We start from the raw sequence: 144,179 nt of genomic DNA on the forward strand, positions 1-144,179 counted from the left end.
TGCTTGTGTACACCACTTCAGAGGGAAATAATGAGCATGAAATTCAATTATACAGGGACCCGCTTAAGCATCTCAACCAGAATTGGGTCCCTAATCTTTTATTTTGAAGATAAAGCAAAAATCTAAAGCTATTCTCCTTATGATGGTATTTTATTCCCTTTGTGATGCAGCCAAGAGAATTCCCTTCAACCTAAGGCTGTAACTTCAAAGTCAGCTCGCCCCTTAGCTGCTGTCCTGCTTTTGAACCTGAATTTATGTTTTCTGTACACTGAAAGAAGTAGACCAAAGATAACCCACCAACAGGACCTCAAGAGCAGTGCCCCAGGAAGAAAAAGGGGTGCTGCTGAGGGCTGGGAAATGATGGGCTGAGTCTCACACAGAGAGGCACCTCCTGCTCTGCTGTGCAGTTACGGTGCAGGGAAGAAGTGTGATGAGCTCATGTCTGTGAGCTCTGGAAAGCCCTGGCCCAGGCCCTCACGTGCCCCAGGCTCAAACTGAGGCCAGTGGTCCAGAGCATCCTGAAAAGGTGCTGCTCAGAGAACTCAGGTTGGCCTTCTGTTTAAGTCTCCTTGTTCCAACTTTGTCATGTGCCATTCTGTATACATAAGTACTCCCATGGGACTCACATGTCACTTCACCTGCCTTGCTGCGGGATCATGCCTCATTCATCTTGATGGATGAGGCAGCTCCAGGCACCACGTCTGGTCCCTGGGCAATGCTGTTAACTGCTGAGTGAATGTCTGCTTGGTACAGCTTTCAGAATGGTGCCGAGGCCCTTACAAGTCAGGTTATGAAACAATGTCTAGGGAAACGGAGCTCCCAAAAGCCACTTTGCTCTGCTTCTCCTACTACTTCCCATTCAAATGAGAACCCAAGAACCTTCCCTAACACACACAAACACAGAGCTATCCACGGTCCTAAAACACAGTTCTTTACCTCTGTATAACTTAGCATTTTTTAAATGACAAGATAATATTTAAAATAGGAGTATTACTGTTTTGCACTTGCATAATCTTTTTCCAAATGTAAGGGATGATGAGTAGAGTTTATAGTGTTTCTATTAAAGGGCAGATGAAAGCAAGTGGAAAATGGTGAAGGAAGAAGTTCAACATTTAAGTCAGACATCAAGAAGAACATCCTGATAGCCATAAATCTGATATTCTGGAATAAGACCCTCAAAGAGCCTTCTCCAAAGAAGCTTATGAGTTTGTGTTAAAGGGGGAAAATAATGGTGTTCTTTCCAGAGCCAAAGGAATGAATTTGCTTCCTTCCTCACCCCACATGTCCATCTGTCCAAATTCTTCCCTTCCCACAAGGCTTATCTCAGAGGCCTGTAGAACATTATTCTCCCCCAGCCTCCCCGCCTTTTGTGTGTACAGAAAGTACACACAATACCTTTGTGGTACTTAGGATTCATCAACACTTTACTTACTGACACCTAACATGTCCAGATAGTGTTCTGGTTTGGGGGGAACAGAGAAATGGTGTTGAAAGACTAGGTTCCTGCTGGAACGGAGCAGCCCACATTGCTGGGGGTGAATTTGGGGGGAGTGGGGGAAATCCAGATGAGAAACAAGGAAACAAATCCACAAAGTGCTTTTAACTAATTCTTAGTGTTGTGAAAAATTGAAGCAAGTTAAGTAACTGAGAATGGCGGAGAGTCCCCCTAAAGGGGACTTTCCATAGGAAAGTAGGAGAGACCTGTGAGGAGATGGCCAGGAGCTGAGACTGAGACGGCCCGTATGCTCACAGGCAGTTTCAGGAGGAGGAAAGAGCAGGGGAATTTGCCATGTTCAAGAGACGGCACAAACAATGTGAGTGGCACTCATTGAGCTAAAATGAGAGAGATGGAGGCTGCTGCCAGCTCTCTTCCCCAGGGTACTGTTTGGTCCTCTTTGACTATTATGTAAAGGTCTTGAGTGAGTGCGATCTCCCACACCGTGTCTTGTTATGGACCAAAGGCTTGTGCTCTGAAAAATTATATATTGAAGCCCTAACCCCCAAACGATGGAATGTGGGGATGGTCCTTTGGGAGGTAATTATGGTTAGATGAAGTCATGAGGGTGGGACTAATGCTCTTATAAGAAGAGATACTGGAGAGCTCTCTCTCTCTCTCTCTCTCTCTCTCTCTATCTATCTATCTCTCTATCTCTATCTATCTCTATCTCTGTCTCTCCGCATACACATAAGAGATCATGTGAATACACAGAGATATGGCAGCTGCCTATAAGCCAAGAGAAGAGGCTTTAGAAGGACACATACCTTGCTGGAACCTGGCTCTTCGACTTCACAGCCTCCAGAAGTGTGAGAAATAAATTTATGTTGTTTAAGCCACCCAGTGAACGGTAATGTGTTGTGTCAGGGCAGCTTGAGCTGACTAACACAGGTCTACCCATATGCCTGGAACTCTAAGTAGAGGGTCGGTAATGGCTCTTCAGTTGATGAGTAATGGAGTCAGCGGATCCTGATGCACTTTCCATCAGTCCTCTGTGACTCATGCCCCACCCTCTCTAAGCCCCTACCAAAGCTTAACCAGATATTTTCAGGAGATCCTGAGGAAGTCTCCCAGCAATGTCATCAGATATCCTTCTATTCCAGGCTCCCTTCCTTGTTACGTTTAATGCTGTGCCACACCACTGTACCTAAGACAAGGGTCCATACTCAGGTGACACTCACCCCTGTTCCCAAAGCAACAAACCACAGACTGCCAACATGAGGCTGTGCTCTCTGCAGCCTCCACTGAGGCACGGAACAGAACTGGGGAGAAACAGGGATTCCATTTGGGACTTTCTCACCTGGGGACCCTGAGAAATTCTCTTTGTTCCTCAGTGCTCCCCGAGTCTTGTAAGGAAAAGGGTCCTTCAGCTTCTGTCTGCACACTTGTGTCCATGGAGCTGAGACCCCAGACCACATCTACTACATCATAGGGGCTTCCGGTAAGCAAACAACTGTGGGCAGCCAGTCACCCTGCACCAATTTCTCATTCATGTTCCATGTGACCAAGTGCCAAGGTCAAGCTGCACGCTGAATAAAAGACCTAACACCCCTGGATTCTTGGACTCTATTCATTTCTCGCCGTGAACCACAGGAGGTTTTCTGGTATATGGAAGAGAATATGCTGAAAGTGAAGAGAAAACTGAAACTTTTCCTTGCAGAGGAAGGCACGTGGTGTGTGTGTGTGTGTGTGTGTGTGTGTGTGTGTGTGTGTGTGGTAGTTCTGTGGGGTTAGAATCATGATATATGTCCTCATTGTGCTGTTGCCAGTAGACGTTTGACCAGCACCCCTACACATGACATTTGTTTGTTCAAATGTCACACAATTCATCGTCCGTGTGGGAGCAGAGCAGTGCTGTGACACTGAGCAGCTGAGGACTCCCGAGCTTGGCAGCCTCCCGGGCGTGCTGCACTGTGGCAGGCAGCCAGAGCCTTGCACAGCAGAGCACGTGGATCTATGCACACACACACACACACACACACACACACACACACACACATAGGTGCTACACACGCACGCGCACACACACATGCACACATGCACAGAAGAGCAGGAGAGAGGCACTCTGTCTTCAAGAGATGCTTCATTTCTTTCATGTAATTTATACCCCCAAACTGCGCGCTGCACAATCTTGTCCTAGGGAACTTGATTTCTTTCATGTGGTTCTTTGTGCTAACGAGATTAAATCAGTTCCAATAGGTACTGCTTTAATGGAGATGATAAACTTTTATTGAACTTGAGCACATTAAAATGAAATGTAAGCAATAGGTGATTTTGGCATTCTCTTGGGGTCTTTTCCAATTTGAATAAAGCCAGCATGCCTTCTCTGGAAAATAACAGCTCCTAGCCCAGCTCACTTTATGTGCTTAATTAAAATCTATTTTAGTGGTATAAAAAGGAGCTAAACAATGTCGTGTTTCTTCTTTTCCATAGAAGTCCAAAGAAACTATGTTTTCAACCGCAATAACAGACCTGAACAAGTCGTTTCTCAAAAACAGATCTTTACATTTTGCACAAAGAGCAGGTAACGTGCTGTTTTACAGCGGCCTGTCTGCTAATCTGTGATCTGTTTTGTCTGTGAATGGGATTATCATGGTGGTTTATTGAAAAAGAGCCAAAAATGATGTTAAGTAAACTGTTTACACAAAGCCACCAGGCTGAAAAATTCAAACTCAGACTCATTTCAGGTTTTAACCAAAATAAACTTTATTATAGTTTCAACTGGACAGTTAAACCTTTCAGGGGCTGTTCAACTTGTTGAATGTGTAGAGCACAAGACCACAGCTCTCTGCAAAAATCATGAAACCGTAAATATTGCGGTTAACCTCTGAAGGTTGCCTTTCTTTGCAGTGCTTCGCTCGGCTTTTACTTGAGCCAGGATTTCAGCCAGGCTCCTGGGCCAGGCTCCTGTCACCGTCTTTGCCAGTCCTGTAAGTCAAGAGAGGGAGGTTTGGCTCTCCGGCATGGCAGGGGGTAGATGTGGAGCTGTCAGTAACCCTTAGCCTAACTCCTCAGGGAAGACATCTTTATGTCTCTGAGGGGCTGGTAGGGATACACCTGGCCTCTTTCGACCTCCGTAGTGGCCCCCCAGTTCAAAAAGGTTACAATGATTTTTTTATTAATGTCCACTCTTGACCTTTGTGCATCTTGAATTCTCATCTGAGGCCAAAATATTTCACAAGCTGTGCTTTGATCTGCTTGAAAACAGACAAAAGACCAAAAGAATAGAAACATCCACCAAGGAAGCCCAACTTGAATACAATTGTTTTGTCTCCTTGCAGGTTCTCTAGCGGGAAGCCAGAGTTCCCATCCATGTTCACCATATCCACTTTAAGTAACTGTAAAGGAAGTAACTTTAGAGATCACTTCACCAGGTCTTTTAGTTTATAGATCAGCAACTGGGGGTTGTGGGGTTGTTTTTGGACCATTATGGGTTTCTTTTCCTGAGCCTGTCTAGTTTACTCAGAACTATCTTCTAGAGCTCCTTGGACTGCAAAAGTCTGTGTCCTTCTAACCTCACACCAATCATCTCTTAATTTCTCTCTCTCTCTCTCTCTCTCTCTCTCTCTCTCTCTCTCTCTCTCTCTCTCTCTCAGGATCCAGTGTGTGCCAGGCATTGTGTTAGACATGTGTGATACAAAATAGGGCAGGAGGACCCTTGACCTCCAGGGCTCACATGCCAGTTGAGTGTCAGGTGGACAAACAGATAGTTATAATATAGAATGATAACATGGTTCAATGAAGGAACTAAGTGGTGTAGGAAGACAGGTGCTTCTTGGTCTCTGTCTCAGCTCTTTCTCTTCCACTGACCTCTAGATGATGAAGACCCTTCTGATTCCATCCTAGGTCCTCTTTTCACTTCTATTTACACTCATGCCCTAGGTAACCTCATCCAGTTCCAGAGCTTTGGACAATTAGATGTTGATGACTCTTCTGTCTCCAGCCCTGACCTCTCCACAGAGTTCCTCATTCTGATAACCTTCTGACTATTTGACCAGCTCCACCTGGATCATTGAAGAGTCATCTCAGACTTGTGTACAAGTAGTAACTCTTGACCTCTGCCTTCTCATAACACTCCAGCCCCCACCCCATGGCTTTCCCATTTGCCCAGTTGCTCTAGGAAAAAAGCCAAGAGGAAGCCTTGACTCTTCCTTTTCCTTCCTTCTCTAGATCCAAGCCTTGTTGATTCCCTCTCCAAAGGCATCTGGACCCGTCTTCTGTCTATGTTCCTTGGGGAAAAAATCAAGCTTCAATATCCATCACTTCTTGACCGTTTTTTTTTGGTTGTTGTTGTTGTTTGTTTTTTTTCTTTTCCCACTTCCAATCTGTTTTCCACACTGCAGCCTGTATGGTCTTTTTAAACCTCAACTGATATAATGTGACTCCTCTATTGAAAATCCTTCAAAGGGATGATACTTCCATTTCTAATAAAGATGGAAAAACAGGGACTAGATTTATTCTCCCATATACAATGACAAAAATGGTACAAAACATATGAAACAAATATTTTCCGTAATATTCGACATCAGGCAATGAAGGAAAGTGATAGCTGAGAGGCAAGAAACAAAGTAAAGTCCTATGATTGCTCCCAGCTTACTGCCTGAAGAGAATTTCCAGGCCATGGCACAGAGACAAGGAAGCAAAAAGGTTGGTGGTCTTGCTGAATTGAGGAGACAATGTTGGGAGTGCAAGAGGCCAAGGACACCACCAGAGTCCAGGGCAGAGTACTAGAGAAAAGAGAGGCTTACAGAGAGAGAGCTTCAGAGATCTGCAGAGGGTCCGCTTTTGAGTTTTGAGCTGAATACTGCTCAGTGCATACTAGTGAGAAAACTAACTAAAGCAGGGGGGAAAGAATTAGAGAAAACAATTCCTCAGAGGTCACACAAGACTGAGAGTAATTTCTCTTCCTACCAACCAGAGTGAAAAAACACTGAAGATGGATCCCATGTCACTGATGATAGCTTCCTCTTTAAAAACAAACAAAAAACAACACCCCCTCCCCAAGAACCCTGGGAAAAAATGAGCTAGACTCAAAATAATAGAAGAAAGAAATAATAAAGATAAGAGCAAACACCAATTAAATATGAAAGAGAAAACACAATAGAGAAAATGAGTGAGATCAAAAGCTGGTTATTTGTGAAGATCAATAAATTTGATAAACCTCTAGCCAGACTCATGGTGGGTAGGGGAGAAAAAGAAGTACAAATTAACACTATCAGGAATGAGAGGTGTAACATCACTAAGATTCTACAGATATTAAAAGGATTATTTTTTTATGAACAAGTTTGCGCTGATAAATTTGACAACTTAAAAAAAAAGATAAATTCCTTAAAGGCATAAGACCAACACTTGCTCAAGAAGAAATAGATAACCTGAACAGATAACCCTATATCTATTTTTAAAAATTGAATGTGAAGTTTAAAACTTTCTAGCAAAGGAAACTCCAGGTACAGGTAGCTTTTCTAGTGAACTCCGTGAAACATTAGGAAGAAATAATATCCATTTGAACAAACTCTTAAAGAAAATTGAAGAGAGGGAATGTTGCTTAAACCATTCTATAAGGCCAGCGTTACTCTAGTATCAAATCCAGAAAAGGATATTACAAAAAGAGAAAACAATATAGGTGCACATTTCTAAACAAAATCTTTGCAAATTTAATTCAACAAAAAATAAAAAAGATAATAAATCACGATCAAGTAGGGACTATTCCAAGAATGTAATTTTTGCTTAACATTCAAAACAATCAAGTCTAAAAAGAAAAAATAAGTACAAACATTTGACAAAATGCAGTACTTATTCCTAATAAAAACGCTCAGTCAAATAAGCATAGAAAGGAACTTCCTTAACCTGATAAAAGGTATTTTTGAAAAACGTGTAAGCCACACACGCCCACAAAAGTACATAGTGTAGAGACTCAAGTATTCAATTCTATTTTCATCAAATGCTAGAAAATGCAAACTAATTTATAGTAACAAAAAGGAAATCAGTGGTTGCCTAAGGTTGCAGTCAAGGGAGGTTCTGAGGGGGACATGCTGAATACATTTATTGTCTTGAGCATGATGGGTGTACATGTCAAAACTTACCATTGTATACTTCACATATGTTTAGTTTATTGCATGTTAATTATATCTCAATAAAGTGATTTTTAAAAAATCCTTCAAAGGATTTACATTACTTTCAGAATAAAATCCAAAGTGGCCCATGATTTAACATGATCTGGTGCCAACCTACCTAGACAACCCAACCTTTTACCACTCCAATGAAAGTATCCCTCAAACATATCAAGCTATTTTCTGCCCCAGAACCCTTGCACTTACTGCTGTCTCTGTTTGGAGTGTTCATTCTCTAGGACTTTACTATTTCGTTCTTTCTCATTTTCTAAGTCATAGTCAAGTATCACCTCTTTATAGAGTCCTTTCCTTATTCTCTGTATCTGAAGTAGTTTCCTCCCAGATACTATCACCTGCTATTACTTTATTTATTACTTCTGCAGAGCTTACCACACTAATTTTCTAGTCATTTATTTACTGGTTTATTATCTACCTCCCCATGAGAATGTAAGCTCTTTGAGGGCAAGAATATATTCTGTCTTGTTTCTACCACTAGACCTAGTACCGTATGCCTGGCATATGGTAGATTCTCAATAAATACTAATAAATAAATATTTATGAATAAAGGAATGAGAGCAATGAAGTATGAGGAAATTGAAAGCGATTTCATGGAAAAGTGACATGTAAGCTCAGTGGGGAGAGTTGATTCTTACTAATTATGTGATGTCAGACAAGATTTTTTAAAGCATTAATTTTCTTATATACAAAATAGGAATGAGATACATACATACATTCATCATAATACCTGAAACATAGTACTAGCAGCTCAACAAATAAGTTCCCTCTCCCTCCCCCGGTGCAGGAAACTGCATTGGGAAACATGTTCCCATAAAAAGACATGGCATATTTGGAGGATCGTGACAAAATGGAAAATTTTAGGAGTATAATAGGAAGAAATGAAATCAAAACCAGAAATGCATTTTGGCAGCAGGTTATATAGGAACTTAGAAATATGCCCATTCTGGACTTCCATCTGGGAATAATAGGAAGCCATAAAGGAGCGAGGGTTGGGATGCAGGGGGGGTAGAGGAAATTAGGCTGAGAAGATCTACAATTGACAAGAACAACTCTAGTATCTGTGACAATAGAGAAGAAAGAGGAGGTGAAACCTGGGAAAGAAGATCAAAAGCAGGGAGAAGAGTTAGAATTTTTTTTAATCATCTAGAATCCAGGGATGATGAAGAAGATAGGTATAAATTCTTACTAGCACCCCAGATCCTCCTCTCCAGATATGTGTTCTGCCTTAGCCATCACCACCTGCTTCTCATAGGAGACCTCCAAATAATTCTGAGCCTCAGAGCTAAGACTGTGATTTAGGACAGAGGGAGCTTTTTACTATTGTTTGAAGACAAAATCAAAATAGCAGATCTGGAAAACATTTGAAAGGTCATGAACTTTAGATATAATTTTTCATACCCAGAGGTTACTGATGAGAACCATGGAGAAATTCAATTCTCTGATTAAGTAGAAAGAGAAAGGGGTGAAATGTTTAAAATCCCCAAGGCTACCAAGACACAAAACAAGAGAATTGGCAGCAGAGACCCAAGTAGTCAAGCCTAGTAAAGAACAAGTGGATAAACTGGTTAATAAGAGACTTAGCATTGGAACATAGAAACTGTGGGGTTGAAGGTTATGACTCAGGCTTTCCTAACAACTCTGTTAAACAAGGACATTCCGTAACAACGGATTAAACAAGGAGCTAACTGGTCAACCTGGAGTTGGTTTCCCTCTTCAGGAGCCGAGAAAGCTCATGAAAGAGAAACCCTTGTGACACACAAACAAAAATAAATATTTGCTTGAATTTACTCCCAATGGAATTACAAGAAGGCTAATGTTTTCTAAGTTTGAATTCGCAAGACTTGCCCATCAGAGGCTGTTTACATCCTTTGAGGTGTCATTGGCATTTCTGACTAGCTTACCAGACCTGTGAACCTAGTTATGCATGAGAATCACAGGTGAAGCTTGATAAAAATGCTGATGACTGGAGACTCTGATTTAGTAGGTCTGGAATAGATCCTGACATCTGAGTTTTAAATAAGTTCCTCAGGTTATATTGATGTGCTGCCAGGTTTGAGAATCACTAATCTAGATCATGACCTTGTCCAAACACAGAGATTTTGCACAGCCATAGAAAACTAAATGTTATAAAGGATAGCCTGATTTCTCTTTACAATACATTTATAAGAAGGACATAATACCTACCTACCTTGCATATATAATTTTAAATATATATAAGGTAATTTAAAGGAAGATCATTAAAAATATAGATATATTAAAATCAGTAATGAATTCTTCTCATTTTTCTTTCACTCTTAAAAATAGCTTATGTGATATTAGAATGGAAGTTTTGACTGTGAGACTTGAAGGGATAAAGTGTTCAAAGGAAAGTTCTAGGGAGAGCATTTCTAAAGCTCTGTTTCAAAGAGAAGGGAAAAAATTTCCTGGGAAACAGATGTTCCTGGGTTGAATTCCGTTGCCCACCAATGGGGTAGGGGTAGGAGGTACTTCCTTCTAAACCCAAGCCTGGTGAGAGGGACTCAAATGAGACCACTCAGAGCATTCGAAATGTGTTTTCCGTAGTTTGGAAGAAAAACATGGAAAGGTGAAGCGGCCCGTGTGTCTGGGAAGTGACTGTGCTTCTCTCCAGTGGAAGGGGATCAGATGTAGATTTTAAACAGGAATGTTGTCCTAGAACTATTAGATTGGTGCAAAAGTAATTGCAGTCTAAAAGGTTAAAATAATTGCAAACACCGCAACTACTTTTGCACCGACCTAATATTTTAAATCCTGTCCAAGAGGACTGCTTGCAAATCCTCTTTTCTGTAGACAACCAGAAATCTAGGGGCTGAACATGGAGTAGTAGCCAAAAGAGGTGCCCAGGATTTGAAGCCAGAGGGCTTAGCAGCAGCAGAGTCTCTGGAGAGCTTACAAAAGTACCCTTTGGAGGAAGAGCCAGCTTTAATCCTTGTCAGGTACACAGAGAGAAAAACCATCCTGTCACAGTATCAGTCACATAAGACATTTGAGTATTCACTTTCTTTTCCTCTCTTCCTGTGTTCTAAACTACAAGGCACAGAAGCAAAAGTTAATAACATGATTATTGAGATGGACCAGAATTTTATTTTTAAAAAGCTAACTACACTTCCCTCCTAGACAGCAAGTCTTACCGTAGCAGGGAGAGCAAAAAAAGATACAATGCGAAGTCACGTTTGGAGCTTTGTTTACCACCTGGAATCGCTCACTGTAACAACTGAGCTCAGACTGGCATGTGAGACAAAGTGCTCAACCTTGGGTCTTGCCATTTTCATCCAGCGGCAACGGCAACTTCAAAGGGACTGGGAGAGATAAAATAAAGGTGCTTTTTAATTTCATCTCACAGGTTGAGCATGTTCAACGTACAGTTACAAGAGCTTATTCTAACCTTCATGTTCCCTAAACCTTTTCTCCCCATTCCCTTTAAGAAAAACAAAAACAAAATGGTTCTTTGGCTAATTTACCATCCACCTCATCTCACAGGTAGAAATCCCTTAGTTTGTACGTGTGACCCTGATTCCAGAGCGTCTGCAAACAATTCAGAAACAAAAATAGAATAATGCAAAAGGGGGAGGGGGGCAGTTAAAAGACAAGAGAACTGTTCTAAAGTTAAGGAGGATGGCTTTCCAAGAGAATAAACGTTTTAAGGGTACCTGGGCTTTTGTTTGTTTGTTTGTTTGTTTGTTTGTTGATAGATAGGTTATGGTAAGACACGATGGAAATAATTTTCATGAAGGAAGAGGTTTCTATATTCCCAGGTCCCCAGGAACAAGAGGAACAGCACGCAGAGCCACATGGGAAGAGCCAAGGTCAGTCATGTGGCACAGGGAGAAGAGGGAGCTGTGGGCAAGAGTCTCTGTTGTGGTTTCCGGGGAAGGAACATGTGAGGCAGGGTGATCAGGCTTAGCTTGGCTAGTTTGAATCATTCCAGCGGGCTCTGGAGCACAGGTGAAGCTGGAGTGATTAGGGCCTGTGAATAGAGGCCCTAAGTGTGGGAGCCCTATAGAAGAGGTGGTTGGAGGTTTGCATGTGAAAGGTGCACTTGAGGGCAAGTTGTTTACCATCCCTAGGAACTGGCTTAGCCCTGGGAAGGGCAGTCCCTCCAGAGTCAGCAAAACCCCAAGATATCAAAACAGATAAAATAAAAAGACATGGTTAATACAACTTAAAACAATATATAACAGGGTCAAATGCTGCAAAGAGGTCAAGGAAGTTGAGTTCTGCAAAATATGTATTCGATTTTCTAGCTATGTGGCCGTGGTGAGCACTTTTAGGAAGCAGTTTGGTCAGGGTGGTCTGGACAAAAGAGGTAAAGAAGAAAGCTGTTGGTTAAGAAACATATCAGATAACGTAGCGTGTTCTGTATATATATGACACTAAAAGGAAAGACAGAAAAGCAGCGTGACTGCAGTAAGATAGTAGGATAAGGGAGAAGTTATTTTGTTTTGTTAGATTTGTTTTTGTTTCAGGGGACAAGAGTTATAAATACGCTCGTAGGCAGAAGAGAAAAAACTAGGATAGAAAGGGAAAGCTAGAAGAGCTTGGCCTGAATTCCTGAGGGACTTGAACCAGCTTTGATTTCTAATAGTGTGCAGGTGGACATCAGGCTCTCAGTGACAGGAAGTGCTTATGGAACCTCACGCTGCAGTGAGTGGGGCGTGGAGACTGGAATCAGCTGACTAATCCGCAATGCTCCTTTGACGGTTTTTAACAGGAAAGTGTCCTTACCTCAGCGTCTGGTTTCCTACAATTTTGGGTACAGAAGACTCAATAGATTACACAAAACAGCTAGATTTTTTTCTGATGTGGGAAGGGTACATCAGTGTCTTTATCCATTTTTTCCATGTTGAAAATATGTTGACGGAGATCATGCACTTCATAACCACATCCAGTATAAAAATCAATCAACACTTGTTTAGAGCAACAGTGACGTGTTAGCAAAATCACACTGGTTTACAAGGGAGCGCTCTCCAAGAATGACAGCTCCACAGATTGATTTCTTAGATGACAGGACCTAGTATTTGCCATCATAGCCAAGTTATGATTGATGAATACACCCTCCTGCCCCACTAGTGTACGTCTATGCCATCACACCCCACATATAAAATCACCTCTTAATTAACTCACCAATGATAGGTAAGAAACAAGTCTTATCTGTTTGTTCAAGCAACCATCCTATAAAGATTCATTGTTTCCATTTTAACAAGAAAACACCAAGATTGAGGAGAAAGACAAGAAATTTCCTTTTGTATATGTTTTTAAACGTACTGGGCATTTGCCAATGTTATTTTATTCAAGTCTTTGTGAGCATGGTCATTAATACTGTGATCTCCATTTTATGGAGGAGATAGCCCTGATTCGCAGAGTTTATGTGATTTGCAAGAAGGCACAGGGCTAGCAATGGTGACAGGACTCAGCAAATGGTGAGGGAAAGCTCGGGATTCAGGTGCTAATTGATGGAATTACACTAGGAGATCATACCAGAGATACCCTTCCTCAGAGGCTTGTGAGAGAATAAATGTGGGGAGCAATGGCAAATGAGCCTGTGAGCTTAATTTCCAGTGCTGAGTTCTCTGCTATACCAGGCTGGAGTATGATTCTTGGGCTAGCTTACATGGAGTGGAAGAGGAGTCTAGAGCCAGAAACAGCATAGAGGGCCAGGGAAGGGTGCGTATTGGCTCTATTTGCCACTAATAGCTAGTTTGGCCTAACTTTCAGTTAGCCCCTGCTCTGTTTGGCATGTGGGTCATGAGAGAGAGAGGCCTTCATGCTCTGAGCTTATGCTCCAGTTGCCTAGGAGAAGGAAACAATGGACACACACACACACACACACACATGGGAATGCATACACACATACATGCACACATTCACATACAAACACTGTGGGGACAGAGCCCCAGAGAGCAGTTTCCAGGCTCTCGGCCTCACATAGAAAGGTGCTGGCTCAGGTAGTAAATGACCATCAACTGAGATTGGATGGCCTTCAGCTAGTTGACCGTCAGCTGTAACCAGTGAGCCATTGGCCACTAATATAACTGCTGTGGCTACGCTAACAAAAAATGGGGGCTAGCAAGAAGATGGTGGCTGAGCTGGCAAGAGTGGATTGCAGAGAGGCGGATGCCGCCAGCGAGAATATAGTGATATGACTCCCCTACTTATATCTACTTATGGCTCCGTGGGTGTTCCTTTTTGGCCTCACCATATCCTGCATTCTTATGTAGGGAGTGGGAGCAGAGACTCTGCAGGAGACCCCACACGACAAACACATGCAGGCTCTCACCTGCAAATGGGGCCTTTTAACACATGACCCACCCATCAAAGTGTTCCCTAATATATGCAGTCTGACACAGCAAGATCAAGACTGTCTTCTCCTGGGAGGAGCTAGAACGAGTATGGAAGGAGTGTTTCTCTCTTTCCCTACACTCAAACTAAGATGATAAGCCAGGTCCTTGACTCAGATCTCGGACAAAAAGAAGTGTAATGCAGGGCCTCTGCTGTCAAGAGATTAACAATCAGGAGTGGGAGCAATCAAATAAAAAAGGGAGCGCAAAAAAAGTCCAAGTCAGTACCACAAACAAGAGGTTTAGAAAAGGAGAGCTTCCCTTGGCCCTGACTAGTCAAGGAGACCCTCTGCAAGAGGTGGGGTTTATGTTAGCGTCTGTGTCCAACCAATAGGCATAGTTTCCATCACCCAATAAGAACCCCATTTTCACAAAGAATGCAGCAGCCTCCATGGCCTATTTCCCGCTCTGCATGGTGTCTCCCTGGAGTTCTGGGAGAGAATGCCCCCTTCTTAGGAAGCCCGAATATTAACAGCAAAAAAATCTTGAGTTGGACGGAACTTTCCTCCTGGAGAAAACTAACCATGACGGAGTTTGGCACAGAGCTGAGCTGAAGCTCTAACATCCAGAGCCCTAATCATCTGCAGGCGTTGTCAGAACCAGTCCTTTGCCTTGGAGGGTTCTTGGGAAATAAACGGAGAGGACCTTTCTCCTCTGCAGGGGCCCCCTTTGCCCTGTTCGCATTGGCCCTGACTAATCGTCTTAGTAGGTGTTGGGTCAGAGTCAACAAGGGGTCTGACAAAGGTCACTTACTTGCTTTGTTTACTCTGCTAATTTTATCACTGCTTGGAAAGCTAATGGTATTATTTATATTTTAACCATGATAAATGTCCAGTTAAAGCAGGGTTGGGGCAAGTGAAAGACCAATACAACAAATTCAAAAGTTTTTTATGCAGGAAATATTAATATCTTTGAGCTCCCCCGTCTTTCCAGAATCTTGTACTTGACAAGGATAAGCAGCCCTTCTAGCCCGGTGCCTCTCATATACTTGTCTCTGGCCAACAACCAGCATCAGAATCAGGGGAGTGCGGGAGGGAAGGGCCCAAGAACATGTGTGTTAACACCCACGTCTGGCTGTTCTTTTGCTTGTTAGAGTGAAGCTTTCTGAGGCAGCATCTCCATGGAAGACAATGGGAGCTGCTGGAGAAATAATAACTCCAGACCTAGTTGTTAGCTATCTTTCAAAGCCACCTGGTCCTGTTTAAGACTTTAAGGGAGGCTTGGATTTTGAATAATCTGCTCTGTAGAACAGTGTTGTCAAGATTTAATGTGCACATATGTCACCTGGAATCTTAAAATACAGGTTCAACAGGTCCAGGTTGGGACCTGAGAGTCCGCATTTTAACAGACTTCCTGGTGATGTCAGTGCTTCTGGTTCATGGATACTTGGAGTAGCAGCAAGTCAAGGAGGACATTGGAAGGTCAGGATATGATTCAATACACTTGTGTGTTGGCTTCATGAGCCTTCCCACCTGGGCTCTCAGGGTTGACCTTCCCACAGCTCTCCCACTCCAAGTCTACACGCTCCAACAAAATGGACTACTTAATGCTTTCTGAGCAAGCCACATGATTTCCCTTCTGCCAGTGAGTGCTTATATTATTCTCTCTTTCTGAACTAGTTTTCTCGTGGCCAATCTGAATGCTAGGACATCTGCTCAATTTTCAAGATATATCTCGAATTCTTCTTGCTGTGTGATGACCCAGCTCCCAACCTATTTGTTTATTGGTTTCTCTCTATAAATGGAAGTTTGTACTTTTTGACCACTTTCATTAAAATTCCCTTGCCCCCCACCTCTGGTAACCACAAATGTGATCTTTTTTCCCCTCGCCCCCTACAAATCTGATCTTTTTATCTGTTTGTTTGGCTTTTTTTTTAGACTCCATATATATGTGAGATCATACAGTATTTGACTTCCTGTCTGACATTTCACTTGATATAATGCCCTCAAGGTTCATCCATATGGTTGCAAATGGCAGGGTTTCCTCCTTTTTATGGTTGAGTAATATTCCATTATATAAAAAATATAATTATACATAATATAAATATAAAATTATATTTATCCATTCATCTGTTGATGGATACTTAAGTTGTTTCTACATCCTCACTATTGTAAATAATGCTGCAGTGAACATAGGGGTGCAGATATCTCCAACATAGTGATTTTGTTTCCTTCAAATATATGGCAGAAGTGGGATTGCTGGATCATACAGCAATTCTATTTTTAACTTTCTGAGGAACTTCCATACTGTTTTCCATAGTGGCTACATTGGTTTACAACCCCAACCACAGTACGTAGTTTTTTCTTTTCCACACATCCTTGCCAATATTTATCTCGTGTATTTTTGATGATAGCCATTCTAACAGGTGTGAGGTGATAATCATTACGGTTTTGATTTGCATTTCCCTGATGATTAGTGATGGTGAGCTGGGTGAGGTTTTATAAATGCCACCCTACGGTGTCCTGGATAACAGGTGAGGAAACTGTAAAGTGGCAGAGCCAGAATCCTATCTCCAGCCTATTTGCTGAGTAACTATGATTTTAAAACAATTTCAAGGAAAAGCAAGATGAATCCCAGGCTGAGTGAATTGTGCAGATCGTAGGGGTTCTGGGGGTAGCTACAATGGGGAGGGTGCCAGTGGAGGTGCCTGAAGTTTGATGTCAGCCTGCATCCTTAGACAAATGGGTAATGAGCCACTCCTTTATTAGAGGATGGGCAAATACCCCACACCCCGGCCTAGCCCACACTCCACCTGCTACAGTTATACACAAAAGCAGAACTCTCTGCTAGGTACTATGGCTCCTGAATTTACCGTGTTTGGGCCCCCATGCTATGTAATCTCAAGCCCACTTAGGTAATCGTGCTATGGGAGAGAGAAGAGAAACTCCCAGGGAGTTTCCTCCTCTGTCTACAGCCCTAACTGCAAAAAGAGGTGGAAACTAGTCAGAGCTCTGACACTGGGGGCCGTGGGTTTCTCAGCTGTGGACTTTCTCCCTCTTTTCTTGTGACAAGAAGGTGCAATAAGGGACATCTGTGACCCCTCTGGCAAAGCTACCCCCCTTTACCTTATGCTCTTACCTCCTCTTCCGGCCTCTGGATCTGCTGTGGGAGTCTGACCATCTTAAATCCAGGATTCTCATTGCCCAGTGAAGAGTTCTGTTTTGGTGTACGTTTGTGGCAGGTGGGCGTATGGCAGGAGGATGGGGTTTGGGAGTATTTTTCTCAGCCTCTAATAAAGCAGCAGTCCATTTCCCATCTCCACTAGGATATAGCTGCTCAAGCCAGCCATCAAACCCTTGGCATCTCCATTTGTCATCTCTCCATCTCACTTACATTAGCCCTCAGTGACCATTCTCTTTATTGCAGATATCTTCATCATCTGTGGTTGTTACCACACACTTAGCCCTTGGCCAATACTGCTTTATTTGGATGTTGTTTTTAAATCAGGATTACCCAAAAAAGACTGTAAACCCATCAGTAATAGAAACTACGTCTTAGATTTTCCTATACCTTTAGCTCTCAGCCCCATTCCCTGAACATGGATGGTGCTCAATCAATGTCTTTTAGTGGTATTTGAAGAAAGCATTGTTGGAGGATCTGGAAAACAACCTACGATGGGTATCACGTGAATTTAAAAAGGACAATGAAAAAACATCTATCTTTGAAAGATAAAAGGGAGATGAATCACAATGGGAATATAGAAGACATACAAGTGGTGGGTGTGTGGGTGAAATTCATTTTAGCCTGTTCTGAAGAATGTGCCCACGCTTTGTGTCCACACTCCCACAGATTAGCATGGTACTATTCTGGCTTGTGGAGAGTTGTATTTAAAATTCTGAGATCTGTGCTGTACTAACTCATTTTGCAACCTGTTACTGGACCAACTTCTGGGGTAGAAGTGTGTTTCCAGTTCCTGCCTGACAATGAAGCAGCAGCTATATGGGGACACTTCTTAGGAACCAGTTGCAGTCGGGCAATCGCTGATGTCACTGTTTTTTTTTAGAAACGCAGATCCCTGGGAAGACATCCACCCTAGGCTCTCTCAGAGATATGTTATGTCTAATTGCATGTCCCTCTTTTTCTGCCCCAAATGCCAGACTAGTGGTGGGGATGGTTGTTTGCTCTGGCCTCTTGGGAGGTCCCTCAGGCCTCCTTGGTGATCTAATCATTAGATTTCTCGTGTATTTAATTTACATGAGTCACCATTTGGGCAAAAGAAGAGATCGCTCCAGAATATAGAAGCAAACCCACTAAGAATACAAATTAATCATAGCAAACGTATTTGTTCATTAGTGTTCAGTAGCAAACTAACTAAAAGGTAGACTATTGCACAAGAGTAGATATTCCCCTTCGTTGAAGATTGTGGAAAATATTTTGACCAGGACTTTCATAGAAATAACTCAAAGTGCAAAAGTAAATTCCATAGAAAAATTATAAATTCAGCACCAGACTATTCACATACTTCGTATTTTCCACAAATTGTGTCAACTCTACTTGAATCCTAAGTCTATGTCTTTTTATATGTTCAAGTATTTTTTGGTGTCCCTCAGTAAATTGGCACTCCTCGTATCATGTTTGTTGTGGGTTTTGTTGTGGTTTTGGTTTTTTGGTTACTCATGTGAATGGGATCTGTTCCCTGTATGTTTTCCAAACATAATTGTTATAATGATATTGAGATTTTCTCTATTTATTTTATAATTGACTAAGTTATTCTAGTTTCTTATCAAGTCCAGTATTTTTTTAAGTGTGTGTATGATTCCATACATTTTTATAGTCAGGCGTATTTATTATTATTACTTTCATTATTTAGTTAAGAAACTGAGGTTCAGAGAGATCGTTTCAATCATTAGAAATTGATCGAAAGTGGAACAGATTTTACATTCTGGGGATTATCTGTCCCTTGAAAGTTTGAAAGAATTCACCTATAAAAATGTCTAGAATTGACATATTTATTGCTGGCAATATCTTGACTTTTAAAATTTCTCTCTTGATTAAATACTCACTTCAGATCTACTTCATTAAACTTTTTTAATTTACATTTTTCTAAAGTATTCAAATTTATTAACTATGTGCTTTATATTTATTTTTATAGTATTATTTTATTTACTTGATATCTGTGATTATGCATATTTTCTAATTCCTAAAGTTATGTTTTTGAGTGGTCCTTTTATTTTTACTAAACTTTTTTACTATTTATTATTTGTAGATTCTAATTTATTAATTTCATTTTTTGTGTTATTTATATATTTTTTAATTTCTCCTGTTCTCATTCTACTTATATATACTGGTTGATTTTTGTTTGTTTATTTTTCTTTTTCTTTTTTTTAAATTCATTAGGGTGACAATTGTTACTAAAATTACATAGATTTCAGGTGTACAATTCTATATTACATCATCTATAAATCCCATTGTGTGTTCACCACCCAGAGTCAGTTCTCCTTCCTTCACCATATATTTGATCCCCATTACCCTCATCCCCCCACCCCCTTACCTTCTGGTAACCACTAAACTATTATCTGTGTCTATGAGTTTTTGTTTCTCATTTGTTTGTTTTATTCTTTTGTTGTTTTTGTTTTATATACCACATATCAGTGAAATCATATGGTACTCTGCTTTTTCTGTCTGACTTATTTCACTTAGCATTAGAATCTCAAAATCCATCCATGTTGTGACAAATGTTCCTATATCATCTTTTCTTACTGCCGAATAGTATTCCATTGTGTATATGTACCACAACTACTTTATCCATTCATCTATCGAAGGACATATTAGTTGTTTCCATATCTTGGCCACCGTAAACAAAGCTGCAATGAACATTGGAGCACACGTGTCTTTATGGATAAATGTTTTCAGATTTTTTGGGTAGATACACAGGAGAGGGATTGCTGGGTCATATGGTAATTCTATTCGTAATTTTTTGAGGAACCTCCACACTGCCTTCCATAGCGGCTACACCAGTCTGCATTCCCACCAACAGTGTATGAGGGTTCCTTTTTCTCCACAGCCTCTCCAACACTTGTTACTATTTGTCTTGTTGATGATAGCCATTCTGACTGGGGTGAGGTGATATCTTATTGTGGTTTTTATCTATTTGCCATTTGTATATCCTCTTTGGAGAAATGTCTCTTCAGGTCCTCTGCCCATTTTTCAATTGGGTTGTTTTTTTTGTTGTTGTTGTAGAGTTTCATGAGTTCCTTGTATATGTTGGATATTAGCCCCTTATCAGAGGCACTATTTGAAAATACCTTCTCCCATTCAGTTGGTTGACTCTTTATTTTGTCGATGGTTTCTTTGCTGTGCAGAAGCTTTTAAGTTTCATATAGTCCCATTTGTTTATTTTAGCTTTTACTTCCATTGCCTTTGGAGTCAAATTCATAGAACGATCTTTGAACCCAAGGTCCATAAGTTTAGTACCTATGTTTACTTCTATGCAGTTTATTGTGTCAGGTCTTATGTTTAAGTCTTTGATCCATTTTGAATTAATTTTGTTACCTGGTGACAGATAGCAGTCCAGTTTCATTCTTTTGCACGTGGCTATCCAATTCTCCCAGTACCATTTATTGAAGAGACTGTCTTTCCTCCATTGTATGTTTTTAGCTTCTTTGTCAAAAATTATCTGTCCATATTTATGTGGTTTTATTTCTGGGTTCTCAGTTCTATTCCATGGGTCTATGTGTCTGTTTTTCTGCCAATACCATGCTGTTTTGATTATTGTAGCCCTGTAGTACAAACTAAAATCAGGGAGTGTGATACCTCCGGTATTGTTCTTTTTTCTTAAGATTGCTTTGGCTATTCGGGTCTTTTGTGGTTCCAAATAAATCTGATGATTTTTTGTTCTATTTCTTTGAAAAATGCCATTGGGATTTTGATGGGGATTGCATTAAATCTGTATATTGCTTTGGGTAATATGGCCATTTTAACTATGTTGATTCTTCCAATCAATGAGCATGGAATGTCTTTCCATTTCTTTGTGTCTTCTACAATTTCTTTCAAAAATGTCCTATAGTTTTCAGCATATAGGTCCTTCACATCCTTGGTTAAGTTTATTCCTAGGTATTTTATTCTTTTTGCTGCAATTGCAAAAGGAATTGTTTTTTGTATTTCTTTTTCTGAGATTTCATTGTTAGTATATAGGAATGCAATGGACTTTAGTACATTGATTTTGTAGCCAGCAACTTTACTGTAGTCATTGATTGTTTCTAATAGCTTTGTGGTGGAGTCTTTAGGGTTTTCTTTATATAGCATCATGTCGTCTGCAAAGAGTGATAATTTAACTTCTTCATTCCCAATTTGGATGCCTTTTATTTCTTTCTCTTGCCTGATTGCTCTGGCAAGGACTTCCAACACTATGTTGAAAAGCAGAGGTGATAGGGGACAGCTCTGTAGTGTTCCTGAATGTAGAGCAAAGGGCTTCAGTTTTTCAACATTAGTTATGACATTAGCTGAGGGCTTGTCATATATGGTTTTATTATGTTAAGGTATTTTCCTTCTATACCTATTTTATTAAGTGTTTTCATCATAAATGGATGTTGTATCTTGTCAAATGCTTTTTCTGCATCAATTGATAGAATCATATGATTTCTGTCCTTTATTTTGTTTATGTGATGTATCACATTGATGGATTTGCGGATGTTGAATCATCCTTGTGCCCCGGGGATGAACCCCACTTGGTCATGATGAATAATCTTTTTAATGCATTGTTGTATTCGATTTGCTAGAATTTTGTTTAGGATTTTTGCATCTGTATTCATCAGAGATATTGGTCTGTAGTTTTCTTTTTTTGTGTTGTCCTTACCAGGTTTTGGTATCAGGGTAATGTTGGCCTCATAAGATGAGTTAGGGAGTACTGTCTCTTCTTCAATTTTTTGGAAGAGTTTGAGCAGGATTGTTATTAGATCCTCTTTGAAGGTTTGGTAGAATTCACTAGTGAAGCCTTCTGGTCCTGGACTTTTGCTTTTGGGAAGGTTTTGGATGACTGATTCAATTTCGTTACGGGTGATCGGTTTGTTTAGATTTTCCAGTTCTTCATAGTTCAGCCTTGGAAGGCTATATGTTTCTAAGAACTTGTCCATTTCTTCTAGGTTATTGAATTTGGAGGCATATAGTCCTTCATAGTATTCTTGGATGATCCTTTGTATTTTTGTGGTGTCCGTGATAACTTCCCCTTTCTCATTACTGATTTTGTTAATTAGTGTCTTCTCTCTTTTTGTCTTAGGGAGTCTAGCCAAGGGTTTGTCGATTTTGTTAATCTTTTCAAAGAACCAGCTCTTTGTCACATTAATTTTTTCTATTGTCTTTTTGTTCTCTATTTCATTTAGTTCTGCTCTGATTTTTGTTATTTCCATTCTTCTGCTGACCTTGTGTTTCACTTGTTCTTTTTTCGCTAGTTCTTTAAGGTATAACATGTGGTTATTTATTTGGGATTTTTCTTGTTTCTTGAGATAGGCCTGTAATGATATAAATTTCCCTCTTATAACTGCTTTCACTGCATCCCAAAAATTTTGGTAGGATGTATTTTCATTGTCATTTGTTTCTATGTATCTTTTGATCTCTCCTCTAATTTCTTCTTTGACCCAGTCGTTCTTTAAAATTATATTGTTTGATCTCCATGTATTTGTGTTTTTTGCTGGTTTTCTTTTTCTTTTTCTTTTTTTTTGCAGTTGATATCCAATTTCAAAGCCTTGTGATCAGAGAATATGCTTGGTATGATTTCAATCTTCTTAAATTTGCTGAGGCTGATTTTATGTTCCAATATATGGTTTATCCTTGAGAATGTTCCGTGTAGACTAGAAAAGAATGTATAGTATGATGTTTTAGGATGAAGTGCTCTATATATGTCAATTGTGTCCATTTCATCTAATGTGTCATATAGGGCTGCTATTTCATTATTTATTTTCTGTTTGGATGATCTATCCATAGCTGTCAATGATGTAGTTAAGTCCCCTAGTATAATTGTGTTTTGCTCAATTTCTCCCTTTAGTTCTGTTAGTAGTTGCTTGGTATATTTTGGTGCTCCCTGATTGGGGGCATAAATATTGATGACTGTTATGTCTTCTTGTTACATAGTCCCCTTTACCATTATGAAATGTCTGTCTTTGTCTCTTGTTATCTTTTCCACCCTGAAATCTGTTTCATCTGATATCATTATGGCTACACCTGATTTTCTCTGGATACCATTTGCTTGGAGTGTCAATTTCCACCCTTTCACTTTGAGTCTATGCTTGTCCTTGTAGCTGAGATGTGTCTCTTGGAGACAGCATATGGTCTCTATGGGTTTAGTTTTTTGATCCTATCTGCTACTCTGTGCCTTTTTATTGGTGAGTTCAGTCCATTCACATTTAGGGTGATTATTGACATGTGAGGATTTCCTGTCATTCTATCTTTAGTTTTCTGGTAAGGTTGTGTCTCCATTGTTTCTTTGCCTTTTTGTTGTTGTCTATTATTTCTGTGTGGTGGTATTCTATGTTTCCCTCTGTTTCTCCTTTTATTACAGTATATATTTCAGTCCTGGGTTTTTTTTGAGTGGTTACCCTTAAGTTTATGTAAAAAAAAGTTTGATATTTAGAGCATTCCATTTTCTACAGCACGCTTACTTTTTCCATTCCCATATTCCAGTTCAGGTCTTTACTCTCCTTCTTTTTATGTTTTGGTTGCCACAAATTGTCCCTGTTGATGGTGGTGGAATAGCCTCCTTTAGTATTTCTTGTAGTGCAGGTCGTGTATTAGAAAATTCCCTCAGCTTCTGTATGTCTGGAAAGGTCTTTATTCCTCCTTCATATCTAAAGGATATCTTTGCTGGATATATTATTCTTGGCTCATAATTTCTCTCTTTCAATAGTTTGAATATTTGGTTCCACTCCCTCCTGGCTTGTAGAGTTTCTGCTGAAAAATCTGATGATAACCTAATGGGCTTTCCTTTGTAAGTTACCGTCTTATTTTCCCTGGCCGCCTTGAGGATTCTTTCTTTGTCGTTGACTTTTGACAGCTTCAATACAATGTGCCTTGGAGAAGGCCTGTTGGGATTGAGGATTATGAGGTGTTCTATTTGCTTCTTGGATTCGATGATCCAGTTCTGTCCACAAGTTTGGGAAGTTCTCATCGACAATTTGTTTGAATATATTCTCTGTTCCCTTCTCTCTTTCTTCTCCTTCTGGTATGCCCATTATTCTTATATTGCTCTTTCTGATGGTGGCAGAAAGTTCTTATAGAGTTCTTTCATTTCTTTTAAGTCTCAAGTCTCTTTTATCTTCCATCTGTGTCATTTCCAGGTTTCTGTCTTCGATGTCACTGATTCTTTCCTCCATCTGGTCAACTCTACTACCTAAGCTGGTCTTTCATTCTTAATGTCTTCTATTGAGTTCTTAATCTCCAGAAATTCTATTTGGTTCTTTTTAAAAATTTCAATCCCTTTCGTAAAATGCTCATGCTGTTCTTTGACTGTGTTTCTGAGTTCATTAAACTGTCTTTCTGTGTTTTCTTGCATCTCGTTGAGTTTTTTCAGAACTGCAATCTTGAATTCTCTGTCATTTAAGTCACATATTTCCATATCTTTAAGTTCCTTTTCTGGAGACTTTTCACTTTCTTTCTGAGCTGTCTTGTTGCCTTGGTTATTCATGGTAATTTCTGATTTATTATTTCTCTTCCTAGACATCTATAGGAGTGGTTTCTGCAACAGGTTGATAGGAAGAGGTCTTTCTTTTGTTTTCCAGTACTTGTTGATAGAATGTTTTATTTTCTCTCCGACTGCAGCCTTTTTTTTCTCTCTCACACATTAGTGCTGTTTCATCTGCACCATTCCAGCTTCTCACACAATGGGGGGATTCCCTGGGAGACGAGCTTCTCTTGTTAATAGTTCACCTGGGTCACAGGGTGCAGTGTCTGTGTGGGTATGCAGAGAGCTTTTGAAGTTCCAAAGCTCTTCCTGCACCAGATTCAGAGCCCGTGTGTTTCAGCAGTTCTGTTTACTCCTGCAGGGATCTGCCCAGATAGGTGGGTCCAGGGCTGGGTGAGTTTTGAGAGGTGGCCCAGAGCAATGGCGGTGACCACCACCACAGCTGGTCCTGCTTCCACAGCTCCCTCCCCTTTGCCGGAACTAGTTGGGCTGCTAATCTGTGTCTGTGGTCCACAGTTCTCAGAACAGCAAATATTCTGTTCTTTTGACCTGACACTGCTACTGTTCCGCTTCTAGCACTGGGCAGGTGGGGGTGGGGCGAGTTCTGGGAGGGTAGAGAGGGGACAGCTAGTCTCAGTGCCTAAGGCTTCTCAGTGCCTAAGGTCAAGGCTTCTATGCTTGGCTATTTTTCTTTTTCTGATTCCTTGCGTTAGTACATTTTGTTTCAGATTTTCTGGAATTAAAGTATTTATGATTATGAATTTTCCTTTGAATAAAATGGTTCAAGCCATTTTCCAAAATTTGCTGCATTCACATTATCATTGCTTTCTAAATATAGTTTAATTAAAGCATTGATGTTTCCCTTTCTTCCAAGAGCTGCTTAGGACAGTGCATTCATATTTCCAAGTAATTGTGATTATTTTTCTTAATGTTTCATTATTTGTTTCTAGTTTTATAGAGTCATAATCAGAATGCATAATTCATACAATTTCTTTTTAACAGATATCATTTCTATTAAATTTGCCTTATTAATAGTATCATTTAAATTCTCTCTATATCCTTTTACACTTTGTTCCTTCTATTTGGTTTAACAATGGCTAATGTCTCACAAGTTGTGTTTCTGGGAGTTTTCCTGCAACTTATAATAGTTTTTCATATATCTATTTTAATGGTGTTTGGGAGGCACAAATATTCAAGATTTTATATTTTCCTTGTGGACTATAATTTTAATTTAAAAAATTTGTCCAATATATGTTTTTGCTTTGAATTCTACTTTTGTATTAACATCACAGTGTTTTACTTGGCTTGTATTTGCATAATTTATTTTACCATCCCCTATATGTTGAGAGTTTTATTTGAAATAAAATATTCTATTCCAATAATTTAAAAAGTCAAATAGAGTGAAAAGGTCCATATATGTATATTTTAACTCAACCTTAATCACTCCTTCAAGTCTCCAGAAGCTACTCCTTCAAAGTGTTCCAAACTTAACTGTTTTGTTATTTAATCTCAAATTTCTAAATAATTGAAATTCTCTTTTTGTTCATCTATTTCAGACCTTAACTATTCACTCCCTATTATTTAGTTTATTTATACGCTTTCTTCCTTCTCCTCATTCTCTTAATATTATTACTATATTTCAATTTTTGTCACATGTGTGTTCACTGTTTTCATGATTATAACTACCACCAAACAGATACTATACAAATGTGGGTGTGTTTTTTTTTTCCCCCTGGGGTTAATAATTGCTTCCATTTATTTGCTTTTGCCAAGCACTCAGAGTATCTGCCAATCAAACAGTGTAAACAAAATTCACAGCTTGAAGTTTTTTGTTTGTTTGTTTTTAAAGATTTTATTGGGGAAGGGGAACAGGACTTTGTTGGAAACAGTGTGTACTTCCAGGCCTTTTTTCCAAGTCAGGTTGTTGTCCTTTCAGTTTTAGTTGTGGAGGGCGCAGCTCAGCTCCAGGTCCAGTTGCCGTTTTTTTCTAGTTGCAGGGGGCGCAGCCCACCATTCCTTGTGGGACTCAAGGAATTGAACAGGCAACCTTGTGGTTGAGAGCCCACTGGCCCATGTGGGAATGAAACCGGCAACCTTCAGAGTTAGGAACATGGAGCTCTAACCGCCTGAGCCACAGGGCCGGCCCCACAGCTTGAAGTTTTTTGAACCACCCAGGTGATGTGAATTTAAAAGGTAAATCCATGAGAGTTCCGGCTTGTGGTCCCATGCCCTTGCTCAGAGCCAAGGTGACTTTCGGTGCATTCCCTGGGAGTAGAAGCTGGTCGTAAGTCACTACTGTCCCTCTCCCCCTAAGGATATAATGCCATTGTAAAAGGTTTCCAATTAGCTTCCACCTTAGGTGAGTCCTAGGTTTCAATTCTGTCCTGCCGGCAATGTCCCTCTACCCCATGGGTATAACCTACCCTTCTCCTCACTGTTTAAACTTTTTGTCCTTCCTGATTCTGCTTTTCATCTTCATACGTTGCAGTTGCATAGCTTATATGTCACCTAGTTTTATCCAAGTAGAATTTGTAGTTTTGTTTTATTTCTTAGGTTTTGAAGACTTTCCATAAGCAGAAGAAAGCAAAACTTTCTTTAGGTTACCATCTTAAAACAATTCCCAGTCTCCTCGTTATAAAAATTTATAATATTTTTTTAATTATAAATATTAATTACAAAGCTATATTCATTTTATATAAATAAGATAAAAATAACAAAGCAAATAAAATGCATTCTGCAGAATATTACATACAGTACTATATTATTCACATAAATGTTTAAAAACACATGAAACTACATATATACATATACACATATGAGGTTGGACAATTAAGTTCGCGAACTCATCCTAGAAAAAGTGCTACATATTTCATTGCTGAATATCACTACAGTCACCTTCAAAGTACTCCCCTTGAGAAACTATGCACTGACTCCAGCACCTCGTCCACCCTTCAATGCAATTCTGGAACTCTTTTTCTGGAAAGGCCATCAACGCTGTCATTGTATTACCCTTGATGTCCTGAATGTCATCAAAATGTTCTTCCTTTTCATATTTTCTTTATCTCCTGGCAAAGAAAGAAGTCATTGGGAGCCAGATCAGGTGAGTTGCAATACAGTTATTTGTTCACTGGCTAGAAACTCCCTCACAGATAGTGCCCTGTGAGCTGGTGGATTGTCGTGATACAAGAGCCATGAATTCTTGTTGAAAACTTCAGGTCATTTTCACCTAACTTTTCCACGCAGCCTTTTCAACACTTCCAAATAGTAAACTTGGTTAACTGTTTGTGCAGTTAATACAAATTCATAATCAATAACCCCTCTGATATCAAAAATGTTAACAACACTGTTGAAACAAATTCGCAAGCTTAAGTGTCAGACCTTCGTCTGTATATACACATATTATATGTACTTATAGAGTATATATATGTATACACATTTTAAGAAAGGAAAACTATTAAAATTGTAATATTCAATATATACTGACAACAAAAGATGAATACAAGTCACGTTTGACTTCTACAATTACAAGAGGTGCTCAAAGTGGTTACCATCAGCGTCCAGACACTTCTGATTACAGCGAACTACAGCTTGAGCAACGTTGACCAAAGTGTCCACTTGTATACATTTTTTTGGCACCCTCACTGATTGTGGACTGCATGTCACCAAATTCCTGATGATATTTGCCTTTGGGAAAGAAGAAAGGATGAGATAGCTATTTTAGCAATTCAGGCATGACAAGAACCACCGATTAGTATCAGCAGGAGTAAAGAAGAGATGAATACAGGGATTATTTGTAAGGACGAATTCATAGGACTTGATGGTACTTCATACAAGAAATAAAGAAATAGCATTTCTAGTTCGAATATTGAGAGATACAGTGATGATACCTTTTGTTGATACTAGAAATTTGGGAATGGGACCTGATTTTAAGAAAGTGATGGAGAATTTAGATATGTTTAAATTTGGATTACATCAAGTAATGTACAAACTATGTATGGTATCAGATGGGTACTAGACTTATTGGGGAGATCACTTCATAAATTACATCAACGCCTAACCACTGTGCTGTACACCTGAAGCTAAAACAAAATAATATTGAATGTCAACTATAATATACATATATATATATATATATATATATATATATGATGTAAAGTACAGCATAGGGAATATAGTCAATGGTATTGTAATAGCTCTGTACGGTGTCAGAGGGTTAGTAGACTTGTTGGGGTTATCAGTGTGTGAGGGGTGTAAATGTCTAATCATTATGTTGTTTTGTACACCTGAAACTAATAATAAAAATATTGTATTATATCATTCAGTCAGACAACAACTCTTTACTGAGCACCAATGTGTAGTCAGAGCCTAGCACAGTGCCAGGCACATAGGAACTTTACAAAAAGTATTAACCAAATAGTCAAGGATACAAAGTTCTGTGCTGTTGGCTAGACATACAGGAATGAACTAGGCAGACTTGGGGCTGTCCTCATTGGCTTTGGAACCTAGAGGATGAAAACAGACATTACAAGGATGCCTACAGGTGTGCTGGGTGTTTAAAAAACAGGAGGGGGAATCTTCAGGTTGCTATAGAAGCCAACAACTGGGGAGGTGACCAAGTCTTGGAGGCTCAAGGAAGCTTCACTATGGAAGAAGCCTTTAAGGAGAGGTTGAAGGAGACACGACCTGCCCTGTCTTGTGCATAGTCTCAATGGGAAAGATCGATGGCTTGAGCCAGGTGAAGCAGGTGGGAGAAATACCACCGGATAGAGGGGACACCTGCATGAAGAACCTGAGGCCAACGACAGCAGGCAGTTTCCTGGACCTGAGAAGTGTGGGGAGTGCGGAACTGGAGAAGACACAGAGGACAGGGACAGAAAGAGCTTTCTCTTCAACCTTGACCAACTCTTTTCCTGATGCCTACCAGACGTGGGTTGAGGAGAGAGTCCTTGCCAAATATAGCAGCACTTGAATGTCTGGGTGATGATTTATAGAAGAAAACTCAGCCTTCCTGAGGTCAGAGTCCCTGTGAATAACAAAATGTTTCGTCCCGCTGTGTGAACGCTACACTTGACGTGTTCTAAGGCTGTCAGTGCCTCATCAAAAAGATGGGAAAGGGTAAGAGCAAAGGAGGAGAAACAGCTGGATTCAGTTACACTTAAGATACATATAGTTTAGAAATAAATTATCTGTCAAAGCGTGTTTTGTTTCTTGCTTATTCCAACATGTTTGAAAATGTTTGAATTGTTTGGTTGAGGCCAGAATTCTCTAAGGACCAGGCTTTCACTTTACTGCATGTGTCTGTTAACACTTACAGCTCTTGTCTGCTTGGCCTCACATGATCTGAATCATATAAAACAAGTGGCTAACCCAACCTATGGTTTGATGAAACCTGAGATCTCCAAAATAAACTGTAGCAAAACTGTAATGTATTCACAGCAAATACTGGTGGCTCTACCTTCAGAGAGAATGCAGAATCCTACAACTTCACATCACCTCCCACTACCAACAAGGTCCAGGCCACCATTAGCTCTCTCTTGGATTATTATAATGTGTTTCTAAGTAGGATCCCTGCTTTTGCCCTGGACTCTAGGGTCTAAGTTTAGTACAGCAAAAAGAGATTTATGTAAAAGGTTAATAAGATCCTATTCCTTCTCTGCTTTTAACCCTTCAGTGTCAGGGTTCTCCTGAGAAATAGAACCAACAGGATATATACACACACAGAAAAGTATTTCTGTTCAGGGATTGGCTTGTGTGATTATGGAGGCTGACAAGATCAAAATCTTCAGGGTGGGCAAAATCTGCAGACTAGAAACTCAGGGAGAGCCCGTGTTGCAGTTCAAGTTAATAAACTGCTAGCGGAATCCCCTTTTGGTCAAGAGAAGTTAATCTTTTGTTCTATTCAGGCCTTCAACTGATTAGATGAGGCCCACCCATAGTATGGAGAGCAATTTGCTTTACTCAAAGTCTACCAAATTAAAATATAAACCTTATGCATGAAACCCTCATGAAATATCCAGAATAGTGTTTGACCACATACCTGGACACCATGGCCCAGCCAACTTGACAGTCATAATTAACCATCACATCTTCTAACAATTGCCTGCAGGGTCCTCACTGATCGTTCTCAGTCCTGGTTGCATATTGGAATCATCTGGGAGGCTTTAAAAACCACTGACTCCTGGGTCCCAACTCCAGAGCATCTGACGCATCTGACCTTTAGATGGCCTGGACAGAGATCTATTTTTTAAAGTTCTGCCGATGGTTTTAACATACAGCAAAGTTTGAGAACAATTGCCCTATACGACTGGGCTTTCCTACCACTGTGACCTATTCTCCTCCTCACTGGATTTCCTATGGCCATGCTAGCCTATCTTTGAACACTCTAAATACACACACACACACACACACACACACACACACACACACACACACACACACAGAGGCCTACGGTATACATTTTGCCAGAGATGCATGGCTCACCTCCTTCAAAGTTCTTCTCAAATGCCATCTTATCCATGAGACCTTTCTTGACTACTCCATACACAGCAGCCCCACTCCCTAACCTGGCTTATTTTTCTCCGTCATACTATCACCACCTGAAATCTTATTATATTTACTTATTTATTGTTCTTATGTCCGCCTTTCTTCTTCTAGAATATGAATTCCATGAGCGTAGATACTCTGTTTGTTCAACTTTTTGCTGGATCCCCATGGCACAGGGGTGTCCAGACTTTTTTCAACGTTTTTTACCAAGGGCCATATGTGGTAAAATACACAAACAGCCAGGCCACTCACTTGAGGTGAAGTACGTATTGCCTCACCTGGTTTATTTAAGTAAACCAAATATATTTTTGGAATTTGCTGCGGGCTAATTAAAAATGGATTGTGGGCCACAGTTGGCCCGCAGGTCGCATTTTGGACACCCCTGGCTTAGGACAAAGTCTGATATCTATCAGTGTCTTAGTAAACATATGATAAATGAATGAATGAGTGATGGATGATGTGCAGAGTTTTTCCCCTAACAATTCAACTTTCATATATTTTAAAACACCTCACTATTATGCATTTGAGCCCAATTCTTCTATCCCCTGCTGTGGGTTTCTAACATGGGGCCAGGTCCAAACATATTAGTGCTTTGGACAAGTTAACTATTTGGTGCCACAGTCAGGCAGTAGGAGACCATACCTTCACAGAGAACAGAATGGTAGTTACCAGAGGCAGGATAGAGGGGGAAATGGGGAGGTTCTAGCCTAAGAGTACAAAGTTTTACTTATGCAAGAAGAGTAAGTTCTCATGTACAGCCTAATGACTAGAGTTAACAATGCTGCATTGCACACTTAAAATGTGCTAAGAAGGTAGATCTTAAGTGTTCTCACAAGAAAGAGAGTGAGAGAGACATAATTATGTGAGATGATGGACATGTTAATCAGCTTGATTGTGGTGATCTTTTCACAATGTCTACATATATCAAAACATCAAGTTGTACACCTTAAACATGCAATTTCTGTCAATTATATCTCAATACAGCTGAGAAAAAAATAACACTAAAAGTTGCCATGCTTTCAAAATAGAATCTCGAATTATTTCATCAACAGTGACTTGAGCAGAAGTAGGGGCTAGCTCAGGGAGAAAAGACATTTTTATTTCTGTTCTAGAGCGCTGTCTTCTTCACCCCATGAGGGGCAAATTTCCGTTATGTAAGAAATCAAGTGTGGGAATCTGCATTAACTAATAACCATATTTCCATTTTACTCCAGTGTTGGTTGGTTGAATATGTGTGGCTGTTGTGCTAATCAAGTTCTGCAATGTTTCCTCCCTCTCCTTAGCCTACAGAAGGCTTTTGCTGGGCCCTTGTTAAATGTATATGTTACGCTATTGAATGTTTCAAAAGCTTTCAGAAAAGCTTTGGAAGGAACTAATCTAAGGCCAGCACAAGTTAGAGTCAGAACTAGCGTTTGGACAGAACTCTGCCAGTTTTTCTCCCTGCTTCTTCACAACACAAAGAAAAGTCTGGGCTCAGGGAATCCAGAAGCCCTGAACCCCCACCACCTTTGTTAACTTTACCCTGGGTGCACATCAAAGTTTTGCACAGGTCTTCTAGTGAACCAAACCTAAGACATCCAGTACCAAATACAAAATAGTTGCTCAGTATATTTTTTCTACATGAATAAACAAATGATTCTTTTTCCCTGACATGCAATCTCAGTGTCGCCTCATAATAAAATCCCTCTATTAAAATAATTGGCATAAGTGATAATACACATATAATTGAGGAAGAGATATTTTTTCCACAAGCTGTACATGATTACATGCAACTTTCTTGAAACTTAAACTTCTCTTGCTGCCCTTGTTTGTTCTTTTGGTGCATTGGTCAGATACTGCAAGGTCTATCAAATTGTCTATTTATTTGCATGAGAGGCTTATCCATTTTGAATTCATGAAGCACAACACTTTCAGTTGGATTCGTGTGAAACTGTAGAATAATGTGTATCGGAGTTTCCTGCCTTCACATTCTTGCTCCATACCTTCTGATTCTCTGATCTCCTTTGGTTCTAAGACTTACGGGAACCTTCTTGTACCTCTTTCCCACTCCCAGCTCTTAATGTCTTCAGCATTGGCACTTTGGATCACCAAGTCAGATGGACCTGTGGAGGATCCAGTCTCTGTGTGAACATGTGTATATGAGGTCTGACAGTTAAGTTCGTGAACTTGTGGCAACGATGTTGCTAACCTTTTTTGATATCAGAGGGATGATTCATTATGAATTTGTCCCAAGTGGAAAAACAGTTAACCAAGTTTACTATTTGGAAGTGGTGAAAAGGCTGCGTGAAAAAGTTAGATGACCTGAACTTTTCACCAACAATTCATGGCTCTTGCATCACGACAATGCACCAGCTCACACAGCACTGTCTGTGAGGGAGTTTTTAGCCAGTAAACAAATAACTGTATTGGAACACCCTCCCTACGCACCTGATCTGGCCCCCAGCGACTTCTTTCTTTAACCAAAGATAAAGGAAATATTGAAAGGAAGACATTTTGATGCCATTCCCGACATCAAAGGTAATATGACGACAGCTCTGATGGCCATTTCAGAAAAAGAGTTCCAAAATTGCTTTGAACGGTGGACTAGGCCCAAGTGATGGTGCATAGTTTACTGAGGGGAGTCCTTCGAGGATGACTGTAGTGACATTCAACAATGAGGTATGTAGCACTTTTTGTAGGATGAATTCTTGAACTTAATTGTCAGACCTTTGTATGTTGTAGGTGATATGAAGATATTAATGCTTGGAGCACAATGTCTGTAATCCCAGAGTTTCAAAGTGATGGAAGAATAGGGATAAAGAGAAGTGAGTTCTGGATTGGAGTCTTGAAGGAGAAGATGATGTGGATAAACACAAAAATGACAGGAAGATAATTTTCAAAACTAGCAACCACACAAGGAAGAATTTGGGACGCATAAGAATAGCATGAGAGTTAGGCTAGAATGGAAGATGAAATTGTTAAAAATTTTCTCCAGGTCCATTCCTGCTCTAGCAGTTCACTCCTCCTCACCGTGCATTTTTACCAAGCTCCACCTTCAATTCTTATCTCCCCACCTCCACTTAAGGTCATATGGGTTGAGAATTATTCTTGGTACACAGTTTTAAAACCGCATCCTTGTACTTATGATGTGGCCCAACTCACAAGTGCCTGATCCTCAGCACAAGTCAGTGAGAAGACACAGTCAGGTCTGTTAAGGAGGAGATAGTCCGGTGTCACACCCTGATAGTGAACAGAGATGTGTAGACCCGTGAAGGCAACATGGGCGGGCCAGCAGTGTGTGGCTATTGCAGGGCCAGACATCCCGCAGAGATCTAAAACAGTAATGCAGCAAGGAAAAACATGGGCACCTGAGAATGCAGCAAAGAAGACGCTGCAGTCATATCGGAATAATCATATTGGGAAAGCAAGAAATGACATGCTCTTAATGTAAACTTGCTTGGGACCAGGAAGATTAGGCGTGATGAAAAATGAGAGAGAAGTAGGATTGTATGCATTAACACTTCCTATGACAGGGATTATCTAGAGAGAAAAAGGTGACAGAAAGAAACAAATGCAATGTAGATCAAGGCAAGGAACGGCCTTGGGGTAGAGGGCATCGAAGGGCTGTCCCTTGGTATCTCATTACTGCTGAATGACAATAGCCAAAACTCAATAGCTAAAAATTGCAATTTATTTGCTCATGATTCTGTAATTAGAGCAGAGCTCAATATGGACAGTTTTTAATGGATTAAATTATTCTCCCCTAAAAGATATGTTGACTAATTCCTGGTATCACTGAATGTGACTTAATTTGGAAACTGGGTCTTTTCAAGTGCAATAAAGTTAAGATGAGTCCACGAAGGTGGGCTCCAATCCCATGACAAGTTTCCTTATAAGAAGGAGATGTGGACACAGACACAGAGGAGAGACAGCCATGTGAAGATGGAGACAGAGATTGGAGTGATGCTCCCACAAGCCAAGAAATACCCAGGGCTACCGGAAGTTGAAGGAGGCAAAGCAGAACCTTCCCCTAGAGCTGTCAGAGGGAGCAGGGCCCTGCCAACTCCTTGATTTCAGATTTCCAGTCTTCAGAACAATAAGAGGATACATTTCTGTTGTTTTAAGTCACCTAGTTTGTGGTTCTTTGTTCTAGCGACCCTAGGAAACTAATACACAGTTCATCTGTATTTCGTATGGTATCAGTTGAAGAGCCTTGATCAGGGCAAGAGGATCCACTTCTAAGATGGCTCCACTCACATAGCTGAACAGTTGGTGCTGGCTATCGGCTGTGAAATAGCTGAGTCTGTTGGCTGGGAACCTCAGTTCTCCTCCACATAAACTCTCAGCATGACTGGCTTAGGCTTCTTACAGTGTGTGAAGGTCTCAGAACTTCTTACATGGTGGATGGCTTCCCCCAGACATAAGTGCAGAAGCTTCCAGACTTTCTGAAGAACTGTGTCAGCATTAATGCTACCGGACAAAGCAGGTCACAGGTCATCCCAGATTCAATGGAAGGTGATACACTAGAACATGAATGCCAAGAGCATAGTTCACTAGGAGCCCCCAAGGTAACATTCTACCATGTTTGGAATTCAAAATCTTAGAGTCATAAGTAGTAGAAATAGAGAACATATTAAGAAATAACTAAAGGAGGGAAAATGAAGTGGCCAATTGAGCAGATCAGTGATAATAATTATTCCACCCATCTGCATAGCATTTTAACAACTTGCAAAGTGATTATCTTATTAAATCCCAGTTCCCCCCAAGTTCTGCTAGCATGCTCACACATAAATCCCCAGTGAGAAAATAGGCTATTAATGACTGTTGTTCCACTGACTCAACTAATCCTTGAAGGCACCTGCTTGGAATGTCCTCCTCACTCCTTTGGGTTATCGTCTTTACACCTTACTCCCGCTACACCAGCTGGACTCAAGTTTCCTCTAACATGCAATGCACATGTCTGCCTGTGCTCTCCATGCACGAACTTCTTCACAGCTGGAATCTCCTTTAATAATCTTGTCATTCTTTCTCAACTTCCAAGAGCACTTCCCCATCACTTCTAGGTCCCAGTCTACTTCTGAACTCCTAAAATATTGATCACGTATAACAGATGTTAAGCCCCAAGATGACAGCAGCAGCATCTTTTTCTCTATGTAGCTTCAACATCTTGACTTGCAGGCTGTAGGCCTCCCAAAGTTGTTCAATCAAGAAGGAAGGATAGGAGGCGAAGTGTTTCTCTTCTGCTGGGTGGTAAGTGGTTGCCAACAGCTCTAGTTTATATTGATTCAGCACCTTCCAAGCTGAAAACCACAACAAAGATTCAAACATCAGGCACACAGTAGGTCCAGTACAGACATATTCACTGTGAAGGGTGTATACAGACAGCAAGAAAACCTCATTTGAGGAAGATATCAATGATGGCTACTGTTGCTTGAGTGCCCCCTTCACTTTTTGACCTTTAAGGGGGTAAGTCCAGTGCTCAGAGGCACAGGGCTAGCAAGTAGTGGTACCAAGACCGGTTTTTGTCTGATTCTAAAGCTCATGTTTTTGACATCGTGATGCCTCTGAATGTGTCAGCCATTGAGTGTCGACACCCACCTCATGATGACGTTTGCCTTTTGTATATTATTGCTGATCATTACTATAACTCTGCAAGATCATTTCCACAGGAGAAAACTCATAGATCTCAAGTTCTTAAAGTTAAACCAGATGAGTGTATCCAGGTCTTGAAATAAATTGATCAACATTCCTCTCCTGGTCAAGCTTCTAGGAATATGCCTTTGGAATGACAGAATTCAATCCCCTCCAACTTGATAATTAATTACGGTAGAATAATGGAGTCTAGATAAGACCCCAAAGCATTTTTTCCAACTCAGAAGTGTTCATGGTTGTTTGAGTAGCTGTGACGCGCTTCACACGGAGACTCTACTTGCAGCTGGATGATTCAAGTTTTGAATCTACGTCATGCAAACTACATCACTGAGGGCAGATCATTTAACCTCTCTGAACTTCAGTTTTCTTTTCTGTAAATGAAGATGATGATGTCTATCTTAGAGTCAACACTAAGCAATTTAAAATCTGAAAACAGCCAGCACAAGTTTTGGATTAGAGTGGCATTCTCATAATGTTAGGTTATTTGTGGTCCAGGGATAATAACACTTGCCCTGCCTTTCCCTAGCTTTGTGAGGAGACTTACATGTTCAAGTGGGTATAAAAGTATGTGTATATGTCATATAAATGAGAACTACCACTATTATTACTTTCCTAAATTATAAATGAAAAAGTGTGTTGGGGTTGGCATATTGGGTCGGGATGAAATCCGTGACAATGGCAATAAAGTAGATTTTTTCGTTTGTTTGTATTCTTCAAGTTCCAATAAGAAAGAAGGCTAACTAGAGATGGATTGAACAATGAAAATGAAAAGGAGTATCTCCCCCAGTGGGCATTTTTGAATCAATGCCAAGTGATGGAGTTTGGACCAGGGGGGTGAGAATCGATGGGAGGTTTCCCAGATGTTGGGCCCTGCGTCTCAAGAGAATTTGATTGCTTGATATAGTTTGGGTATCTGTGTGAACTGCCACAACCTATTCTTTGAGGTAACAGCCCTCAAAAGAGATCAAATAGTCTCTCTACAGCCCCTTCCTGGACCCCACAGAACAGCCCCAGCAAATTGTCATGGTCACTTATATAGATGCTTTCTCCCATACTCTCTGTCCCTTGTCCCAATGTGGCTTTCAAATCTTTTCCAATTTCAAATGAGAATCATTCTCTTTCTGAAATTTCCAGGTTATTAAAGGAGAAGCTTTCAAAGGTTTTAGTCAATTATGTTCAAAAATCATTTGCTACCATCAACTTGGTGTCAGGTACTGGTAAATTATCCTTGGCCAAAATAAATATATAAGTCGTGTGTGTGATGGCATCCAGTAGCCTCAGAGAGAAAAGTCCATACAAAAAAATGTAACTTCTCTGTGTGATAACCACTTTCTCCCACCAGCTCTTAAAAACCCGTTTAATACATAATATGGTAACGTTCCACATGACTGACTTACAAATAAATATTTGGCAGAAAGCAGGATTTGCCTGTACTGAGAAGAGGCCAGGCCAAAGCTTTCAGAGTGCCTTCCTTCTCTCCACCCAGCTCAGCAGGACGGCCATAGGACCCAGAAATGTCTGTTCTTTCAGATGCTGACAACTTAGTGCAGTGTGTTCCCAAAGCATGGTATAAATGCAAGAGGTGAGTTTTCAGAGGTATGTGGCCAAACGTTTTCTATTTTGATAGTTATGCACTTATTTTAATGTGTCTCTAAAAATTATTACTAGCAACTGAAGTCTTTTTTTATCTTCAACATTGCTACTTAGAAGAGGGTTAAGAAAGTCCTTGTGCTCTTATAAAGAGTCTATTTAAGGAAAAAGATTGAATAAGTAATCTTATAGATGGCACAAATATAAAAAACCAAGAAGGTGGCACATCAGTGACAGAAGTTTTGGAACCATTGATGCAATGATTTTGCCAAAAGTTGCAGTATAATAGTGGCATCTCTTAAGTGGTCTCTTTAGCTATGGTAAATGTGGAACTATCTGTATTTAAGGTGATTATTCAAGTCACATTTTTTAAAGTCTTGATTTTACAAGCCCATGGCAGACAGTGGGGCTGTGTAGGTATCCTTGCAGAAGGACTTGAAAAGTCCATTGCCGCCCGCCCAAGTAAAAGCAAACTGCTCTTGACACTCGGGTGCAATGTCAATGGAGAAAAAAGCATTGGCCAAGTCCACTACATAGTGATATGTCCCCAGGTGGACAGTCAGACGATCCATTAAATCATGTATTGAAGGCACTGCAGCGTGCAAGGGTGGTGTCACCTTATTTAACTCCCTATAGTCCACAGGCATTTGGCAGGTCCCATCTAGCTTCTTGACAGGCCATACTGGGGAGTTAAAGGGACTGTGCGTCGGCCTCACAATATGTGCCTTCTCCAACTCCAATATTGTATGACCAATCTCCTCCTGCCCTCCTGGCAGGCGGTACTGTCGCACTGTAACCACGCGCCAGGGCTGTGGCAACACTTGAGGAGGGTGGTGAGCATGCCCGCGTGTCACCGCTTTCACCACCCGGATCCGGAGACGGAACTCTCCTACCGACGTCTGTAAGCTGAGGCCATGTAGCACGTCCACCCCTAGAATATACTCCGGAACGGGGGAGACATAAACCTTGTAGGTACGAGGAGGAAGCCTTCCTATACCCAGTGGTAAGGAAACGGCTTTTACAGTCACAGTCTTTCCCCCGTAGCCATCAATGCAGATTGCTGGTCCGGGGAACAGTTTTGGGTTCCCATAGACAAGACTGCAGTCTGCGCCAGTGTCAACTAGGGCCAAAACCCTCTGCACATTAGAAGGGGACCAATGTATGAACAGTTCCACGTGGGAACTCCGGTCCCTGCTCGTCCCCTCTGACAGGGTACCTTGGCCCCACCCCTAATCAAGCTGAAAGGAGTCGGCCTCAAGCGGCCACATGAAGTCCTGGAGGGACACGGGTCGTGCTTTCCCAGACTTCTCCTTTAGGCTTCTCCAGAATTGCTGTTCCGGACGCAACTGTTTCCAAAGTTCCAGCAGGAGCTCATTGGGTTGTCGGTCTATTTTCTCCTGATCGACCCTTGTTGCCACGAGATCACGTCACATCTGTGCACGAGTTACTCCCTGAGGCCCGCGACCTCGCCCCTTTACTTTTGATTTGGGCTTCCAGGTCTCAACTGAGCGGACCTCCTGTCTTAACTTCCTTCGCCTCTGGCTTTCAACATCCCCCAGTGTGGCCACGGCAGTTGTAACTTCATGGATCCATCGTCCCACATAGGGTGTAAGAATGGCAACCAAGGATCCAAAAACACTTGCAGGTCCAGTATCCAAAACCAGATCTCTCATGCTGGCTGTAAAAAGCTCGTCATCCGGCCCCTGCATATTAGGGTTGAAAATAGCATGTCTCAGACCCATTCCACGGATGATTTGAGTAAGTTCCGTATATGACTGCCATTGACTCACAGTGTCTGGCAGCTCGCAGCCTGTTCCCATACTGTGCGTACCACAGCAGTGAGCCACTCCATTAGAGAGTGGTTGCCCTGGCCGTGGGCCAACCTATGGCAGTTCTGTAACCTTTGTCACATGGATGAATGCACTATCACAAAGGCTAGCTTTTCCATCTCGCCTGGGGAGCAGAGAATGTTGTCTGCTCCCTCATCCCATAAACGTAGTAGCCAAGCCGAGACTGGCTCTCCAGGGCTCTGTCTGTACCGCCCCCCCAGCTCCTGCAACTCATTGGGAGTGTAAGGGGTGTAGGTCGTGAACTCAGTCACAGCTGGGTTGCTGGCAGCAACGCCCCCAGGGCCCAAAGGTTGCTCACGTTTTACCCTTTGCTTCAGGATTGGCCGGGCTTGGGGGTTGGGAGCTACATTGTCTGCACTCGCATTGTCCGCCTCTGCCTCAGAGTCTCCACTGTGAGGCCCCTCTTCTACAGGCGGACCCGAGCTTCCAGCGCTTCCAACCGGGACACCTGGTCTGGCACCTGGGCCATTTGATTAAGCGCATTTTCCATGTTGAGACTCAAGGCCCTGAGGAACATCCAGCCCACGCAGCCTGCTGTAGCCTTCTCCTCCTCCTCCTCCGGCAACCGCTCAGCCAGAGCCTGCAGGGCCCTCTCCATGCTGGCCGGAGAGCCGTCCATGTCCTCCCACCCTTCCTTGGGGGTCCAACTCCTGAGAACAGTGGCCACCGGACACCACACACTGTGTGGGGGCCACACGTCCTCCTGCCCAGAGTCAGACTCCATTCCTACCTGGTCGGAATCCTGCTCACCGTGCCAGGTGTCTGAGTGGGTGGAGGCCTCCGTGTAAGATGTCCACAACCCTCGGAGCCTAAGGCCGCAGCAGATCACCAAAATGAAGGCAACACCGTCCATGGCCAAGAGGGTGGTGTGCCAGCTGGAGGCTTGAGTCTCCCAGGCAGACCATGCCTCCCGTTCCTGGTGTCACTCCTCATGGGCCTCCCGAAGCTGAGCTCTCACACACACAAACCGCTCCACCATGCTTTGGCCAGCACCATACCCTGCTTACGAAACTGACCTTCTATGCGTATAAACTGCTCTAGTACATTCCGGAGAGTTTCGGCCGACACCACACCCTCCTCGCTGCGCCATGTGTCATGCGGGGTGGCCTGCGGGGTCTCTGCTCCCTCTCCCCACATAAGAACACAGGATGTGGCTAGGCCAAAAAGGAACACCCACGGAGCCATAGGTAGAGGAGTCACACCACTGTAGTCTCACTGGAGGCTGGATTCACACGTGTGACCTGCTGTCCCCTTTCCTGCCAACTGACTGACTCCCCCTCCCCAGCGCAGCCGTGGCACTTATATCAGTGGCCAATTGGCTAACCGGCTACAGCCGACGGCCAACTAGCCACAGCCAATGGCCATCTACTACCCGAGCCAGCACCGCCCCCCACCCCGTGAGGCCGAGAGCCTGGAAACTGCTCTGCGGGGCTTTGTCCTCACACATACATAACTTAAGCAGACTTTCCAGTTGAAGTCATTTCCATTTTACACTGTTATACACACTATGTTAGCAAAATCTTTGCACCCTTATTTCCTCTTGATAAATGCCTGATTGTAGAATTTCTGAATCAGAAGGCTGTTAAGTGGGGTGTCCTAGGAAATAGGCTAAGGGTGCGATTTGAGTGTAGGAAAGTTGTTTGAGTGGAAGACACCTGTTGGGTGTAGAGGAGAGAAGGAACAAGAACTGGAGAAAGGAACCTGTTGAGCTGTAATGCAGCTGTGACAAAGGCCTCAGCCAACCGCACAGGGAGCTCTACAATGATAATGGTCCCTTGGAATTGTGCCACTTTGAGGCAAGGAGGGTGGGCCTTTACATCCACCCCAGTAGTTAGTGGATGCCAGCTGCTCCCAACTGGATTGGCTCTCTTTGGCTGAGGGCAATTCCCCAAGAACAACCCAGCTGAGGCCTAGCCCTAGACTCAGCATTCCCAGCCACGAGTGCCTAGGCACCGGAGTCCTGTGGAGGGGCAGGGTCCCGGGGAGGGTTACATGACCTCTGCCCACAACGTCATGGGATGTAGAGATGCAGACTTTTTAAAATTCTGATGTTATCAAACTGCTCAGCCAAAAGGTTCGGTTGTCACCACTTCATGTATGAGAATTCCCTTTTTCCTGCTGCCTCATAAAATCTGATGAGCGGTTGGATAGAAATATGCCCTGGGAGCATGTGGCAGGGAATGCTAACCTACTGGCAACAGCGACCTCACTCTTCCTTGTCATTATTTAATGGTTGATTTGCAGGTCTTACCGTGATAAAAATAAATGCTTAATGCTATTTCTGGTCAATCATACAATATTTCACTAATTCATTCTCTCTCTCACTCTCTTAGGTAAATATTTCACACCTCTCTCTCTTCCAACATCCAATGCCATAACCTGCTGTCCCACTGCACTGAGAAAATTGAAGCAATCACAATAAACTTCCAGAAACTGCCAGCAAAACTTCTTCACATCTACCAGAATCTATAACCTGTATCTCTTATGTTAAAATGATGAACTTCATTTGTTCTTATCTAAGACTAAATTGTGTTTTTTTTTTATATTTGTACCCGTTACTTCTGGATTTTTATATCCATTACGTCTTGACTGCAATAGGTAATATATTAATATAACAAGTCTCCTCTCTCGCCTCTAAATCTTCCATTTCCCTCCGTACTGGACCATTCCCATCAGCAGACAAATTGGAATTATTTCTCACAACAAAAGAAAAAAGACCCTCTCTTGACTCCCGTTCCCGTCTAACTATTACTCCATTTGTCGACTCTTCTTTGCAGCAAAATAATTCAAAGAAGCTGCTTCTACTCCTTGTCTCCAATTACTCTCCTTCAATTTCCTCTTAAACCTGATCCAATTCGACTTCACATACACAACTTTCTCTTGGCTCCCCTCCTTCTTCCATGACTATATGTTCTTTGTCCCTTGTGTTGGCCTCCTCTTCTCCATCAACTTATAAATATTAGAAGGCCCCAGAGCTAAGCCCTTGGAGCACTTTTCGCCCTCTCCAGTGTCACCTCCAGTGGTGATTTCATTTGGTTTCATGGCTTTGAAGCAAATCTGTGTGCTGAAGATTCACACAATTACATCTTCAAACTGGGCCTCTAAACTCCAGGCATAGGTCCAACTTCCTACTTGGCATCTTTTATTTTATGTCTCATGTTCACTTCAAACTGTAAATGTCCAAAACTCAATGCTTGATCTTCCTCATCAAATCTGTTCCTTCTACTGCCCTCCCCATCTCACTGCAGAGCAACTCTATTATTCTGCTTGCTGAGGCCAAAATACTTACAGCCTCCTTCACTCATCTCTTACTCTCAAAGTTTTTTATCCAATCTACCAGGAAATCCTGTGGACTCTACCTTCAAAGTATATCCTGAATTTATCTACTTCCTACCACTTCCACTGGGACTATTCTGGTACAGGCTACCTTCATCATCCCTCTTACAGTTGATTCTCAACTCAGCAGCCAGGGTGAGACACTGAAATGTAAGTCAAGTTACGTCCTCTGCTCAAAACACTCCAGTGGCTCACCTTTTCTCTCATGGTGAAAGCCAAATATCTTTGCAGTAATCCATAAGGATTTATGATCTGGTCCCCATCACCTTTGAGCTCATCTTTTATTGCTCTCACCCATGACCACTTAATTCCAGCCACCCAGGCAAACCTCCTCAGTATTCTTAGACTGTTCTAGACATCCTCTCACACTAGGGCCTTGGAATGGTCTCTACTTCAGCTTAGAGTCCTCTTTTATCTAGATAGTCACCTGGCTCACCCCCAATCTTTTTAAAGTCTTTGTTTAAATATCACGTGCACAATGAGGCCAACAATGACCTCTCCGCCTTAAATGTCAACCCTGCAGTGGACAGTTGGGGTACACAAAGCCAATGCCTGTAGCCCACGTGAATTCAGCATTTTGGAAATGTTGTCAATGCTCCAGCCAAGTCCAGGCACTGGTCCCTCTCGGCGCTGCTATGTTGGAGCCACAGAAGTCCTTTCCTTCTGCATGGGCACAGTCTGAATATTGACAGGAGTTAAAGTTCCCCAGGAGCAATGCTTAACCAACAAAGGATAAAAGCCCCAAGTTCCCCATTTTGCCACAGGACAATTCTGGGGCGTTGTCTACATGGTTCTCCGGGGGCACTGAGCCCCAGCTGAGATAATCAGTCTTTTATTGTGCCCTTTGTTGGCCTTTCATCCGACCCTGGATCACATTCCCCACTCCTTCATTTTGCTTCCTAGGATCACCTCCCAAATAAACTACCCACTTCCAGGTCCTGTTGGCAGGCTCTGCTGGGAGAAACCCAAACTAAAGCAAATCCTTCCACAACATTCCTGAACTCTATACCTACCTCTGTTTATTTATCTATTTATTTTTTAAAGCACTCCCCAACTTCCTACCTACAATGTAACATGCATTTATTGTTTATTGTCATTCTATTGCACTAGAATATAAGTGCCATGAGGATAGGGAATTTTGTCTGTTTTACCCATTGATCTATCCTCAGCACCTAGAATATGTCCTTGCCCATAGTAGGTCCTCAATAAATATCTGCTGTTTGTTAAACTATTTTGCTCACTCTTTAAGAGCGAGGATACCATCTACTAAGGAAATGTTAGACAAACCTCCATTTAAATCTCACCTACCCCTTATTAGCTGGATGACCTTGAGTGAATTAACCTCTCTGAGACTCAGTTTCCTCATTAGTAAAGAGGGGCAATGATGTTTACTTTGCCATACATGCCTTTACGTGTAAAAACCACCTAGGAAAGTTCTGGCCCAATCATGCAAGTCCCCTTCTCTCCTCCCAACCTGCTCCCTTCGATCAAGGAATCATGGTTGAAGTGAGTTAAACCCATGACTCAGCATCTTCTCCCTCTGTGAATCTTGAGTATGTGAAGATTCTTCTGGACCATCTTCTTACGCCCAGTGGAGGTCAGGAAGCCAGGCTTCTTACAATCCCCCAGTGAAATGCCAATTAGAAGGACATTACCAGCAGGAAGAGCTACTGGAGAAAACCACACACTTGTTCCAAAACAAAGATCACTCTGTATGTCATAAAAGCTCAGAAATGTCTTCCAGATGTTGCATACTGGGCCTACACAGATGTTTCCGATGTCAAACCATAAATGTTGGAAACATAAAACATTTGTGCCCCACAGATGTAGAGATTTAATTATACAGTGAATGTGATAAATCTTTGGGTAATAAAAAAAAGACCACAAACTGGCCACATTACATTATTTTTAAATCTAATTTTTTTCCCCCTCCACATTGGCGTTCTACTGGAATACTTCAAGGTTTTTGTTTTTGTTTTTAAATTTGATTGGACAATCAAGGAAAAAAGTTGCATTTCCGTGAAAATATATGTTAACAACAGTTCTGAATCTTTCTGGTTTGATGTCTACACATCTTTGACAGCTCGGAAGCAACATCATGACTGATGATGGGTGGCTTCAAGGCTTCCCGACTTCCCTCAATGGCCCTCAGTGGGAGTGCTGAGTCATGTACAACGACTGTCTAATTGAACTCCCTGGGTGCACAGGGAATGGGTTTTACCATGAACTCCACAGCAGCTCATGTGCATGTTGAAGCCACTCTGTTTCTGACATCTAGAAATATCAGTCCTTTCATCACCTCCAAGGAAGGAAATATGTGTGTGTGCCTACGAAAAGAAAAGACAATACACAGATATGTGAGGTTTGTGTGCACTTCCACACATGCATGCGCACACACACACACACAAATACTTTACATCAAAATAGCTAAAGAAATATTACCCACCATATACATAGGAGGGTAAGACAAGACGCAAACACAAATGTAACCACATGACCTAGTATATTTCCTCAGTGATCCTCCTCTGTTCCAACACATTCTCTTCTCTTTTGGTGAATTTATATGGCTAAAATACTGCATTTATTCTTACATGCATTTGTACAAAAATATTTATTACATTATACTAGTAGCTAAAAACCATAGCAAAACTTCGAAGACCCATATCTGTTCTCAAAAAGGTTATATTATAAAAGGAAGCATGTGCTGGAGAGGGTTACAAAAATAATTGTATAGCAGGAAAACATGCGTGAGCTTGATCTCTACTGTGAGATTTTAAAAAAAATTTTTTCTTTATTAGAAAAATATCAAAAAATATGACAACTCACTCATATCATTTTATTTGTTAAGCTTTATTGAGGTATAAGTGAGGTATAAAATTGTAAGATAATTAAAGTGTACATTGTGATGATTTGATATGCATATACATTGTGGAAGGATTCTTCCCATCTAGTTAATTAATACATCCATCACCTCACATATTTATCTTCCCCCCCCTTTTTTTGGTGAGAACATTTAAGTTCTACTCTCTTAACAAATTTCAATTATACAGTACAGTGTTATCAACTATAGTTACCATGTTATATATTAAATTAAAAAGGTGTGATACACACACACATCATGGAATATTATTCAGCCAGGAGAAAGAAAAAAAATCCTGCCATTTACAACAACATGGATGGACCTTGAGGGAATTATGCTAAAGAGAAATAAGTCAGACAGAGAAAAACAAATACTACATTCTATCACTTACATGCAAAATCTAAGGGGAAAAAAGGCTCTCGCATAATTTTAAAATCAAGAACAGAAAATATAACTTTTCAATGAATTTTTTAAGACCACCGATAATAATTCTCTTGTTCTTTATTATAGTCAGTTATATGAAATAAAAAGAGAGAGAAAGAAGGGACATATAAAGGATATAAAAGCACAAAGAAACACTCTCAGAGATACGAACACCAATACCTGGCGTGGGTTGTACCAGACACCATGAAATGGTGAGCACATCACAGAGATTTTCTCATTTATTTCTCCACCCCAAAAATTCTCTGTAATTTAATGCATGAGGAAAGCCTTTTACAGATGAAGAAACTGGGGCACATTAAATAATAAAGACATTTAATCATTTGCCTTCCGTCACACATCTGAAATGTGAAATGTCAGGGACAGAGAAACAGACAGCCCTCCCTGGAAAGTTGTCATTTTTTAAAATAGTGTAGGTCAAGACATTCCTTTTCATTTCTCAACATTAGGAGTCTCGAAAGCACGTCAGTCTCCCATGAGATTGCAACTTCCACCAAGACATTTACTGTCTCTTATTTATGTTGCTAGAAACACTCACCCACTATTACTTGCACATAGTAGTCATTTAGAAGATGTTTGTGGAGTCAATAAAATATCTTTTGTTAACCTCGTCTTAAATCTTTTTCGGTAGTCCTTGCACAAATTCCTCCAACCGCTTCTTCGATAGCCTTATAGTCTGATCCTTTTTTCTGTTTCCCAAGGTCATTACTGTCCCAGTAAAAAGTAGTCTAAATAGAAAGCAGTTGCAAGTTGTAAAAATGGTAAGGCCCCAAGGGCTCTGCACATCTGTTAGCCAGGAATACAATGGAGAGGATTTGGTGACAATAAAATTCTTGACCCAGTAATCATTATTTCTTTTCTGGTTTGATCACGGCTGAGAAAGGCCAACCAAACAAATGCGAATAAGACAAAACCCAGGATAGATACAATCATTGAAGGAGAGCATCAGCTAGGCAGAACATTCCCTGCACTCCTGAACGACACCTTTCCTCAGCTCCAGCCCACACACCTCGCGACAGAAGTTTAGAACCCGAAATCTATACATAAGAAAAGAATAAAGACTAAAAATAAATGAGCGATGCATCAAAAAAGGAGAGAAGAAGAACAACAGAATAACCACAAACAAAAATGGAAGACTGGAAGGAGCTTAGATTTTAAAAAAAGCAGAAGAAGATTAAGAGGCTTTATCATACTTTTGTATGATACAAAAATGAAATGAAAACCTCATGCCAATACATATGAAATTTCAGATAAAAGTGAGAAATTCCTAGTAAAACCTAAATGTATCAAATGGTCATAAATATATTTCAAATATGAGTAGTTATGTATCTTCCAAAGAAATCGAGTCTGTAACTAAGAATCTTCCAGCAAGAAAAGTCCAGGTGCAAACAGTTTCAGCATTTTATATTTCTAAATATACAAAGATGATAGATACATATTACAAATTCTTCGGGATAATTGATAACATGTGAAACTGTAACTCCTGTGATAAGACCAGCATAACACTGATGCTGATGAGGGCAATTTCACAAAGGAAAATTATAGGCCAATGTCTCTCATTACCATGGACCAGTAATCCAGATAAAACATTAAGAGAAAATAAATAGTCATCCAGAAAAAGAATAATATATTATAACCAAGTTGAGTTTATTTTACAAATGTAAGGTTTGTTTAACATTCAAAAATCAATCCATGTAAATCATATCATTAGCATAATAAAGGAGAAAATTGTGTGATCAACTCAAGAGAGGCAGAAAAAAAATTTGATAAAATTTAACACTCCTTCGTGATTAAAAAAAGCACACTTAAACACTTGGCAAACTAGGCACAGAGGGAACTTTTTTAATCTTATAGAGGGAATTTATCAAAACTCATAGCGATCATCATACTTAATGGTGAAATACGAACAATTGAAAACTTTTATACCAAGATCGAAAAAAAAAAAAAAAACCAAGCTTGTCTGGCAATATTGTACTGGATATCATCCAGCTCAATAACTAAAAAAAAAGTATACAGGTTAGAAAGAAAGAAAAGCTATTCACAGACAACATGATTTTGTACTTATACAATCCCAGGGAAATTACACCTCCACTGCCAGAATTAATAACTGATTTCAATGAAGTTGCTGGATTCAAGCTTAATATATAAAAATCAAATGCATTTCTATGTTAGTAGGAAACAATTAGAAAACAAATTTAAATAATATTCAAATCAGCATCAAAAACAAACAAATAAAAAAACACTAGGTATCAAGTACCTAGGAATACACTTTACAAAAAGCTGGGCAAGACCCCTATATTTAAAAAAAGCTACAAAACATTGAGACCTAAGTAAAATTAAAGCTACAAAGGGATATACCGTGATCGTGTATTAGAGGACTCAATCATGTAGATTTCAGTTTTCCCCAAAGCAATGTAGAGATTTATTGCAATCTCAATCAAAATGCCAGCAAGTTTTTGTGGAGTTAACAAATATTCTAAACTTCATATGAAAATATAAAAGGCTAAATATAGCCAAGATAAACATGAAGAAGAACAAAGTTGGAAGGCTAACACTACCAGGTATCAAGGTTCATTATAAAACTTTAATGATAAGACAGTGAGAAAAGGATAAAAAATAGAACAATGGAATAAAATGAAGGATCCTGAAAGAGATCCACATAGCCAGAGACACTTGGTTTATGACAAAGATGATCCTACAGAGCAGTAAGGAAAGAAGAGTCTCTCTTATAAAATGGTGCTGAGTCCAGTGGATTTCAACACGGAAAAGCAAAGATTGACTCTTTCTTTATATCCTATTCTGAACTCAAAGCTAGTAAGCAATATACTAATGCACTTCCGTTCCCACCAGTTGAATTATGTACTTTTCAAGAGTCAACAGTTTGTTCCCAAATGTGTTTTGTCGATTTCACTTGTTAATGCACTAATTAACTAATTCAATTAAATAAACACTAATTCAATTAAATAAATATATGGGTACACACACACACACACACACACAAATGTAAACAATACTATGTATAATAGCCCAAACCTAAAAACAACTTGTATGTCCATCAAAAATAGAATGGATAAGTAAATTGTGGAATATTTTACACAACAAAATTTTATACTGCAATGAAAGTGAGTGAACAACTGTTACATGTAACTATGATGAATTCCACAAACAACACAGTGAGCAAAAGTAGCTGGACAGGAGAGAATCAATACAGTATAACAATATAAAGTTCAAAACCGGACAAAACTCACCTGAGGTGTCTTGAATCATTATAGTGATTATCTTTCAGAAGAATGTTCATGATAGTGATTGGAATGGCTTGCAAGTGGGGCCTCTCAGGTACTGGTAATATTCTACCCCAATAGACTAGTATAGAAGAAGTATTCTAGTAGTTCTTGATCTGAGTGACATGTAAATGGTATTTTCACTTTGATAATCCCTTAAGCCATACACTGAGGATGTATACCCTTTTCTGAATGTGTGGTACACTGTAATGAAAATGGGTATTAAAAAACAATCTCCACAATAGTCCTATCCTTTTCAGTGTTATTTTCTACTATGCGTGAGGGCAGTTTTTGAGACGGTTTCCTGTGTGTCCGTATCTCCTGGTGAAATAAAAACGGCTAGCTGTTCCCCTTCTATGGCATACGACAAAGCTGAGAGGTGATTGCCATCTAGAGACTACATGTTTCCAGCCTCCCTGGCAGCCTTTACTGATGATGTCTGGTTTTCACCCATAACCAAAGGGACATGTGCCACATCTGGGCTAAGACTTTGAAGAAACAAAATAAGAATGCCTCCACTACGCTATCTTTCCTTTTCAGCAGCTGCATACAGACAATGATGAGAGGCCCTAGATGGTGCAAAGTTGTAGGGAGGAAGTAGTGACCACACAGAGGACAGCTGCTGTCCACTCGCCAAGAATGTCTAGCTGGAATGGTTACATGAGCAAAAAAATAAACTTTCTTGTGTTTAAGCCACTGAATTTTGGGCATCTTAATGAATTTGAGGGCATTCACTGTAGTGTATCCTACCCAAACTAAGTTTTCTTGGTTTTCTCTGGAGGAAAATTGGCATTTTTCCCCCTTTTTCTTTCCTCTTTTTTTTTCTCTCTTCCTCACCCCTTTTCCCTCCTACCCCCGCTTCTCATTCTCTCCTGTGCTTTGATAGTATAACTGTGCTCCACTACTGTAAGATCTGATCTATAATCTAGTTCACAAAATGTTCATGTCTGATCTGCTACTAAACTCATTGACTTAATTTCTAATGTCTATTATTTTACCTTTTTAAAAATTGCTATAAGTTCCATACGGTTCCTTCTTGAATCTTGAAAGGCCAGGGTTTTAGAGTTTCTTAATCCTAAAGGACATTTCTAATCTGTCTTAAAAAAAAAAAAAAAAAAAAAAAAAACAAGCTAGGTAGAGAAAAATTGTTTTATTATCTATGTCTGGTAATTCCAATATCTAAACACGAGTCTGTGCTGTCCGCTGTTTCTGCTGTTTCTTGTTCATGGTGTTTTATTTCTTGTATGCTTAGTATAATTGTAAACACATATTTTCCTTAGAAAATTATTTGTGGAACTTCTTTGAGGCAGGAATGAAGAGAGAATTTGCTCTTTTGCCAGTCAGGTACCTGGGGATACTATGATTTCTAGACAACTTTGAATTAAATTAGTAGATGAAGTTGTTTGTTACTATCAAGTATGTTGGATGTGTGTGATGTAGAGGGAAAAATAATATTTGCTACTACCCTCCTAAATTCTCCAGCTGTGGCCCTATAAATTCAACTGACGAAAGACAGATTAACAAGAGAAAAACAAACAGAAGTTTATTAGCATGTGTATTATGCATTCACATGGGGATACCCAGAGATAGTTTTTAGAACTGGGTTTACATGGAATCTTAGCAAAGGAACAATACATTTTTATAGAAATGATAAGACAAAGGAAAAGGACTCTGAGTTTCTAGGGTGGCAAATTGTGGAATGGCAAATATATAGGGGAACTAAGAGGAGATACGGGTTAGTAGTAAGTTTTGTGATGTAAATTCTGCTCGTGCTGTTACTGGCTAATAATGGTCCAAAGTTGTCTCTGGTAATTCACTTTTGTCTTTTCTGGTAGAGAAGGAAGAGGGGACACTTTTACAAATTTATGCTCTGCTTTCGGGCAAATAAAGAGAGGGCAAACAGCTTTTTTTTTTTTTTTTTTTTTTGATCTGCTTCTTTTCCACTGCCTCCTTCTGCTCAAATTAATCCTTATACCAAAGTGGCTTAATTTACATAAATTAAGCCACTTTGTAAATCTACATAAATTTACATTAGTAAATCTACACAAATGCAAGCTGGTGATTACAACTTCTTAGGAATATGTTCCCCTGTTCTGCTCTGTGCCAAACAAACAAAACAAACAAATAATAACAACAACAAAAACCCTTTCCCTGCTGGAAGTTTACATCTGATTCATTTTCCCCCAAGGGTTTGACTCTTTGGGGTTCTTGTTTTTAAAACAGATGCATCTTCTTTGCAATTCCCACTTTGAGAAACTTGTTGGTTGGTTGGTGGTTGCTTTTATGTTTTGAACACTCTGCTATTACAATCAAAGCCAGTTTGCTTGTCAAATGCCTTCAAAGCCAAAGTCACTTCACAGCCTCATTTACCTTTCAGATCCTTAGATTGTGGCCTCCTAATCCCTAATAATCTTGTCATTTCTTTGACGCTGTGGAGCAACATTTTTAATGGATATGTTCCCCGGAAATTGTAGGTCCTAGCAGGAGGATTTATCCTAACAACGTATCCTGTCATATTACCTGAAATGGCTAAATAAAAATTCTTGAAAAAGAAGAGACAGACAATAAGATAAAATCTAACACTAATGTAAAATTAAAGTTCTAAACTATGTCTTAGAACATAGGAGTTAGAGATGGGATGGGAGTACAGGAAGAAAGTAAAAAATACTTTCATTAGTGTTGGGGAAGTCATTCAGTAATAGAACATCTTATTTTAGTCAGTTTGGATTTCTGTAAAACAATACCATAGACTGGGTGATTTAAATAACAAACACTTGTCTCTTATAGTTCTGGAGATGGGAATTGCAAGATCACGAGGCCAAAAGATTTGGTATCTGGTGAAAGCCCACTTCTTGGTTCATAACTAGCTGACTTCCTGTTTTATCCTCACCTGGCAAAAAAAGGGTTAGAGAGCTCTCTGGGGTCTTTTATAAGGGCATTAATTCCATTTATGAGTGCTACACCCTCATGACCTACTTCCCAAAGGTCCCATTCCTTAATACTATCACTTTGGGGGTTAGGATTTCAGCGTATGAATTTGGTGGGGGACACAAACATTTAGTCGTTTGCATTCCACCATGGGCTCCGCAAGACTCATGTTCTCTCGCATGCAACACACATTCATTTCATCCCAACAGCCCCCAAAGTTTTAACTCATCCAGACCAACTCTAAAGTCCAAACATAAAGTCCAACATAAATATCATCTAAATTGGCTGTTGATGAGACTTAAGATGCAATGCATCTGCAGCCACAATTCCTCTCCAGCTGTGAATCTGTGAAACCAAAATGGACATACTTCTAAAATATAATGGTGAGATAGGCATAGGATAGACATTCTCACTCCAAAAGGGAGAAATAGGAAAAAAGAACGGGGTGACAGGACTGAAGCAAGTCCAAAATCTAGCAAGGAAGGCTCCATGAGATTATAAGCTCAAGAACAAACCTTTCTGGCTTTCTACTCTGCCTTCCAGACCTACTGGGGCAGCAGTCCCACCTTCCAGACCTACTGGGGTACAACATCATGCCCACAGCTCTGTGCGGTGCTACCCCCACTGCAACTCATGCCAAGGCTCTCTACCGTGGCCCTGTTGATGCTGTGGTCTCTGTCAAGGTGAGGTATTGTTTCCCCTGGGGTTCATCCATTCGCCTTCTCCCCACCCCTGCTCATCAGGGTGTTGGTCTCACCCTTTGAAACTGAGGTGGTAGAGGCAGTTCTCTTCCCTGGGTCCATGCACTCTGAGCCTGTGGTGGGAAAAGTAGCCTTTGGGGTCCTCCTTTCCTGTCTTGAAGAATAGCGCACATTTACTGCCAAACAGTTCTGTGGTTCAGTCCTCTAGAATCTAAGAAATCTCACAGTCTTCCTTCGCTTCATCCTGTTTCCTCTGTTTCCTTTAGTCCCAGCTGGTAGTGTTGCTGCTGGTATAATTTCATCTGTATTCCTGGCTCTTTTTTTTTTTTAATGGTTGATTAAGTCAATGGTTCACAACCACACTGATCTCTTTATCAAATGGTTGCTTTGCTACATCCTTAGTGTTCTCTTCCAAACATACTTTTTGTTTTTTTGGAATACTCGTATGGACAGGCTGAGAATTTTCCACATTTTTAAGTTCTGCTTTCTTTTTGCTTAACAATTTTGTGTTTAAGTCATTTCTCTTTTCTCACTTTGCACTGCACACAGTCAGGAACCAAGCTTCACTTCCAACATTTAACTTAGAAATCCCTTCAGCTAAGTAATCAATTTTATGCACACAAATTCTATTTTCCACAAAACACTAGGATGTAAACACAATTTAGTCACGTGTTTTGCCACTTTATGACAAGGATTGCCTTATCTCTATTGTGCAACAACAGGTTCCTCATTTCCACCTGAGATCTCATCAGAATGGTTTTACCATCCCTATTTCTACCAACATTCTGTTCATGATTACTCATATTCTCTACGACAGAAGCTTTCTTTACTGCTCCCCTCTTTTCTTTCTGAGCTCTCTCCAGAATTGCCTTCAATGGTCCATTCACGGCATGCACCTCAAAACTCTTTCAGTCTTTACCCAGTTCCAGAACTACTTCCACACTTTTAGGTATTTGTTATAATAGCATACCGCCCCTCAGCACCAATTTTATGTCTTAGTTCAGGCTGCTATCACAAAGTACCAAAGACTAGGTAGCTTAGACAACGTGTATTTCTCATATTACTAGAAGCTGGTAAGTTCACTATCAAGGCATGTTTGGTGTCTGTTGAGAGCCTGCTTCCTAATTTGTACATGGCCAATTTTTCATTTTATCCTCACCTGGCGGAAACAGGGCAAGAGAGCTCTCTGGGGTCCCTTAGTCCCTTTTATAAGTGAGCTAATCCAATTCATAAGTGCTCCACCCTTATGACCTAATTACTTCCTTAAGGCCCCACCTCCTAATACCATCACTTTGGGGGTTAAGATCTCAACATTTGAAATATGGGAGGGACGTAAACATTCATGCCTTTGTACATCTTAAAAGAGAAAAGTAGGAATTTCTTACTTTCATACATAGAGGAAAATATATGTTTGATTATGAGAGTCAAGAAATGAAAAGCAATCACTGGTAGAACGGAAAAATAGAAAACTTTTAAATTGATTAAAAAAACAGAATGAATGATAAATAAAATCAAGTAAAAATCAAAGTAAATAAAAGAGGTTCACAAAATAAAATAATTAGTAAAGACAAAGATGAGCATAATGAAATTAAGTATCATATGCGTATGTTAAACTCAATGTGAACAGGATGAATGTATCCCATTAAATAACTGAGACTGTCATATTGAGTTAAAAAAAAACCACCCAGATACATGTTTATAAGGAACACTCTTAAAAATGGAAAAGAAATGTTGAAAATAAAGTGATGAACAAAGAGATGTCAAACAAATGCAAACAAAAGGAAAGTGGAATGACAATATTAATATCAGACAGGGTGGAACTTAAGGTTAAAAGCACTAAACAAAATAAGGAAGAACATCGTGGAGTAATAAAAGACAATTTATGAGAAAGAAACAATCATCATAAACCTGTATGTTCTATAAAAACATAGCACCTAAGTATAGTATATAATATTATTAGAGACTCAAAGAACCTTTGATAAAAACAAACAAACAAACAGAAAAAACCTACCCTGGAAATTTTTAGGGTATCTCTTTCAAACTCAGACAGTTCTGGTAGACAGAAATAAAAGTTTTTTGACCAAAAAAAAAAATAATTGAATAAAACATAAAGATATATATTTTCCCCCCTCACATTCATAGACCCTCTGCAGAAATCAATTACATACTTGGCCACAAAGAAAGCCAAACAAATTAAAAGAAGATGAGAGTTTTCAGGCTTTATTCTCTGATCATAATCCAATAAAATTAGAAATAAAAAAATATGACTGAAAAACTTTCACTGCTTGGAAATAAGGAAACTCTCCTGAATAACTCTTGGATCAAAAAACAGGAAATCACAATTGAAATCACAAACTAGTCAGATAAAGAAAAGAACACATCATACCAAATATTTATGGCAGTCGAAGCAAAACTCAGGGAAATTAATAGCCTTAAATGCTTTTATTAGATAAAATGATTTTATTTTATTAATTATGATTAAAAATTAGAATTGATTTATTTAAAAATAGAAGAAAAGTAATAAATCAACAAGTTTAATTTGGGGGACTGTAATAATAAGATATGCAAATTTCTGACAAATCTAATCAGGAAATAGGAAGTAAAAATAAAGTGAAATTAGAATGAAGAAGTGGGATACAGAAATAAATACAGAGTGTAAGGAAATACACATGCCAATCAATTCATGAGATTTCTACAACTGATGAAACTTACAATAATATGGAAAAAGTAAAATTGCTAAAAGACTCCCCCAAACCCTGAAAACCTGAAGCAGAAAGGAGAAATTACAGGCCAATTTAATGTGTAAGGTACAACACACTCACACAAAAAAATTCAATAAAACACTCAGAAAAAGAATTCTTCAGAATAGTAAAAGAACACCCCCTCCTTAACTAAGTAGGATTTAGCTAAAAGATGAAAAATGATTTTAAAAAAAGAAACCTGACGATTAAATTCATCATACACTTTGTTTTTCGGCAATGGTTAAGATTATCATTGAAATTAACATCTATTATTACAAGAATAGAAATTGAGAAATAGAAAATTGAGAAATAAAAGGATCTTTCGTTAACGTGAAAAACTGCAAAATGCTATATAAGGATTACTACCCTCATTTTACTTAGTATAATTCTCTGCATATATGGTGGGTACCCAATAAACGTTTATTCAAGTGACCTGATTTTCTAATGCCAAATGAATAGTCTAGGTAGTAAACAGTATCCAGTTTCAAAGGAGACAGGCTTAGCCAAGTATGCCTTGGTCTGGGATGCAGGGTGGTCAGATTCGAAACATTTACAAAGGAAAGAGGAAGTCATTTTCCAAAGAAGAATGTTAGGAGCACAGAATTCAAAGTCGCAGGATGAAAGAACACTTATGAGACTGCTCTTTCTCCTGTGAGCACAAAGAGCCTTGAAATTTTTGTCAGAAGTGTGAAATGTACTGCACTATATTTTAGGGATAGTCATCCGAAAGGAGAATGGATACAAAACACAAAACTTGCAGCAAGATGAGCAAATAACAGTCTATCTTTAATAGCTCAGGTCGAGGCCAGTGATCTGCAGGAGCAGAAAGAGAGGAAGGAACCCTGACTTCAGTTCAAAGACACTTTCCTCACTCTGGTTCTCCACAGCCAATCCATCACCATGTCTTCCTGATCTGACATTCGAAATCTCTGTAAAATCATATTCCACTTCTTTGTTGCCATTATCACTGGCATCGGCTCCTACCTAGACTTTCTCACCTAAATTGTCATAATTTCTCAAATGCTTTTTCCATGTCTACTCCGGTCCCCTTAAAAATCTCTTCTTCAGACCAAAGTGTGGACAATTTTTAACTGAAAATATAATATTCTCTCTGTCTCTAGGTTTCTCTCTCTCTCTCTGTCTCATTCTCTGTCTCTTTCCTTTACTCTGTGTTTCTGCCTTGTTCTGTCTCTGTCTCTCTCTGACACACACACACACATACACACACACAACAAATATTTGTTGAGCTCCTAATACATTCCAAGCACAATTCTAGACATTGGAAATAGCAATTTCAATTTCCCTTCTCTCACACAGGTTACATCTAGTAAAGCAAGAAGCAACTAAATACATGAATATGAAATATGTCAGCTGTGTGCCACTACAACGAGGAGCAGTCTGATGTGGTAAAAGGATAGAGCAGGCTGAGGCTTGTTCTTTCAGAGGGGCAGGGGAGGCTTCCGTGAGGCGGTGAACTTGCTCAGGTGCTAATTAGATGCTTAACAATGTTGTAGGCACACATGGGAAAGGGAAGTTGAGGACTACAGAAGAGTATCCAGCTTTACATTCTGAGAACCTGTGGTTTCACAAGGAGCTTACCAGCTTTTAAACCTGCAGCTTGACTTCGATCACTCTGACTCCATTTATGCTCTAAGCACCGAGAAAACAATAAAATTCTTCTTGGGATCAAGTGATCAGTTTTGCCTTGCTAATTTTAGAGTGTTAAAAAATGTTGGACCATGAAAATAGGAACTATATTGGAAACCCCATTCTGAAGTAGACCCTTTTTTAGGTAAATAAAAGTCCCTTGGCTCTTAATGACTGTATTACACATAGTTTCCTCAGATTTTTCGAGTGCTGAACCCTTTGGAAATATATATAACTGGCTTAGAAAAATAAAATGTGGCTCTCTTTCTGTCTATCCCTTTGTTGGTGGTGGTTTTTCCACTTGTAGAAGCTTTTATAAACAATTCCCAGGGTGATTTAAATTAGGTAGAAAGAGCCTCCAGCCTCAGGACTGACCTCAGCTTTCCGCTTAATTCTAAAATACTCGTCGCAGTCCGGATGACAAAATTAACCCATAGAAATTCCTCGTCCCAATTAAAACCAATTTTTGCCTATAGATGTAAATGAAATATGAATCTGAACATTTAACGTGCAAACATATTGGGAGCTTTAAAATATTGCCTATTGTACAAAAATAACGAGGTCTTTTCTCAAAGAGTTGGCATTCTGAAATGTAGATAACTTTGCAGTCAACTTCAATATCCTATTTTTACAGGCTATCCCAGAAAAGATCTTTTGTGGAGGTTTTTCAAGTTCCAAGAGAAGAACCATAGTAAAATGTGGGGTTTGGGTAAGAAAAATAGAGGAATGGTTATGCTAAAACTCATTAACATCATTTGGAAATTTGGAGGCTGTTGTAATCCCTATATGGATGTGAAATAAACACCAAAAATGCCAGGAGCTTGAACAAACGATTCCAGCCAATTAAAAAAAAAAAAAAAGCAGCTAAATGAAAAAGATGTTTTACAAATAGAAATGCAAATGTGAACAGCAGAAAAGGCTCCAAAGGCGATTTCTTACAGATATGCAGCCTTTCATAAAACAAACTTTACCTAAAAAAATGAGTGTTTCCTCATGGTGTGTGGAGAGGAGTGGTAATTTTTTTCCATTTTAGAAGCAGGTCACCTTTTTTATGTAAATTCAGATGTTATTAATGTACTACTAGTAGAAAAGTTATAACAAAGCAACTTGAAGAACATATTGCAAAAGATTCCAGAGCCAATAAGAAAGGGCTTTTGGGGGATTTTTTAAAACACCTCAATGAGGCCTGCTTTTTGGGGTGATGACCATGTTCTAAAATTGATTATGGTGGGGGTCACACAATCCTGTGAATATCCTAAAAGCCACTGAATAAGACACTTTAAATTAGTGAATTGTATGGAATGTGATTTGTATTTAAACAATAAAAAGCCGATACAGATATCAGCTTTATGTCATACATAGTTCCAACTTATATGGTCAGAAGCAAACGCTGGGCTGTGAGAGTTTCAAAGAACCCAGAAGCAACAGGAATGGGTTCTTAGCAATCTTTGAGTAGAGTGAACAGTAAGTCCATTCGAGTGGGACACAGGGACTGAAAGGGTGTCTTTTCATCTCACTTTTCCCATATTTATCTATAATACTTGTTTTTCCTGAATGTCTTTTTTCCACTGTCCACCACTCCTTTTCACAAACTTCTCTTTCTAGTTCTAATGTTATACTGACTGATCTTGTCTCTCTTACTTGTTCATAATATTGAACTGAATTATGGATATACTACCTATTATATGAAGGTCTGACAATTAAGTTTGCGAACTCATCCTAGAAAAAGTGCTACATATCTCATTGCTGAATATCACTCTGGTCACCTTCGAAGCACTCCCCGTGGAAGCTATGCACCGATGCCAACACCTCGTCCACCCTTCAAAGCAATTTTGGAACTCTTTTTCTGGAATGGCCATCAGAGCTGTCGTCGTATTACCCTTGATGTCCTGAATGTCATCAAAATGTCTTCCTTTCAATATTTTCTTTATCTTCAGGTAAAGAAATAAGTCATTGGGGTCCAGATCAGGTGAGTAGGGAGGGTGTTTCAGTACAATTATTTGTTTACTGGCTAAAAACTTCCTCACAGACAGTGACGAGTGGGCTGGTGCATTGTCATGATGCAAGAGCCATGAATTGTTGGCCAAAAGTTCAGGTCGTCTAACTTTTTCACGCAGCCTTTTCAGCACTTCCAAATAGTAAACTTGGTTAACTGTCTGTCCAGTTGGTACAAATTTATAATGGATTATACCTCTGATTCCAAAAAAAGGTTAGCAACATCATTGCAACAAGTTCGTAAATTTAATTGTCAGACCTTGTATTTATTTTCTAAAACTTCTTCATTCTCTAGCTAAACTTAAAGATCTTTTGTGATATTCTTTTTTGTTTTGTTTTAATGAAAAACAATGCTGTCATTTTTCTTCTAGGCAAGAATAGAAGTGTGTGTGTGTGTGTGTGTGTGCGTGTGTGTGTGCGTGTGTGTGTGTGTGTTTCAGAAAACCTCAATTCCAGACTGATGCCCTATTAAACATCCAAGAGTTTGATTAAAAAAAAAATCCACAAGCAGGTTTTGTCAGTAGGGGAGTTCAGTCAGGTAAACTGAAACAGACAAGTCATTTTCTCAATTTAAAAAATGTCAGAGTTAGTTCTCACTCTGAGATACTTGTAAAGGATCATGAATATTTGGGCTTTGGCCACAAGAAACTCACTTCATACGCAAATGTCTTAGACATGATTCCTCCTTAAATAGGATCATTCTTTCAAAATCCAGAGTTCTAACTTAGAAAACAATTTCAATCAGAGGGAGAATACTTGTGAGGTCAAAGGAACTCAATGTCGTAGACATCTATGGTAGTGAACTTATTTCATAAATCTTTGCCATGTAAATGAAGTCACTGAGCTTACTGGAAAATGTAACTAAAACCCTCTGTTTTATAAGATTGTGGTAGATTTTTTGGAAGGGGAATGAGAGGCTCTCCTCCGTTCCTCCCTCCCTCCTCTATCCAAACTGGCTCCAGGAGAAGCCCTCCCCAAAGGTCCATCATTTCATTAAAGCCTTTTTCTTTTTTTCTTTTTTTCAGGCATGAGCTCATTGCTTTCAGTTAAATAGTAATAAATGATTTGTAAGGAGCAACTTACATCAGTGCCTTATAAATAACCACCAACGGCTGCATTGGACTTACTTGAAATGTTGACTCAGACGTTGGATGCGCACATGGGTACCAGCTCTGCAACCTCTCAATTCCTTTATGCCAGACAAGCTAGAGTAAGACCCTGGAGTCTGCCAAACGGACGGGTGGCTCAGCATGTCACAGATACAGAATCACTTTAAGCAGCATCACTACGCCCTGGGTAGGAAAGATAAAACTGCGTAGACTGTGTTCCTGGGTGAGTTCAGTCCCCATAGATTTTGCCTATCAATTCTGCTGTGAAGAAGTGAGCAGAAATCTCCTTTTCCACTATCCAGAGCCCTTCACATACAGAGTCCTCCACAGGCTGCTCTCAAGAGTCCCCAGATGTAAAGGGCAGAGTTTGCCTTTGTCAATTAACTACTCAGGTGACACATTGAGCAGGTAAGAACACCTTTCCTCTGTTGTGAGCATGTGAGGAAGAATGATTGTGTTTATTTGTAAACAGGTCTAGAATTGGAGGGTTGGGAAGAGCAGAATGTGTTTTTTCATCTATCATCTAATGACCCCCAAACTTCTGTCCAAAAGAATTTTTTTAGAAAGAAGGTAAAGGATGGAGGCCCAAAAGACGTGAGTTTGAGGAATGTCTGCTCTTCACTCAGGAAAGCTCTGAGCGAGCTTAATCTAACTTGGTCAAGACATGCAAGTCCTGGACAGTTTCCTCTACTGTCAACCGAGATTATCTAACATGCCCCTCTTACCCATTTCACAGGCTTATTATAGGGACCAAAGGAGAGTGCAAACATGCTTTGAATACATAAAGTGCTATGCAAATGTTAGATAGACCATATACCCACCCAGAGCCTGAAGCCATTCCCAACACACGGGTATAGAATTCCTAGCACTGAAATTATATCTTCTAGCCTGCGGTCAATTGAATTATTGGCCCAGACCCGTTACCCCTTTTTGTATCCATTTCCTTCACCACATAACTTTGTAATTCCCCCCAACTAAAGTCAGAGTATACTTCCTTTAGGGTGACCAACCATCTTGGTTTTCCTAGGATGTGGCTTTCAACACTAAAACCAGGAAAGTTCACAGCAGACTGGGATAGGCTAGCCAGGAAAGCAAGACTTTCCTACCTCTTGCTTTTGGGTTTGGCCATGTATGATAATTTGCTTTGAGCAATGAGATTCTCGCAGAAATGACATAAGCAAAGTTTAAAATATGCTTGAGTGGTGATATTTGAGCTCTTGCACCTCTGCCATTACTATGAGAAGAGCATCCTTCCCAGAGTAGCTGCTTGCCCCTTCAACCTGGGTTCCAGAATGAACATATGTAAAACAGACCTAAGCGTTACCTGCAAAAGGAAGCCAAACCCAGGTGGACCAGTCTGGATAACACTTAGATGAGTCAACTCCCAAGTGACCCATGGACGTGTGAATCAAAATCAATGGTGAGTGTTTCCAGCACTAAAAATTGGGATGGTTTGTTACTCAGCAATATATAACTGATATACATTATACAAGGGGTGATCAAGCAATATGGTGAATGTTTAAATTTTTAAAAATTATTACAGTAAATGACACATTGCCATTAAGCCCCCCCAAAACACTCCCCCTCGCTTCAAACACACTTATCCCATCATTCTTGCCCCTTTCTGAAGCAGTTCTGGAAGTCCTCTTTCGTGAGTGTCTTTAGTTGCGCTGTCATGGCTGCTTCAATGTCCTGAATTGATTCTAAATGTTTACCTTTCACTGTCATTTTGACTTTGGGGAAGAGCCAGAAGTCACACAGTGCCAGACCCAGTGAATAAGGTGGATGAAGACACACCGTAATGTTTTTATTTGACAGAAATTGCTGTACTAGAAATGATGTGTGACACGTAGCATTATCATGATGGAGGATGAAGTAAAGACACTCATAAAAGAGGACTTCCAGAACTACTTCAGAAAGTGGCAAGAATGATGGGATAAGTGTGCTCAAAGAGAGGGGAGTATTTTGAGGTGGATTAATGGCAATGTGTCTTTTACTATAATAAATTTTTTTATGTAAACATTCACCGAAGATTTCAATGACATCTCGTATGTTTCTTCTACTCCAGACCATCTTTTGTTCTTCCTATCCTCAGATGTGGGTCCCATATTCTACTTCTTTTGGGAAGGGTAGTTTAGTCCTGCTTTGGTGGCACAGACTTCTCAGCAATTTCCAGTCTATTGTACAGAAGGACAACGGCAACTTTGTAATTATTCAGTTTATAAAATGAAAGTATGAATATAAGCTTGGGTGAGTGTGTGCCTCAAAGACATTTATTGCTGGTATGCTATATTTGTCTCAAAGGACTATTCTGTTGAAGGAACAAGCTTGTGATTTCAAAAAAAGGTAGAGGATGAGGGACACGTGCTTGACACACTCACCCCATACCCCTCCAAAACGGCCTAAAAAATGCAAAATATAGAAAATTCTTCATCAGTGCTAGAAGTTCTGAATACAGGTAGTTGTCTATCCCTGTAATGCTCATCTCCTCTTAGATTTTTAAAAATCCCTTTGTTCTTCTTCAATGTATGAAAGTTTCTAAAAGTTGTGCTTCACCTCACTTATGTATTTGTGGTGTCAATTCTAGCTTTCCGAAAAAGCAAATTCCAAAAGTTCTCCCACACAAAGTAAGCACTCTACGTAACTAATGATCATTATTATGTAATTACTAAAATCACGCCTAGAAGGCATATGACATAACTTGTTGAGGTGTTCGTGATATAGTCGTAGAAAAAGTAGATTACAAGACAGTACGCTCGCATTTTGAGGAACTCTCTGTGTATGCAAATATAGGCATAGACAAGTGCCAGTGAAATGTGGTTATCCCTTGGAGCTACAAAAACATGACGTTTATTTTCTTCCTTTCATATAATCTTATTTTTTTCATTTTCACCCAAATTGTGTATTTATGTAGGAGAAAAATAAGGAAAAAATAGGCATTTTAAAGAGTTAACGGTTAATCCCTTGTTCATGGCTATCCCAAGACCCCCCGAGTCAGGGAACCTTCCTGTCACCTGCCTGCTGTGCCAGGCCAGGTCTCCATAAAGCTCAGGGTTCCATTTTCCTCAACCTCCTCAGAGAGTTTTCAGAGCTTTCACTCCATAGCCAGGCATGGCTCAGAGCTTTGGCAACCTTGTGCTCCATGATGGGATTGAAAACCTCCAACAATTGTAGAGGACCTCTGGTATGGTGGGGAAAGATGGAAAAACAGGAGGCAGGCTGGGACTACCCAGAGGGTGAGTCTTGGGCCTCAGCTGGGGTGGGCATTCAGGGCACAAATCCTTTAACAAGGAATCAGAATCAAGCCAGGACCTTTGTCTTTTAAGGTGTATGTGTGTGTGTGTGTGTGTGTGTGTGTGTGTGTGTGTGTGTGTGTGTGTGTGTGTGTGTGTGTAGGATTAATCTGGTGTCACAGAAAATTGTTAACATTGGCTTTGTTTTCTGGGTAATTGGAGCCCTCACAAAGAGGAGAAAATCTGTAAAGGCTCAGCTGAACCGTGTAAAGAAACACAAATTACAGGCATTTATGTGATCTGGTCACCATTCATTCGTAAAAGCCTCCCAGCACAATAACAATTATCCATATTGTTAAATATGTGGATGTCGCCAGATTAATTCTGCTGTAAATTTTAATTAATTGCAACACAAAACTGTTGGCCTGTGCTCAGACATCCCAGTCAGCTGTCCCTGAAGCATTATCATCTGCTCCCAACTTTGAGAAACTTGAGAGAATATTGGTCATGAAGCAAGATGGGTCCAAATGTTTAAGCACACTTAATTGCTTTTCATGTGATTATCACTATGATACCAATCTAGTGAGTTTCCCCAAATTTTAAATAACAAAGTTGTATGGTTTCTTAAAAAGCTAAAATGCATTCCCTATTGTTTTCGACATGTCTCCCAATTACTTATTGTTCATCATTTGCACCCATATACCTACCAGATGGCTTATTTTCATCTTATTTACACTATGTTTTCCAGCCAAACAGTATTAATCCAACAGTATAAACCGATCCATGTAAACTGTTTGCTGCCCAAGACCTACAGCAGCCTATTCTTTCCTTCTTGCCCCTGGTTGGGTCACCTTCTGGTCCTCTTTCCATCTGTCCAGACTCTTCATCCTCCGCACTGTTTCATCCCTCTCCAGTGTCTTCTCTCCTTTCCATTGAAGCCTCAGTGGGTGGTCTTCAGAGACCAGACTTGGCACCATCTCTGTTTCAGAACATTTCCTTGTCTTGATGTAGCTGTTAAAAAGACTGTTTGCTGAAATAGAATCACCCACATGTATAGACGTCCCGACCCAGCAGATGAATGACTCTGGAACTTAAAATGTCTATTGGTCCTTCTCTTGTGCTTTTGCTACTCCCATTATTGTGTAGCTTAATCAATCAATCTATCAATACTGAGAGGCTAAAAATTGTCTAGTATTTTCTGTGGACTATAGGGAATACGAAAATCATAGGCCCTAAACTAGAGGACTATATATCCATATATTTAGTTGGAAAAGGGCACGTTGAGGGGGTTAACCTGCAATAAACAAAGAATCACACACACACACACACACACACACACACACACACACACACACACACACACACTCAGTTGGATTGCCTATGCACACAGCAAGATACAGTGAACCAGGATAGAGTGATGTAAGAGAAGCAGATTAGAGGATGATGATCTGACTGGACTCTGAAAGACAGTTAAGATTTAGATGTGAACCTGAAAGGAGTTTCATCTTCATGTAAAAGGTGACAAATCCCCTGCAGCATCTCTGGTAGAAGAGGCTTATATGACATGCTGAAAGTTCTGTCCTAAAAAAGTTTCTGTGTTAGCTCTCTACACGTAATAGCGGAAATAGAAGAATTAGGGAAACCCATTTTAGACACACCTATACTAAAAAAACCCTCTAACATCTCATTGCCCACCTATTCAAACTCTTGTCTCCAAGCATTCAAGACTGGTAGCAATGGTGCTTGGTTTTTATGGCTGAAATGGAAGCAATTAGATTTGGGCTTTCACGAAACACTACAGACCACATAGGGTCTGGGCATTTAAAGGGATAAAATTACCAAAGAATTATTCATCTCAATTTACAGGTGAAAATAGTGATGCACAGATAATTTAAACACACCCAGTCTTGAGACCCAGGGAGCCAGTGCTCTGCATCCATAATATTCCAAAAGTTAATATGAGAATGAGTCTCAGGTTCAGAAGGAAAATACACTTGCAAGGAAGATTCCTTATGTGAAGTCTTATACAAATTTTTTTTAATTGGAAAACCATCTCAAGAGTTTCCCAATAAAAGACAACAGGGATTTCACCTCTATACAATAGAATACGATATTCAATGTAACTAATACTGCTTTCAGTTAAGATAAATACACACAAACTTAAATCCAAATGTTACTTCATGACATGAAGGGTAGAGGATAGAAGAGACAGTTTAAAAATATATGCCATCAAAGAAAATATAAACAATAAAAAACGAAAACTACAGACAAAATATGAGAATACTTTGGGGGACTAGGTAAGATAAAACAGTGATCAAGATGACATCTGGTTGATGATACCTCATTGAGAAAAAGTGCCAGGAAGCAGAATTTTTCCCCTCGTAGCTGCTCATCCTGAAGCCAGAGTATATCCAAAATTGTTAAGAATTCCAGACACCTAAACAAGATCTTCTTCCTGATATCAAGGATTTCCCTCATCTGGCTGTATCCTACCTGTCTGCCCATATGTCTCCCAAACTGCCAGTTGGCTCTATCCTCCATCCAAGCCTACTTACTCACATGCCTCTATCTAGGCTCTGCTTTTATCTCTAAGACTTACTTGGTCCTCCTTTTCCAAAATGGCTTCCTCTCTCCACTCTGCCTATCTAAAAATCCTTGGAGTCCAGTTCAAGACCAACCTTCTCAGGAAGTTATCCCAGTCTACCCACCCACCACCAATACTGGTTAATGGCATCCTGCCATCTTGCGTTTTTCCTTGGCCATACATGCCCATCTTTCCTGCTCAGCTCATAAGCTCTTTCAAGACAGGAAGAGCGGCTAACACATTTTCCAAGTGCAGCTAACACGTTTTCCAGTATTATGGAGCTCAGTATTAGTCTTCTAGTTCCTTTTAGTCCCAGCCCCATGCATAAATCCCCTCAAGGCATCATCTAGTAAATACTCTCTAAACAGAAAGAAATGAAACTTGAGCAGTCTTGAATTTGCTGTTTTCTAAATCTTGCACGCAGTTTATTGCAAAACAAGTAATTGAACCAGATCCTTTGTGAAACCTGCTTCAAATCTGCAAAACTACATTTAGCTCCTTGTTTTAAGCTGACAGAGAAGCAGCCAAATTAGAACGTCCTTTCTTGCTACTGCAAGAAAAGCAGCAGTCAAAAGAAGCTGAAAACAGTATTAGTCACGGGCTGTGATGAAACCCTTTTCCTACATACATACGTATATATTTTGTATATACGTATATATTTTCCTACATACGTATATATTTTGGATGGCAAATGGAAAGGAGGAAGACTGAAAGAGAACTTTATAATAAATCAAAGAAAATGGGGCCATGTGATACGCAGCAATTTACAGCGTTGCAGGACACTAAGACATTGAACATAACTGACCACTTAAAGGTCAACCAGAAAACTCTTGGGAAATGGAGCAGACACTGAGGAGCATTTGCCCAGCTCATTAGCAAGGAACTGGAAAGAGAGAGGCTTGATAAAAAGGGCTAGTCAAGAGGGAGAGAATCATTATATCAATATTTAGACTACCACAGAGAGACAGATGAAACCTGGAAGAGAGGGGTAAATTTGTGGTCCAGAAAGAAAGAACTACGCCACCCGGGGCCTGGCATAAAAAAAATAAAATAAAAAATAAAAAATAAGTGAGCTGGTTGGTCTGAGGCTGACTTAAAGTTGGAACAGTTGAGATCTACACTATTGCCTTAAACTGCCCAAAACAAGTCAAGTAGTAATCCTGTGGGGTTAGTTTGTAGCTCCCAGACTTCCTCTGACTACAAAACAATATATATATATATATATTTGCCTATATAGATTTGCCTCTCAATTCGCAACACTTCACTATCTCTGGAGAAGATCCTTGAATGGTAGAACTTAAGATATTACAATTTGGGGTTTCCTTGAAGCCCTTTCCCCCTAGAAATATCTATTACAAGTGTAAGTAGCGGCAGTTGTATCTCGACATCGGTATGAATGTTCTAAATATTGTTCTGGAATCTGCGATTACAGCGTTAGTACCAAAGAGGATTCTGGCTGCTCTAAGTGACACGTGCTGGAGTCCTCAGACTGGCTGGCTGTTTTCCGGAGAAGGGCCAGGATGAACAGCAAGCCACACAGGCTCTGGCAGCTCAGGCTGGCCACCGGGGCAGAGCTCTGCAGGCATGAGCCTGTGATGAAACCACTATAAATCTCTGTTTAAAAATTCTTGTTAAGTTTTTTGTTTTGTTTTGTTTTGTTTGAATGTTGTTTAAACATCTTCGGTTCTGGAAGAGAGGCGAGCTCTTGAGTTCCTCAGTTCTGAGGAACTCCTTGACTGAAGCCCAGTGTGTCTGATGAAGTATAAGAATCTCGATAAAGAAAACATTAAACAGAAACTAAGTGTTTAATGTAAAAACCTGGCAGCTGTGTGTTCCTTTTACTTAGTATCTACCTGTTGAGAGACGGAGGATTTCCCTTTGTTTTGGTTGGAAAATTCCTCTCTTTTGATTGAAAAAACACTGTCATTGAGGTTCATTTTTTCCCCCTAGTATAGAGATATATCTTCCTAAATGTTATATATCCTATTTGTATACCTCAGAGAAAATGTACAGGCCGTCTCACAGAACACAGGAGCATAATTAAGGGCCAATTAATATCTGCTCTGACTTACTTTTATCACATTAATAGGAAAATGCACTGAAGATTAAGGGAGAGAAAAAAAATAGAGGCAGATACGAGGATAAAATCAAAACAGTGTCAAATCTTTGTTTGCCGATATGACCTCAAGGTCAAGAGCAGAGTCAGCGCCTTGAACAGTGTCTGGTATACAGTTGATGCTCAATATACGTTTGTTGAATGAGGAAGAGATTGAAGCTTAAGAATAAAGTGAGTGATGTTTTGTCGAGAGGACTGATGCTAGGAAAAGATACAGGGAAGAGTTACCTAATCGTGAGGTTAAACGTGTGTGAGGTTTTTGAAAAACACTATGCATATCTTTACATATAGAAATGTTTCCCAAATGTTGTCATGTCAAGGCACACGGAGATAATAATAATAACACACCGGATGAGATGACATGGAAGTCATGCGGACAACCAGTGCAGGAGCTGCGGCCACACTGGGCCCCCTCATCGCTCCCGAGAGCTGAGGAGATGATATCCTGGAAGACCTCTGTCACCTCTTTGTGGCGCACCAATATGTCACAGTGCACCATCTGGGAAGCTCTAAACTACAATGGGTTTGCATTTCTCTGCTTTTAAGGAAAAGAGTGCCTGCAGCCCCATCCCCACATAATCACAGCATCTCCTAATTGCAGGCAAAGTATCTCAGAGGAAATGAATTACCTTGAAACTAAATCTAAAAATATACTTGCCCTAGAAAATTTGGTAATTTTTTCCTCAACCGCCCAATTGGCTGTGCATAACATTTTTACCAAGAAGAACCTCACGTTGTTTCTACTTGGGACTTTCTAAATCACCCTTCTATTTTAAGTCTGAGGTTTTTGGGTTGGGGGCTCAGGCCGTTCTCTGTTCATGCCCAGGAAGCATCAATTCCGGTGAAGATATTCAACAATTTTGTCTTCCTCCTGGCACATAGCCTCATTTCCCAGGAGCCTTCTTGCCTTTAATGTGGACTCCTGGCCAGGTTCTCACCGACACAAAGTAAGTGACAATCATGCAACTGCATCTGGGACAAAAAAAAAAAAAGAAAGAAAGAAAGAAAGAAAGAAAGAAAGAAAGAAAGAAAGAAAGAAAGAAAGAAAGAAAGAAAGAAAGAAAGAAAGAAAGAAAGAAAGAAAGAAAGAAAGAAAGAAAGAAAGAAAGAAAGGAAGGAAGAAACAAGGAAGGAAGGAAGGAAGGAAAGAAAGAAGGAAGAAGGAAAGAAAGAAGGAAGAAGGAAAGAAAGAAGGAAGGAAGGAAAGGTGCTTCCTCTGCTCTCCTACCCTTCACATGGGTTCAATTGAGATGGCAAGATGGAATGAACCTAAGGCCCTGAATACCATCTGGAGGAAAGCTACCCACCAACTAGGAGAAACCACCTTAAACTATTATGTGAGCGAAAGGTAAACTTCTATAGTCTTTGAGCCACTGAACAATTTGGGTATATTTGTTACAGCAGCTAGCGTTACCAGAACCAATACCTCTCCCCTCAGCCATGGTTCTATGGAGCCCCACTCTCTAGTCACTTTAACTCATAACTCCCTTGGCTTCTCATATAACCACATTTTAGCCATTTCACAGTATGTCCTGGACCCAAGAGCCTACTGATCAGACCAACCACAAAGGGTGACTGCCACACTGCCCGTCAGTTACCTGGGCCACAGCAGAACTCCCAGTGTCCTGGCTCCATGGACTAACAGTTCTATCCCAGGCCCATTCAAATGAGTGGAATCTCCCATCTGTTTTATTGGCTGACACCGTAAAATGTCCTGACCTCAAATGAATTTTATGTATTTCTACAAACATAACATTTCTTGCCATTGTTTAATTTGAGATGTCTTGGGGATTTATTAATAGTTTCATAAAGATATTTTCTGTTTTATCTGACTGAAGTATTTGCCTAGGATAAAAAATATTCTTTTTTTCCATGCATTTTTCATTCTCTATTTGCGCTTGGCATACATGAGGCATTAACCCCACACTTGACTTAAACCTTAGGTAGAACATATTCCTACCGAAGCAAATGCGAAGCAAACAGATCAGACCCCAGAAGAAAGGAAATGAACACCAAAAGGTGATTGTTTTTCATAGAATCAGAGTAAAAAGGAAAATCATTTAGAACCAAGCTGAAAAGAGTTATCAGAATTGTGTAAGCGCTCACTACTCAGAGTGAACTGGCAGCACATGGGAGCGAGTGAGAAATGCAGACTCTCAGGCCTCTGAATCAGACCTGCATGTTAACAAAATCCCCGGGTGATTTGTGTGTACACTCAAGTGTGAAAAGCGCCGGTCCAAACACCATTAAGATCTGATGGTATCATGTCCTGCCATGCATCTTTAATCTAGATAAGAAAAAGATCAGGGTCCACTCTGTATAACTTAACTGATTCAACTAAGCTCAACTCTTTTCTGGATGCCCGTGACATAATGAACCCCTCTGTAAGTAACTTAGATCCTGCATCTACATTTTAAAATTACTTCCACTTAAAAATGCAAATTACTAGCTGACTGCTGGAGGAATCACTGATTTCCTATCTTCCTGTTGTCCATATAAACTTGAGGGAACTGTGGATCAAAATTGCGGAGGGAGACAGGAACTAATCTTGGAGGGAAGAGGAAAAGAAAAAAGGAAATATTGTAAACATGGTGGTATATGTCTTTCCAGTGTTTTTAAAATATGTATTTTTAAGTGGCAAAATGTGCACATAGTATTTAAATTATTTTTTTACTTCACAATATAAGAGTAAAAATTCTCTATATAAATAAATATAACAGATTTTAGTGGCTGTATGGTATTCATCCTAAGGATGATTTCTTAACCCATATCCTAATGCTAAAGTTAACTGCTAACTTTTCACTGTTCTAAAAAAATGTTCCATGGATCATACTTACAGATAAATTTTAGTCCACATCTCTGATTTCTCCTTTAAGATAAATCCTTAGAATTCTTTATACTGAAACTTTAAAGCCATATGAAATTTACCTTGTTTTGAGATATGAAATATGAAATAGTATTCAAATTATTTTTTAACAGTTGCTCATCACTATTATTAGATAATCCACAGAGTTTTATGACATAATCACATACTGAGCGCTCTTATCCTCTTCCAACAATCTCGTGCATTTTCCATTGTTTTACTTATTATAGATATGTAACATATTTTCATCTCCAAAAACTAATATTCATTTTTTTAATTAAATTTATTGTGGGTAACATTGGTTAATAACATTATATTATTTCCAGATATACAAGATTATAATTCAGCATCTGTGTACTGCATTGTGTGCTCAGCACCCAAAGTCTAGTTTCCTTCCATTACCATATATTTGACCCCTTTTACCCACTTTTCCCTTCCCCCACCCTGTTTGCCCTCTGATTAACCACCATTCTGTTGTCTCTGTCGAGTTTGTTTTTGTTTTGCTAATTTGTTACTTCTTGTTTTATATTTCACATATGAGTGAAATCATATGGTTGTTGTCCTTTTCTATCTGACTTATTTCTTAGCATAATCCTCTCAAGATTTATCCACATTGTCACAAATGGCAATATTTCATCTTTTTTATGGCTAAGTAGTATTGCATTGTGTATATATACCACATGTTCTTTATCTAATCATTTGTCAATGGACACTTAGGTCATTTCCATGTCTTGTCTATTGCAAATAATGCTGCAATGAACATAGGGGTACATATATCTTTACAAATAAGTGCTTTCATGTTTCAGGTCAACAGCCAAAAGAGGAATTACTGAGTCATATGTTTTTGGGTTTTTATTTCAAAATATTCTCTGGCTATTTTGTCAACCTCTAAAAATATTATTATAATTTTTCTTGGAATTACATTAACATACCAATTAATATAAGGTAGATTGTCAATACTATCTATACCTCCCCATTCAGAAATTGATGTCACTCAATACGGTGAAATCTTTTAGGTTACTTAATAATGTTTGGTCATATGTTTTGTGTATCCTAGACATTTCTTTCTTAAATTTAATTCTAGATTGTTTTTGCTATTGAGAATGAGATTGTTATCTAAGGCTTACTACTGACATATAGACAACCTATTGATTTTTTATACATTTATTTTGTAACTGGCCACCTTACTGAACTCTTGTCACAAATGTAGGTAATTGTTTGTCATTGATTTGCTTGGGTTTTCTATGAACTACCTACAAAGCAATGACAATTTTGACTCCTTCTTTCTAATAGTTATACCTCTCTCACTTTCTTTCTTCCTTTTTTCCTTCCTTATTTTTTCTTTTTTTATTTTCACCATATTTATTTGACTTTGTTTTAAAAAATAGGATTTATATATGGGATTAGGTATCGGTTATTGATGTGCTTCCTTTTCAAGTTTTAGTATTAGGATTTTGGTACTAGTGGGAAGATCCATTTTGATAGCCTTGGAATCATTGCACTAATGTGGAAATTTTTTATGCATAGAATACTTAAATAAACTTATCCAAATGCTATTTGATTCAGACACTTGACCACATGTAAAATTCATTAACAGCTTTAGTCCAGTTATCTCCAACCTCAACTTGAGTTGATATATGTAGATTTTGATTTTCAAATCTGGACAACCTAGAATTTTTAAATATTTCATTGTAAACATAATATATTTTAGTTTCCTCCAACTGCAGTTTATTCCCCTTCATCATAAGATGATGTGTGTTGTCTTTTCTCTCCTTTTCTCCACCTTTTATTGCTCTATTCTTTACTGTGCTGTTTCTCCAGCTCTGTTTCATTTTTCCTTAACTGACCATATATTTGTTATATTTATCAAACAAGAGTATTATGTTTCTTTTTAAAAATGGATTCTGTTCACCAATTCCAATATGGGGAGGGAGGGTTTTACTCATGTCACCAAGCAATTCTCGACATGAGCTGGGTATCCTACAATTCACTCAATTCTGACAAGCGACCTGGAGATAGTGTCAGATCCCACAGGTTAAGAACGCCGTCCCACAAGACTGTCCTCCTGCCGTCCCCCACCCCCCACTTCATATGCACATGTAAGTCCAGGTTGTCACTTGGGTACCCATCATCTGTAGAATGGACATTCCAATGACACCCTCCCACACACACATACAGCTTGGGTTTGATGAATTTGCCAGAGCAACTCACAGAACTCAAAGAAACATTTTACTTGCTACATTACTAATTTATTATAACAATATAACTTTGGAAGAGATGCAAAGGACAAGGTATGAGGAAAGGGACACACAGCTTCCATGCCCTCTCCAGGCACTCCCCAATCTCCACATGTCACCAACCTAGAAGCACTCTGAACTTCATCCTTTTGAAGGTTTGTGGAAGCTTCATCACATAGGTGTGATTGATTAGATCACAGTCCCCTGGCAATCATTCAACCTCCATTTCCCCATCGCCTGGAGGTAGGGAAGAAGGGAAAAGGACTGCAAGTTTCAACCAACCCTTTAATCACAAGGTTGGTTCTCCTGGCAATAATCATTCAGCTCAAAGTAACCTATCTATATTTCACAGTCAACAGTTCCATGATACGTTAGGAAACAAGGTGTTCTAGGTCAAGGTTTAAACAGGAATACAAGCCCACTTCAAGTATACACATATTAACAAAAGGAATTTACACAAAGAATCAGGTGAAAGATCACAGAGGTGAGTGAACCCTGGGCTTAGCCACAGCAGGAGGCCAGGGCCAATCCTGGCTAGAGCAGAAAAAGGAAAAGGTGGTGATACTGGAAGTAGGGGCAGAAGCACTTGATGAAGCCAGACCCCCGTGGAAGGCCTGTCCAATGAGAACTGGAGCCTAGAGCCAAGGTGGAGGTGTAGCCTGAGAGGATAGCCCCTCTGTGATGCAGAGAGCATGCCAACAACCAGGAAAGGATCCAAGGGCAGACATCCCCAGTACTGGCCCAGGGCCATAGCAAAAAAAGACTATTTTGTGTTTTTTGGCTTTCAATACTTAAGGAAGGGATTCACTACCTGCTAATCAATTTTCGGTCTACTGTGCTTTTAAGTCAATTTTGCAATTAAGTCAGTTTTGCTCTTTTTCCTTAGTTCTAGGTTGCACTGTACTAAACCAGAGTAGACTCAGCAGGACACTGAAGTTCAGGGACCATCACCTACACAGGCACTTTCCACAGTCCTAGCAGCGGACTTAGCAAGCTGCATACATGGCTTCTGTTCTGTAAAAATGCAAACTCAATCAGCTATGAATATGGTCTTTTTCCACTCTGACTTCTCTGCTATCTCAATTACCATGGTGTTAGGCCACACTGGGGTGGCATTTTTAGGATTAGACTGAAAGAAATTTAGTTGGGGATACATTTAGCTTTCATTTAGTGGGATATATTTGTGGGGTCCAAAGTCACATGCACAAATAAATTATTGCTTGTCATTCCAGCACAGAAATAAGTTTTAGGAATAGTCCTGCTGATTCACCCAGCATCATGAAATGAAAATGTGAGACCAGAGGTCATATCATAATACATATGTGTCCTGCAACACTTGATAACAGACATGTGTGAATAGTAAAGAAAAATATCTGCAAAATTTCTGCCAACCTTCAAATGTGCAAAATTGTAAGAGGATTCATTTATCTTGAGCATTTGGTCTAAACTGATGTCCTTTCTTGTCAGAAACATTTAATAATGCACCATATATACAGAGGGTGCCAAAAAAAAATGTATACACATTTTAAGAAAGGAAGACAACTATTAAAATTGTAATACTCAACATATACCAATAACAACAGATGAATACAAGTCACGTTTGACTTCTGCAATCACCAGAGGTGCTCAAAGTGGTTACCACCAGCATCCAGACACTTCTGATGACAGTGAACTACTGCTTGAGCAACGTTGACCAAAGTGTCCACTTGTATACATTTTTTTGGCATTCTCAGTATTTTTTACTTATTTGATGGGAAGAGTATGAATTATAATTTGTCAGAATTTCTGTGTTTGTAGGGAACAGGCTTATAGAAGAATGCATAGTAACAGTTAATTGAAAAAAGAGAGTTCAAATAACTGTTTACTGGATGGGGACAAGGAGGTCACAGTAAGTGATGGCAGTAGCAGCCAAGTTACTGTGGGTTGAGGAGCCATCAGGAGATACAGAATGTCATGTTAAAGAAGCTCAGACATCAAGAGAAAATAAGAAATCCTTTATTGATTAGAAATGAAAGGAGGTGCAGGATCAAAGGGTGAGGTTTTGTGGGTTTTTTTTAATAATTAAGATAAAGGTGACTGACACATATATTTATATTTTGGTTAAGGAGTGAGTAGAAAGGGAATAGTTGAGGATACAGGTGAGAAATGGTGATCTCAGTGGTGTCCATTTCCTGTATGAACAGAAGAAACTCACATTTCTCTGAGCATATCTGTAAAACAGGGGCCGTGATAGCTGTCTTGTCTTTCTCCCAGAATTATTGTGAGGATCAAATTGTGTATTTTAAGAGCACACACATTGTAAATCATAAAGTACCCTGTAATTGGTAGCTGTGGGCCTTAGTTGGGTTGGGTGAAACCTCCTTGGTACATCAGTCTAAGAGTTTAAGTATAAAATTAATGCACAATTGATCAAAATGGGTAACTCGCACAATCAGAGTTTGGCAGTCTTCCAGACTATAGTTCTCATGACCTGACTGAGTTGTTGGGTTGAGTAGAAAATTAGGATAATGGTGACAAATTTTGGCAATCCTCACCCAATCTTAGCTGCTTGAAATAGTGTTCTGACTCAAGTACTCAACATATCCAAACTTTGGGATAAAAAATGTACCTATCTCAGGGATGGAAGCATCATAGCCCTCTTTTCCTGCTTTTCATTACATTTTCAAGTAACTGCCCACACTCAAAGAAACCTTTGGCTACAATTTGACTTCCCCTGAAATTCTACACACAAAGAAAACATATGCTAACCATGCCAATTTGAGGTTTTCTAGTCCTTGTTACAGTGATCACCTCTTATGACCTGCTATGTAGCAGGATAACAGTAACAATACTGCCCTGTTATGCAACTCCAGGGGCATCATTTATAACATAGTTTATATGTATCATTTATAACATGGAACATAATAACAATGGCAGAAACTGCTGAGCAAAATCAATATTTTCCTCTTCTTCCCTGCCCTATAGCTAGAATACATTCCCAAGCAACCTTTGCAATTAGGTATAAGTTCCAACTAATGGAATGAGAGTGTGAGTTACTCACTCTTAGACTTTGCCTATACAAACTTCTCACACATGCTTTTATATATTTTCTCTTTCTTCTTGGCTGAATGAAGACAACTTTCAAGATGACCTTGAAAACCATGTCTGAAACTAGAAGTAACATTGTTGTCCTGGATCTCTGAATGACTTCATGGAGCGTTGTCTACTCATTGACTTCTTTGCCTTCCCTTCACTTGTTACTTGAACAGAGAAGAATTTCTATTGAGTTTGAGCCATTATACATTGTTTGGTTTGTTCCTTACAGAATTACTCTAATGGAAATAGCATCATGAGCAATTAACCTGAGACCTAAATGATGAGAAAGATCCAACTCTTCCAAGACTGCCATGCAGGAGTGGGAGTGGGGAAATGTATCTGGCAGAAGTAATTGCAAGCAGCAAAGTGAGAATGGTCTTGTTGTATTATCTTTCATTGAAATCCATGCATGTCATTCTAGTTTTATCTATTGATCTCAAAATATTTTATTGATGTGAATCAGTCCCTAAAAAGATTATTAAGAAAATGGACAAAATTGTGATTCTGAGGCTGTTATCAGGTTGTTACTCACTTAGATAAATTCAACTTTATGAGGCAACTTGCTAGACTGCCAACATCTCATTGTGTCCTATATTTGATCCTCTATTGTAATACTATTGCAATAAAGCCATTAGCATCAGGAACACAGACTTGCTGTGTGCTGCACTGATGCCTACAAACTTTTCTGGGTCTCTTGAGCACTTCCCAGATAGGAACTTCCCAGATTTGCTGAGTCAAATCCTTTTCTGTTTTCCTCATCCAGATTTTGCTGAGTCACTATTCTCTTCTCTGGGCCATTGCAAGCCCATAATTGTTCTTCTTTTTTATGTGGTCCAAGGAGCTCAGAGCCATTGTTGTTCATTCAAAATACAAGGCAATGAGAGAGGAGCAATATATTGATACAATTTTTTTCATGTAAACGTTATCAACCTTTCCTAATGCACCAGAAAGCCCATAGCACATACAGGGGTCCATAGACCAAGCCAACACTTTTACATGTACTCTCCCTAGAGATCTCATCAGACTTTCAATTGGAGGAACTCAAAGAGAATTTTCCCAGTTTTCTCTTCTATCTCCCTAGTCCATCCCTCTTTGTAAAAAGAGGATGGAAAGCACTCCCAGATCACAAGCTGAATTCCCAGAAATGACAGCATAGAGCCTTAGGGCCTCAGACAAGTTGTTCAGTCCAGTGCTCCTTGGGGAGAAAGGGCTCCCAGAGGAGGAGGCAGACTGCCTGGGTGGCCCTCAGCCAAAGTTAAGAGCTTCCTATCACCCATTCTCCTATTTAAGTATGTACTGTGAAGTTTAAGCAGATGTGTAGACCACCAGCTTTATGGTCTCTTAGGGTCCTATTGTCCTACAATGCTGAATTCAAATATCACTTCCTCCATAAAGCCTTCTTGGATTCTATCTATTGGAATAAATCTCTTCCTCCCCTGTGATTTCATACCTATTATTTAGAATTATGGGATTTAACATTTTTACATATGTTATCAGTGGTTGGTTTCTTTCACCAGATTGGAAGTTTCTTGAGGATAGGGATTGTATTTTTGTGGCTCATTGGCCCTGGTAGAGTCCATTTTTTATAATGGGCCTTCAAAAAAATGTTTGTTCAATTAAATTAAAATAACATTTAGAATTTTGGTCCTAGAGAACTATTTAGTCCATTAAAAGATAATATTTCTTAATAAATTTAAATACCAATACAAAGTCACTTCATAATTAGTAGGCAAAATCTCCTGTAATTCAAATATTTTTATTGTTTTAAAAGTTTTGCTTTTGTATGCAGTGCTGCAAAGACCAATCATATATTTTACCTTTGTGAACAACCTTGATTATTTCTATAAGTGAACTACCTGGATCAAAGGGTATGTAACCCAGGCTTTAAATTTATATTACCAAATTGCCTCTAAGAAAATTGTAGTAACACACAGTACCATTAAAAATTATTAAGAATATGTTTTCTAGCAATGATACTGAGAATTATTATTTTTGATCAGGACTTTGTCAATTTTACATGCAAGCAAACAGTAACTTTTGGTTTAATTTGCATTTCTCCATTAACAATGAGATTATTTTTTTTTCTTGTGTACTAGCTATCTGTACCTCTTCTTTTGAGAATTGCCTGATCATGTCTTTTTCCTATATCTCTAACAACGTATAAGGGGGAGAGATATCTTGCTTTTGTTGTATACTAAAGTATGCATCTATAAAGAAAGGAGATCTATTAGTTATGATCAGAAATCCAATTCAAAGTAGTCAAAGCAAGAAGAGCAAAAACGGAATGTATTGGTTTTGTAATAGAAATACACAGGAATTCTTCTAGCTTCAAGAATAGGTTGATCAAGAGTCTCAAATGATGCCATAACACTCAATATTTCTCTCCCCCTTGGCTCTGCTTTCTGAAGATTCCACATGATGAGACTTGACGGCATTCACTTGAAAAAGCTTGGGCCTCTCTCCCAACAGTCCCTGTATAGTTCTGATTGTCTCTGATTTGGTTCCCACCCCTGGACCAACACCTGTGGCTGGGCGATTGTGATATTCCGTGTAGTTATGTTTTAGTGTGATGTCCATTCCAGAATTAAGATGGAGTCAACTCCACTGCAGCAGCAAATTGGCCTGAGAGTGGTTCATATAAAAGTACAGTGAATGGATGCTAGGCTATCAAAAAACAACAATGTCCATCATAGAGAGTACTGTATGTGAACTGTAGAGGCTCAAGTTTAGGGATTAGTAAAGACGAAATTTAAAATAATAATAAAGAATGAGACTTAATGTACCAGTAGGAAAAGCATTGTACACTGGTTTACCATAGAAAGAAAGCATATAAATCCAGAAAGGGTGTGTTGGACTAAGACAAACAGGCAAGAATGGGGGAGGAGGGTGAAAATTACCATGAGAAGAAAAAGCAGGTTCAGTGGCCTTCAAAAAGGGGGAAGAGGCTTTTGTGATCAGAGAAACGCATATTCTATGCCTAGATTTTTATTGGGGAAGCATTTTGAGTAATGGTGAGATTAATAGTATGGTTGCCAGATGGATGAAAATAGTGAATGGAAAATGAACAAGTTGAGCTATTAGTCCAGAGAACTAGAACAATGACCAATGTGTTATCAGAAGTTATCAAGAAAGATGGCATAAAAGAATGCTAAGTCAGAAGATTAACTCATTGAGGAATGTTATTCTGACTTTAAAGAACCACCACCAAGGATGATGGTGAGAGAGACATTTGAAGAAGTGAAGGATTTCCAAAGAGGCCATGATTTTGAGAAGCTATGGCAGAACATTGTTTTGAAGATGTGAGGAGCAAAATTTAAGAAGATAGTCTTCTTCTACACCAGAAAGGGGGAAAAAATTAAATGGAATGGAATGGGTTGAAATGGAATGGAATTAGTAACTCAAATTTGCAAGAAAAAAAAATGAAGAGAACTAGTAATTTTAAATAAGGTTAACATAGTAAACTATATATACCTTTTTGCTCTCCTTTTTTCTCTCTACTTTTTTAAAAGACATAACATTTTATGAAGTAATTGTTATAATGATGGATTATTAGGTTTGTAAACATAGACACTGAACAGTGTCTATGACAATGACACTGAACAGTAGGGGTGTAGAGGTATATAGAAGTAAGTTTCTATATCTCAGTGAAATTAAATTAATGCAAATCTGAAATATATTATTATAACATGTATGATAAGAAGATGACTCAAAATATATAGTTAAAACAGCATCAAATGAATAAAATGTTACACTAGAAAATAGCAACAATAGGAGAGCCAGATGGCTATCAGACAAATAGAGTTTAAAACAAAAAATGTTATCATAGAAATGCTGTGCTTGCCTCCTCTCATGACCACATCAAAGTTACAACTAAACTACTGAACAACCATCATTGAGAATCACCTGAAGTCTAGCTGAACAGAAGCTCTACAACTAAAGACATACAAAAGAAGCGACTTCAAGGCTGCTAGGAAGGGTAGAGATGCAGAACAGCCTGATCGCACACCTCTGTGTGGCAGCTAAAAAATCAGGAGGAATATCACAGTTGCAGAGATCCCCCTCAAGGAACAAAGGGTCCCAGCCTCACACCAGGCTACCCAGCCCAGGGTTCCAATGCTGGGAAGAGAAGTTCCCGGAACTTCTGCCTGAAAAAACCAGCAGAGATTGTGGCCGCGTGAGATAGAGAGTCACTAGACTCCCAGGAGTTCCTCTTAAAGGTCCCATGCATGGACTTACTCCCTGACAAAATCACTCACTCTGAGCTCCAGTGCTGGGGCAGCAGCTCAAAAGGTGTCAGGGACATATAGGGAGGAACTGAATTGTCTATCTTCAGGGCAAGGGCTGGAGGGGCAGCTTTCTTCCAGACATAAGGGCTGACAGAATCCATTATTTCTTTGTTGAGCCCTCCTCCTTCCTAGCATGCAGACACAGGCGGCTACCATATCTAAGTCTCCACCAACCTGGCTAACACTGTTTGCCCCACCCTGGTGATTCCCTGACACCCTGCCCCACCAAATTTAAGGGCCCACTCAAGCCACTTCCAGTGGCTTTTTCATGCAAAGGGTCTGTCTTGGCTGATGCTTCGGACTTTCCTAAAATCTCTCAAAGTTTCACAAACCACAAACAAGCAGTGTCTGGCCTCAGTGTGCCCTGTACGTTTGCTGAGAATCTGCAAGACTGGCATTAGTGGCAGCTGGCCTTGGTTGGAGGCTTGGCTTCTCTCAGGCACCTCTAAGCCCAGTGAGGGTGGTAACCATCTGCGAATTGCTTTTGGCTCATGCCAGGTGGCACTGGGAAGGGCACAGGCTGTGGCTGAAGTTGGCCTATGGCAGGGCCCCTCCCAGGTGGCCCTGGGGATGATACACCCAGTGGCCAGCACCAACCTGAATTGAAGTTCCACACAGCTGCCTCTGCAGATGACACACCCAAAGGGCAGAGTGGGCAGGCACCAGATCCCTGCTAAAGTGAATCCTGCTCCATAGGGTCAGCCCCTGTACAACAGTTCCTTCACTGTAGTCATGGCCAGTCCTCACAACCAATCAGCTGTTGATGTGCAAACAATAACCAAAGCTCAGCTCCAATAGGAGGCCATACACAACCAACAAGAGACATTCCTGGAGCACTCAGCTCAAGGAACCAGAGTGATTGTGCCACTAGGCTCCACAGAACACCTACTACATAAGACCACTCTACTGGGACTGGGAGACATAGCAGCCCTACCTAATACATAAAAACAAAACAGAGAGGCAGCCAAAATGGGAAGATAAATAAACATGTCCCAAATGGAAGAACAGAATAAAGCTCCAGAAAAAAAAGAAAAAAAAAACTAAAAAAAAAAAACTAAAAAAAAAAACTAAATTGCTGGGAGACAAGCAATCTACCAGAGGCAAACTTCAAAACACTGGTTATAAGGATTCTCAATGATTTCAGTGAGAACTTCAACATAGAGATAGGAAACATAAAACTAGAGATTGAAAACATGAAAAAGAGTCAGAAATAAAAAATGTAATAACAGAAATAAAGAATACGTTAGAGAGAATCAACAACAGATTAGATGAAGCAGAGGATCGAATCAATGATTTAGAAGATAAGGTAGCAGAAAACACCCAATCAGAACAGCAAAAAAAAAGAAAATCCAAAGAAATGAAGTGAGTTTAAGGGGCCTCTGGGAAAACATCAAGCGTACAAATATTTGCATCATAGGCATACCAAAAGGCAAACACAGAGAGCAAGAAATTGAAAACCTTTTTGAAGAAATAATGATGGAAAACTCCCTAACCTGGTAAAGGAAATAAACATAAAAGCCTTGGGGACACCGAGACTCCCAAAGAAACCCAAACAGGCCCACACCAAGATAGATCATAATTAAAATGCCAAAGGTTAAATACAAAGAGAGAATCTTAAACGTGGCAACAGAAAAGCAGTTAGTTACCTACAAAGGAGCTCCCATGAGACTGTCAGCTGATTTCTCAACAGAAACTTTATGGGCTAGAAGGGATTATCATGAAAAATTCAAAGTGATGAAAAGCAAGGACCTACAACCAACATTACTCTATCCAGCAAAGCCATTATTTAGAATCAAAGGACAAATAAAGAGTTTCTCAGACAAGAAAAAGCCAAAGGAGTTCATCACCACTACCAGTACTGCAGGAAATATTAAAAGGACTCCTTTAAGAAATAGGAGAAAAAAAGACCAAAAATATTAATAATAAAATGACAAGAACTACACATCTATCAACAATTACTTTCAGTGTAAATGGATTAAATGTTCTCGTCAAAAGACATAGGATGGCTGAATGGATAAGAAAACAAGACTCACATATGCTGTGTACAAGAGATTTCAAATCAAAAGATACACACAGATTGAAAGTAAAGGGATGGCGGCAGCCAGATAGCTCAGTTGGTTAGAGGGCAGTGCTCTTAACAACAAGGTTGCTGGTTCGATCCCCTCATGGGCCACTGTGAGCTGCGCCCTCCACAACTAGATTGAAACAACTACTTGACTTGGAGCTGATGGGTCCTGGAAAAACACACTTAAATAACCTGTTTTCCTAAATATAAGACCTAGCCAGACAATCAGCTCTAATGCATCTTTTGGAGCAAAAATTAATATAAGACCCAGTCTTATCATATTATATTACATTATATATATTATATTATATTATATTATATTATATTATATTATATTATATTATATTATATTATATTACATTGTGTTGTATTATATTACATTATTTTATATCATATCATATTATATTATATTATATTATATTATATTATATTATATTATATTACATTGTGTTGTATTATATTACATTATTTTATATTACATTACATTACATTACATTACATTACATTACATTACATTATATTATATTACCTGGTCTTATATTGCAGTAAAATATGACCAGATCTTATATTAATTTTTGCTCCAGAAGTCACATTAGAGCTGATCATCTGGCTAGGTCTTATTTTCAGGGAAATACGGTAAATAAAAGCTTTAAAAAAAAGAAAGGAAAAAAAAACAAAGGGATGGAAAAAGATATTTCATGAATATGGAAACAAACAAACAAAAATCTGGAGTAGCAATACTTATACCAGACAAAATAGGCTTTAAAACAAAGACTATAACAAGACAAAGAAGGACCTATTAATCTCACTTCTGGGTATTTATCTGAAGAAACCCAAAACATTACTTCAGAGGGACCTGTGCATTCATATGTTAATTGCAGCATTATTTAGAATAGCCAAGATATGGCGGTAATGTGGGTGTCCATCAATGGATGAATGGATAAAGAAGAGGTGGTACATTTATATATACAATGAAATATTACTCAGCCATAAAAAAGAATATAATCTTGCCATCTGCAACAACATGGATTGACCTAGAGGGTTTTGAGCTATGTGGAATAAGTCAGACAGAGAAAGACATATGCCATATGATTTCACTTATAAGTGAATCTAAAGAAAAAAATTAAATGAAAAACAAAACAGAAACAGACTCAAAGACACAGAGAACATTTTGAGGGTTTCCAGATGGGAACAGGGTTGGGTAATGGGTGAAAAAGAGGAAGAGATTAAGAAGTACAAATTGGTTGTTACACAGTAGTCATGCGAATGTAGGCTATAGCATAAGGAATATAGTCAATGATATTCTAATAACTATGTAGAGTGCTAGGTGGGTACTAGCTTTATCAGGATGATCACCTCATAAGTTATATAAATGTCTAATCACTATGTTATATACCTGAAACTAATATAATATTGTATTATACTATAATTGAAAAATTTAAAAAAAATTATTTTAAAAAAAGTTATCAGAGGTTAGGAGGGCTATTTTATAATGATAAAAGTATTCATGCATCAGGAAAATACAATGACTATAAACATCTATGCACCCTACAACAGAACCCCAAAAATACATGAAGCAAAAACTGACAGAATTACAGGGAGAAATATGTAATTCAACAATGGTAGTTGGAGACTTCAATACCCCTCTTACAATAATGGATAGAAGAACTAGACAAAAGACCAACAGGGCTATAAACAAATCGAACACTATAAACTAACCAAACCTAATAGACATACAAAGAACACTCCACCCATCAGTAACAGAATATATAATATTCTCACAAGCACATGGAACGTTGTCCAGGATAGACTATATGCTAAGCTATAAACAAACCGTGATAAATTTAAAAGGATTGAAATAATACAAATATGTTTTCCAACTCTAATGGAATTAAATTAGGAATAAAATGGAATTCAAGTCAGGGTTTCTGTAAGAGGGACTTGTATGGGAGTAATGTGTGCCACAAAGAAAAAGCAATTCAGTGATGGCTAGGAGATAGAAGGAGCTGGTGTAAGAGTGATAGCATACATAGCAGGGTCTCTTAAACTGTGATCCAAGTGTGGGCTTCGGAAGTATTAACCTGCTAAAGTCATGTGTGGTTAGTGTAGGTCCATCCATAGAAGGTCCACAATTTCATGAGGCTTTTTCAAAGAGGCCCGTCGCCAAAAAAAGTTTAAAATTGCTGATGTGTTCCCACAGGATACAACAGAAGCCGAGCATAGAAGTACCCCCTAGAAAGGGAGGGAGATAGGAGACTAAGTTGGATAAGGAATCAGAGTCAGGATAGAGAGCAGAGGGAGTGTGTGCTGAATTGGGGTGTAAATGACAGGATTGGAGGCAGTAGGGAAGGGAGGATACAGCACAGGAAGATTTGGGAGTGAAAAAAATCCTCACACCACTACATTGTGTGACCACTGAGCATTCACATGAATCTTTGCTGTGTGCTTTGGAAAAAAATGCTGTCTAAAGTGTCCACTGGGTCATCGGCCGCCCATCAAGAAAGAGGCACTGCCCACAACCCAAGCTATTATCTAAAATGTCCTTTTTTATCTTGACATATAGAAGGTGAAGAAAGGTTTAAAATATTTATACAATGTCAGTAGTAATATCTGAAGCACACAAATGAGGACATGGAAATTATTTCCAGCCGTTTCATCTTTGAGCCAAATTTATTTTTTAAACATTCAAATATATAAAACTTGGAAGTCAGTTAATGTCTTGGAGTCATGAAATCTGTAGGACCGCGCAGTCCCTCCATGTAAACATGTGTCCAACAAATCACAGAGCCCAATTTTCCAACCCTTCGATCCAAGAAAAGGCTTACAGCAGCTTGAGGCCTATGCTTCTCTGAAGGGTGCTGGGCTTTGGGGAGAGAGGCTTTGCCAAGGCATCTCCCAAACAATGCCTAAGGGTTTTGGCTCTTTGTTATCAGGAGGGTTTATCAATCGGGATCTAACCAGGAAACAAAAGCACTTGAATATTTAAAACAGCCAAGTTTTCAGGCAGGAAAGTGGTTTCCCAGGTGATAGATGATCTGAGATGGCAAAAGAAGGTAGTGAAGCAACTCAAGATTAGTAAAAGCAAGAAGTTCCCGCTGGTCCAAGTTAGAGGGTCAGGAGCGGAGGCAGAGTGATGGAAGCCCAGGAGATGGGGTCACCAGCGGAAGTTAGAAGCATGGTGGGCCCGTCTGATGACAACTAGAGTCATGGAGGAGATTCAGGGGCTGCTAGAAAAGCCTTCAGAAACAGGGAGAGAGAAAGACATACCCTGGCCTCTCCCTTCTCCCCCCACTGTTTAGTATCCCAATGGAGGCACTCACTGAGTGACCCTTGGCCAGAAGCCAGCCAACCCAGAAGCCTGGAGGGCGCTGAGGACAGGAACGGATCTTGGGACAATGAATGGACCTGAGGGTAGACAGGGGACCTTGGCAACATACACACCTATGGGGTCTGTATGTGAATTCAAATGAGTTTCCCTTTTGTCAGTCCATATACTACCATGCCTTCTCATTTGGGTGGAGGGTTCAGATAATGTGTTTACTCTAGTCATTTTCCTCTTGGAACCATATCCTCATCATCAGGCATGGAGATGTCTGGCTGGCCTCAGGAGGTTCACATGAGAATATGTAGCTAGTTGGGAAGATAAATTCTTTCCCTCCCTGGCATTTCATTACCAGTCAAATGTGTTCCCTAGAGAAAATATCTGCACCTTGCTCCACTTTTTAACTAAGGCTTGGATGACCTCTGGTTGGTGGGGACCTACAGGTCAGTGTCAGCCTTGTTGGCCTGAGGTCAGGGTGTCGTGATAGGCTAGGAGATATACATCATGAGTCCTGTCTCCGATGTCCCTAAAAGGTCCAGTATGCAGTATACAACAACAACAAAAAAATGTTTGTTAAGTGAATTTTCCTTTAGTCATTGGCCACCTAAAAGGGTGCATATCAGGAAATATAGAGAAAGACTTGCTCAACATCTGTGAAACACAGCTTCCAAAGCACCCTCAAGTCTCATGGGTGCAGCTCTCCTAAAATGGCTGAGATAGGGACCAGATAGATAAGCCTTCGTTATCCCACAGACGAAATCTGTCCTCCACCAGCCTGTTATTTTTATCATTTGAGGTGTGGCTTCTCTTCTCCCTCCCTTAGTTCCTTCATAAAGATCTACTTGTAAAAGATCTGCCTTATCTAATTATGCAATATGATTATGTAAATGAAAGAATTGCATAAACTGTGAGACACCATACAAATATAAGGTATCATTTTATAGTCACTGCTATTTGCTATGGGGTGACCTTAGGGAAAGGGAAAGGGATGGTTGTTCTTTCCATGGCCTGAAGAGAAAGGAAATTACTAGGCAACTAGAAAGTCCAGCTATGCCAGCAGAAGAGCAACGTGATAAAAGTGGGAGTTTTAGAAAAGCTGAAACTTCAGGAGGGAAAATGGGAGGAGGAAAGATAACAGCTGAGAATGATCTCCCCTCGTCCAGGCTTCTCTCCCATCCTCTTTTTTTGCGAGAATATTTGACTCACATTAAGGGGATGTCCCCCATCCCACCTCACTCTGCCCCTTGGTGTGTCCTCCTTGACCACAGGCCAACCAGGCTGACATGAAACTGTAGGTCGCCTTCTCCTTCAACCAGAGCTCATCCAAGCCTTAAGGCGGTCTTTTGTCACTCACATTTCCTACATGTATCCATTTCAAACCTTATTTCATATTCCCAGCATTGGGAAACAAACAGCTCAAGAAAACCACTGCAGGACATGTGATGTGCAGATGGGAGGAACATAGAACAGTAGGAGGTGTCAGAGCTGGGAGAGGATGCTGGAACCCCTGACTCCCAACAGCCCAACACCCCCACTTCAGACACCAGGCTCCTCCTGCTTTCTTTCACAGCCCCAACTCCCATTCACAGGTTGAATGATTTGATGGCATCCATTTGGAGGTTCAGAGATTCCAAGCTGACCTCACTGGAATGACTGGAGACAATGTAGGAACTCCTCCTTGGAAGGAGGAAGCCGCTAAGTCCATGCCAAGAAAGTGAGGAACACAGTCCCTGACCTTGAGGAGATTATAAATGAGAGGGGGGGATATAGGCAGTTTTCAAAACTACTAGAGAGTCCCTCAATGTAGAATGTAAAACCATTTGCTTGTGACTCTGGACATGTGAAAGGAATTTAAGGTAAGGTAAAGATTACTGTGGGATCAAATTGATCGTATGTCAGGGAGTATCCAAACTAGGCCTTGTTATGTATTGACTTGTGTCCCTTTCCCACCCCGCAAAAAAAATTTTAAATAAAAAAGATACTTTGGACTCCTAATCAGCAGCACTTACAATGTGTCTTTATTTGGAGATCAAGGTAAGCAGGTTACAATGAGGTCATCAAGGTAGGCCCTACCCCAATATGACTGGTTTCCTTATAAAAAGGAGAAATTTGCCCTTAGAGACGTGCATGCACAGAGGGAAGATGTAAGGACAGGAAGAGTGCCAGGTAAAAAGGGAGGACCACCCAGATCACATGCCTCTGCATCTAGCCCTGCATAGGAGACACGAAGGCAATTCTACCCCTAAATCAGATTCTCTTGTATTTTGACATGTCTTTTGTGATTTTCTTTTACATTTAAAAAATAACATATTATAAAATTAAACACTTAAGACATACAATGTTATTAACCAATGTCACCCCAATAAATTTAACTTTAAAAAGATTTGTTTCAGAAAGATTAATTTGGTAATGCTGTATAAAGGATGAATGTGGAGTGAAAGTATAAGAGTTAATACCAATATCAATAAGACAATTTTGGAAGTGATGGTGATGGTGATAGCTATAATAGGATGGCTGCAATGGCAACAGTAAGCAACAGAAAAAAAAGGAAAGGAGAAATTCAACATCTTATGGTGTTTTAGGTTTCAAAGTTCATCTTCACAACTTTTGGAGTAGGTAGCCCTCTACCTGCATTTTGGATGAAAGAAAAGCACAACTATATTATAAAGAGGGTTAAAGTCTTACAAAAATCACACAACTACTCGGTAGTAGTGTAGAAAAAGAAATTGGAAACTAGGTTCCACTAACTATAACTTACCCCTGATGTCTAAATTGTCACATCCTTTTCCAAAATCAAGCCAAAACATCATCAAACAAGCCACAGTTTTGTATTATTTATCCGGAGAAAATATATTTGCATTCCCAGTGTTGCCATATACATTATCAAAACCATAAGGCCACACCTCTCTGGACCAATTTTTATCATCCAAATCCCCTTCTCCTTCACTCACATGATGATGAAATTTGCATGACAGCGATTGACTCCAGTCCACCAGTCACCACCCTGTAACCTCCTGAAGGGAGCCTGGCTTTGATTATTTGGGGACAAAAATAATCTCAGCTTGAAGAGAGTTCCCAATCACAATTTTCTAACTAACAGACACCAAAATATCCAATACTCTAAATAGATGGACTCAACCCTTTCTCTTTCAGCAAGAGGCAATGGATGAACGTCACAGTGCACCATGGTGCCAAGAATGCATTATGCTTCCCAGATGCACGGATTGACACACTAAACAAATTATTTATGAAATGTCTCTGAAAGAGTCAAGGAAAATAACAGCCTGCCCACACCCTTACCATTACCACCAAAGTTAATTGGATTTGCTTTTCTCAGAGTGGCAGGGATAGCAGATTCCAGTGCCATGGTGTGATTTGAGCAATGGGATTTGCTGTCTGTTATTATCTGTGATTTCTCTTCCCTACACTCCAAATTTTCCCTTTATTCCAATGTACCTTAAATAGGTGACTATGTAATTGTTGCCAAATTGGAAGCAAGATTCCCCCTTATTCCCCCCACCCACTCCCCACCCCCACCAATAGCTGCAAAGAGCTATTGTTCTGTGCAGGGCATACAGGTACTAAATATGGAGTCATACCTTCCCCAGCCTCCCAACATACATGCATACCACCACCACCACCACCACCACAACCACCACAACCACCACCGCCAATGATAAATATTTAATAACTCATAGATGTTGTAGTTTCATGAGAAAGAGAACACTTAATCAAATAGTATTTTAAAAGAGATGTATTAATTACATAAGTAACTAACCACTATCTCTGTCACCGACAAGCTAACACGTTGTAACCTCTTTTTTCCCTTATGGGAGCTCTTGATTAAGGGAATAGGAATGAGTGTAGAATTTGGTATTTTGCCCTTGGAAGCCATCCTTTAAGAAGAGATGTATCTGGACTCAGGGTATCTCAGGATTATCCTGTAACCATCCACCAATCACCCTGGGAAACCAGGCTACCAGATGAATTCAATATAGGAGAGATATATCATATCAAGCAAAGATTCCCCGAGGAAACCTACCACCAATGCTGCCTTCTCTCCATCACCTACACTTGACTCCCAAGGGAAGAGAGGAGCTTTGAGCATTCTGTGTGGTGGGTGGCTTAGTTTCTATAAAAGCTTTTTGCCAAGGACTTAAAGTCAGTCCCAAAACAAATAAAACAAAAACAAAAAAGCCCACACAAACAAGAAACATTTTTTAACATGACCACAGTGAAAATGAACATAAGAAATTGAAAGAAGAGAAATTTATCATCTCATCTAGGGCTGTCTCTTTCAACAGTTCCTCATTCTCACTCTCCCAACATCATCACCAAACTTATGGTTTATTAAGTGTGAACTTTTTCTGAACTAGTAAGAAAGATAAGGGTAGACGGAGTTCAGACTGATTTGAGAAATGCTGCATTCTTACAGTCACCTTTCCTTACCTTGGAGAATCAGAATACATATTATAAACACACAGACTTCTCGGAGAAGTAACCCTGTAAATAACTTCGGCTGTTTCACTTTGTTGTTTAATCCAGGAATCTTTCCCTTCCCTAGCACCCCACAGTTCACAGCCAAGCCATTTCACATTAATCATGTCAGGAAGTAGTGACTACAGAATATTTTGGGAAATAATGTTCTAATAATCTTGAACTAATTATCTAATGTTAATTACTATTTAAGGAACTGTAATGATGGTCCTCATTCTGCATAAAAACAGCAGCCCCCCTTTAATCACCAGAATGGTAAGGAATGCTTGGATTTAGCTCTGAACTGCCTCTAGAAATGTTGCTATCTTTAACTTCTAAACTGGTCAATTAATGATTGTATATGAAGAGAATCCATTTTTATGGATAGAGACATGTAAAGAATGTGGAATCCTATATATGCTCACAAAGAACCCCAAACTCAAAATCAAACCCAAGACTGAGTTTCAGAAATAGAGCTTTTTCTTCACCGTTCAACATAAATCTGTGTGTCAACCACTTTCCATCAATCTGGTAGCTCCCACCTCACAGACTGCTGAGAAAGCCATCACTTGTCTCCATTAATAGAAACCACCAACTCCACATCTATAGTATGAATGTGAAAACTACAGAGAAATTTAGTAAATGTAAATAATTCTTGTATTGCATGGAAGATTGAAAATCACATTCCTTAAAAGGTCAAAATTAGGAGAATTTTCCAGGAGGAATATTTTTGAAACTATTTCTGTGACCCCCTCAAAGACGACAATGCACTGTATAACAGTATGCTTTTGTCTATCATATATAATCTCCAAGGTCTTCTAGCAAAAGGAAATGGGGCAAATTGCACCAATCCCATGGTTCCAGGAGACTATGATATACACAGAAAAGCATTTGATAACTCAAGAATGAAAACTTTTATAAAGATATCTGCTTCTGGCTATGACAAGTTAGCTTGTGTCTTCCATCGATACCAACTAAAATAGCTAGGTTTGGGAGGGAAATAAGTAATCTGTTTAAAGCAGGGGTGTCCAAACTGCGGCCTGTGGGCCAACTGTGGCCCACAATCCATTTTTAATTGACCCACAGCAAATTCCAAAAAATATATTTAGTTTACTTAAATAAACCAGGTGAGGCAATACGTACTTCACCTCAAGTGAGTGGCCTGGTTGTTTTGTGTATTTTACCGCATATGGCCCTTGGTAAAAACGTTGAAAAAAGTTTGGACACCCCTGGTTTAAAGGAATCCAAGATCTGAAAAGGTTGTCAGGAGATGAACCAAGATCACAAAGAGAAAAGAGACTCAAGTCATTTGTTACTGTATAAGTATCACTGGGCTGAAAAGCTGAGAAGCTAATTGGCGAAAGAAAAGGGATCCTATATAATTTTTCGTACATAATGTCTAGTAATTTGTCATAAAGTATCAGGCATACAAGGACATATGATGAAAAGGCCAAAAACCATAAGGAAAAAAGTTGACAGAAACAGTCTCACATATGATATTAGAATTATCAGCTATGGCTTCTAAAATAACTAACAATATTGTGTTCAGCAAAATATATGAAAGGTGGAGAATTTCAGTAGAAAACTGCAATCAGCTAGGAAGAATCAAATATAAAATCTAGAATTTAAAAAGTCAATATCTGAAATTGATAACTCAGTGTTTGTTAATAGAAGGTAAGCACAGTTGACAAAAGGACACAATGTTGTTCCCACACTGAAACACAACAGACAAGGAAACACAACAGAAAAAAAAAGAAACAGACAAGAATATGAGAGACATTTTGGATCATGGTAAAAAGTGTACGTGTATAATTGAAATCCAAGAAGAAAGAGGAAAGAAAATTGGGTCCAAATTTTATTTTGAAATTTAATAAAAGAAAATTTCCCCAAACTGGAGAAAAACATCAAGCCCCAGATTCAATAAATACTATCATATCTCAGAAGAATTATAACAAATAAAGTTATACCTTGGCAGCTCATGACACTGCTAAAAACCAACAACAGAGAAAAAAGATAGCCTTTCCATCAAAGGATCAAAGGCAAGACTTACAGATGACTTTTCAACAGAAAAAATAGAAGTCAGAAGACAATGAATATTGTGGAACAGATTACCATGCATCAGTTACCAACCCCAGAGGACTCGAAACACTGCTACCAACTGAATCTTGGAATTGGAGTCACCAAGGAGAACAGTACAGTGAAGCAGTGGCTAGAGCAGCGCTTTACTTACACAGAGAAGAGATGGAGCAATATAAGCTTCAGTAATAGGCATCAGTCCTTTGTGGCCAGTAGGTCTCTCCTGTCAGCTCATGCAGGGCAATTTGCCTACACGTACCCCTCTCATGACACAGTCAAAAGGAACTCTGTCTCCTCCCTGGGGGAGGACAGATATGGCAGTGGAGTTTGCCAAGTGTCATATGATGCACACACTCTAATCAAAGACAAAAGAACATTCATTGAGCATGAAACAGGGCAAGATCTCCCCACGTAAGGTAAGGTGATGAGCCTGGCATAGACTGTGTGGGCTTCTTATCTTTCAGCAAGGAAGTGTTTCAACTCCCAGGCCCATTCTTATGCAGCTGAGTTGAAGCTGAAAGACTGCATGCACAACAATGCCTTTCTCAACAAATATCAGCCTTTAAAATTCTGAAAGAAAATAATTATCAACTTAGCAGAATGCGCTGTGAAAACATACTTTAAAGAAAAAAAAAGAGATGAAAAACATTGAAATAATCCATCACCGACAGAACTTTAAAAGTAATACTTTTGTTGTTTTCAGAGGCAGATGGTAGATGAGGGTAAAGAGGATCAAATATATGGTGATGGAAGGAGAACTAACTGGGTGGTCAACACACAACGTGATATACAGATCATGTATTACAGAATTGTACACCTGAAACCAATGTAACTTTACTAACAATAGTCACCCCAATAAACTTTATTTTTTTAAAAAAGTAATACTAAAGGAAGTTCTTCAGGAAAAAAGGAAAATAGTCTCAGAACAAAGTCCATAATGCAGGAGGGAATAAAGACTAACAGAAAGAATCTGTATGTGGGTTAATCTACATAAATATTTGTTGTAAAATACAATAATAATAATGCTATGTGGAGTTTAAAATATGCATAAATTAAAATACATAAAAATAACACAAAAGAGGGAAGAAACTTTGTGAAGAAAGCAATAAAGTACTAATTTTTTTATACACTTATAAGTCAAGAAATTATGCTTTTCTCACTAAGAGTAAACACTAAAGAAAGAGTAAAATAATACATGGTTAACAGTTGAAGGAGAAAAAATGGAATAATAAAAAATGCTGACATACCACAAAAAAACAAGAAAATAAAGAAAAAAAATAATTCCACAATCAAAATGGGAGATTTAAATATACTTCTTTCAGAACTGATAAAACAGACAAAAAGTTAGTTAAAATATAGAAAATATGAACAAACTTGGCCTGATTTGCATATGTGAACACTGAATTCAACAATTGTAGAATACACATTTTTTTTCAAGTTCACATGGAACATTATAATGTTAACCCATTTATTATATGCTAGCCCACAATTTTCAATAAATTCTGAAAATCTGAAGTCATGCAGAATATGTCCTCTGAGTTCAGTAGAATTACACTAGAAATCAATACACAAGGTAACAGAATATTCTCAAATGCCTGGAAATTAAGCAATACTCTTATAAATAACTAATGGGTAAAAGAGGAAATAAGAAAGGAAATTAGAACATAGGCTTAATAGGGTGATTGTGAAAATATAGCATATCAAAACTTTAGGCTACTACTAAAATACTATTTGCAGGGAAATTGTAGCCTTTAATATATACACTAGGAGAGAATAAGGCCAAAAAACAGTGATTTAAGTATCCATTTCAAGAGCATAGGGATAAAAGGCATATTAAATCCAAGAAAGTAGAGAAGAAAAAAGCACATGACTAGTGGAGAAAATTGGTGAAATAGAAAACACATGTAAAATAAAATCAACAGTCAAGAATTGTTTTTTGAAATGACTGAAACAACTGATAAAAAAAGGTAATACAACAAATACAACTGATCAAGGAAAAGAAGTACAAATTCCACCTCAGATGAGTTTACTATAGATTCTACAGATAATCAAGAAAGAATAAGAAAATATTTTTTCACAACTTTATGTAAATACATTTGAAATTTCAGATTTACATGTTCCTAGAAAAATACAACTTACGAAACTGGCATAAGAAGAAATAGAAAATCTAAATAATCCTACGTTGAGCAAAGAGATTGAATATACCATTTATAACCTCTCCACATAGAAAACTCGAATCTTAGGGAGCTTCACTCTCAAGATCCACTGAACATTTAAGGAAGAAATAGCAACAATTATAATAAAAACTTCTAGGGACTAGAAAAAAATGGAGGGGAGGGAGACACTTCCCAACTGATTTTATGAGGCCAATATGATTTTATTACCAAAACGCAAAAAAAATTGCAAGTAAGGAAATTATAGGCCAGGATCTCTCATGAACAAAGTGGCAAATTCTCTAAACAAAAGAGTAGCAAGTTAAATTCAGCAATGTAAAAATAATACATCATGGCAAAATTGGGCTTATTCCAGTAATACAGACTTGGTATAACATTTAAAAATCAATCAACGGAACTTTCAAAAATAATTTGATCACATGAAGAGATACAAAAGAACATGTGATAAGTCTCAATATCTAATCATGATAAAATGTAGTAAACTGAGAATGGAAGGTAACTTTCTTAGTCTGCCAAATGGCATCTACAAAGGGATCTACCTCAAATATAATACTTAATAATAAAATACCAAAAGCCATTTCCCTCATATCTGCAACCAAAAAAAATGATGTCCACTGTTACCATTTCTATTTCACATTTCTATTCAAAATAAAGATCCTAACAAGTAGAGCAAAACAGGTAACAGAAATGAAAATGTGTAAAGATAGAAAGGGAAGAAATATTGTCATATTCACAGGTGGCAGGATTGTGTGTATAGGAAATTCAAAAGAATATACAGATATGTTATTAGAATCAGTAACTGAACTTAGCAAGATCACTAGATATAAATTCAATATGCAAAATACATTGTATTTATATTCATTAGCAATGAAAATGAGAAAAATTAAATATCAAAAATAGTAACACAACAGCACCTAAAATATATCAAACATCTGTGAATAAACCAAATAGAAGATGTAAGAAGCTACATGAAAAATTACAAAACATTATTGAGAGAAATTAAAGATACTCTAAATAGTAGAATAGAAAGGTATACCATATTCATGGAATTCAAGGTCCAATATTATATATTGGACATGTATATTCTCTCCAGATTGAGCTAAAGATTCAATACAATCCTATTCAATATCTCAGAAGGATGTGTGTGTAAATGAACAAGGTGTTTCTAATTAAAAGCCAAGCCAATCTTGAAGAATAGAGCAGGAAGATTTATACTACCAGATGTCAATGTGTATTATAAAGCTACAATAATTAAAACAGTATGATATTGGCAAAAGATAGACAATAGACAATGGAATGAAAGAAATACAGAGACAGAGAGAAAGAGAGAGAGAGAGTCTTGATTTATGACAAATGTATTAGTTCACAGTACTGGAGAAAGGTTGATATTTTCATTAAACAATGCTGAGTCAATTGGATATCAATATGGAAAAGAAATGAATCATTAACCCTACTTCATATCATGCATAAAAATATATTTAAGATGAATAATAGGTCTAAATATGAACAGTAAAACACAAAAGCTTTTAGATTTCTTAAACCAGATGCAAAAAACACTAAGGCCAAAAGAAAACAATGATAAATTGGATTACATTAAAATTAAGAATTTCTGTTCATTATTAGATACTGTAAGAGAGTCAAAAGACACTTATAAAGTGGGGAAATATATTTATATACATATACCAATAAAATATTTGCATTTAGAATGTATATTCTTACAAACCTTTCAAATCGATAAGAAAAATATAACCTCCAAAAGGGGCAAAAGATCTAAACAGTTCCTTTACAAAGCAGAATATTTAAATAGCCAATAAATATATCAAAAGACCCTCAATTCACTAATCACCAAAAAAATCAAATTGTGTGACAATAAGCAATCATATACACCATCAGAATAGTGAAATTTTAAAAGTCTAACATTATAAGTGCAACTCTCTTATACTGATGGTAGGAAGGAGCATAAATTTATGCTACGGAAAGCTGTTTTGCATTATCTTCTAAACTTAAATATGTCCCAATCCTCTTACCCAGCAATTCTACTCCTAGGATACATGTGCTTAGATGAAAAAAAAAAAAAAAAAGAATAAAAAAGTTGAGAGCAGCACCATTAGTAATAGAAACTGAGAAGAAAGGTTCATCCATAGTAAAAGAAATAAACAAATTATATATTGTGGTATATTCATATAATAGACAAACAGCATTAAAAATGAATGAACTACAGTCATGTATAACAAAATGGATGACTCCTATAAACATAATGTAGGTAAAAGAAGTACACATTAAATATAGACTCTATGATTTCATTCATATAAAATTCAAGAACAGGCAAACTAATCGATTGTGATAGAAGTTAGAATAATGGTTAGTTATCTTGGGGGAGGAAATGGTCATAGTGACTGGAAGTGAAGCCAACAGAGAGGAGAGCAGGCCCCTGATGATATTGTCGGGGCTCTTACATCAAGCACATTTGAATATACTTCCCTCTACCTGAACTTTTCAGTTCCAGGAGACTAGTTTCAAAGGAGTTTTTGCCATTTGCACCAGAATCTTGACCTGTGGCTCGCAGCCACCTCCTTATTAGAAATTGAAACCTGAAAAGATGATTTCTCTCCACTTATAAAGGTGAGAAAAAGTAAACTACAGATCACTAATACAGAGCATTTTTTTAAACCCAGCTATGGGAAGGCTCTATGCTTCTCCAGGCCTGACTTTATTTTAAGATTGGATGGGGATGAGTCTAGTTTGTTAAGTGGACTGGGTTCAGTGTAGTTGAAGTGAGTTAATTTTTCCTTCATCAATACCTCCAAACCTGCTTTATCATATCTCCCTTCCTTTTCCTTGAATAACAAACTCAGGCAGACCAGTAGTTTTTTCCAATCTCTTTCAGGTTTTAGAGAACAGTCTCATTTTTAGATATTAAAAAGTCCAGTTCAAATGAATACCAAAATGTTTATCACGCAGCTACATCAAAGCATCTCCTCTTGTGCAATGGGCGGAATTGTGTTCCCCAAGAAGATATACGCTGACGTCCTAACCCTCGATATCTAAGCATGTGATATTATTTGGAAATAAGGTTGTTAAGGATATAATCAGTTAAGATATCATGCTGGAGCAGGGTGGGCCCTTAATTCAATATGGCCGGTGTCCTTGTAAAAAGATTGTGAAGACACAGTGACAGAACACCACGTGATGAGGAGACAGAGAATGAAGGGATGGATCAATAAGCCAACGATTTCTGGCAACAGCAGAAGCTAGAAGAAAGGCAGGGAATAAATTCTCCCCTAGAGCCTTTGAGAGGGCATGGCCCTGCTGACATCTTGATTTCAGACTTCTGACCTCCAGAATAGTGAGAGAATAAATTTCTGCTGTATTTAAGCTGCCCAGTTGGTGGCATTGTTATGGCAGCCTTAAGAAACTCATGCACCTCCCCACTGCTCAGGCCAATTCTACAGTTTTTCAGACCAACAGCCAGAAAGGAGAATGAAAATTTAGTCATGGAAGTGGTAACCTTAGATTTGGGTAACGAAGCTTTTGCTATGAATCTTTTCACAATACACTGTGTTTGTCTCTACTTTATTCCTGCCCTCCTGCTCAATCAGTTAGGCCCTTGATCATCCCACCAGAAATAGCAGATCAAAGAGACCAGGCATTGCCAGTGACCTGGATCGGAATCCCAGGGTAACTGATAAACCTCGGTGGGTATCAGGGAGAGAGAGTCATGAGTTTCTTCATTCCTGCAGTGGTTCTTTGGTGACTGAAAAAGATGAGATCCAAAGCATGAATGGGGACAAGAGTGTCATAAAAGAGACAAAAGAAGGTGACTGTACTGCCTTCATTGCATGACATGAATAACTCAAAAGCTCTTCATCCAACCCACCACCCTTTCATCTAGGGCCTGACATGTCACCATGAGCCTTTCCTCTAGGTTAAAAAGTTACAGGCCCTAGGTATCAAAAGGGGGAATGCATCTTATCAGGTGACCCAAATGACAGATTGGTCAGTTTTTTAAATTTCTTTTCTTTTCTTTTCTTCTTCTCTTTTTTAATGGGATGGGATGCCTCTAGGCAGCTTTAGCCAAGAGGACCCCAGGAAGACTGGTGGAGAAGGGAGAGAGCATGTGAGCCACGGGCAGCTTTGGTGGTGAAAGGAAGGACTTCGCAAAAGGAATTTAAAGAATCAAAATCCTGGCAGGAATCTTGCAACAGATTAAGTAGGAGAACTTCACTTTTAGGTGAAAGAAAGGAACAGTAAGGTTTGTTTTCCTGGAATTTGCCAAACGTGCTCAGGATGGAGGTAAGGGGACTTCACTTTAACTCAAAACACATTTCTTGAGCTCCTATGAAGCCCAAGATGTTATGAGGTTAGAAACCAAAGGATGAGCAGAGACAGCCCCTGCCCTGGAGGTGACCCTTTCCATTTAATAGGGGTGGATGAGTCATATTTCTAACTCAGGATATGAGGCAAAATGAGAGAAGCACCACTACAGAGGTACAAACAATAGCCAAAGCTTTGAGTGCTCACCATGTACCAGGCAGAAGCTTAAACAGTTTATGTCTATTAATTACTTTCATGCTCACCACAACCCTCTTGTGCTATTATGCTCCTCATTTCATAATTGAGACCAGAGAGGTTAAGTCATCTGCCCAAGGAACACAGCCAGTAGGCTGCCCAGCAGAAATTTGAACATCTATAGTCTGTTTCCTCCTGAGCCCACATACTAAATAAACACTGAGCTAAATCTAGCAGAATATTGCTTCAGACTTACAGAGGTGGGGGAATCAGGATATTGTTCCAATGGCTGAGGATGTCCTTTGAGAAGCACTTTGAGGGTAGGGAGGAGATCTGAGTCCCCCAAATCATGGATGAGGGAGGGCTTCCCTCTTTATGACTGGGATCCTAAATAATGATGTGCCATTTGAACAGAGTCTGCCTTAGAGGAAACCCATAGATAAACAATCAATTTCCAAAGTCCCTTTTATTGCCACGAATCTATAAAGCCTAGAATGCAAAATCCATCGTGCCGTAAGGGAGACTGTGGTCCCTTTTCTGAGACAAAGAAAGCGAGAGAGGTTCATGGGAACACTGGATTCTGGGCTGGTGAACACTTCTGTATGGATGAGTTTCAAGAACAAATCACTGAAGCCCCCAATCTAACTTTGACTTCAAGTAACCCAGCCAATAGCAGAAAATCGTCGGTTTCTGTTACGTCTCACCATTTTTCCAATCCGAACCTTTCCAGGTAAGTGTGATGTTGATAAACTTTTGACCTTAGAGGATTTTGTTGAGGGTGTAACATAAACAAATGCAACATCACCTGATTTTAAAAGCATGGTCCAATTTTGTGACAAAATGCCTCAATTCAGGCATTCTGAAGATAAATGGCCAGAACGGAAAAAACAGAACAGCAGAGGAAGTGATTCTCCTTTGGCGCCATTTAGTGTAAGACCAGCTCTGGTTGGAGGTGGGGGGACTGTTAGTTCCTTACTTTTCCTACTGGGTCGAGGGCCTGAAACCACCACAGGACTGACATTCGCCCCAGTTCTTTATTTAGTGAAACGAAAACTCCATGAACATTCTGGCACTAGGAGGCATGAGTTGGCTCCTCCGAACGGAGACCTCTGCTATTTAGAGACTCTACAAAACAGAAAAATGTGTATTACCAAATAACTATTTAGAGAAAATATTGAAAAAAAGATCTAGAGAGAACTGTTTGTTTTAATATGGTCTGTTTACAATGCATTATTACTGGACTGCAGAGTGTGTGCTAAGGGAACAAAAATGCATTTGCATTTTTTCAGGGTCAAAATAGCCATGTTCAGACAGCCACAGCAATCTCTCTTACAGTTATTTTTCTTCTCCCTCCTTTTCTGGCATTTGATAGATTCTAGAAGTTCATCTAACTTGACCTTTGGCTAAACTGCCATTATTGCTATGAAAATATATCCTCCCTCAAATGAGGCCTCTTTCTCATAAGGAGTCAGTTTCTCTAAGCCAATGGTTCTCAAACTTTAATCTGCACCAGAAACTCCCCAAGGATTTGTGCAAGCACATATCGGGTCCCATTCCTAGGTTCTCTGATTTAGTAGGTCTGGGGCAGGGCCCAAGAATTTTCTTTCTTACAGTTCCCAGGTGCTGCTTATGGTGACGGTCTCGGGAGCACACTCTGAGACCCCCTCATCTATGTGCAGTTCAGGTGTGTAGTCATGGATAAGCTGAGATGATTCAGAAAGAAGAAAGTGAGAAGGCTATCCGAGAGTCCTGGGCTTGGGTGAACGCTCACTGCTCTAAACTCACCAGTATGTCCCACCTCCTGACCACTATGAAATGTCACATGATCAACGAGCCAGGCTCTCAGCTTTTGCTCACTGTTGGGAGAGAAATCTCTTTACCTCCTGACATGAAGCTCAAAGAATGTGGTAACAGGACCTGAGACAAGTCTCTTGTGCTCATACAAGGACAAACTAGGTGGAAATGAACGAATAGAGCAAGGAAAACAGAACCAAGGTTAGAAATGAAGAGAATCTGATTCTGTTGGCAACACTGGCATCTCTGCATCAAGCTGAACCCTGGCCTGACAATTATGTGAGCCAATGAGTTACCTTTTCTGCTAAAGTAGTTCTGATTGGGTTATCTGCCATTTGCGAGAAACAAATCCTGGAGCAGTCATCTATTTTCTGGATGTTTACAGTACAAGGTTCTTTTGCTTTACTTCTATCATTGTTGCCAAAGAAGGACCCCCACGGGTAATTGCCTAGCATCCATCTTTAATAATTTAAGCTCCCAAATCTACCACTTATTTACCTTTTTTCTTTTCTCAGTAATTAACTCGTGAATTTCTATCACATAATTCTCACGCTACTCAATCTTGAACTTCATTTTTCTGTCTATAGGAGGATACACGTTTGTACACTTATCTGTTTCACTTCCTGGGTGACTCACACTCTGAAACACAACACCAGGCAAATATGTGTCAAAAACAGAAACACTGGATATCAGCTTATTATGATAAAGCTGAAGGGTTCTGACTACTATACTTCCCATTCTTGATTCAATCTGTTTGGTCAAAAGCACCAAAAAAGTTAGCTTTCTGAGGTTTCTATCATTGCAAGCTTTTGTGCTTGATGCAGAGACTCTTTTGGGCAAACACTCTTGCTAAGAATCCCGGAACATGCTAGACTTGGGGTGATTATCCTAGCAATCATGCCACAGGAGTAGGTGTCCATGAATATGCAAGATACCAAGCATAGTATGCTGCATTTTGGAGAAACTTAATCCCTGTGGAACTATATTCATTTTAAATGGGCATGTCTTTAGTGCCCATAATACATGGAATTCTAAATACACAGTGGTATAAAAAATATGGTCCTTACCTTAAGGAAAAATCTAGTAAGACAAGATAAAAATGCTAAACAATTAGAAAGTGGGAATAAAGGCACTACTGTTATTTGTTAATGAAGTTCCAGAGCACAGGACCAAATCGATACATTCTTGAAATATTTTACAGAGGCTGCCACTGTTTACTTTGTGACTCTTTTTAGGAACTGTCTTAAGAACCAGCTTATCACCATTCCTTTTTGTGCCTACCACATTTGCATTTCATCCCAGAACCCCTATTTTGGGTGGAAAAGCAGTGTGCTTCTACCCAGGCCAAGGATCCTGATTGGTGTAAGCCAATCATGACAAGACTATCCCCCACTTTCCCAATGCTCTTGCTGATCGAATGGCAGTGTGACCCAGTTCTGACCAACAACACTGGAGAATCATTGGTTCTCTTGATAAATAAGGAAGACACTGGCATAGCTCCTTGCTCTTGCCCTTTCTTCCAGTAGAAGTGATGCCTGAGGACACACAACCATCTTGTGACCCTGGGGCAGCAGTCGGGAGTGAAAGACCAAAAGAATCACAGCAATGCCAGCCCTGACATCATGGAGCAACTGAAACACAGCCCAGCAGCCTCAAACTACTTAATATGTCAGAAAAAATTAATTCATTTGTTTCATCCACCATACATGGATTTTTATATTACTTGAAACTAAATACAATATTGTAAGTGATACTCCATTATAGTCTGATTTTTTAATTAATCAGGAGAATCCAGCAAACATTTTCCCCCAAATTTTAATCCAAATTCATTTAGACTGTTGCCAAAATTTATATCATCCTTCAGAGTATACTCAGAACAGCAAAAAGAACATATTGTCAGCCCTGAAGGCAATTTTACAAGACAGCTTTGAGAGATATTTTCAACCATGGCAATTTTATGACAATGAGTGGCAGTATTAAATGGAACAACACTCGTTTGGTTATAATATTTAGTTCAAAAAAGAGTCATTTGAGTCTCATCTCATATATTTTATAACTAAAACCAAATGCTCATTAAAACCATAGTAAGAAGACCTATGAGTCTAATCATAAATTAGCTTCTTAGTTTTAGTTCAGTTGTCAAGAAAAAATACTTGATTAGCTTAAAACCATATGTGAGAGTTGCGGGCTGAATTTGGACTCTGGTTTATAGTCATTCTATCTCACAACAAATGTTGAAAATCAATTTGGGCTTAATTTCCAAAACATAACTTGTGTTTTAAATTTTCAGAAAGAGATATTAAAATTTCACTAGATGAAGATAATTTGATGTTCTATTTAATTTCTCTTACAGTTTGTCCTAACCCGATGGTTCTTTATTTTTATTTATTATTTTTTAATTTTTATTAAAATATAGCTAATACACAATATTATATTAGTTTCAAGTGTATACCATAGTTATTCAACATTTATATACCTAAAGAAGTGATCACCATGATAAGCCCAGCAACAATCTAACACCATACCATGCTATCACAATATTGTTGACTATATTCCCTATGTTGTATGTACATTACCTACCCATGACTTATTTGTTTTATACCTGGAAATTGGGACTTCTTATCTCCCTTCACCTTTTCCCCACCTTTTATTTTTTTTTTAATTTACAGTTGACATTCAAGATTATTTTATGCTAATTTCAGGTGTACAGCATAGTGGTTAGACATTTATATAATTTAAGAAGTGATCTACCTCACTGTCTAGAATTCACCTGGCACTATACATAGTTATTACCATATGATTGACTATATTCCCTATGCTTTACATCCTCATGACTATATTTTAACTACCAATTTGTACTTCTCAATCCCTTCACTGTTTTGACAATGCTCCCCAATTCCCCTTCCATCTATCACCCCAATAAATCTAGTGCCCCTCTGACACCATACATAGTTATTACAATATTATTGACTGTACTGCCTATGCTGTACCCTACACCCCCATGACTACTTTGTAGCAACTTATTTGTTCTGCTTAATCCATTCCCTTTTTTCACCAATCCCCCCAACCCTCTTCCAACTGGCACCCATCAAAATGTTCTCTGAATCTATGAGTTCATTTCTGTTTTATTTGTTTGTTTATTTTGTTCTTTGGATTCCACATGTAAGTGCAATCACACTGCATCTGTCTTTCTCTATCTGACACACTCCACTCAGCACAATACCCTCCAGGTCCATCCATGCTGCCACAGATGGCAAGAACCCATCCCCTTCCATGGCCGAGCAATATTCTATTGTATATATGTACCACCTCCTCTTTATCCATTCATCATCAACAGACACCCAGGCTGCCTCCACATCTTGGCCATGGTGGATGCACACGTCCTCTAGAAGTAGTGTTTTGGGTTTCTTTGGGTAAATACCCAGAAGTGGCATTACTGGGTCCTTCTGTCTCTTGTTATAGCCTTTGTTTTAAAGCCTATTTTGTCTGGTATAAGAATTGCTACTCTAGCTTTTTTGATTTTTTTTGTTTCCATTTTCATGAAATATCTTTCCCATCTCTTTACTTTCAGTCTGTGTGTGTCTTTTGATCTGAAGTGATTCTCTTGCAGGCAGCGTATGTAAGGATCTTATTTTCTTATCCATTTAACCACCCTATCTTTTGATTAGAGCATTTAATCCACTTACATTAAAAGTAATTGTTGATAGATATGTAGCTACTGCCATTTTTTATTCATATATATTTTTTAATTTTTTTGTCATAAAGAAGTTCCTCTAATATTTCTTGTAATACTGGTTTGGTGGTGATGAACTCCTTTAGTTTTTTCTTGTCTGGGAAGCTCTTCATCTGTCCCTGATTCTAAATGATAGCTTTACTGGGTAGTGCAATCTTGGTTATTGGTCATTGATTTTCATCACTTTGAATATCTCATGTCATTCCCTTCTAGCTTCCAAAGTTCCTGTTGAGAAATCAGCTGACAGTCTTATGGAAGATTCCCTGTAGGTAATTAACTGCCTTTCTCTTGCTGCTTTTAAGATTCTCTCTTTGTCTTTAACCTTTGGCGTTTTAATTATGATGTGTCTTGGTGTGGGCCTCTTTGGAATCATCTTGTTTGGGACTCTGTGCTTCCTGGGCTTGTATGTCTATTTCCTTCATCAGGTATGTCTATTTTCATCATTTCTCCAACTAGGTTTTCATTTCCTTGCTCTCTCTCTTCTCCTTCTGGTACCCCTATGATGTGAATGTTGGTGTGTTTGATGTTGTCCCAAAGGTCCCCTAAACTATCCTCATTTTTTTTTTCTTTTTGCTGTTCTGATTGGGTGTTTTCTGCTACTGTAACTTCTAGGTCACTGATTCAGTCCTTTGTTTTATCTGATCTACTGTTGATTCCCTCTAATGTATTCTTCATTTCAGTTATTATATTTTTCATATCTGACTGGTTCTTTTTTATGTTTTCCATTTCCATTTTTATATTTCTTATCTCTTTGTTGAAATTCTCCCTGAGACCACTGAGAATCCTTATAACCAGTGTTTGAATTCTGCATCTGGTAAATTGCTTGTCTCTATTTTGTTTAGTTCTTTTTCTGGAGTTTTATTCTGTTCTTTCATTTGGGACATGCTCATTTGTCTCCCCATGTTGGCTGACTCCGTGTGTTTGTTTTTATGCATTAGGTAGGGCTGCTACGTCTCCTGATCTTAGTAGAGTGGTCTTATGTAGTATGTGTCTTGTGGAGCCCAGTGGCACAGTCTCCCTGGTCATCTGAGCCAGGTGCTTCAGGTGTGTCCCTTATATGGGTTGTGTGTGTTCTCCTTTTGGAGTTGAGCCTTGGTTTCTCTTTGCACTTCAATGGGAGGACTGACTCTTGGGCTGATTGGTTGTGAGGACTGGCTATGACTACAATGGAGGAGCATTTGTGCAGGAGCTGACCCTATGGAGCGGGATTCACTTTAGCAGGGCTCTGGTGCCTGCCCAGTTTGCCCTTTGCTTGTGTCATCTGCAGAGGTAGCCAGGTGGTTCTCTGGCATGGTCTGAAGCCAGCCACTGGGTGGGCTGGCCCAGGAGCCTTCTGGGAGAGGCCCCACCACAGACTAAGTTTAACTGATGCCTGTGCCCTGCTCTGGGCCACCTATGGTAGCATGAGCCACAAAGCAATCCTCAGATGGCAGTCACCTGTGCTGGGCTTGGAGGTGCCTCAAGAGGCCAAGCCATGAGCAGAGGCCAGCTGCTGCTGATGCCAGGCTTGGGACTGCTCAGCAAGAAGTATGGGACATGTCGAAGCCAGATGCTGTTTGTTTGAGTTTTGTGAACCTTTGAGAGATTTTAGGAATGTCCACAACATGAGCCAAGACAGGTTCTTTGTATGGAAAAGCCACTGGAGGTGGCTTGGGTGTGCCTGAAAGTTGTGTTGGGTAGGGTCTCAGGGAATTACTAGGGTGGGGCAAACAGTGTTAGCCAGATTGATAGAGACTCAGATATGGTGGCCACCCATGTCTGCAGGCCAGGAGGAGGGCGGCTTCAGCAAAGAAACAATGGATTCTGCCAGCATTTCTGTCTTAGAAAAAGCTGCTAGTCCAGCCCATGTCCTAAAGTAAGACAACTCAGTTCCTTCCTGCATGTGCCTGGTGCTTTTCAATCTGCTGTCCCAGAGCTGGAGCTCAGAGTGAGTGTTTCCATCATCAAGTAAGTTTGTGCATCAAGTAAGTTGTGGATCCTTTAAGAGGAAAGCCTGGGACTCCTGGAAAGTCAGCTGCCCTGCATCTCACTCAGCCACAATTTCTGCTGGTTTCCACAGTGAGAAGTTACAGGGACTTCTTTTCCTGACATTGGAACCCTGGGCTGGGGAGCCTGGTGTGGGGCTAGGCCTTCTCACTTCTCTGGAGGGGGGGTCCTCTGTAGCCAAAATACTCCCCCCAATTTTTAATGATCATCAGCCCGTGTGGTACCAGCCCATTCCACATCTCTTCCCCTCCTACTAGTCTTGAGGTAGCTTCTTCTGTATGTCTGTAGTTGTAGGAATTCTGTTCATCTAGACTTCAGGCAATTCTCAATGATGGGTAAATAAAAATACCCAATGATGGGTAAAATAAAAATTAGTTGTAATTTTTATGTGGTCATGAGTGGAGACAAGCACAGCATTTACCTAATATACCATCTTGACTGGAAGAACTTTTTCAGTGGTTATTTTTATTGGGGCAGAAATTGAATTGTTTAGTCATAGATATTTGGAAAATATAAAATGAGGAAAATTGAGGATATATCACTCCACACTTCCATCAGAGCTATCACCAAGGAATAATTTTTCAAAAAAAAAAGAACAGCATATTAAAAAATTATGATTTCTAATGACAAAGAAGGTTCTTAAATAAATTTAAGAAGAAGAAGAGACACATGCAAACCTTAAAACAACCAGAAAAAGATATCAGAGTTTTCATCTAATTTCAAGGTGAGGAAAGACTGAACACAAAATTAAAAGAAGGCACTTTGAAAGAAATTAATAAATATGACTACATTACAAAAATGTTTTAACTTTCTTACATCACAAATTACCAAAAAATTATATAATGATAACAAACTAGGAAGATAATTTGTAACAAATATAATACATGGAGAAAAACATGACATTATATTATAAACAATAGAAAGAACTGGGCAAGGCCATGAATATGAATTTTAGCTTTTAGAAGAAATATAGTACCACCAAGCATTTATTTAATAAATGCCAAATATTGGGATAGAGCAGTGTACATGGCACTCTACCACTTAAAGATGATTTTAAAAAACAACTAAGGTATAAGTATATTTAAATTATATAGGAAACTATTGAAGAACTAGGAAAAATCATGTAACCACAGTGTTAGAGAAAATGAAAGAAGACAGGTGAAGTGAAAATATATTATCACTGTTATAAACAGGATTCAAAAGCTACTAGCTAATGGAATAATGAATTAAATATATAATGTAAAATTGTAGTTCTAAAAACAAGCACTAGAAAAACAACAACAAAGAAATGAATTTGAATTATCAGAAGGAACACATACATTTACTCATACATATAAACAGACACATGCAAAAAATTTTAAAAGGCAAGAATAGATTTTAAAAGAGAAGCAAGCTCCCTCAAAGGGAGTTTCTCTCTCTCTCTCTCTCTCTCTCTCTCTCTCTCTCTCTCTCTCTCTCTCTCTCTCTGTGTCTCAGCACCATTTTTTTCCCATTTTATACCTTTCTTTGGCTATCTATCAACTACAGCAATATAATAGGCTCCTATTCTTTCACTTCATAAATATAATATCCACTCAGAACAGCAATCAATCTGAGAAGTTAGTGGACGACTGCATCAAATCTTTCAGTTGATGCAAGAAATTGTTTGGGCTACCCAACCCTTAAGTTAGGTCTATGAAGAAACCTGTGAAAGATCCCTTTTATATCACAAAATACTGTTCATTTGCAAAAAGTTTTATTTTGTGAATTGTGGTTCTCTTTCTAAAACTAAAGAGGAAAGTTCAAAATTAAATTAAGCAAAATGAATCAAGTCAACAAAATCTTCTCTAAAATCTGCTCCAGCAACATTAGCCAATGTGTGCATATGAATATGCATAGGTATGTTTGCTTTTTCATAACTTATGTATAATATAGCCTTAAATCATAGATATTCTATAGATAAAATACAATAGAGATTTGAGAGAGTTATCCAGATTTGTATTTAAAAATTGTTTTTAAAGGAAACAATATTTTGACTCCCATTATCCAATTAAACAAGAGAAAGACAGGACATAAAAATAAAGATATGAGAAACTAAAACCAAATATGTCTATCAAATAGACAAATGTAAATAAAGATTCCATATCAACAAAAAGATTCTCATATTGGAGCAAAAAGGAGAACTCATTTGTATACTCCACTCTATACGAGGGTCAGACTTAAAACAAAGTGATTAAAAATGGTTGGGGAATAAAAAGAAGGTCAAATACTATCAAGCAATATACATTAAATAACTTTTCAATCAAGCAAGTTTGAATTTAGGACAAAAAGTATTAAGTAAGACAAAGAAGGTCACTCTATATTTATAAAGAATAACTCCACAATAAGTTCTTCCAGTAATTAATAACTGCCTCAAATACGAGAGTATCAAAATTATAAAGTGAAAACTACTGGAAATAAGAGGGAAAATACATTAGTAAGAGATTTTAATTTACTTCCCTCAGTTCAGGACATATTAAGTAGGGAAAAAATTGCTAAGACAATGAATGACATAATAATACAAAGCTAAGATAAACCTAATTTATATATATATTCAACTCCATAATCTGGAAACAAAATAGATATTTGAAAAGGCCCGCACTGAACTCCTCACCAAATTCCAAAATGTATTGAAATAGTACTTCCATCCTCAGATCTCAGCGTAACAAAAGAAAACTTACCACAATAAAATACTACCAAACCGTGTGTTTTGATTGATGTCCATTATCATTGTCATTATTTAATTTTGATCTGGAAATACTAGCTAAAGCAATTAGAGAACAGAAAGAAAAGTACAGCATGAAACTTGGAAAGAAGGAATAACTTTATTATTATTTGCAAATGATATGACTGTATGCTGAAAGAACACAAAATAATAAACTTTAAAACTACTAATAACAAGTTTTAAATAGTAAAGTAGGTAGAAAAAAGAATGTAAATAATAACTTTTGATATATAAGCTACAAGAAACTAGAAAACATAATTGAAAGCTTATTTCATTCATAGCACCAACAAAAATGATAAAATACCTAGAAATAAATGAACTTTAAAACATGCAAGATCTTATAATTTTATATATATAATGTGATGGTTCGGTGTGGGTTCGGAGGGATGGTGGATGGGGGGAGGGGGGTTCACAGTGTGAGGGATATGGATGATGAACGTCTAAGTATTACCTTGTTTTGTACACCTGAAACTAATAAATAAATAAATTTATGAAAAAAAAAAACATGCAAGATCTATAGCAAGAAAAATTTAAAGTGAAACTGCTGAAGTTTTTTAAAAAACTGAATAAATGGAAAGTTCTTAAATAAGAATACCCAATATTATAAAGATTTCAAGTGTCCCTAAATTAATCGATAACGAATGCAATCTATGTTACAAACAGGGTTTTAATAACATTAGAAATTTTTATTCTAAAATTCATATAAAAAATAAACATGGCAGTGATAGTTGGGGCATTTGTGAAATAAAGAATGGGAGCCAGAATTATCACACACAAAAAAAATATATAAAACTGCAGTAATTGCAACTTTGTGGCATTTATGATTGAATAGACTGACAGATTAGGGATTAGATTAGAGAGTCTAAAAGTAAACCCAAAACATAAATGAATTTCATAAGTGATAAAGATAACACTGCAAATCAATGAAGAAAATGAGCCGTTCATCAAATGATATTCATAGACAACTGCAGAAAGAAAAGGGGAATCCCTACTTCACTCCTCACACCAAAATGAATTTTAGATGATCACATTCGATTTAAACATTAAAATAACTAGAAACTGAAGAAAACATGAGAAAGTTGTTTAAATAAACCCGAAGTGAGAAAGATGTTTCCACCAATGACCACTCTCTCCCAAAATCCAAGAAGCCCTAAAAGAAAAGACTCATAAATTTAACTACATCAAAATGAAATGTTTTTTTTAAAAAAATACAGAACTGAATGGAAATATACCACAAACAAACTCAAAAGACATGTGACATACTGGAGGGAAATCTTGTTCATGCATATCACAGACAAAGTACTCTTTCTCTGTAAACAGAACACACAAAACAGAGGTAAAACATGTGTGACCTCACTCATAATAATAAAAATATAAAACCAAGATACATTTCCCCGGTATCAGACAGGCCAAAATAATCTTTGGCTGTACTCTGTGTTGGCATGTATGAAGGTCCGCCATGTGTGAAGCTCGCGAACTTGTTGCAAGCATGTTGCTAACTTTTTTTTGATATCAGAGAAATTATTCATTATGAATTTGTACTAACTGGACAGTTAGCCAAATTTACTATTTGAAAGTGCTGAAAAGGCTGTGTGAAAAAGTTAGATGACCGAAATTTTTGCCAACAATTCACAGCTCTTGCGTCACGACAATGCACCAGCTCACATGGCACTATTTGTGAGGGAGTTTTTAGACAGTAAACAAATAATCATATTGGAATACCAACTCCTACTCACCTGATCTGGCTCCCAATGACTGCTTCCTTTACCCAAAGATAAAGGAAATATTGAAAGGAAGACATTTTGATGACATTCAGGACATCAAGAGTAATACAACGACAGCTCTGATGGCCATTACAGAAAAAGAGTTCCAAAATTGCTTTGAAGGGTGGACTAGGCACTGGCGTCAGTGCATAGTTTCCCAAGGGGAGTCCTTCGAAGGTGACTGTAGTGATATTCAGTAATGAGGCATGTAGCACTTTTTCTAGGATGAGTTTGCAAACTTAATTGTCAGACATCATATGTTAGCATAGGTGTTGACACAGGTGAGGAAACAGGTCCCCTCCAATCTCAGTAACAGTAGGATAAATTATTATGACTTCCATGGAGGGCAATGTGCTAATAGCCAACAAAATTACAACTACCCATGGCCCTTGTCCCAGAAATTCAATTTGCTCATGCATGAAATGATGCAATCAACATTCCATAGAATGAATATTTATTGAGAACCTGCTATGTACCAGGCACAGTTCTAATTGCTGAAGATACAGCAGGAAACACAATAAGATCCTTCCTCAAGGAAGGAAATGATTTTTGGTAAAGGCAGATAATAAACAAATAAAAAGGACCAATAAAATAAATTCTGGTTCACACATTCAATGAAATACTATAAAGCTGTTTTAGAAAATGAAGCAGCTTTATATGTATTGATATGAAAGGAGTTCCAAAATATAGCAAATGAAACCGCAACATACAAAAAAATATGCATAGTGTATTGGTATTTGAGTAAAACATACACACACACAGGGAATGACATGCAAGAAGCTAGAAATAGTAGTGTTTCTGGGTGTTTAGGGAATTAGGGAGAAAATGAGACAAATTTTGCTGTGTATCCTTGTGTACCTTTGGAATTACGCGCTACATGCATGCATTGAATGCAAAATAATGCATGAAAATTACTACCAAAAATATAAACAAATGGAAATTATTGGGTGGATACATGTTCAAACAATAGTTAAATCTGAGTATACCATTATACTAAATAATAGAAAATGTTAAAAGTATAAAGAAAAAAAGAATGCAAATCTACAAGTATACAAAGTGCTCTGTGTTTCTTCTTAAATTCATGCTTGCAAAATTCTAGTTCAGCTCCTAGCCACACGTTTTTGGTTGATTCTGTTCTTCCTTCCTTGGGTCAGTTTATCTGCAGTATCTATGCAATGAAGTGAATGATAACCTGTGCATAGCCGCTTCATTGTCACCACCGAGCTCTAACAGAACTCTCAGTGCCCTGGGCTCTCTATTTTTCCCATGTCTCTCAAAGTAACCAGGGTGGACAGAGGAGCTGCCGGGGCTCCTCAACTATTTCCAAAACTCGCTCAGTGGTTTATCTTCTTCCCCCCAGATTAACCCTTTCCTAGTCCTCTAATAATTTGTTGGCCATTTCATTAGGACTCTGTTGGTCCCAGCTATTTCTAATGAGTCCTTTATAATCATTATGTGAATAAATCACTGTTATGAGCTGAATGTTTGTGTCCCCCATCCACCAAATTCATATGTTGAAGCCCTAACCCAATGTGATCGTACCGTGTTTCCCCGAAAATAAGGCCTAGCCGGACCATCAGCTCTAATGCATCTTTCGGAGCAAAAATTAATATAAGGCCCAGTCTTATTTCACTATAAGACCCTGTCTAATATAATATAATATAATATAATATAATATAATATAATATAATATAATGTAATGTAATGTAATGTAATGTAATGTAATGTAATGTAATAAATATAATATAATATAATATAATATAATATAATATAATATAATATAATATAATATGATACCGGGTCATATTAATTTTTGCTCCAAAACACATGTTAGAGCTAATTGTCCGGCTAAGTCTTATTTCAGAGAAACACAGTATTTGGAGATGGGGCCTTTGGGAGGTAATAAGGGTTAGATGAGGTCATGAGGGTGGGGTCTTCATGATGGGATCAACACCCTTATAAGAACAGACCCCAAAGAGCTTGCTCGTTCTCCATCACACCCACAAAGAGGTCATGTGAGCACACAGGGAGATGGCAACTGCCTAACAAGCCAAGAGAAGAGGCCTCAGAATGAAACCTCTTGGGGGCACCTTGATCTTACACTTCCTGGCCTCCAGAAGTATGAGAAATAGATTTCTGTTGTTTAAGCCACCCAGTGGCATTGTATTACAACAGCCTGAGCTAACAAATACAATCGTTTTTCCTAATTCAGCCACTGAACTGTTTCAAGGGGCCAGGCCATTCTAAAACAGTTAGCTCTGGAGATGGACGGTGGTAATGGTTACACACTGATGTCAATGAATTCAGGCCACTAAACTATACCCTTAAAAATGATTAAAATGGTAAGTTTTGTTTTATGTATTTTTACCATAATAAAAAAAAAAAGCCAATTCATTTTCTCATTTTAAACTCGATTACCCCATCCGTGCCCCTCCCCACTTGCCCAAAAGACAGACATGTCTACAGCCTCTCTATGGAATAGGATACTATAGAAAAGATGCTCATCGCATAGTTATTTCATGTTTGAAAATAGAACTTTGAAAAAAAAAATGTAGGCATGGGGCTTGGGGGGTAAATTAACTGTCACACTGTAAGTTAATAACCCCCAGGAATCCTGGAGGCTATTTTTAAAACATTGTATTAGGAGCCCTGGAAGAATTTGTAATGAAGATCAAAAAAACGAGACACTGGAAAACAAAGTGCCCAGCTCAATAGCTCTCAAAGGCAACGAAGCCAGAACAGCAGCCTTGGGAGAAAAACACAAGGAGGAAGAACAGGGAATGCTTCAAAATGGAGAGGTTCTGGTAGAGATTAGAAGAGTGGGCAGGGCATTAAATAAAGAGTCGCGGAAAACTCGTTGTCTCCTGGAGTCTTACAGCACCACCAAACAATTCGCTCGCTGGTGTCTGCCTCGAAATAAACTTCCAGTGTTTGCCTAGATGCCTTGATCTTTCAGGTGACTTACTGCATCGGTTTTCATATTTTTAATACATATGGTTTGCCATACTTTGTGGCATTTCTACATCTCTCCTGGGATAGAATATCAGTAGATCCTAACTCCTGGAGAAAATTTCCATTCGGCCGTGTGCCCATGTGCCCATCTGTTTCATTCCTTCAATGGAGTAAAATGGAGAAATACAAGAATCAGAGACTTAAGATGGAGGTTCACACTCTGCCTGAGGTCCCTGACGGACTGTGTAGCTAATGGGCAAACTGTATTAGAGATCATCAGAATCCAGGTCACTTTGGGCACTGTTATATCTAGGAGGACATCAGCGTCTCTGCACCTTAGCACTCTCAGCTTTGAAATGTGAAGAATACTGGATAATATCCCACACCTGTTGGGTGGTTATGACGATTACATGAGTCCATGTGCTTACTGAGAGAATATCTTGAAATATTCATCTTTGAACATAACCAAGGGAAGAGCATTGTTGTAATAATGAGAAGAACCAGAAATTGCCAGTGTTTCCAATTTTGACTTCCAGAACAGGTTGTTTTAGGAAGCCTTCCTGTGGGTTGGAGACATGAGTGGGGGAAGAAGAGGGACGTGTCAACAGTTGAATAGCTTTGTAAATGCACTTTGTGAAGTGAAATGTAAAATTATGAAATGCAAATTCTTTGACTTAGCTAGCACCAGTTAAAATTGAGGTCAATGCCAAAGGCCATCAAGTTTGTAATAACAGAAGATACAGAAGGTTGAGGTATTGGCATGAGACTGAAAATATAATGCACCAAGCCATTTTGTCTTGTTCTATAGTAACAGGAAAGGCTAGAAAATATTTGTCAGGCCTTTGCCTTGAACAGACGAATAATTTAAACGTTAAGCCAGTTCCTTTGAAGGTTCTTCTCTTGCCATATTTATACTATATTCTGTGCCTTGTCATCATAAAATTCAGGAGTTTGTTTACAAAAAGCTGTTCTGTGAAATTCTACTTTAACTGTAATGGTTACTTGTTAAGTTTTTATTATCCCTAATCCAAAATATTCATTTACCTGTTTGAGACACAAAATGACATTGAATTATGAAATTAGTTACAATTATACCAATAGAATAAAAAACTGGTCAGATCCTCTTGAGGTTGGGAAAAAAAATCAGTTTTCTTCCTATTTCAATTGCAATAAACATATTTTTAAACACAATGCAGAATCTTGGTATTTTCCCCAATAAACACATGGTGTAAATGTTACTAGTATTTATTTGAAAATCAGTAAATCATCTGTAGTATCTTTCATAAATCTTTCATAAATCGTTAAGTTTATATAGGATCCTTCCATCAGTATGAGACTTTACTCTTTATAGAACACATAAAGAAAACTTCTTATATGTACTAAGTTTTAACCCAAGACTTAAGGAAGGTGAGGGACAAAAGAACTGGCTAAGAAAGGAATTAGCAAACCATGGGCAAGGAGGTACAGAGGAGATTGGTGAAGAAAACCAACCTGAGCCAATCCGGTGTCCAGGCCACGAGGGATCCTTGTTATAAAGTCTGGCAAAATCTTTTTCCCATTCCTGTAGTCTCGCTGCCAGACCTAATCAAGTCTTAGACTAAATTCCAGAAGTTCACTAACAAGCAGGTAAAGCAAACTGCAACTTGGGAGAGGCAGCTTCAGTTCCCCCAGCAGCCCCCATGCAGAACACGCTCCCTTGCAAGAGGATGGAAGCATGGCCGTGCGTCCTACAGGCAGACGAGGCTGTGAGACCCACTTGGGAGTAGAAAGGTGGGGCTGGCGAGCTCTGGACATTAAATGCTGCACCATCTGCACAGATTTCAGGGTTGGTTGGTTCCTTCTACCTTATTCACGCAAAGTTGGTAGAACGTTACACTATTTCTCATTAATCATATAGCTTAAACACCACTCATTTCATCAAAGCAAAATCACTCCTAACTATTCTTTATACTAATCAGACAAACCTAGTATTGATTCTGATTAGAGTACATTACAGGCTAATTAACCACCTCCAGGGGGTTGAATAGAAATAACTTGCTCTCATGCATCAAAATACTCATGCTGAACTATTTTAGTATGATAATACTAATAATAAAGTCATCGTTTTAGATCAAAGGGAGGGGTGAGGGGGTCACAATAATAATTTGAAAGCTAACATTTATTAAACACTATCCATGTGCTAAGTATTATGCTATAGATCCGCTTTATCTTATTTAATATTTGCGACAACGCTGTGAGTTGTTTGGGTTATGCTCACTTTATAAATGAGGAAACTAAGGCTTAGAGAGAGTAAGTAACTCTCCTAATTAGCATTAGAGCCACAATACAAATCTAAGCTTGCGTAACACCAGAACATACTATTCGGGAAAGGAAAGGTATTCCGAACGCTAAACTGAGTGGTGTGAATTTAGACCCTTGAAAAATATTCTACAGAAAGAAACAATATGTCCACTGTAAGTAGAGAAATGTGCAGAAATCTGCTCCAGTATTTCAGGTAGGAGAGCTTGAGGACATTAAAAGTGATTAAAAGTTCAGATTTTAGGAGTAAAAGCTCCCTAATTAGGAAACTGAAGAAATGGAAAGGCACCGTCAACAATGCAGAAGAAATTGGCGAAGGTTCATGACCAACCACGTAAATGAGTTTTTATTTTCAACACGTGGAGCTTCCAGCTGAGTCTGGCAATAGAATGCCTAGTATTGTAGACCAATTTGGGGAGAAACTGTTCTCCCCTATCCATTGAGCATGGAGATGAAGCCTGGCTCCTTGTTATATGCTCCATAAGGCAAATACCAGGAACCAAACAAACCAATAAATGCCAAAAGAATGATGGCATTATTCAAGTAAATGCCAAGTAACATGTACCACAGTGAAAGATGGTGGAGGAATTCCCATCTGCATTGCAGTGTATCAAGTGCACTGACAGAGCACCCACCACCTGAAAGGACATAGGAAAGGCACTTTACTGAGACTGAGGATGAGGCAAGTGTCCTGGGAAAAGTGACCCTTGAGTCATCATTGAAGAATATGCAGGAGCTCTGCAGATGAGAGGGAAGGCGGTCTAGGTAGAGGAAAATCCACCTGTGAATAGAACTAAGGGTTTGGGGAGATGGTGGCCAAAATATAGACTGGCCCTGTCATGAGCAGGACGTGCCTGTCAAAGTAGCAGTCTCACACACGTTTGTGTCTTTCCACAATGTCAGGCTTTATTCGAACAGAGCCATGGGTCTAGTCCTACTGACTTGGTTTACCAGGGTCATTAACCAAGGCTCCAGCCAGAGGACAGTCTCCAATAGTCAAGGTAGAGAGGTTCCACATGAGAAGGTCATACAGGTTTGCAAGCAATAGAGTTAGGCAAGGCAAACGGAGTCTTACCAAAGAAGGATGAGAGTCTGGTGTGTGGCAAGAGTCCCTTTGGCTCTGGGGTGCCTAATATTGGGCGTGAGGCCAGGCTGGTGAGATGGTCAGGAGGCGAGGCTTCCAGCACTCCACCTGGGACGAGTGCAGGTGCGGCTGTGAGTTCATGGATTGAGGCCTGAGTGAGGAGCCGTCAGAGAGCTCTGATCTTATGCCCGAGATGGTGTGGTTCCCCATCAGCAGCCTGATAAAGCCGTCTGAATGGTCACACTCCACCCTGCGTCTGGAGTTATCTGGTGAGGGCGGTCACTGGGTACGCCGTTCAGGGGATGTTCTGGCATGGCTGTCACTTTGTGACTGACATAGCTCTCGGAATTAGTAGAGTCCGTTTTGTGCTCACAACACTCTATGCAGGCCCAGATGCTGTCGTGCTTTGAGTTCAAATCTAGGAAGTCTGAACTTTCATGTAAACTATGGGAATGGGGCAGGCTGGGTTGGGGAACTGGTCCCTGAAAGATGTCATGCTAACATATTTGCCATTTCTGCACGCCTAGATTTCTTGGAAACAAAAACACCACCCCTACGGTTTGAGGGAAATTAGGTGTTAAGGATTAGCCCCCAACTGAGAACTTCTCTGATGGACTCAGAAGAATTCAAAGAGGATCATACCAGGAAAGGGAGCGCCTTAGAAATGTCTACTGCATTGATACCCTGAGCAAACTTGGAGTCCACAGGGGTATGTAGACCCTAGTATTTAAAGCAGAGGGATCTTTCAGGGTTTCAGCCTCCGGCCATGGCACATTTTAATGGATGAGACTGTTTCTGTGCTTGGTTTATAAATCATGGAGGTCAGGGTCGTTTCTCTCCAACTCACCCACTACTGGGCCTAACCCCAGGCAGCCCGCGATTAGGCACAGACATGCTATTATTAATGAGAGCTACACTGCTGTCTGATAGAAGTTCCAAGTCGCCAGTCAGTAAATCTATTTGCATTAAAATCTAAGGTTTCTTTCTTGTTTTTAATCCTCTGCTAACTGCCCTGCAGGAACAGATGTTGTTATTCTGAGCCTGGCATATTATTGGAATGACTTAACTGCATCTTCTCTTGCCAGCTCATTGTGTTTAGGGTTTGACGACTTTGCAGCATTTCCTTTTCTTCTTTTGATTAAAATGATGTGCCAAAAACCATATAGATATCAGAGACCATAAGTCTTCCAAGTAACCATCTTTGCAGGAGCAGAGAAGTTTCTCTGAATAGCAAGGCCTGCTCTCCCTGTCTTTTTTTTTTTTTTTTTTTTTTCTTTCTCTGCAGAGCTGGCTCCTAAATCGCTCTCCTCTGGTACAACTTGACATGCTGTGTCTAACTGGTAGTGACACAGGCTCACATGAGGGAGGGAGGGGCAGCCAACAGCCTGGAGATCCAGACCTCAGCATTTGGACTTCTTTTCAACAGAGAACTTCTGTTTGCATGTGACACACCTAGGAGTGTCCCTCACTTTGTCTCTCTGTATAATCTCTGTCATTTTTCTTGAATCATGCAGCCCTCTCAGTCCATCTTTTGTTTTCCCACATTTGACATAGATGCAAGCAGTGTATTTTTCTACTGAAAGAAAAACTGACCCTGCTAGCACAATGATAATTGGCCATTGACAGCTCAACGAGGAGAGTGGCTGACTTTCGGGAATGATGTGGTGAACTGGAAAGTGAGTTTCCTGTCGGAAGTGGGCAACCACTACCCAGCTTTCGCCAGTTTTTGTTTCGTGGGACTGGCTTACAGATAGTTTTAACAAATCTTTTGATTGTTTTTTGAGATAAACGTAAAATACATATTTTTAGGAGAAATAGACTGGTTTTTAAATGTTGACTTTTTTTTTTTTTCTAACTATGAGGAACCAGAAAAGATGGCTATTGGATGGATTTGGCCTGCAGGTCCCCTGATGTTTTAGTTATGATCTAAGTCCACCGTCCATTTTGCAGATGAGAAAACTGAGGTCTGGAGAAGAAAACTGACCTCCTCACATCTTAGAACGAGCAAGAAGCAAGCAAAAGCAGGACAAGGACCCTGGTTAGGATCCCATCTATTAACATAGATGATTAGATGAATAGATGGACTGGTAGAAGAATAAATGAAAAAAATCAATGAACATAGTTTCTTAATGATAAGCATCAATCAGATTGTGAGAATGGATTGATACAGGCATGGAGAACTCCAATTTCTGGCTTATTGTAGATTCAGATTAATTTAGCTAAACTAAGTGATTAGCAGTCTTAGAGTCTCATCAAAGTCCACATCTGTCCTCAGCCATTTCCCTCCCACACCAAGAAAGAAAGAACCTTTTGATTCATTAGTTTGTAAAGAGATATACACATGAATGTTTACTTTAGCAATATTTGGGTAAAAATGACTGGAAACAAAGTGAATACAACTCAATAGAAAAACCACTATATATACGGTAGTCCGTCTACACCATGGGATAGTACACAACCACTGAAAATAATACATTAGAATGATTCAGTGGACTTGGAAGGCATTCCATCAGGCATGATGGAGTGAAAATATCAAGATGCGGAAAAGTATAGTATCCCTATTTTTAAAAATTCAAGCCCCTCATTGTATGTGTGTAATGTTTATTTGTACATGTATCATCTGTTTTGAAGTATATGTGTACAGAAAAATTACATATGTATACATACATATATATGTATATGATTATTAATATAGAGTACCTTGCTTGGGGAGACTAATGAGAGAGGAAGAGGCATTGAGAAGAGAGGGCTAACCATGCAAAAGAGTAAAAGTAAAAATGACTTCTTTTTCCAGGCACTGAGGAAGAAAAGTAACAGGGGATCTCAAGAGCAAAATGAGATCTGTTACGAAGCATAAAGAAAGTTAGATTGCTCTTGCTGCACGTCTGAATAGAATTGTGCACACTTTGACCCAGCTATACTTTGATTTCCATGTAATAAACTACATCATTCTGTTTTATGTTAAAGACACAGTAAGAAGGTCACACAGATAATGGGCCATGCCAGTAAGATTTTATTTTATGTGCATGCCACTTTTTTCAAACAAGTGTCCTGAAGATGTAGAATATCCTAGTTGCTTGAAAAAGAAAATACTTCATTTAATACTTGTTTAGTTCATTCTGTAGAATTACATAGTGAGGTCCATCCGTGATACTGTCATGTCCGCCCACATCAGAACAGAACCCTCTGCCGGAGCTCAGACCTCTTACGACGTCTGACAATTAAGTTCACTAACTTTTGTAACAATGTTGCTAACCTTTTTTGATATCAGAGGGATTATTCATTATGAATTTGTCCCAAGTGGACAAACAGTTAACCAAGTTCACTATTTGGAAGTGCTGAAAAGGCTGCATGAAAAAGTTGGACGACCTGAACTTTTCACCAACAATTCATGGCTCTTGCATCACGACAATGCATCAGCTCACATGGCACTGTCTGTGAGGGAGTTTTTAGCCAGGAAACAAATAACTGTATTGGAACACCCTCCCTACTCACCTGATCTGGCCCCCAATGACTTCTTTATTTACCCAAAGATAAAGGAAATATTGAAAGGAAGACATTTGGATGACATTCATGACATCAAGGGTAATACAACGACAGCTCTGATGGCCATTCCAGAGAAAGAGTTCCAAAATTGCTTTGAAGGGTGGACTAGGCACTGGTGTCAGTGCATAGCTTCCCAAGGGGAGTACTTCAAAGGTGACCATAGTGATATTCAGCAATGAGGTATGTAGCACCTTTTCTAGGATGAGTTCGTGAACTTAATTGTCTAACCTCATACACATGTGCCACCCCTTCCCACACTATTAGTCTTCTCCCCCATCTACCGGATACAGTTTGCAGCTTGACCTGAATCTCAGCTCATCTTCCTCCATCCTTCCCAAGGCTGCAATGCAGCCACCTTTACTCTGTCCCATCATTTGCTTCCCTGTCTAATTTTCTTTCTACTTCCTAGTCTCCACTCTTTCTATTAAGTTTCCTTAGTAACATCTCAGAATCCTCATGTCACTGAAACATCCCTGACTTCTCCAACATTTGGGAAGGACTGAGGTCTCATTTTCTTTATTCACCTAAATCTCAGTGCTTCATCTACAGTATTTGACTGGCAGGAAACTCAGTCTTTGATGTGAGTTAGCCTCCCTGAGTATCAACAAGACCACCCAGCATTTGCCTTCTTCATTCTGAATGGCAGTCCTGGCTCTCCCTGATTGCCCACCATGAAACTGTTTATTATAAAAATAAATATAACTCAGGAATATCCAGATGGAAGAGATACATAGAACAAGTTATGGAGAAAGGACACAGAGCTGCCATGCCCTCTCTGAGCTGGCCACTTTCCCTTATTCTCCACGTGTTCATCAACTTGGAAGTTCTTCAAACCTCCATTCTTTTGGATTTTTATGGAGGCTTCATTACATAGGCATGATTGATTAAATGATTGGTCATTGGAAATTGATTGATTCCATTTCCTGGCCCTCCCCAGAGGTCTGGGATGGGGAGGAGGGGAATGAAAGGTCAAACCCTCTAATTACATGGTTGGTCCCCCTAGCAACCAGCACCCATCCTTAAGGTACTTTGGGGCTTTCCAAAAGTCACCATATTAGCATAACAAAAGACACCTTTAGGCTTTCATCACTTAGGAAATTCCAAGAGTTTTATGAGCTCTGGGCCAGGGACAGGGATAAACACCAAATATATGCTTCTTAGTATAAATCACAATATCACACCTTCATTTTATGTCTTTAACATAACATAGAATGATACAGTATGTTATTAGGTTGGTGCAAAAACAATTGTGGTTTAAAGGGTTATAATTGCAAAAACCTCAATTACTTTTGCACCAACCTAATACAGTGTTTCCTCGAAAATAAGACCTACACCAAAAATAAGCTCCAGTTAAGATTGTCAGCCAGATGGACGCATTTAGTACGCTGTGATGATGTTCCAGAAGAAGATGACATGACTGTATTTGAATAAATGTAGATCGTTGTACATGAAAAAATAAGACATCCCCTGAAAATACGCCCTAATGCATCTTTTGGAGCAAAAATTAATATAAAAAACCCAGTCTTATTTTAGGGGAAATACGGCATAAAACCCAGTCTTATTTTTGGGGAAACATGGTATATGACGAAACAAAAGTACGGTTGGGTTGAAGTATGCATAGTAGTAATCGGAAGGACAGAAAGGATAACCAAACTTTATTCTTTGAAATTGATCTTATTTTGCTAGTATCAAGATGGCAGGGGAAGTTATTTCTGGCATCAGTTATGGATTTTCTCAGAACCAGCAGTATCCTTTTCCTAAGTCTCTTCTACTAGCACCTCTCTGCCTTAGTTCCCTTTCAGAGGCTCAGGTGTTTTTTCCTATAATTTGGTCACATTCTGGGCCCACTTCAGTCTGCCAAATATCCTTAAACCCCTCAAGTTCAGTGGGCTCAGTGTCCAGTTCCTATATTCTCAAGTAAAATCCTGCATTTTGATGCAAATGAGTCAAAGCAGATCCACTCCCAGCTCAGTTGGGGTCAGAAGGCTGGGGAGCCTGGAAGATAAGTAAAAGGAGTTGGACATCCCTCCTTAATGATGTCTACATCTCAGTTCCTACCCAGCCAAAGAACCCCTTTATCCTTCTCCAATCAAAAACCCTCAATTGTGAGAAAAAGCCCTATGGAAGTAAAATTTCAAATCTGAGAAATTTGAGTAAGAAGGCTTATTATTTAGGGAAGATTATTATATAATCCACAGAGCCCTATAAAGTGTATTAGGACAAAATGAGGGGAAAATGAGATTCAGTATATGAAAATTCTCTGTATTATCAGTAGAAACAGCCAGCTTTTACGAGGCAGTGGCTAATATACCTTCGTGAGATTACAAATGTTGTCCCTTGAAAGTCCATGTTCAAACACTTAGCCTATTGAGTAATCACAAAGTTGTACATTTTACCCCAAATATTATGAGCCTATTGTTCACCAAAGGCCCTAAAATTATTTTAAGTTATGTAAGAACAGAAAGACTTAAAGAGATTAGAACTGAGTGATATAGGAGTCTCAAAAGTTATTACTATGTTTTTAAAAGAACATTAGATAATGAAAACAAAGTAAAAGAAACATAAATAAGGAATATTTCTAGAGTATCAGACATGGCTGAGCAGGCAGAGTCATACAAAACATCACACACCAGACCTGTAAGATCAATTTCTGTGGCTCTAACCTACTTTTTCCTGAAACTCTACTCATTGTGTTCCTGGACCAAAGACCGAACCGGGTCCAATTACTCAGTAGTTGCCAGTCAAAAGACAACTCTGGGAAGATTTTATGAGAATGAACGTTCTTCATTGCATGCTGGTAGCAAGGACAGACAGTGGTGGTGGGGGGTGTTTAGTTCCCCAAATCAGCATGTCTCGGAACAAAGGATCGGATTCATCTTTATTCAGGAAAATCATGTATAAACATCAAGGTGAGCTTCCTCATCACATGTATAGGTAGGGAGACTCCTGCACCTGCGCAGTTAGAAAACACGCCTATACAAATCATCCTGGGCATCTCCCTGTAAAAACAGGCCTGCAATTGTCCAAGTCAGGGATGGCACAGGTATGGAAGACAGTTTAACTAATTAAGTCTCCACCCTTCTGTTAAACGCAGCAAATCACAGGATGGGATTAGCAAATCTCATAACATTTAGGGTGATCTAACTAGGTTTACAAGTTAATCTAAGCAAAGTTATGAATTCCAAATAAAGTAGTTTATGCTAGGTTACCTTTAAGGAATATGAGGTTGAAAAATTAAGTTGGCAAACTCATCCTAGAAAAAGTGCTACATACCTCATTGCTGAATATCACCATGGTCACCTTTGAAGTACTCCCCTTGGGAAGCTATGCACCCATCCCAGCACCTAGTCCACCCTTTAAAGAAATTTTGGAATTCTTTTTCTGGAATGGCCATTGGAGCTGTCGTTGTATTACCCTTGATGTCCTGAATGTCTTCAAAATATCTTCCTTTCAATATTTCCTTTATCTTTGAGTAAAGAAAGAAGTCATTGGGGGTCAGATCAGGTGAGTAGGGAGGGTATTCCAATACAGTTATTTGTTTACTGGTTAAAAACTCCCTCACAGACAGTGCCATGTGAGCTGATGCATTGTCGTGATGCAAGAGCCATGAATTGTTGGTGAAAAGTTCAGGTCGTCTAACTTTTTCATGCAGCCTTTTCAGCACTTCCAAATAGTAAACTTGGTTAACTGTTTGTCCACTTGGGACAAATTCATAATGAATAATCCCTCTGATATAAAAAAAGGTTAGCAACATCATTGCAACAAGTTCACGAACTTAATTGTCAGATGTGTGAGTGTGTGTGCGCGCACCACAAAATTCTCTGAGAAACTGCCTGTGTGATAATTTATTGATAAAATTGGAAAAAGCCAAAATGTACACTCACCATGAAGATTCAAATTCGAAACACCATATACCTCAACTACCAAGAGAAGAGAGAGGAAAGCAGAGAAGCAAATGTAATTCTTTGTTGTGCAACTTTGGCCAAAGTATTCATTTTATAAACTGTTACCCTTCAGGAGATAAGAGAGTTATGAGCAGTAAAGAAGCCTGGGGAATCCCTGAGGAAATTATTTGCTAGATATCTCAGAAAATTATAAAATTAGCCAATGCACAGGTTGTGAGGGATCTATTTAGACATGAGCAAAGCTCATGATGTTTCCTGAGAATGGAATGCCGCCCTGAATGTGACTATGAGAATTTTCAGCCAAGACAGGGTGCCCGGGGAAGGTTCTGGATGGTAGAGGTAGCTAGAGTTTGGGGCATTGATAGATGCATTGTGCTTTACGGTACCAGCCCTCCCAAGCAATAGAAACCCAGCACCACCTTCATGGAAGCATTATATTTCCCCAGGCCTTTCAGTACAGCTTGGCAAACTTTATTTTTACAGGAGACAGATAGTGACTATTTTTGACTTTGTGGGCCAAAGGACTGCATACTATTTCTGTCACAGCCACTTAACACTGCAACTGGAGTGTGAAAGCAGTCACAGACAGGTGGCTTTGGTCTGTGGGCTGTACTTTGTGGATCCCTAGACTATAGACAGACAGGACAAATTTCAAGGTACTTAGCTTGGCATTGAAGACTCCTGACTCCCAGTCCCTAACAGGCTTTCATAACCTCATAGACCATCATTCCTTCCAACAAATAGTAATTAAGTTCCTGTTATGTGACGGGCACTGTGCTAAGCAATGGGGGTACACGGGCAACATGACAAAGTCCTTAGACTCGGGGGCTTACCATTTCTTGCTGGATCAAAAATTAAACAGACCTTGTATGAAACCATAATGGTGGATACATGTCATTATCCATTTTTCCAAATTCATAGAATGTGCAACATTAAGAGGGAACCCTAATGTAAACCATGGACTCTGGATGATGATGTGTCAATCAGTGCAGGCTCATCAGTTGTAACAAATGTCCCCACTCTGGTGGGGGTTGCTGGTAACAGGGAAGGTGGTGCATGTGTGGAGGTAGGGGGAAACCTCTGTAGTTTCCATTCAGTTTTGCTGTGAACCTAAAAATGCCATTCAAAAGTCTATTGAACATTAAGTATTCTAATTATTAATTCATTTCAATGATAATGAATGCTGTGAAGAAGACACACACTGGGCTATTTCTTCTTCTAATACACCAGTCTAACCACCCATGTGTAATCTCCACTTCTATTTGTTTATTCATTTCTTACCCCTTCTTCAAATCTCAGCAGAAGTCCCATTTCCTACCCCAAATCTTCCTCGGTGAACTCAGTCCTCATCCTTTGGTCAACAGACATTCAAGCCCCTGTGCTAACTGCTGGGGATTAGCAGTAAACAAGAAAGACACATTCCCTGTCCTCATGGAGCTCCTATCTAGTCTTCAAGAACTCTCCCCCCTTGACCTGCACCAGTACTTATTGTATATACCATTCATGGTGCATACCCGGTAAACTAACATGTGTTGGATGCCAAGGCCCACTCTTCAAGGAGATTATAATGGATAGTTTATTCCACATACCTATTCCTCAGTGCCCAATAGAAGGAAAAAGAAAAAGATCAGGCAATAGCAAGCAGGAGCTCTGACTGTTCCAAAGCGACAATCCTAAATCCATGCTAAATAAATCAATAGAAGACAAAAATTGGTGTCATAAATACAGATAGAGGGTAAATGAGTTTTAAAAGTTGATAAAAGGACATACAGTAATCTAGATCAGGGGCTGGCAAACATTTTCTGTAAATAGTTGAGATGGAGTGGGCCACACATAGGTCTCTCACATATTCTTCTTCTTTTTAAAAAACCCTTTAAAAATGTAAAACCCGGAGCGGCCGATGGGCTCAATGGTTAGAGCACAGTGCTCATAACACCAAGGTCTCTGGTTCATTTCCCACATGAGCCAGTGAGCTGTGCCCTCCACAACTAGATTGAAAACAACGACTTGACATGGAGTTAATGGGTCCTGGAAAAACACACTGTTCCCCAATATTCCCCCCCCCAAAAAAAATGTAAAAAACATTTTTAAACTAGCAAAAGCAAGCCAGCAGGTTGCTGGCCCCTGATCTACAAAGATGGAACAGTGTAATGGAAAGCTGTCAGTTATTCCCATCTTTTTAATCTGGGGAGGCTCTGGGGAGGAGGCGATGGTATTTTGAGACCTGGAGTAAGAGCCTGGCCTTGGCTTGACCACAAGGTAGCAGGGGGGCAGGATGACCTAATGGAAAGAAGCCGGGCCGGGAGTCAACAAACCTGAATCTGAGTCCTGGCTCTACCGCTATCGGCGTGGTTTCGGCCAAGTCGCCCCGTGCCTCCAGTAACTTCTGTGAGTTATCGCCATGAAAAATGAGCAGAAAAGCAACTTATTGTGAGAATAAGATGAGATCATATCAGAGCACTTTGGAAACTGACAAGCATCCCAGTAAGACCTTGATAAAATTAGTAAAAGCCAAAAATGTAAGCTAAACTTGAAGATTCCAAATTCGAAATGTCACATTATTTAGCTAGCAAGAGAGGAGGCGAAATGTGAGAGTCAAATATGATTCTTTATTATACGGTCTTGGCCAAGATAGCTATTTTATAAGCTGCAAGCCTTCAGAAGATAATAGAGTTGTGAGCAGCAGACAGCTGGGGATCCCTGAAGAGGATACACAGAGCCCATCGGAATGACGCCACAAGTGTGTGGAGATGCTCTCAACCCTCAGTGGCCTCCCACAAGGCTTTGCCTTCGCAGTCTGTGTGAAGGGTGGTCTAGAGTCCTTCTCCTGTCAATCAGCACCCAATGCAGAGGTGCTATCAGAGGTATATGAGGTCTGAGGTGAAAACCTGCTGACTGTAAATAAATAAAAAGATCCTAAAGACAGAACAACTTTTGGTTTACAACGTTTGGCTTTTAACTAACAGGATCTGTAGAGCCCCTCGTCTCTTTCTCGGAAAATATTGATAAAGACAAAAATTAAAATTAAAAAAAAAACCAAAGCCCCAAATTCCCCCAAAAACTTACGGTTTAGAAAGAGTATAACAGTCAGTCCACACCATTTGAGAAAACTATCTACTAAGATGTCTGATAGAATGGATTAAGAAAGACATTTGGTGGGTACACTCATGCTTGTTTCATGACACAAAGTGCCATCCGTCCAAATGACAATAAGGCAGCCCTCTGACTTTCCTTCTGTTGGCAGCCTTACTCAGTGTTATGGGTTGAATCGTGCACCCCTAAAAGGATATGTTGAATTCCTAAACGCCGGTCCCTCAGAATGTGACCTGATTTAGATGTAAGGCCTTTATATAAGTGATCAAGTGAAAATGAGGTCATTAGGGTGGGCCCTAATCCAATCTGACTGGTGTCCTCATAAAAAGGGGAAATTTGTATGCAGAGGCAAACATGAACAGAAGGAATACAAAATGAAGAGATACAGGGACAATGTCATGTGAAGACTAGGTGATGAAGGGAAGCAACCAGAACAAGGCAAAGATAGGCAGCAAACCAACCAGAAGCTAACAGAGTGGCATGGAGCAGGTTCTCCCTGTCAGCCCTCAGAAGGAACCAACCCTGCTGACACCTTAATTTCAGACTTCTAGCTTCCAGAGCTGTGAAGCAATACATTTCTGCGGTTCAAGCCACCAGTTTATGATACTCTATGTTAGCCTCAGGAAACTAATAGAAGGTACTTAAGCCTTGTAACCATGGCAGCTCTCTCTCTACTGTGCTAGGAACACTTTTTTTGAAGCAGCAGGGCACTCCTCTCCCAACTCCATTCACATACAGTAAGAACATAGTTGAGAATACATCAACCTAAGCTAACATGGCTGCTCGCAATTTCCAGGTTCTTTTTGGTGAAAACCAGCAAGTTCCAATGATTAGAGGTCTGAGTGGGCTCCAAGGTCTTCCCCCCACCCACCTTATTGCCTGATGTATGTTACAGTAAAAGCACTGATTAAATTCTAGCACATATGAAAATATATACTAATGACCAGAAACAAAAACAGATACACCAGTGGGTGAAATCGCAGCTTTCTGTCCTTGATCGGTAGTTAGCAATACTTAGCAATAAAATTTTTACTCAAGGTAAATACTGTAATTTTAAAGGCAGAATTCAGCAAAACATCTAGTCTGATCAGATGTTGGAACCCTCTGTCAGGTGATGGACCCAGATTTGAATAATGTCATAATGTGAAGGAGCCCTGGCAGAGTTGACTCAAGAAGTCCAACTCCTGATCTAAAAAAATAAGCCCATTAAAGAAACTAAGGAAGTTACTAAAGCATTACCTCCTAAAAAAAAGTTCACCCAGACAGTTTTATTTTCAAGTCAGTTCAAACTTTCAAGGAACAGATAATCCCCATGCAATATAAACTGTCCCTGAATAGTAAAAAATAAAATAAAATAACATTTCAAATGTCCACTACAACTAAGAATCATCTTTTTTTTTTTCTAAGAATCATCTTGATACCAAAACTTCACAATGATAGCATGTGCTCAGTGGTTAGTGCACAGTGCTCATAACACCAAGGTTAGAGCGCAGGAGGTTAGGAATAACCAAGGAAATTATAACGGATAGTTTATTCCACACACCTAATACCTAACTATAAACCAAAGCAACTATGAACACAAATTCCAAAATGCTAAATACAATAGCAGCCAACTGAATGAAATCATATATTAGAAGATCATCCATCATAATCAAGTAGGGTTATCAAGGAATGCTGAAACATTTTAACACTAGGAAACCAATTTACAAAGTACCTCATAGACAGATGTGCAATAATCTCAGTAGACACTAAAAAAAGACACTAGAATATAACACATATTCAGAATAATAACTCAGAGAAAAGTAGAAACAAAATGATTTCAACATGGCAAAGATCATTTGTCTTAAATAAGTCATGTCTTAAGAGTCAAACACTAGACACTTTCCTATTAGAATCAGGAAAAAGGCAAAAATTTTTGCTATCACCATTATTATTTAACATTTTAATGGAAATCTGGCTGATTCATGAGATATAAAATGGAAATAGTTACAATCATTGCAGAAAAGCAAAATTATTATTAGAAATATGACTATATACCTACAAAATCCAGTGAATAACTGCATAACTATTTGAATGTGAAAGCTTAATAAAGTACCCAGATAATATATATGGATACAAAAATCTGTAAATTTCCCATGGACCAGCCCATAGACTTAGATAACATAATGAAATGGTTATATTCACAGTAACAAAAAATGCAAAATATTTTGGAAAAGGCTAACAAGAAATGTACAAATTCTTTATGCAGAAAACTATCAAATATTTCTGAGACTTATGTAAATAGTGGCTAGCAGCACTACCTACAGACATGTTCGACTTCCCATAAGTATCACAAGAGAGGGGTCATGTGTGTTTTGGATCTTAAGTAGACCCACAATGGGTAAAATAATTCCCAATCCACAGTACATGTATGTATTAGTCAGCTAATACATACATTATGCTGCATTAACAAACAATACCACCATCTCAGAAGCTACAACAACAAAGGTTTGTTTCCTACTCACATTACATGTTCTTATAGTTTGGGTGTGGTGCTCCACGTTGCCTTTATTTGGGGACTTGGGATAAAAGAGTGGCCCCTCTCTGGACATGTTTTTTAGAGCAGGGAAAAGAACACGGGCAGATTAAACAATGGCATTTAAAGCATGGTGCTTACATATGGCACATAGCCCTTCTGATCATGCTCCATTGGCCAAAGCAAGTCACATGACAGTACCTGATTTCTTTGAGGTGGGAAAGAATAGTTTTCTCACAGAAGGGACACACATAATTTTAAATGGTTTCTAATGAATATATATATATATATATATATATATATATATATATATATATATGTATATATTTATAGCCACTGAAGACTTCATCTATATGATTCCATTGAACACTGAATGTATATATGTATATATATGTATACATATATATATTCAGTGTTCAATGGAATCATATAGATGAAGTCTTCAGTGGCTATAAATGAAAGATTAAATAAAGGATTAAGTAAAGGAAGAAGCAAAAATATAGGAAAATATGAAAACTCATAACAATGATAACCAAGATTGAACTAATTTTAGAATATGGTCAAAGTTTTCCCTAATATAACATCAATCAAACCAAACTACAAAAAATTAAGCCATGCTGACCTTTGCAGCATCTTAGAGAACATAACTAACGCCATGTTGAAAGACACTTTATTGATTCCTCAGAGAGCAAAAAACTATTGGAAAAGAAGATACTGACAAAAGCATGGTTACAGGAGGAGTTGTTAATCTAACACCTGCAGGCCTGTCAGTTCAAGTAGACCAAACACACATATGTGGAAAAAGAAAATCCTGCTAGTTTTCAAAGAGTAGAAACAATGCAGACCACGTTCTCACATTCTCTAACCACAAAGTAATTAACCCAGAAATTCATAACAGAAGTATTTTTACAAACACTAGAAATGTTAGACTCTATTAAATAACTCTTGAGAAAAAGTAGAAATCAAAACTACAAATGTACACTATTTTTAAAATTATGACAATAAGAACAGAATATATAAAATATAGGGGTTGTGACCAAAGATGAACTAATAAAATTAATAACATTGAGATTTGATTATTAAACAAGAAAGAGGAAGAGTATGTAAACTAAGTATCCAATTCAGTAAGCTGAAAGAGATCAAGAGAATAAATCTAAAACGATGCAGATAGAAGAAACAGATAAATATGAAATTATTGTTTTTAATTTATTTAGAAAACTAAAAAAATATTTCAGTTGATAAATAAAGAACGTTGTTTTTAAAAATAAAAAAATAATAGAACAAGGTCAATTGAACAAAAAGAAAATCATTAAAACTCTCTTAATAAAAAGGGATACGTAACATCTATATCAGAAATAAGGAAACAAATGTTAACTTTTAATAAAGCAAGACAAAAACAAATATGAGCAACAGGACTATAAAAAGCAATGTAACCACAATTATAAAAAAGATTATTTAGAATTTTAAGAAATATTAATAATTATATGCTACTACATTTGAAAAGTAACGATTTTATGAAAAAATTCACTATTAAAAATTTCCAAATAAGAGGCCAAAAACTTAGACCAATAATGATGGAAGAGGGTGTGTGTGTGTGTGTGTGTGTGTGTGTGTGTGTGTGTGTGTGTGTGTGTGTGTGTATATGTAACAGTTAGTCCCCAAATGGTACCATTTGGGGATTCAAATATTTCTCATGGATGACATTTTTCAAACTTTCAATAAACAACTATTCTATACAGGTTAAGCTTTGCCAAAATATTAAAAAACAAAACATGGAATACCTCAAATTTTACTTAATAGAGCTGACGTAACTGTGATACAAAAACCTGAAGAGTTGAAGAAGTTAAATGTGTGAGCACACCCACGGAGTGCTGTGCAGCAGTCAGAAACACAGCAACGTAGATGAATCCTAAACTCACTGGGCTTAGTTTAAAAAGTAAAAACAGAATGAGATCTATAACATGATAAATTAACAATGCACACCACGTGACAATAATACACATTTTCAAAGGACTCAGTCAAATAAACAAATGCACATTTAAAATGTTAAAATAGTTGTTTGAGGGGAGGCAGAAGGAAAAGAGAATAAATAAATGTGCTATAAACTAGAGTCTGAATAACTCAATCCTCTACACTAAATATTATCTAAAAAGATACTGAGAAAACTATAGACTAACTCTCCCTTATGAATATTGATGCAGAATGTTAAACATTGACAAATATAATACACAAAAGCCAAGAAGAGTTTATATATTAAAGTATAGAAATTAAAGTACAGCTAAATGTTTAAATTTTAATTGATCAAGTTAAAAAGAGAAAAAAAAACATAGTATGACCTTGATCAAGTTGCAAATGAACATTAAACAATTTTTCAACAATTAATCCTAATTAAAATTCTTGGCAAAACTAGTATATTTCCTTAAAATGATAATAATAACCTACCTGAGACCAATATGCAAAATTATATGGAATGGTTAAACACCAGAAGCATTTCCATTAAAGTCAAACATGACATGAATAGTATATTCAATACCAATATAGTGCATATGAGGAACACTAAAGAGAACCAGCTGAAAATCTATTAGAATTAATAAGTAATTTCACAAATCAAATTATCAAAGTATTTGATATTGTAAACATGAAAGTTCTTTCAAATTTATTTCAATTTTTAACTGCAAATTTAATGCAGTTCTTTGGAGAATATGATGGGATGGGGATTTTAAAGATCACATAGAAGGACAATATTGGGGGGAAAATTATAATGAAGAAAGTACCAGACACCAAAACAAAGTTTAACTCATAACTATTAAAATAATATGCTCAAAAAAAAAGTTCAGTGCAAGAGGATAGAAAGTCCAGAAACAGCTAGGTAGGTATGACAATTTGGTACCGTATTTCTTGATCGTAATATTTCTGATATCAGGATATGACTCAAGAATTTTAAATTGTTAGGTTTCTAAATCAGATGTGAATCTCACAGTCAATTGCATTTTAGAATCAAGGAAATAAATCACATGACATTCCAAATCAGTTAAAAAGAATTGGATATTGAACAAATGGTTCTAGGACAATAGGTTAAACTTTTAGGGAAAAGGGTTAAATGTTTTCCTTATGCCATACATCAAAATTAATTCTGTAGGGTTTAAAAAACTAAATTAAAAGGAAGGAAGGAAGGAAGGGAGGGAGGGAGGAAGGGAGGGAGGGAGGGAGGGAGGGAGGGAGGAAGGAAGGAAGGAAGGAAGGAAGAAAAAAAGGAAGGAAGGAGGAAAAAGAGAAAGAAAGACAAAATGCAAGTGTCTTTATTCTCATAAAACTAAATTATTTACCTGAAAAGCCTGTAGTAGACATTAGGCTCTTTTCTTTTTCTTTTCTTTGATTGCCTAGTAAGTGAATACACCCTCCACTGCCATGAAATTTTGTCATTGTTTAACACTTTAAGAGTAGAGTCCTTTTACCACTGAAAACACCAAAAGTGCCCAGTAATACTGGAATTGTAAAATAAAGTATTGATATACCCATGAAGTTGTGTATACCACTACAAATAATGTTTGAAAAAATAGGTAAATTTGTTAAAAAATGTTCAAAATATAATGTTTGCTAAAAAATGGGATGTGATCAAAATTTTAGAATATATACTTGTACACGCATACACACGTGTGTATGCACATATCATATAAAATTACTGAAAGAAAAACCATGAAAACATTAACAATGCTTATTACTATGTAGCAGGATTTAGGGTCATTTTTACTGTCTTCGATACTATTTTCTATTTTCTGAATGTCCTCTGAATTTCCTCATCATCTGCCCACACCTGAATAGATCAGAGAAGTAACTGACCCAGCTGGCTGGCAATTTATGGTAGAGCCAAAATCATGCTCAAGTAGAGATATGAGATCTTAGTTGAATAAATCAGATTCTCTCTCTGAATAGCTTCAATTGGAAAATGTCACACAAATGGTATGTGGAAAGAGAGGCCATTAAATAGAAAGGGGCTGTGTGTGAGCCACATTAAGCCAAAATATAAGAAATAAGAAACTACATGTGAGAAGAAGCTAGTAGGCAGAGAAAAATTGAGGTTAGTAATTAGTTGTGAAAAGAAAAGTAGACAGACAGAAAGGGAAACAATACATGAAGAATAAAGATCCATGACTTCAGCTGCTTCAGATCCTACAAATGCTTTGCATCTCCTGCCAGTCCTGGAGACCCAATAACACCATGACTATTAGTTATAGATGTTTATGAAACATCTTTTTCTCCTATTGGCCTTTACAATTAAAAACCAGAAGAGTGAACAATATATGAAAATTCATGTTTTGTACAAAAAAATAGAATATAAGAGTCTATAAGCCCTAAAAAGACAGGAAACTCTCAATTGTTAATGTTAACATTGGTTATCTCCAAGCACTGGAATTATAAGTGACTTTTTTTTTTCATTTTTATACTTGTGGCATTTTTCAAGTTTTCCACCATGAGCATATAATACTTTTATAATCGCTTATAAAACAAATAAATGCTATTTTCAATGGCATGTGTGTGAATATGTTCTATTGACCTCACTCTGATAAAAAACCTTCATAAATTTCACCACTAGTTTCCTTGCTGAACAAGACCAAGACCTTTGCTGATATACATCTATTTCCCACATTTTTTACAACTAAACCAAATAACCAAGTGTAGTTGCTCTGGGCCAAAGTTTGGATCCAAGGTCAATAGATTTCCCCTGCAGTGACTGAGTGGATCCAACATACTTAGAATGGTCACCCACTGACTCATGTAACAAGCATTAGTGTTCTGGAACCGGAAATGTGTATCCATCCATTTGAGCACGGAGCGCATCTGTTTACAGAGTAGTCAGCTTGCTCTAAGAATCTTTATCAAATCAAGTTGTAGAAACAGGGCCTCACATGAGAGTATTCCACTTTTCCCCTGTGACACCACTCTGGCATTAGAGTCCCTTTTCACCCCCCTCTTCCAAAAAGGAGAAGCAACCCCAAACAGAGAACCTAAAAGGGAGAGAAACTCAAGCAGGGAAGCCTGTGTGGAAGTAATTGTCCAGCTTCCTTCTCCACTCTCTAAAACCTGCCACCACCACCCTACCCAGATTCAATCCCAAGTCCCTGTGCTGTGATCTTGACTCCTGTCAAATACTCTTCTCTTCGGGATGATATAGATATGTGGAAGCTTGAAACGATTCTAAACCTAAGGTGTATGAGATCTTGAGTTAGACATTTAACCTTTTCAAACTTCAACTATAAAATGGGGGTGGAGGTGAACTTGTTATGAGGTGATCTGGATTGTTCCAGCAGCTCAAGGATCTATGCATAAGAAGCTATAAAAATAAGCAGGGCCTACCAGGGAGGACACAAATACCATGATGCTCCCCAGGCCTGCTGCTGTCTCTGGGAATGTTTGAAACAACCCGGATGACACTCCTATAAACACACATACCCTTTCTTTACCACTCAGTAAAGCTGTTCTCTATGTACTTTCACTGTCTTTTGCCTACAGATTTGCTGTTGAAAATACACTGCCGAGAGTTGGAAGTTTGCTGCATTTGAACGACCCTCCAAACTCTGAGTTTTGATCTTATTAAAATTTTGATATGTGTTTTCAAGACACAGCTAGCAAAATAACTATCTGGTTCTAAAAGTCCTGAACTTTAAAAGACTTCTCAAGTACCAACTCATGCTCCAAAGATAAATTTGAAAGGAGTGGAGTCGAAATGAATCATAAACATGTGGATTAAATTTCCCACAAGTACCCAACCTTTTGAAAACTGAGAGAAATATGCTCGGGGGGAAAAAAGTCTTAATTTTACAAAACTCAAAATCATCTCTAAAAGAATGAGACATTTGCCAAATGCTTGAGTAAAGGGGGCAACACGTCAATGTAACCTCCTTTGATCTGATCTGTAGAGTCGGGATAATCCAAATGACTATGTGCTATATTTTGCACATCCTTGTGAATGCCTGCCATCATGAGATACAACCTCGGGTCCCAAGATGATGTGAGAGCACAGAGCTCTGAGCCCACCCTGGTGCATGCTTTGCCCTTCTGCTCATCAACCCAAGAGCCCCACTCATCCTGGGGCAACTCTCAGCACCATAATGGTCAGAGTGGGTGTAAATTTCTAAATCCAAGTTTGTTAGTGATGACGTAAGAAAATGAAATAGCACATTCAGGTGTTTAGATTTTAGGAAATGCTTGCCATAGCAATACCATGGAAAAAAAGGACCACATTCAGAAGCTTAGCACCCACCCTCCTCAGGGTTCCAGCCATCTTGGTTTTTTTCTCTACTACTAGCAAACTACTCATAAGAATTTTCCGTAGTCTGTCTACGTTCTCATCAACTACCCACTGCCAACCCCCCTGCAACCAGGCTCCTGACCCAATATCCCCATCATTATCTTTACCTTTTGGAAGCATTGGCCACATTAAACCACTGTCTACTTTTCTTCCTTGTTTCTGGGACAGAACACGTTCCTGGTCCTCCTCTTGTTTTCGTCATGCTTCTATTCTTGCTCTTCTTGCTGTTTGCCCCATCTCATCCACCTCACTTCCTGGCATGGCCAGCACTTCCTACCAAGGAAATCACCTTGCTCACTCCAACCTCCAAGGGCACCTGGCACCCTGCCCCAATCCCTCTCTCCAACCTTATTTTTCTTCCCCTACTGTAGTTCACTCTCTGACTCAACTGGACTTCCTGCTCTTTCCTTTTATGCCAGGAGACTTCCCATTACAGTAGGTTCCCTCTTATCTCCCATCCGCACTGGGCAAAAAAATCATACCAATTCACCCAGATTGCCCTTAAATGCCAAGTACTTCCTGAAAATTGCCAGTGTGCATGCCCCCCAACAAAGTACTCATTTCCTTCTAAAGACCCAAACTCCAGCACCATGCATTTTGTATTGTCCCCGCATTTACAGCTCTTATCCTGTCACATATTACAATTCTTTGTTTTATCGCCCCTACCATAAAGAATGCTCCCTGAGAACAAGGACATCGGTCCATGTACTTGTGTATCCCACCAAGGGCCAACCATCATGCATACAGTGGTATTTGCTGAAAGGAGAGTCCTTTTCGCAGGGCATGAGCCTCCTTATCTACAAAATTAGCATGTTTCATGGAATATGCTTTAAAGGCACTACCAGCAAAAGAGTTCTAAGGGTCAGAGCCATTCCAGCCATCCCTGCTTCAACTGGAAGCTGGACTACCAAGTGGGAATACAACCTTGAAATGGTGTAACAATGTAGGAATGAAAGCATTGAGATTTGAGGTCTCATAATAAATATTTCATAAAGGTTCCCCCTATCCTTTCATAGTGACACAATAAAGTGTGCAGAGCCTAAAATTAATAGAGCTGTTTTTTGAATGAATTACATACTCCCATCGAACAGGGCAAGATAAGGTGAGAAGAGTCCCATTCCGCACACAAGCAACTTCTCTAAATAGCCTCAAATTGGTTTCCTAAGAATTGACCTATAAAAGTTGTTTTTTAAGCCTTCCAGATAGACTCAGTCTATTTTATAAACACTTCCTCAGATTTATGTCTGGCCTATAAAAACCAGGCTGGGACTTTGGTTGAGGGCAGAGAGAATCATATTTGGCTCTGATACACTGGAGCTCCACTATAATGCTATTTGTGCAGCCCACGCAGGGGGCCTTCCTCCTAGGTGAAACTTCCTTATAAGGAGGTCTTTTTTTATACTTCAATAACTATCCCCACTTTGGAGAGCATCCAAGATGGATTGTCCTTATACCTAGCTCTATAGCCAAGAGAGATATAGTGAGGTCCCAGTTTATTTAGACAAAGCTTTGATAACCAGAGTCAACTATTCTTTCTCAGCCCAAGGCTTATAGTGCAGCCAAAAGTCTGTAAGGAGCAAATGCACTTGTAAAACATTGAGTTTGTGAGCTCTTGGGGAAGCTGTCACCTGTAAAACTGCGCAGGCATGTCCTGCCTGAGTCACGTGAGTTGTAAAAAGGAACTTTGGATCAAAGACGGTGGCTGTGGTAGGTGTAAGGACTCTTAATGAGGTCACAGTGAACACTTCCAAGTCTTGAGGGAAATTAAGCCTGTTCCTGCGATCTCTGTATCAGTCACAGAGGACATTTTAGGATGGGAAGACAGGGGAAGTGTAATTGACGGAATGACAAGTATAATGTCATTGAACTCCCTTCATTTAGAGATTTTTTTCTTATATTCTGACCTGCTTCTTGTTGTTCATTTTAGACAGCTTTAATAAGTAACTGTGAACCTTGAAAAAACTTGTTTTCTGAAGTAGCTAAGCAGAGAAGAGAACTCGAACTCCATGGTCAGTGGAAAATAAGATCAAAACAGAAGCTCTGTCTCCAGATCTAGATGGCACACTGATGTCACACTGTAACCTTTTCCTCCAGCCCCTAAACCTGGAATTGGCAGAAGAAAAATAAAAGAGCTCATAATTATACTAAGAAACAATGGTTTGCTCAGAGGACCAGAAATCAGTGGAAAATAATGAAAGAGAGAAGACAAAGGTAATTAGATGGCAGAAGAGGACAGGTGCAGCCTTCCGCTTCCCCCATCCCCTACTCCATGAACCCCCTCACCATCTTGTGCAAGTTTTAAAACCATAGCTTCAAATTGATTACGCACCAGTTCTCTACAAGACCCCCACCAGGAATAATCTCAGCATGCCCCACCTCCCTGGGGATCACAGTTCCTTCTAGGTGTCCAAGCTAAACCCATCCTTTACCATTGGGACTCTTCTCCTCACATTTCGTATTCTCTGCAGACTGATCCAACTCACCACCCATCCCCTTGCTCTCTAATGCTCTCAACATTATCTCTGGAACTCCTGATTTTTGATCTGAAAGCTCTCCTATACCCTCAGTCTCTTCTCGGAAAGCCCTTGCCTTTTCCTTATCCAGCTGAAACCTTGGTGTCTCCTGATGATCCTGCTATTTCTACAACTCTCTCAAATTAGTGTTTTCCTCCTAAATGCATATGCACTGAGACAAAAAAAAATTTTTTTTTAAGTCTTCCTTTCTCCCATCACCACTTTCAAACCATTTTTCCTGCTTCAAAAATCCAAACTTCATAGATGGAAAGGTAGAGCAATTCTTCTCCACTATCTTTGTCTTATCTCTAACACTAGTTCCACCACACTACATAAAACTGGAAGGATTTGCACCAAAATATTAACAGGGAGCATTTGTGCTTAGTGAGATATATGGGTGATTTCTATTTTCTTCTTTGTATTGTTCTGTTTTACTAAATATGCATTGCTTTTGTTCACTTTTATCATTTCTCTTTTGTTTCAGTTTATTTCTTCTACATATAATTTCTTCTTTCTTTTGGTTTTGGTTTTCTCTTGCTAAATTTATGATATCAATGACTAATTCATTCATTTTTCAACTTTCATGTTTTTTTCTATTATGTAAATCTGAATCTCACATGTTTTGGCACATATTACAATAATTATTTATGTGATCCTAATTACTTCATAATTTCCAATACAATTGCTTCTTTAGCCACTCCTTGTAAGTGAATTTATTTAGTTCCCGAAGACTGAGAGGTTTTTCTTCTTTTTAAAAAATGCGCATGGTTGCTGAGGGACGTATTCTCTGTGATATTAATTCTGCGGTGTTTGTAGTCATAAGGCTTATGTTTGTAAATATAAAGGTTTTATGTGCCTTAAAAATGGGGGCAGACTGTGTCCAGGAATATGTATTTTGACATTAAGTCATCTTTGCTAATTTTGTTGTTCATATCTAGTATAGAACTGGTTCCATGCGACTGAGCGGCCTGGCCTCACTACCACAGTCTGCCTTGGAATGCATGATGGTCCATCTCCCCATTGAATTTAGTCACTACAGGAAGCCCAAGATTCTCCCGTGGTCCCTCATCACACTTCCATTCTGGACATCACTTAGTCCAACCCCATCTCTCATGCTTTCTCACCTCTGTACACTCATCCAATGCTAACAAACTTCCTATATTCCGAACCCTCCTCCGAATGTTCCCATCACCTACTTGCTTTAACTAAAACCTAGCTCACCCTTGAGGACACAGTTTTCCCTACAGCCTTCCAAAGTGTTAACCACTTTCTCCTCCACATTCCTTATGCCACTGGACCTGAAGGTGTGGTTATGTCCTTCCTGCTTCTCACAGTTATTCCCAAACCACTGTCCGTCTCTCCTCCCCAACACCCTCCAATGCAAAGCTCATGCCTTCAGATTTTAGCACTGGGTAACTCTCCATGCTTTAGTCATCCACAGACTTCTAGAAGACTCCGCTTTATTCCTTGAAGATGTAGTTCTTAATTCTCTTTAATAATACTCTTGTCATGATTTCTGGTTATTATAATATCCTAGTGTCGATCCTTCCAAAACACTGGCTTTTCGTATAGAACAACCTTGCCTCCAATTAAATCATCCCCTGCCTTTTCTCAGCCTAGTTATGCCCTAGGCTTAGCTGTGAACTATTACTGCACCCATTACTCTACAATTCTAATTGCTGCTATTTAATGACTCTCTCGTAACTGTCACTTACTCTCCTAGCTCATTCTTTTCAATTATCCTCAACTCCAACAATCCTGCAACCCCACCTGGACCTCAGTCCATTCATCCAACAAGCTCTCTCTGTCCCTCTTCTTCTGTCATCCTCACTTCCCCTCTTACTTAGCTTAGATCCCATAGTCCATCATTATAATCACTTGCTTGCATATTACCTCAACTCCTTTCCTTCTCCTCTCTTTATTTATTGCCCTCTTCCCTTTCTCTGAGCCTGAACCTGTGCATCTGAACATGGCTGGAGAAAGACATCTGATCACGATGACCAAAGTCACTTTAAATTAATGACCACCCATTTCGAGTGGGTACTTGGTGCTGCTCAGCCATCACACCATATTTCCCTGATCCAGTCATTTTCCCGTGCACCTAGACGACTCTTTATCACCTCTTTCTTCAAATTTTAAACATCCTCTTCTATTCTTCTTTAGTGCCTTTGGTTCTAATGTTTCTGACAAAATAGAAGAAACAACAACCAAAAAAACCTCTTCCATATGCTCTTACTACCCCATCTTCCAACCTACTTATGTTAGTAACCATTAAAACCTCCTTCCCTTGCCTGACTTCCTGTTTACATGAGTTAATTATCTGGATAAAACAAATCCTTCCATTAGGTACTGAATCCCACAACTTCTCACCTATTCAAAGCTATCACTTCAACAATGCTGCCATCTCTCCCCATCATTATTTTTTTTCCTTTCTACTGTATCATCTCCATCAGAATGTAAGATGCTATATTATCTTCCATTTTTAAAAAAAAGAATCTCTCCCTTGACCCCATATGCACCTTCAGTGACAGTAATTTCTCTGCTTCTCTTAAAAGAAAATTCCTTAATGGTTGGAGATACTGAGTATGGACAATTACCCTCCCAGTCGCTCTTGAATCCACTATAATCTGATTGTCAGCCCATTTACTATCTAAAAATGTTCATAGGAAAGTCTCTACTGACTTCCACATTGCCAAACACCGTGGTCAGTTCCCAGTGCTGGTACTCAACACAGATTCCTCCATCCCATCCCCAAACACTCTTTTCATTTAATGTCATAGAATCCACTCTTCCTGCTACTGCTCCCCTGGCTCTGCATTTTTCATCTCTTCTACCTCTTCTCCTTCACCTTTCCAGCCTTTAACTGCTGGGCCACCAACGGATCAGTCCTGGAGCCTTTTCTCTTCTCCAGCTCTATACAGTCCCTAGCTGATTTAACCCCAAACTAGGGCTTTATTGACCATATATATTGACAACTTCCTGAACTCTAGATTCATATCTCCAAACACCTAGTTGCTATTTCCACTTGGATGCCAAAAATTATCTCACACTTAACACATCTTAAATCAAACCCTTGTTTCTATCTCAGCAAAACCTATTCTCTCTGACAAATGGCAAATCCATTCTTTCAGTTGCAGAAGTGGAAACCCTAAGCATTATGCTTCCATTTCCTCTTGTTCTCACACTCCATATCCAATCTATCTACAAACCCTTTGCCTCTTCCTTGAAGATGTGTCCCAAATCCAACCACCTCTCACTCCGCTTGTATTACTCCAGCTCCAGTGCAGGCCACTGTCAGTTCTCTCCTGCAGTGGCCTCCCTGCTTCGACTCTTGCCCTCTTCAACCTATTCACAACAGAGCTGCTAGAGGGATCCTTTCAAAATGTACATCCAATTATGACACGTTGCTACTCAAACCCACTTATGGTTCTCCATTTTACTTACAGGGAAAACTCCATAATCAGATCGATCTCTCTCTCTCTCTCTCTCTCTCTCTCTCTCTCTCTCTCTCTCTCTCTCTCTCTCTCTCTCTCTCTCTCTCTCTCTCTCTCTCTCTCCTGGCTTCTGTCATATGGGTGGACTCCTATTGTTCTTGGAACATGAGGAGCTTTCTTCCATTCTGTCCTCCGCCTGGAAATCAGATATCTGCATGGCTCACTCCTTCAGTTCCTTCAAGATCATAGT

This window comes from Rhinolophus hipposideros, assembly GCF_964194185.1.
Source record: "Rhinolophus hipposideros genome assembly, chromosome: 20".
Classification (NCBI taxonomy): Eukaryota; Metazoa; Chordata; class Mammalia; order Chiroptera; family Rhinolophidae; genus Rhinolophus; species Rhinolophus hipposideros.